The following is a 144,179-nucleotide window of genomic DNA, read 5'->3' on the forward strand; positions in this document are numbered from 1 at the left end:
TCCCTTTCCTATCCAAAGAGCTGTTTTTTGTAATAAAGAATAAAAAAGAAAGATGGAAAAATTTAGCAAAATTAACAAATCCATCAACTGAGTCTAAGTTCCATACTTAAAGAGTCTCCCTCCTCTTCAAAATCAGGATGGTACATTTTTTCATTTTTTTTTTCAAGGCCTAGCATGGCCGTTACAGTTAATGTTCAGTCAGATTGAATTTTTACGTGCATGATCTATCTTTCTCTTCACATTGTTGCTGTCCTCATATTTGTTGTTTGCCTGGTTCTGCTTACTTCATTCTGTAATCACTGGGCACTGGTGATATTATTGTATGTATGAGCTGTCTTTTCTCAACTCTTGAATTCCATCAAATTTTAGTCACATCTCTCCCTTCCTGTTTAAGGCCAAACTTCTTGAAAAAGTTATCTAAGCTCATTGTCTGTACTTCCTCACCACCCACTCTGCTCTCCACCCCCTTGCATTCTGGCCTTCATCCCCACTGCTGTCCTGAAACAGCTCTCCTCAAGCTTCTTAAGGACATCCCGGTCATCAAATCCAATGGCTTCCACTTAGTCTTCATTGTTCTTATCACTGCAATATCTGGCACAGTGGACACTCTCTTTCTAGAAACCCTCTCTTTCCTTGTATTAGGTGACATGGAGCTCTCTTAATGCTCTTACTTACCTCTCTGACCACTCTTTACCCTTCTCCTCTTGCACCTTGGGCCATCTCCAGTCCCCAGCCCTAGACCCAGATGGCCCTGGAGGAGAAAGTTAGCTTGGTGACCTTGCACAGCCCTCCTTCACTCAAATCAAGGTCAACTGCTAGTCATGATGTCATGGTCCTCTTCAAGAACGAAGGACAAACACAACAACAACAACTGAGTCCTCACTCTCTACCTTTGTGAGCACACTCAAGGTCCTGTCCTTGGCTTTGTCTTTGGTTTATGCGGTTGTCTTTATTTCTTTTTCTCCCTCTATACTGCTTCCCTCTGTGACCTGCCCCACTCTAATATCTTCAAATATCACTTCCATACTAATGACTCTAGAATAAATCTATTTCTCCACCTCCTGCTAGACCCTCAGTCTCCTGATTCTGACTATCTATTGGACATCCATTTCCACTTTGATGTCCTCCTGGCACTTAGAACTGAGCCCAACATCTCCCTCCCAAAACCTGACCTTCCTCTCAACTTCCCTCTTTCTCCTGATACCACTACCATACCCGGCTCTCACCTGGGCTTCACCACTATGTAACTCTTCTTTCCCCCTTAATTCATCCAATTCTCCTGTGGCAATTTCTACAACATTAATCCCTCCTTTCCACTCCTACTGCTGCCTCCTTATTTCCAACCCTTATCTCTTCTGACCTGTACTATTATAATAGCTTCTCTTAAAAGTTTTTATTTATATTTTCTGTTTCTTACATGACCATAGTTATCCCAAGTATTTGTCCTTTCCTTTTCCGTCTCAGAGAACTAGCCCATATGACAAAAAGTATTCTTTTTAAAGAGCAAAAAAATCAACACAACTGATAGACACATTGAAAAAGTCTGAAAACCTGTGCAATGTGTAACAGTAGTAAACTCCTACCTCCACAAAGGGGTAGTTTGGGTCTTTTTATCTTTCTTCATGCTAATCCTTCTTGAGCTTTATAGTTTTGTTATATTTACTTTTGATCTTTTGGTATATAGTTGTTCTTTCCATCTGCATGGCTGTACTCATTGTGTATATTGTTTTCTTGGCTCTGCTTACTTCTCCGCATCAGTTCATATGCACCTTTCCATGCTTCTCTATATTCATTACACACTCCATTTAATAGCACAGTAATATTCCATTGCATTCATGCACCACCGTTTGTTTAACCATTCCCCAGCTGATGGGCATCCATTCTGTTTCCAATTCTTCGCTGTTACAAAAAGCGTATGATAATCTCTTCATTGGTCTTCCTGCCCTCATTTTGTCCCCTTTCAAACGGATCCTTCACTCCATCTCAGAGTTATCTTCCAAACATACCATTCAGATGTCACTCCTGTACTTCAAAAACTTCAGTTGCTTCCCATTGCCTAATGAATAAAACATATTCAAGGCTCTTCCAAGCTAGCCCCAATCTACCCATCCAGCTTTACCATAAGTTGTCTGCTTGGGTATCCTGTATTACAACCAAATCAGAGTCTTTTCTGAATTGGGATTTTTGTCCTGCCATCTCTGGTCTCCATGTCTTTGTTCACACTATTCCTCACGCAGCAATGGACTCTTGCCCTCCCTCTCTCTACTACCTTCATCTTTTGAAAGCCCCTCTTATTTCAAGACCCAATCCAGTTATTACCCTCTCCATAGAGGCTTTCCTGACATTCTGTTCTTTAGTTAAAAGCAATATCCATGTGCTTCAATTTCACAGAGCATTCTGTCAGGACCTCTTCTTTCTATTGTTCTCACCCTTCATCATACCATAGTTATTTAGATGTTTGTCCTTTTCCCGTTCAATTCCAAACTCTTGGAGAGCAGGGCCTTTATCGTATCTATCTTTGATGCTTTTACTATAGACAATCCAATGTCTTATACGTAGCAGGTGCTAAATATATGTCTGTTAATTGAATTAAGACATCCAAGTGGAAATTTCTAGCATGTAGCTGAAAGTGTAGGACTAATATTCTAAGGAGAAAGAAGGTTAGAAATGAAAATTTAGGGATCGTCTCCATATAGATGATAATTTAAACCATGGGAGTGGATGAGATCACCAAAAGAAATATAGATAACTTCCAAAGGAAGGTATCTCTTGGACATATAAAGGATTTGGGAATGGAAAAGACTACCCAGTCCAACCCTTTTCTTTTAAAGAGGAAGAAACTGATGTCCATGGAGGAGAAGAGATCTGTCTAAGATATTAAGAAACATAGGAGGCAGCTAGGCTGCACAGTGGCCCTGGAGTCAGGAGGACCTGAGTTCAAATTTGACCTCAGACACTAGCTGGGCAAGTCACTCAACCCTAATTGCCTCAGAAAACAACAATAACAAAAGCCATATCCCTGAGGCAGGAAGGAAAGGAAGACAGAAGGATTTAAGTGATTACCATGTGCCAGTCAGACACTGTGATAAACTCTGGGGATAAAATACAAGCCTTCAAGGGATCTTATATTTGAAAGGGAGAATACAGAAAGGAATTGAAAAGTGAGTGTGAAGTGCATGGGGGTGTGTGGGAACATGGGGGAGAAGGGAAGAAGTGAGAGAAGTCACCTACACAGGGACATGATGGCCAAGTTATACAGCCAGAAGGACAACCAGGAGGGGAAGGAAGCACAGCTGACCTGGGCTGATCCCCAAAATGGAAGCCCAAGTACTGCATTTTGTTTATTTTCTGGAGACAATTCTTCAATCCAGAGGAGTGATTGGCATTTATATACCACTTAAAAGGAGGAATAACCCATGCCCATACCTTGCCTTCCTATCTATCTGAATCTTTGTCTTCCTCTGGGTCCAAATGATGAGAGTCCAGATGTGAGTTTGAGAAAAGAGTGATGGACAGAGATGTTGATGGCCTTTTTGCCTTCTGTAAGTTTCAAGGATTTCTTGCTCAGTTGCATAATAGGATGACAGGGGGATGAGATCTGTAGGCTGGTATATGCAATCAACTACGCCTTTTGCCTTCGACTGGCTTTGAGATTTGGACTTCCTGATCAACATGTAGGCATCATTGGCTTTGGGTGGAGGTGGTGTTGTGGATCAACATGTGAGTGAATATAGGAGGATAGTAGCTATCACTGGACTGAGACTGCTGGGTTTCTATGAGGTAGACTACAGTGGCTAAGACTCTAGCCCAAGATGTCATCCAGTCACTGAGGCTAGATATATGTCTAGACAATGATGCTGCTGAAAAGACCCTGATCATAGAGCAGGATTGGAGAGGGAAGCTGAGAAAAGAGGGAATGCTGAGTGCCAAGACTTACAGCTATTATGAATCCATTGGGCTGGTTACTTCCTTGTTTTCCCCTGCTTTAGTCCAGCATTCTCACAGGGAATTCCGTATGTGCACACATTCCCTTCCCTTTCTCCTTTCCAAGAGCTGCCAATGTGAGTGGTTTGGGGAATTCTTTCTGCCACCCCTGAAGAGCTGGGAGGGCCAGCAGGAGAAGGTTCATGAGATGGCTGGAGGTGCATGATCCTGTATAGGAGTGTCTCACTTATTTCTTTTCTGTTTTATTATGTCCAATAGACTATGTAATCATTGTCTATTAAGTATCTGATTCCTGTAGCTATGGGGAGTGTCATAACCTAAGAGGGGTCCAGAAACAGGATGGAGAAATCTAGAACTTTGTATAGATTGCAGTCTTTATATTTAATATTCATATTTCAATTTTCCATTTCATCCCCTAGATTAAATTTTGTTTGGAGCCAGAGCCACTGCTTGAAATTGTAGGCAGGCTAAATTCTCTCTGGTGGTCAGTATGTAGTACTGCAGCCATTAAGGAAGGGTATGCCATGAATGTACCAGAGAGGCTTAAGTAGAGTACCCATTGGGGAGCAACTGTACACTTTCTCACTACATAATTAATACAGTGACATGCTACCTTTCTACAGGTTTAAAAAAAGTAGGATACAAGACAATGTGGACTGTTTAAAATTTCATAATTGTCATAACTGTTGTAAAGCACTTTAATGTACTTATGTCATCTGTCCTTTTCAACAATACTGAGAGGTAGGTACTACAGAGAACGTATTCCAATTTTACAGATAATTCTATAAAAGTTTCAGAGGAGGAAGAGATCATGTCTGACTGGTGGGAGGGTTGGAAGTGGAAAGTGGGAAGGTCATCCCAAATAATCCTGCAGAAGGATTTATTTTCTATCTTAACTATTTTAAGTTTTTTTCCATTTTTTATTTTTACTTTTTATTTTAATATTTTTACTTTTTATTTATTTTTAACTATTAACTATTTTAAACTTATTAACTAACTGTATATCTCCCATTTACAGATAAGGAAACTGAGGCCCGGAGAGGTGAAGTGATGGTCATGTAGTAAGGATTCGGGATTTGAGTCTAGGTTTTTCTGACTTCAAGTAAAGCACAATGGTGGAAAGAATTTCAGACCCTAAAAGGAAACCCAGTGGAGACTGGCTTTTGTAGTATAGTGTAGAAAGAGCTTCCCCTCTCCCTTTTCCTACTTGACCTGGGCCCTCTAACAAGCCTCATAATTTCCCTTCTTTGCCCTCTTTTCCAGGAACAATTATACTGACTAAGCCAAGTGCTTCCAGCAATGCTACTCCACTAGTGAGGTTAGTGAGTAACAAAAACCTTACCATGTGTGCGGTGGCTTTAATTTGGCATAGCTTCCTACTTTAAGTTTCTCACATGGTCCTAAACCAGCTTTGTAAGGATTAATTCCCTCCTTTGGCTATCACTTGCCAGGGACCATACAGCTAGTAAGTGTCTGAGACAGGATTTGAACTCAGGTCTTCCTGCCTCCTAGCACTCTCTTCACTATGCCACATGTTGTTGCTTGTTCTTTGTTCTTGAAGAAGACCGTGACATCAGGGAGGTGATGCCATGACATGCAAGGGAATTGAAGTGAGGGAGGGCTGTGCAAAGACACCAACCTCGCTTGCTTCTCCAGAGCCATCTGGGTGCAGTGACCAGATATTCACCAGGATGACTGGAGATGGCCCTCACTATGCCCCCAGCTACTAGCTCATTACATCGGGAAATGGAGACCCAAAGGAGTAAAACGACTCACCTAAGGCAGCAGTCAGTCAATGAACATCTATTGAATACCCACTATGTGCCATGTAACATGCTAATGACAGACCCAGTACAAAAATCCATGATTTCTCCCCCAGTTTCAGGCTTTTCTCATGGATAATGACAGGATAATTAAGTTTAACAAATGTGTGTAAAGTATTTTCTCTGTACTTGGCTCTAATAGGGGTATATAGAATAAGTTGTGGTTCCCGCCTTCACTGGGCTTGCATCTAGTGGGCAAGATGATATGTGCCTAAATTTTTAAAACAATACTTGAAGGCTTGCAAATCTCTTTTCTTACATGGATAGTGAGCCTGAAATAGAAACCTACAAAGTTGAAAGTGTACACATTGTTTAGGCCAAATCTGTGACTCCATCAGTGTGAAGAAGAGCCAGTGAGGAAATTCTCTACACCAACACACATCAGCAACTCTTTGTTGTCACTGATTACTCATTCAGTTGTGTCTGACTCTTTGTGACCCTGTGGACCATATCATGTCAATACTGGCCTGGAGTTTCCTTGGCAAAGATACTGGAGTGCTCCGCCATTTTCTTCTCCAGTAGATCAGGACAAACAGAGGTTAAGTGACTAGTCCAGGGTTCACACAGCTAGTAAGTGTCTGAATCCAGATTTGAACTCAAGTCTTTCTGACTTAGAGGCCATGTTGTCTGTCTAATGTGGATATTATTAATCACATTTAACTGATAAAGAAATTGGAGTTCAGAGGTTTGAGTGACATGATCACACAGTTGCTAAATGTTTTCAGCATGATACAAACCCAGAGCTCCTGCCTCCAGTACCTAAACTTTCTTATGCTATGCAGCTTCTCAGCTAAAATTCAAGGCAAACAATGGTACCTACAAGGAGAGACATTCAGGAAAGAAAGAGGTCACATCTAACTTGGGGAGTGGGAAGATCAGAGGAGGCTTCTCAGAGCAGGAAGCATTTGCTTTGGGTCCTAAAAGATGGTAAGATTGAACAGCTACTGCGGAGGGGAAGGGCATTTGTAAATGCCCTTTGTGATGATTTGTGTTGAATTCTTAATGTTCATCTTTGAATAATGTAATAGGCAGGTGGTGTAAAGGAGAGAGTGCTGGATTTGGAGGCAGAAAGATCTGAGTTTGAATTTCGCTTTAGACACTTACAAGTTGTAGGATCCTTGGCAAGTCATTAAACCTCTCTCAGCCAGTTTCCTCATCTGTAAAATGGGGATAATAATAGCACCTACTTCCCAAGGTTCTTGTGAAGATGAAATGAAATAATATTTGTAAGGTGCTTTGCAAACCCTAAAGTACAATATCAATGTCAGCCAAGTATCCCATTCAGTGATGCCAAGGAGGCAGTCAGCTTCAGGATGGGAGGAGGGGAATGAGAGGGAAGGGTATAGCAGAAGCACCAAAGGCCACCAGAAAACTAGAGATTTTCTGATTGGCTGGGAGCATGTCACAGTTTTGTTTTTTTTTTTTAATGTACCAATAATCTAACTAGACTTGGGGACAAAGTGCCATTTTTGATAGGGAGAAAGTGGCTTGGACGAAAGAGTTTGGAATTAGGGCTTTAAGGTCCTGAAAAGAGCAAAGCCAGAGGCTTTGGGACTTGGGCGGGCTGGAACCCCTCCCTGCATGAATGAAGAGGAATTGTGGTAGCAGAGATTCCATAGACTATTGAAGCAGCCAGTCACTGAGCCCGGTCAGATGACTTTTAGGCATAATATTCCTTGTATGCTTTTGGAATATTTCTGAATTTATACTTCCCTTACAAACTTGAAGTGATCTAAGTTTAGTGAGGGAAGGGCTTTATTGCAGCTGAGTCTGGAAAGAGGGACAGTGAGGGGTGTGAGGAGAGGCAACTATGGGTACATCAAACCAGGGCTATAGATGACAGGACCCTTGAGCTTTGGTCTCCTCTGGGCTTTAAAGGGTTAAGGAATGATAAACTTGGAAGTGAAACCATGGATAGTTCCAGGAAAGGGAGAAAGAAGGAAATGAGTGTTTATATAGCACCTACTGTGTCCCAGGAACTGTGTTAAGTGCTTTTCGCAAATACTATCTCATTTGATCCTTACAACAATCCTGTGAGGTAGGTACTATTACTATTCTCTTTTTACAGTTTACTAAACGGAGACAAGCACAGCTTCAGTGACTTGTCCAGAGTCATAAAGCTAGTATGTCTAAAGCCACATTTGTACTCAGGTCTTCCTGACTCTAGGCTCAAGTCTTTATCTATCAAACCACCTAGTTACCTCAAATGAAGGTTATTGGATGATGTGACCACAGCACCTCAAACCTAAAACATCCTAAAATGAACTGGACATGCCACAAAAACCTACTTTTCTTTCTGACTCTACTATTTCCATTGGTGGTAGATCTACTGATGTTGAATCCTTAGTGTTGTCTCTGGGTCTAGATCTATGAAGCTATGCCCTTATAATCTTTGACCAATCAAGTATCAAGTACTCTTCATTCTACATATTTTTAGCCTTTTCTCTACTCCCAAATAAGAGGTATTTGTAAAGTACATAGCACAGTTCTGGGCATGGATTAAGCGCTTGATCAATGCTTCCTTTGCCTTGCCTTGCCTTCCTTTCCCTTCCCTTCACTCTCCTGGCCTCACCTTCCCTTGCCTTCACTCTCCTCCCTTGTCTCCCTCCCCACTACCATTCTCATAGAATAGAATAAAATAGAATGCAATAGCATTGTTCTCATTACGACCTGCCAGGGCTCTTGAAATAGCCTCAGGACATGCTGTTCCACTTTCACTCCCTCCCTTCTCCAATTCGTCCTTCTTTGTACTGCAAACAGAAGAATCATTCTGGAATGAAGGTCTGGTTATATGCAATCCCCAGAATAGATGAAAGAGTGTTGGACTTGGAGTCTAACTCCCCCAAAGCTTCTTCTTAGCTGGGAGATCATGAGCAAGTTACCTTGTCTCTCCATGCCTCATCTTCCACAATTGTAAAATGAGGATAAATAATGCCTATATTATCTGGATCTAGGACTCTATCCTGAGACTCTGATAAGAGGTTGTATTACACTGTTATGTAAATGTGTTATTCCCAGGTTTGAAACCTTTAAGTCCCATTACCCTTTGCTGAAAGGATAAATTCCAGTCTACTTTTCCTACCATATCTCCCACAAACTCTCTCCCCCATGTACTCTTTGCTCCAGCAAACAGTATATTCATTCATCCCTGTACATGGTCCCATGCTTACCCATCTCTACATTCATGCTGGTCTCCATCTGTGGAACATTTTCCTTCCCTTCCCCCTTTCCATTTTCTCCTGTGGAAGTCCTACCTAGTCTTCAAGGCTAAACATAGATGCTTCTCTCTCTATGAAGGAACAAATGTCATAAGTATAAACCTTAAGATGCTATAAATTACTTTAATGAGTCCAAATTTTGCCCAAGAAACAAAGGCCTCTATTTTCAACACCAATGTTCCAGTTGTGGCATTATCCTGCTGTAAATCAAAGTGTACTCCATTCTTTAAAGCAGAGGTGCCAAATATGACCCCATAGCCAACAACTGAGGAAGCTAAGTGGCTCAGTGGATAGACTGCTGGGCGTGGAGTCAGGTAGACTGAAGTTCAAATTTGACCTCAGACACTCACTAGCTGTGTCACGCTGGATAAGTCATTTAACTCTGTTTACCTTAATCCACCGGTGTAGGAAATGGCAAACCGCTCCAGCATCTTGGCCAAGAAAACCCCATACGGGGTCATGAAGAGTTAGACATGCCTGAATGACCGAACCATAACAAGACAGCATCTGACCCACAATATTCCCAAGTGCAACCTGAACCCAATAAAAATGTAATTGAGAAAAACTTAACAAAATAAATAAGAATGCAATAAAAATGATATCTTAAAAGTAAGATAATAATTGGTCCGTAGGGATTTTTATGTATGGATTAGTAACCCTTGTTTCTATTTGAGTTTGACACAACTCATCTGAAGGCTTGAAAATGAGTATCACTCAAAGGAGCCTGGTGAATCACATGGTTGACATGAGCAGTTTGGATCGTACTGTAAACAAGGAATTAATTACTAAGGAGAAATGGAGTCTAGGAGGTTCTAAAAAAAAAAAAAAGTCATGAGTAGAAAAGAATGTTCTTGCCAAAGGTAGAGAGCAGGGATAACCATCTGAGTGACCAAATGTTACACGTGTGCCTCCAGATGTCAAGAGAAATGGGTTTGTTGTGACAAATTTATGGAGGATATGAACAAAAGTCATTCAGGGTGGACAGGAACATATGGGATGCAAATCTGCATCTTCGCATTTCCTTTGTTTCATCAGGATGCACACTTCACCCTCTCCCTGATGATTTGGTCATCAGGACCAAATATAAATCCTCTCTAAAGCCTCATTTTAAAGCCCTTCATAACCCTTTTTACCTTTTCATTCTTCTTATACTTTATTCCCCTCTAGGTTCTCTTTGATCTAGTGACACTGGAATCCTTACTGTAAATCACACAAAGCATTCCGTTTCCCAACTCAGTGTAGTTGCTGTCCTGTGCCTGGAACGCTCTCTCTCCTCATTTCTGCCTCCTGGCTCCCCTGGCTTCCTCTGAGTTTCAACTAAAATCCTACCTTTTACAAGAAGCCTTTCTTCAGTTGCTTTTAATTCCAGTGCCTTCCCTCTGTCGTTATCTCCAATATATCCTGTACATAGCTGGTCTATTCATAATCGTTTGCATGTCATCTCCCTGATTAAAATGTGAGCTCCTTGAAGGCAGGTCCTTCTTGCCTTCCTTTGCACATTGTTATTGTTCATTCTTTCATCTATCTCACTCCTCATGACCCCAGTGACCATAGTACACAAATATTGTCCATGGGGTTTTCTTGGCAAAGATACTGGAGAAATGGCTCACCATTTCCTTCTCCTTTGTGTACCTAGTATCTGGTACCTAATTGGTCCTCAATAAATGCTTGTAAATTTTATCTTGGTGTCCTCCCCAGCCTTGCACAGTGCCTAGTACATAGAATTTATTTAATAAATATTGATCAATTGATCTATGGAGGGAGTGAGGCATCAATGAGATGGAAGACCCATTTGAATAGCAAGAAAGATATAATAAAGAGCTATCATCATTAATGTACCAGCAGAAGGTACTCTTTCTCTTCTCTGACCTATAGCTCCTCATTTGCATCTCTTTAAAGTGCACAACTCTCATTTCTAGAGTAATTCAAGTTTTGCAAAGTACTTTCCCTCAACCACCTTGTAAAGTAGGTAGTGAAAGTTAATTTTGCAGATGAGGGAAAAATCTTAAAGAGGTAGAGTGATTTACCTAAAGTCACACCACTGACTGATGCCAGGGTCAAGATTGGAGTCCGGGTTCTCATGACTCCAAAGTATGGTAGTTTCTCCACTACCCTCTGAGCTGCTTCTTTTAAAATAGCATTATTTGCAGGCATCCCCACCCCCAACTAGAGAATGGTGGACAAGTGAGGGGTGGATAGGAGGACAATTACCCAAGTGATAAAAACCATCAAATAAGGATCGCTGAAAGGTGGTATAAGCCCATGGAATAGCCTTTGAAAGACAAGAAAGGCTTGTTGAGAGACAGTGGAAGATCAAGAAAAAAATAGGCCATCTTGTTCTCCAACCTGAAGCTGTACCCTCTACATCAAACCTGTCACACCATGCAGTCCCTGGGGGAAATCAATCTACCTAGCTTTAGAACTTCTGCCATGGGGCTGAGCTGTCTCGACTGGTGAAAAAATGAATGTAAACACAAGATCAAGCCAGCCCCAGACCAGACAGTGCTTCACCTCCTACCCAGCTGTCAACCCAGGGCCACCTTGCTCTTTGTTCTGCTGCTTTGCATGTGACTACCTTTCCCCACCTCCCCCCTTCCTTTTCTCTGGTCCCAAGAATCAACACTACCATATATGACCCTATGGATTATCTTAGCATCCTTATGACTTTCTTGACCAAAACTCCCTCGGTAACCATTCCCAATATGTTGTCTTTCTCCATTGGAATGTAAGCTCCTTGGGCCTGAGGGAATTTGTATTGTTAGTGCTTAGCTCAATGCCTGGCACTTAATAAATTGTAAGTGCTTAATAAATATTTTTCTTTTCATTTATACATTCATTCACTTATTTAACCAAAGGGTGGAAGAAGCAGTGGGAATAAGGAATTTAACAATCCCTCCTCTTTGCCCTGTGGGACCCATGGTAGAAAGAGAGGCTACCAATGGAGATGCTTTGGAGGGAAGCTGTGTTCTCAGGGGGAGGCAAAGTTTAGGTTACTCGGTAAAGGTAGGAGCCCTGGAAAGAGGAGGAATGGGGGAAAGCCTGCTCCCAGAATTACAAAGGGCTCAGTGGAGGGGCCTGGCAGAGAAGCAGACAGGGGAGGGGTTATCTGGAGAGTGAAGGGAGGCAAGAAATGTGAAATATCCAAAGTTCAAAGTTTATCAATCACTCCCTCACCACCAGCCCTGTCCAGCAGCACAGCCAGTCTCTTTTCTCTGCTCCTCCTTCAGTTCATAACTGAGCCCCAAGGAGGTAAGAGGCTTTCACATTAACTTTTTCATCATCATTAGCAGGGGGATTGGAAAATTCTTAAGATAATGGAAAAAATGCAGGTAGAAGCATTGTAGAGTTGTGGATAGAGCACTGGACTTGGAGTCAGGAATCCCGTTTGAGACCCTAACTAGCTACCTTGCTCTGTGCCTCATTTTTCTCATCTATAAAATGAGGGACTTTCTAAGGGTTTCTAATGTCTTCTAGCTCTATCCAGTCCATGATTCTCTAGGACTGAAAGGCATTTTAGGCACAACTAGTCTGATCCCCTCATTTTAGAGATGAGGATACTGACAGGTGAACACAGGTAAAGCAACTTTCTCAAGTGACTCAGATAGCACAAAACAAGGTCAAAATTTAAACCCAGTTCTTTCAACTCTGGAGCCAATGCTCTTTCTTCTACTCAGTGCAAGGGTGGGGACCCTGCAGCCTTAAGGCCACATATGACCTTCTAGGTCCTTAAGGGTAGCCCTTTCAGTCAAAAGGCCCACAAACATGTGGCCCTTGACCCAGTGCTTCTTCTCTGGGCTGGGAATTAGGTTTGTTCTAGCCCCAACTCACTCACTAATTCTATGAATGACCTTGGCTAAACACCCTCCTTTCTCCAGGTCTGTTTCCTCCTCTCAAAATGACAGTCAAGCTCAGTGATCTCTAAGGAGATCTATAGATCTAAGCTCTATATTTATGAACAATAATTTATGTAAGATTAGCTGTGGTCATAGATGATACAACCCTAATGAAGAGGATATAGGATCATTACTAACCTGGACCAGAACACAGAACTAGATGAATTAATGGTCTGACGCCAGTGGAGCTCATTACATTCAACTGTTTTAGGCCTCAGTTTCCAAGACATCCCAACAAGAGAGATTCCTGAGGGAGTTGTGTTAAATTATCACTAAGGTTCCTTCTCTCATTGAGAGTTAGGGATTCTAAAGGGACCAATGATGGGTCTCCCCTTTCTGACCCAGAGAAGGGGCCCAGAAGTGTGGAACCTAAGTGCCAATAAACCTTGTGTGCAGTGCCTGGTGCATAGGCCCTTATGTGCTGTCCCTCACGATTTACCATACTGTCTAAGGGGGACCCAGAGACAGTGGTCTCCCATTGGGAGGTTTGCCATTGTCGTCTTACCCACTCAGCTTCCAAAACATTGTCTAGTCTGCCTTTGCCCCCTGCTTCCCCTCTGTTTTTTCCTCTGTCCCGCTTCCCGTTTTTCACTCCTCTACCCTGTCCCTTCACTTGCCACATCCTCTTAATGACTCATGCTTTAGTTCCATCTTCTTTTCCAGGGCCCTATACCTGGAAAGTGAGTTGGCAGCAATGAGTCAGAGAAGTTTCTTTATATATCTCCTTGTTCCTTCCCTCTGGATCTAGAGCTTGCTCCATTCCCAGGTTTGGGGCTCTGTCTGGCCTGATATCTTTAGGATCTTGGAATGTTCCTGAAAGGGAATGAGATTCTCTGGGGTTCCACAATGCCACATGGCCACTGCAGGAGGGCATCCCTCAGGCAGCAGTACCAGGGCATATCTCCCCTGCTGTATGACCTAGGGGAGGAGCCAAACCTGCCTGGGATTCTGAGCAAACATTTTAGGGGTTACTTGCTGAGTATTTATCTGGTTGGAAGGAGGGAAGGAGAAAGAATATCTGAGCTGGAAGGGAATTTAAAAGTTAGAATGGAAGATCCCTGAAGGCAGGGACTTTTTTCCCTTCATTTTATCTTTGGATTCCCATCACTTAGCACGGTGCTTTGCACAAAGTCTAAGTAATAGTTGGATTGGATGGTCCTACCACTGTTTTACAGATGAACAAACTGAGGGTCAGGGAAATTAAATGGCTTGTCAAAACTCAAATCAGAGGATATATTAAAGGCAAGATTCTACCTGAGATTGTAGGTCCCCAGGTCTCTGGACTTCCAGGATACTATTTTTCATTCTGTCACATTGTCTTCCCTGGACCCTCACCATCCATATGAATAAAGAATCATGGATTAATAGCTAGAGAAGACAGTAAAAGTCATCAAACCCAATCTCCTGTTTTTACAGGTAAGGAAATGAAAGCCTAGAGTGCTTTTGATTTGCCCAATGTCACACATACAATGTATTCATGGTAGGATTCAGAATCAGGTCTTTCTGATTCCAAGTCCCATGTTAGAGTCACTATGCCTTTTTTTGATAGGACCACTGTATTCCCAGACTCTCCTCTCCTCCCCACTTCCCCCTAACCCCACCACAAAAAAAATCATGGGTTGGGATAGTTTTTCCCTAAAATGCAGCAAAGTTGACAATGGGACTTGATTGGCTGGAGGGGGAGGGGGATGGCTGCTGCACAAGGCTTAAGCTGCTCCCCTGAGTCTTCCTTTATGCAGATTCCTGGTAGCCTCTGGCTTTATTAACATGGTCACCTAAGGGCATAAAAGGTTACAATCACAAAGGGTCATGTCTCCTGGGCCTTGGATGATATCCAGAGACTGCAGTCCTGTTGACCAGATGCATTTCCAAAAGGAGAGGAAGCCTCTCTACATCAGCCTCCTTTTGATAACGATTGAATAACTTATGAAGGTCCCAACATTGGATCTGAACTAACAGAATGCCAGCCTGTGTCAGGTCTTCCATAATACTTCTACGCTCTTCTCTGAAAGGGGCTCCAGAGGCTTGTGACTCTGGGCAGGTACTGAGTCTCAGTACATGAAGAATCCCCTTCCCTCTGCTCTCCACTGACTGCATGTGCCCTCTAGGTGCTGCACCCCATCCCGGCTCCCAACTCCACACAGCCAGGTGATAAGGAGCTTGGCATGCATGACTATCTTGTGTGTGACTGGGCCAGGGGTTCTGAGTGGCCTGACCAGAAGAGAGACCACAGACATCCTCTGGTAACAACACACAGCTCTGGACAGCCCAAATTGCCACCACTTCCCTGATTCAGATCCAGTGGTCAAGTCCAGGAATGATCATGATGTAACACTGTCCTGTTCTCCACGGATGGGGACCATCAGAGTGCCCACTTTAGGCACTGCCAAGGCCATGGTTACCCAGATCCAATTGCTGTCTTACCCATACTGACCCACACGCACACAGGGCCCTCTCTAATTTTGCTCCCCTTCCCCTTCTTCCTTCCTGGATCCCCTTCTATTTTACTTCCCCCTTCTTACTCCTTACCCCACCCCCTCACCCCTGCACATGCACGTACCCTTATTGACTCATTCTTTAGCTCCTTCTTCTTTTCCAGGTTCTGAGGTTTTCCTAAACCCCTCCACAAGCTCATGCAGGACGCCTTCAACCATTTGTCTCTAGAGATTGCCCAACTCTCAGCTGAGCCTCTCTGGAGCTAAATAGTATAAGCTGAAACACATGGGGCACTGGTGAATGCCAGGAGGCACCCATGAAAGACCCAAAGAAGAAGTCAGGAAGGAATCAAGGAAAGGCCTTGAAAGGCCCCCACTGACTGGGAGCTGGATAACCTAGCGTGAAGGGTGGGGAGAGGAGCAGGAGTACTTTCCTAAGCACCACTTCAACAAGCTCCAATTGGCAGGCATCAGCAGATCACTTACATTGCTCCAGGAACAATTCTCAGTTGTAGGCAAAAAAAAAAGACAAAACTAATAAAAAGATAGCCCCATGTGGTAGAAAGCACACTGGGCTAAGTGTTAGCTAACTGTTGTGTTTGTGTTCTGGATCTGCCACTAGACAATGTCACAGTGTGACACTGGGCAAATCATATTCCTTCACTGGGCTTCAGTCTCCTGCTATACAAAATGAGCAGATTTGGCTGGATCAGCATTGGGCACTCTTTTTGTGTGTCATGGACCCCTTTGGTATTTCTTCATCCCTGGTGAAACTCCTCAGAATAATATGTTTAAATACATGACAAAATATGGAAGATTCCGAAGGAAACAAATTATAAAAATAGTCATCAAGATATTAAAATAAAACAGTTCTCGGACCCCAGGTTTAAGAACTCCTGTACTAGAAGATCTGTAGATTTTCTTCTAGCTTCAGTATTTGAAATTGTAAAGTTCTCTCTTTATTTATTCTCTCTCAATATTATGTAGCAGAAGGTCCCTTTCAGCTTTGTCATTATTTTTCCCAAGATCTCTTCTGCTTCTGACATTCTATATTCTAAGAGTTTTCCAGCTTATTATCTTTTCTCTAAAGTCCATCATTTTTTTAAAAAAACAAAACATTTCCCTATGGGGCAGTGGAGGGAACACCATCATTCTTCCAGTCATCCAGGTTCAGGACCTTGAAGTTGTCCTCAACTCCTCACTCTCATTCAACCCCCATGTCACCAGACCATGTTGCTTCTACCTCTTGCACTTGTCTCCTTTGTACTCACATGGTTACCACCCTCATTCAGGCTCTCACCTGGATCATTGCAAAGGTCTCCTAATCAGCCTCCATATCTCTAGTTTCTCTGATCTCCAATCCATCCCCCACACAATTGCCAAAGTGATTTCCTAAAGGGCTTGTCTGACTACCGCACTCAAAAATTTCAATAGCTCCCTATTGCTTTTAGAATCACATTTAAACTTCTCTGTTTGTCATTTAACGACCCTTACAACCTAGCCCCAATGTACTTTTCAAGCTTTATTACACATTAGCCCCACCCTGAAACTGTTGTTCAAATGTGTCCAACTCTTTGTGACCCCATTTAGGGTTTTCTTGGCAAAAATACTGGACAGTTCACTATTTCCTTCACTAACTGATGCGGCAGATGAGGAACTGAGGCAAACAGGATTAAGTGGCTTGTCCAGGGTCACATAGCTAGTGTCTAAGGCTGAATCTGAACTCATGAAGATCAGTCTTCCTGACTCTACGTCTAACACTCCATCTACTGTGCCACCTAGCTGCCCTAAAACTCTATGGTTCATCTAAACTGGCCTCCTTCCTCATCCTCACACATGATAGTCCCTCATTTCTGGGCCTTTCACAGACTGTCTCCACCTCTGTCTTCACTTCTGTTTCTTAGAATTTGTGATTTCGTAGAAAACTGGGAAAGAATTTTACAACCAGTGTCTCTGCTAAAGGCCTTATTTCTAAAATATATAGAGAACTGTGTCAAATTTATAAGAATACAAATCATTCCCCAACTGATAAGTGCTTGAAAGATATGAACAGACAGTTTTCAGAGGAAAAAATTAAAGATATCTATAGTCTTATGAAAAAATGCCCTAAATCTCTATTGATTAGAGAAATGCAAATCAAAACAACTCAGGTACCACATCTCACCTGTCGAATTGGCTAACATGACAAAACAGGAAAACTATAAATGCTGGACACTAATGCATTGTTGGTGGAGTTGTAAATTGATTCAACCATTTTGTAGAACAATTTGGAACTATGCCCAAAGGGCTGTAAAAATGTGCATATCCTTTGACCCAGCAGTACCACTTCTAGATCTGTATCCCAAAGATATCAATCAAATGGGAAAAGGATTCACATCTATAAAAATATTTATAGCAGCTCTTTTTGTGATAGCCAAGAATTGGAAGTTGAGAGAATATCCATCAATTGGGAAATGGCTGAACAAGTTGTGGTATGGGAATGTAATGGAATACTGTTGTTCCATGAGAAATGATGAGCAGGCAGACTTCAGAAAAACCTGGAAAGACTTATATGAACTGATGCTAAGTAGGGGGAGCAGAACCAGGAAAACATTGTACACAGTTACAGCCACACTGTGCAATGACATGACAGACTTGGCTCTTCTCAGCAATGCAAGATTCTAAGACATCTCCAAAAGACTCATGATGGAAAATGCTATCCACAACCAGGGAAAGAATTACAAAGTCTGAATGCAGATGCAAGCAGACTATTTGTTTTCTCTCTTTTTTGTTTTCTTTTGTTTTTCTTTCTCATTTCATTCCATTGGTTCTAATTCTTCTTTACAACATGACCAATGTGAAAATGTTAATATGAATGTATGTATAGAGCCTATGTCAGAATGCACACCACTTTGGGGAGGGAGAGGAGAAGCAGCAGGGGGAGAAAATTTAAAACTCAAAAGTTTGTGGAACTGAATGTTGTAAATTAAAAATAAATAAATTTTTAAAAAAAGGAAATAAAAGGATTTGTGTTTTCCTTAAAAACTCTGCTTAAGTGACATCTTTTCCATAAAGCCTTTCCTGATCTATCCTGCCCTACCACCCAACTGTTAGTTGAATTATCTTATGTTTATTTGGTTAAATAAATTGCGTATGTTGCATCCCCCAATGAAACATAATAAACTTGAGGGTAGGGACTGTTTCACATATGTCTTTTGCACTTCCAGCATCTGGCCATTGTTGCTGCATAGTAAGCACTTAATAAAAGCTTGTTGATTGATCTGAGCATGAATCTTCCTTCTATGCCTTAAGGTTTGTTTTTTCTAGCTCTGACATTACATGTTCTGAGGCTGTGGTTTCTGGTTTTTTCAAATAAGAGAACCCCTTACTGATGTCAAAAAATTTCACAGACCCCGACAGAATAATATTTGTGTTATTAGTATCCTTTGAGAAAATATTTGTGTGCCTATTGTGTATCCTTGTAGAAATAACTACATGTGCCCTAGGGGCTCATAGCTCATGGATGGGCCCATTCTAGCTTCAATACTATATGTTCTGGAATTCTGGTAATTGTACATTTTTCTCATCTTTTTCACCTGTGTGAGAATTGTTTTATTTGACTTCAGAGCATCCCTGTGAAGGAGGCAAGTTGGGAACTATTTATTATCTCTATTTGATAAATGAGGAAACCAAGGTCTAGAGGATGGATGGGACCTGCTCAAAGCTGCCTTGCAAGTTAGAAGCAAAACAGGATCTAGAACTCAGTTCTTCAGCCTCCTTGCTCAGTGCTGGTAGATTCCAGAGAGGAGCTGATGACTGATAGTCAGTCAATCAATGGTATTAGTGGGAGGAAAGGAAGGTCCAAGGGGCTCTGATGGAGAAGTAGCAGCTTGGTTTGTCTCCTGGAGGACATAGTGTATACAGTGCCTTGAAGATGGTACTATGCACTCAGTAAGCAAAATTCCTGAAAGCTAGGTGTCTGAATGGATAGAGTGTAGGGCCTAAAGTTAGGAAGACCTGAGTTCAAATCCTACCTCAATATATTTCCTTGCTGCGTGACCCAGGGCAAGTCACAACCTCTGTCTTCCTCAGTTTTCTCAACTATAAAATGGGAATGGTAATAGCACCTACTTTCCAGGGTTGTTGTAAAGATCAAATGAGAAAATATTTATAAAATGCTTAACATAGTGCCTGGAACATAGTAGGCACTTAATACATGCTTCTTGTCTTCTCTATTCTTCCCCTTCTACAAATTCCACAACAACCTTCAGAGCATGGCGCGGCAAGAAACTGCAAAGCTCAGAGGATCCAGAGCACCATGTTTAATATTAAAACTTTTCCCTTTAAAAAAAAGAAACAAAAAACATATAAAGATATGTAAAGTTGAGTGTGTAAAAAATAGTATCTCAGTTGTTTAAATGTGAGTTATTGTGAGTTTTGAGTATACACCTGTAAGCTAGCAGTGATGGTATCTTTGGTACCTTAGAGCCCTCCAATTCCCTTCCCTCCCACCCAGGACTCCTTCTGGGTCTTAAACATAGACTGGCAAGGAGTCAGGCTTCTTTCCAGGGCCTCAGGTATAGAACTGAGAAGCTCAGAGTGGATATGCTCAGGGCTAAGCATCTGGAAGACTGGTCTGGGTGGGGAAAACCTGGAAGGAGGGGGGAGGGGGACTCCTCCGTGCATGTGCCCATGTGCTGGCATACCCCGCCACATGAGCTACCTACATCCTGCTCACCTATCCTGTCCCTGCCCCTACTCCCTGACCACTGTCTAATCCACACCCAAAGGGCAATTATTGTGCCTTACTTGGGCCAGGCCCCTGCTTCTAGTCTACTCAGTGGGGATCCATCTTCTATTAGGGAAACTCTGGCTTTAAAAGTCACCTTGGCCTAGGTTTAGCATGAGCGGAAGCAGGAGCAAGATGGGGCACTGGAGAACTGAGGGAGTAGGAAATAGAGTTCTCTGTGGGTCCAGGCCAGGCAGTGCTGGGCCCAGCTCTGAGTTCAGTGGTCCAGTCTGAGCACTGTGGGTTGTCTTATAATCAAATCCTTCACCATTAGCCATGAGGGCCAGGGAAACCAGAACCCACTTATCCCAGCATTTCCACTATACTATGTATGTACAAGGGGGGGAGGGAATGGGCAAATTGATTCTTGCCTCTGTGCTCATTGATTAAAATCCAAACAATGGACAAAAGTTACCTTTAGGTCCCAAAACACAACCCTCTACTGAGCAGGTTAATGGAGGAGGGGAGGAAAGACCCCAGGACAGTGCACTCAGATGATTTTGAAATACACTTCCTAAAGTAGACATGAACTTTCCATCCCAAGAGAAGCCTTAGCCAGGAGAAGTCAGCAAGCAGGCTATCCCAAGAATGGACTCCAGGAAGCAGGAAAGAAGGTAAAATCATGGGTTCCCCCACCCCTAATTCCTGGTTCATGTTATATCCCCTCCCTCCACATGAGCCTGGATGAAGCTAAACCATCCTGGGCATAGGAGAGAGCCTATCTGTCAAATGCCCTCAAAGGGGTCAGGTGGAGGGGAAGTCCCTTACCTTTTGTTTGCATATGGTGTTGAGGTTTTCCAAGCTCAGGACCCCCAACTGGCCTGAGAGATGAGGAAACCAGAGTTTGCTCTGGATGACTAAAGGAAGACGTAGGATGTTAGGGAAAAGCCACATAGGACATTAGTTCCTACTTTAGCCTCAAATGCAGCCTCTATTCTCTGTAAGCAGATGGAGACAATTGAGGAAGGACATTACCCAGCTACATGGACAGGAGAGCTAGAGGCAGGGGAACAGGGAGCCATCTCACTGGATGGGAGTATATACCTCTGTCCAAGCATATGGGGCAGATGTGTGTAGGGGGATCATCCAGAATCATCTTGTATGAGAGCTGGAACAATCCTCAGAGACCAGCTCTCATTTTACTGTGGAGGAAACTGAGGCAACAGGAAGCTAAATGACTTGCCCAAGGTAAACCAGATAGTAAGCATCAGATCTGGGTGCTGGAATACCTGTTTTGACTGCCCAGTTCTCAAAGTTTTTCTGAGGTCCTAGCTGGGTGGACTTCGCTCTGCTAAGGACCCCTTAGCTCAGTGACCTAGAGAGAATCCTCAAATCTGAGAGCTGATATGGACTTCAGAAATCACCTAGTCCAACCTCTCATCCACTGCAGGGATCCTCTTTACAGCTTTTCTGTTGGAAGGTCTTCTAGTCTATCCCCAACACCTCCAGTGATCATGAGATAAGGACCCCCTGAGGCAGCCTGCTCCATTGTGGAACTGCTCTGAGCATTAAGTTCTTCCTTGGATTGAGCTCAGATCTTCTTTCCTGCAACTTTCACCCACCAGTCCTGCATTGGATCACCACTCCATGGTGATGGTGGAGTGCTGGGATTGGGCAGGGATGGACTAAGGTCACCAGGGGAAACAAGTGAAGCCCCCAAAGTGGGAAGACAGCTCCTCTCTATAGACCCTTAGCCAAATGTCAAAGGAAAAATACAAAGGTAGCGGCCAGTCCAGCTGGCATGGGGGTAGGAGGACTTGAGGGGAGAAGTTAAAGGATGATCATATATTTCTCATGTACCTTTCTTCTCTTCCAGGGAGAAGAGACTTCTGTGGGTGACTACACAACCAAGTCTCTAGGAAAGATGAGGTCCTGGAGATGACCTAATCCTCAGGAGCTGAGCAAGGGAGCACACAAAATGTTCATACCAAGATCCCATGTCCTTTGCCCCTCTCTCTTTCACCAGGGGTCAAAGTCTAGTGGACCTCTTCTCTTCCCTCCCTAACAGTCCTACTTCGGGCAGAGACCTCAGTCACCCAGTGACTGAGGCAAAAGGCACAGTTGTTACAAGCCTGGTCAAGGCATGGTCACCACATGGCTCCACTCCTGGGTAAGTCTGAAAGCCAGTGGCAGGCCTGGTCTGGAGGGATGGGTTCCTCAGCCTGTGGATACCCACACCTTCCTCTACATTCTAAGCATTGAGTAGTGTTCACCAATGCTCCTCCCCTGTTCCCTCAAGAGGATTAAAAAATCCCCTAATTTGCCCAGGAAATCCCTGTCTCCACCAGAGACTGGGGTTGGTTGAAATAGGGAGGGTCAGGGGACCAGGCAGCCACATTCAATGCAAGAGTCTCTGCAAAATGCCCTTTGCCTTAACCTTTTCCCAAGGAAAGACTCTTGGCTGGGAAAGAGCCCAGGGAGCTCCTCATCAAGGCAGATTAGTCCCTGCCACATTTGGACTAGAAGTCTTCTATCCCATAATGAAAAGGGCCAGCCATCACTCCCCTCTTCACTCATGGGGGAGGCCAGCATTCATCTGGGAAGAAGTAGAGAGGAGAGTCCATAGAGCAGAGAAAGGGGTGGGGGTGCCTGCTCTTCTCCTGGGTGAGCCCAGCTACAGGAAGCTATCCTCCACCTCCTGGTGACCCAGGTCGGGCCTGGGCTCTGGTTCTGGTTCCGGCTGTGGCTCTGCTTTTGGCTCTGGCTCCCGTTCTGGCTCCTGTGGCTCAGGTTCCAGTTCCTCCTGCAGCTCCAGTGGGCTATCACAGGAGATGGTTGACGATGTGTTGGCTTCATTCAGGGTAGAGCTAGAAGGAAAGCCAGGCTAGTAAAGGACCATTGGGGAAAAGTATGGTGACTTTGGACTTGCCTTCCCCTGAAATACTCCTGCCTGTCAATATTCTTCCTAAAACATGGTGCTCACATGATACTCCAGATGGGATCCAATAAGAGCAGAGGACTGCAGGAAGGTCATCGCTTTTGCTTGGAACCCTTTGCTTCTCTTCAGACAGGCTAAGATCATATTAGCTCTCTGGAGGTGCTATGTTCCCCTAGATGACTCCTACTGAGCTTGAGATCTCTAGGAAATCCTGGTCCTTTTCATAAGAACCATTATCTAGACAAGGTCTTGTCATTCTAGAGCATAAGAAAGGATCATGTGTGAATAGGCAGACTTCAGAAAAACCTGGAAAGACTTATATGAACTGATGCTGAGTGAAGTGAGCAGAACCAGAACATTATACATAGTAACAGCCACAGTGTGCAGTGACTGACTCTGATAGACTTAGCTCTTCTCATTTACAAGGACCTAAAACAATTCTGAAAGACTCAGGATGGAAAATGCCATTCACGTTCAGAGACAGAACTATGGAGTTTGAAGGCAGATCAAAGCAGACTATTTTCTTTCTTTTTTCTTTTGTCTTTCTTTCTCATGGTTCCTCCCATTCCTTCTAATTCTTCTATATAACATGACTAATGTGAAAATATGTTTAATAGGAATGTATTTGTAGAGCCTATATCATACTGCATGCCATTTTGGGGAGGGGGGAAGGGGGGGGAAAGAGAAAAAATTTAAAACTTATGGAAGTAAATGTTGAAAACCAAAACTAAATTAATTAACTTTTAAAAAAAAGAAAGGATCATATGGTTGGGAGGTGGGCATTGAAAACCAGTCTGATTTGCTGGCTGGTATCTGCTTCTTCCTGGTCCCCACTATCATTTTCTTTGTATCACCTTTCTCTGCCTAGACAGAACTCTAACCATAGGGGAAACTCAGGATGGATACACTACAATGAGGCTAGGACTTCTTTGTGGGAGACAATTGGTTGCTAAGGAATGCTCAGCGTACCTGGCAAGGCTGTGGGAACTCTCCAGTGGGGCCGCATCAGGGCCTTCAGGCTTAGGGTCCGGCAGGGGGATGATGTAATCATTGTCCCCCTCATTCTGCTGCACAGCGGTATAGAGGACGGAGCTCGTGTCGAGGGGACCCCTCGGGCCACCAAATGCAGGGAGCTGGGCTCGGGTCCGTAGAATGGCTGGGTGGTCACTCCTCAGAAATTCTTCATCTACCTGCTGGTACTTCTGCTCCCATGGGGAAAGAGGGGGTAAGGTGAGTGGGATGGCATTGACTGGAGCTCCAACAAACTATCTCTGAGACCATTTCTACCCTCAACATTCCACGTGCTGTGATTCTAATAATTGCATTTCAAATCATCTCTCCTTCTCACCTGTGTCTCACTTTGTTTGATTTCAGGAAGAAGGAAGGAGCAGACCAGAGTCCAGCCATACCCTACCCAGTACTCAATTAGATCAGGGTCTCCAAAATAGTCACAGTTGGGGACATACGACTTACATTCCTGCTTCCACTATGTGGGGCCTCCCTCTCTGTGAAATGAAAGCAAAAGTGGGGGTGGGAGTGGGACGGGAGGAACTTCACTAATCCTTCAGCCTTGTTGGGGAGATTGTCCTGGCCCAGGCTGCCTCCCCACTACTCTGAATACTAGATCTCACACCCATTTTGCCTCCATCTACACAACCATTTAATAAGACACAGGGTAAAAAGTCAGATTCTCTCAACTCTTTTCTAGAGACACAGAATCACAGGATGCCAGGGCCAGAAGGGACCTTTATCTATAACCTCTAGTCTAACTCTTCTTTCACAGAGGAGCAAAGAGAGATCTTGGGAGGGGAAGTGAATCTGTAAATTCTCAAGGATGAACCAGACTTACTGGCAACCACAGGGTATTATGGTGTATTTGGGGGTGCGGAGTGGGGGAAGCTTCTTAGGCAGTGATACAAGTGGGGAGGAATGAACAAGCAAGCTAGGTACAATGAGAGGGTGAGCACAGGTTCCCCAGGAGTCACTCCCAGGCTCCCCAGCCTACAGAGCACAAGGCTGAAGCTACAGTCTGTTTCCTGACTACCTTTCCAGTCTTCTTCCCCTCCCCCACTCTCCTACCCCCACATTATTCTCTTATACTTCTTTTTCCATTCCAACCCAACTGCCCCAAGGTCTTTTTCCATCTCCCCCCAAGCTATCCTTTCTGCCTTGCATATCTTCACTCTCTCCTCAACTTTACTTTTCACAATTCTTGCCTTTATCTCTGCCTGATTAGGCTCTAATAGCCACCTCCCAAAGCCTTCCCAATCCAATAAACATTTATCAAGTGCCTATTATGTGCCATACACTGTGGCCTTCCCAGTTGTTAAAGTTCTTTCTCTTCTCAAATTGCCTTGTGCTTAATTAACTTTAGTTTCATTTCCTACTAAGTTCCTTGAGGGAAGAGATGGTTTTGTTTTTAACCTTTGTATCCTTGATGTCCAGAATATCATCTTGCACACAGATGGTAGTTTAATGAATACTGACCTGAATTGTACAGTAGAGAAGAGGTGATAACATTTTAGTTCAGTTGGGTTTGATGGTCTTAGAGGGACTTTAGGAAAAATAAGTCTGGATCTCCTCCCACCTTTATATATCTTTATATAAAGTTACAAAGCTCAGTTTGAATGTGAGATCACCCTCTTCCAGGCAGCATTTCCTGGTTCCCCTTCTCTATATTCCCATCTCAAGCTGAAAGTGCTCTTTCCCTCTTCTGAAAGAATGAGTGGCAAGGCCATTGGCCATAATTTACCTTCTTGTAGCCCTCCCCCAGGAGGCCCTCCATCAGAATGACCAACTGAGAGAAGGAGGGTCGAATCTCGAATTTCTCCTCCCAACACTTCTGCATGATTTCATAGCTGAGAGAGAAAGAAAGGAGTTGGAGGGAGCTGGAATCCGCATCTCCCCTTGGATCAAAAACTCAGGTTAGAAAGGGATAGAGGCAGGGAGTTGAGGGGCCTGGGTTCCTTAGGTCACACTCACATCTCTTCTGAGGCATGGGTAGGTTTGGCCATGCGGTAGCCACGCTTGATGGCATTGTAGAACTGCTCATTCATGGGTAACTCTGGGTAAGGGGTACCACCTGCCAGGGACAAAAAGAATCACAAAATCATAGATTTCCCATCAGAGCTGGGAAATTCCTGAGAGGTATTCTAGTAGCATAGAACTGAGAGTGATAAAGAACCTTAGTGATTACCTAGAATAACCCCTTTATTTTACAGATGGAAAAACTGAGACCCAAAGAAATGAAGTGATTTGATGAGGGTCACACAGGCAATATAAACTCCAGGACATTTGGAAATTAACAGAATAATAAACTCAGAGTAGGACGGCATCTTGTCCAATCTACAATCCAGTACTGGAATACCTTCTAGAATGCCCAGTCTTTGCCTGAACATTTCCAGTTTGGTATTTAAGGAGATAACCTACTCCATTACTGATCAGTTAGAAAGTTCTCCTTTACTGTGACCTGAAATCACCTCCCTGGGACTTCCTCACACTGGTTCTCATTCTGTCTTCTGGGGGTTACTACCAGTAAATCTAATCTCTTCCACATGACAGCTCTTTAGGTATTAGAAAACCAGTCATGTGACCTCAGAATCTTCTTTTCTTCAGGCTAATGGAGTGGAAGGTACTTTCTTCTCTGGGATAGGTTAGGAGAAATCATGCCTCAAAATTCTGGGTGTCTCTCCCCTAATATCCTGGACAAATGTGTCCCCTTCAGAAAGTGGGGAAGGTTGGAGATATGGAAAGCGAGAATGCACTGGGGAACATGAGATGGGGATGAGGAAGCTCAGGGTAGTCTCCTTCTCTGGAGAAAGGTCAGATACCCCTCCTTTCAGGGAGCACCAAGGCTAGAGTCTAAGGCAGGTCCCTTGTACTTTTGGTAGGGGTATGGCAAAGGAAAAATCACAGGGGACATTCAAGGGAAATGGTGGACAGGCAAATCCCATACCCAGGGTGAAGATCTCCCATAGAAGGATGCCAAAGGACCACACATCACTCAGGGTGGTGTACAGGCTGTTGAAGATGCTTTCCGGAGCCATCCACTTCAGGGGTAGGAAAGTCTAGGAGGCAACAAGGGATTCAGTTAATATGGAAGAGGGCTCTACCTACCCCACAAGTCTGTATTCTACCCAAAGAAGTCAGAGAGACACTGATTTCATGGAGATCCTTCTTCATCTTCATTCAAGGTAAGGACAGCTCCTTACCCTCTAAGCTGGCAGCCTGGAGAAAAGGTGCCAAACATTTTCAGACAGAATAATCATAGTTCATAAAATCATGCACCCAGAATGGACTCTCAGAAGTCATCTAGTTCAATATCCTCATTTTGCAAATGAAGAAACTGAGGTTAGTAGAGGTAGACTGAGTCATTCTAGGTCACACGAGTGACACTGGTGGCAGAGTGGCATTCCAGCTTAGGTCTTCTGACTCCAAATCCACAACTCTTCCCATTGTACCATACTGCCTCCAACCCATGTGGAAAGTGACAGCTACCATTCATGAACATCTTAGGAATGAAGACATCACTCAAGGCTGGACAACTCCAACCCTGAAGTCTCAGCTAATTCAGGGATTAAAGTGCCTCTGCTAGACTGAGGACCTACCTTGAGTTTGAAGTCAACACAGAATCAGTGCCTGGAAGTTACTGTTCTTCTCTGACCCTTTTCCAGGCTATTAGGCAAATGACTAGATACTATCCTAGCAAATTCTTTTCCGAGGTTTCTAAAATATGGAGAGAACTCCTTCCTTGGTAGAAGCCCTTTCCTAATTTACAGGCTTAAAATTTCTTATCCTTCTCTTGGGACAGGTCATGGGACCCAGAATACCATTCCACGAAGGGGTGCCTGTCAGGGAGTGCCAGACTGCCCTCATGTTTTGCATACGTCCTGCATATGTACATGCTGGTTCTCTTGATAGACTAGAAGCTCCGAGATCAGAGACTATATCTTTTTTGCTTTTGTATCCCCAGAACCTAGCACAGTGCCTGACGTATAGCACTTCATTAATGCTTGTTGATTGCATTTCCAGTACTGACCTCCCAAGTGAGCTCTCCTTGAGACTATAGATGCCCAACCCATCCTGTACCCCAACTTGAGTCTTGGGATAGCCCAAGGAAATCATTCACTGCTCTTATGCTCATAGGGGTATCCCTCACAGGATAAAGAGAGCTATTTTCAGGCCACATCCTACCTTCCACCTTCTTGTGGAGATGGCTCCATGGGGAGAAAAGTTAAGGGGTAATGGGTCTGATGTCAGGGATACACATCTATTTCACAAAGATTTGATCATGATGCGAGGGGTCCAAGCTTGACCTCTACTGTCACTGCAATCATGCAGTTGACTAGGAGTCAGGGAGATGAGTTCAAATCCTGTTTCAGGTACTTACTAACTATGTGACCCTGAGCACAGGCTTACCTTTGTGTGTGTATAACCTCTCTCAGCCTCAGTTTCCTAATCTATAAAATGAGACTAATAACAGCACCTACCTTCAGGTTTGTTGTAAATAGCAAATAAAATTATATATATACACATATATGTGCATATATATGTACATGTATATATACATATGTGTGCATCTATGTATATACATGTGTGTACATATATGTATGTATATGTATGCATACATGCATATATATAGTAATTTGCAAACTTTAAAGCACCGTAAAGTGGTATCATTATTCTCACGGTTGTGGTGGTGGTGATTATCATTATCAAACTCATCTCCCTCCATCCACCCACGAGGTTTCCCTAAAACTAAGCTCCAGAAACCCAGATCCCCTTAAGCAACTCAGTGTTGAAATTAACCTTGCCTGGAGGCTTGAGAAGGGCTGAGGTTTCATTTCCCGTTGGGAGAGAATGGTAAACCCCATCCTGAAGACTGATGGGAAAAGCCCCAGGCTAGACAGCTGGGGCTTGTGGTTCAAGATGTGGCAGTGGTCAGGGACTGAGTTGGGGCAAGTTCCTGCCCTAGTCTTGCTCTCTGAGGGACCCCCAGAGAGGAAATCTGCTTTAGAACAGAGAAAGCCATGTATATAGGCTTGTTAATGACAAATTTATGGCATGAATGGGGGCTACTGAAGGGTCATGTTTAACTAAATCAAATATCTTTGTGGACTGCCTCCATGCCACCTGGCACAGGGCAGTGGGCTGACACAGATCTGTATGCCTATTTGTGAGGAATACAGTTGATTGGAGAAAATTGTGTAGGCCTGTTACCGTATAGGAGGAACTCTGCATTATCTAAGTGTTTTGTGGTGGATGGAGCGGAGAGGGTAACTCCCTGGTGGTGGTGAAGGGAGTGGGGAGCAGAGGGTGTACAGCTGTGACCCATTTGAACCTAGGGCAGAAGTGGAGCTTTTGCAAAGGTTAAAAACAAATTGTGCTCTCCCCTCTTCCTTCACTCTCAAAAAACTAGCAAAATAGCATGAAGCATGTTCTCAAATACTGTCAGTGAGATGGCTATATGGGTGGAGTGGTAGGGCTTGGGCCTAGAGAAGAACTCCTCTAGTTTGCTAGAGGAGGAAGGAAATTCATCACCATCTAGTTGGTCATCTCATCCTTTCCTGTTTTAATTATTGTTACTTGTTTAGAAAGTGCTGAAAGATAACAAGTGCCATCAGAGCCCTCTAAACTTTTCTGCCCTCTTACAAAGGCCTGATCACCTCACCTTAGTTAGGCTCTCAGAAGGACCCAGAAAAGATATCAGGTTGAAATTGAAAAGGAACAGAGTTTGGGTTTGATTGGGTGATGATTGGGAGGGGATAAAGCAGGTCTTTTAATCTCCATTTCTTTCTTTCTATATTCTTCCTTCCTTCCTTTCTCTTTTTTTCTTTCTTTCTTTCTTTCTTTCTTTCTTTCTTTCTTTCTTTCTTTCTTTCTTTCTTTCTTTCTTTCTTTCTTTCTTTCTTTCTTTTTTTCTTCCTTCCTTCCTTCCTTCCTTCCTTCCTTCCTTCCTTCCTTCCTTCCTTCCTTCCTTCCTTCCTTCTTTCCTTCCTTCCTTTCTTCTTAACAACTCCTCTGCATGCTCCTGACACTATGAGGAAGCAAACCAGGTCTTTTATTGGAGACTTCACGGCAGCAGCCACTGAATGGGACCAGAACAAGACTGGAAATAGATGGAAAGTGATCAAAAGGTTTAGAGTTGCAACTGGCCTTAGTAAATAACTAGTTCCTCATTTGACAGAGGATTAAACTGAGGCCCAGAAAGGGGAAATGAATTACTCAAAGTTCTTTAAGTACCATCATAGGATCATAGAACCAAATCAGGGGTTCTTAAGCTATAATTTTTCTTAAAAAAATGTTGATGACTCGATTTCAATATAATTGATCATCTTCTGTATTTCATTTTATATATTTAAAAATATTTTTTTTCTGAGAAGGGCTCCATAGGCTTTACTGGAATGTGAACAGATGCAGGACACAAGAGAAGATCAAGAGCTCTTGCTCAAGCAAGGACCATCTAGTCCTACATCTTTCATTTTATAGATGAGAAAACTGGAGCCCAGGAGAAAGGGGAGGTTAAGTAACTTGCCCAGGGTCACACAGGGACTGGGCCAGTGCTGTTTTTCACTCTGTTGCCCAGAAACTTGGTCTGACTTCCATGGACAGGATAAGGGTATTTTAGGATAAGATCTTCATGTTCTGTAGCTCATCAGTTCTGAATTTTGCGAATTTCTGGATTTTCCCTTCTTTTTTCTTAGTGCTGTTGGAAACTCCACCCTCTGCTTCTGATGACTCAGGAAAGAGGCCAGAAATGGAGTAGTAACAGCTGCAGAGAGATGTAGAAGGGGGTGCCTCATGCCTAACTGCTTAGGCAGGCAAGCCTCTCAGTAAGAAAGTCAGGAAATAAATGGGAGAAAACTTAAAGGCAGGCTGAATTGGTGCTTAGCTACAAGAATGCCTATCCCTTTCCTGCCTGGGATTCAAATTCATTAGCAGGCATTGATGGGGACTTCATATATCTTATATCACTTGAAATCCGCTTCCCTGGGAAGGAGGCAAGGCAGGTATTACCTTAACTTATTAACATCATTAATTTCAGCCAATATGAACTGAAGAGATTCCTCTACCTGGGGGGCAGAGGGTAGGGGCATAGATTTCACAGTATATTCACAAATTAAATCTGTACCATTTGGGAACCATCTTTGCTGTCACTCCCTCCTCATGAAGAGAAATCTGGAGAACACACGAAATAATGCCCTGACTAGCAGAATGAAGGGAGCCCAGACAAATGGTCATGTATCTGAAAGTCTCCATTACTGCAGGGGAAGGAGACTGACCAGACACACTGGCTACCATCCTCATCTCTCTCCCAGCCCCACCTCCTCAACTTTATTCACTGCCCCTGGGACACTGGGCTCACATAGGTGAGTTTTCACTTATCTTATATGGAACCAGGGCTCCACTTTGTGTGCTGACCATTTCCAAACTATGCCATGGATGTGTACCCCCCCTCCCTTTCCATCTCCCTTTGACCTGCTGTCTCCTTCCCTTAGAATGTAAGGTCCTTGAGGGCAAAGATTGTCTTGTGAGTTTGTCTTTGTATCACCAGCACTCAGTACAGGGCTTAGGACATAGTACATGTTTAATAAATGTTTATTACATGCTCTCTCTCTCTCTCCTTCTCTCTCTCTTTCCTTCTCTCTGTCTCTCCCTTCTTTTTCTCTTTTCTCTCTTCTCCCTCCTTCTCACTGTCTGAGACTGTCTCTCTCTATTTCTGTCTTTCTCTGTCTCTCTATCTGTCTCTATCTGTCTTTTTCTCCTGAAGCCCTCTGGGAGAAGAGTGGGGAAGCTACTCACACTGCCCTTGGAGATGTAGTTGGAGTCACGCATGATGTCCCGGGCCAAGCCAAAGTCACAGATCTTGACAAGTTTGCCCTCACAGATAAGCACATTCCTGGCCGCCAGGTCTCTATGGACACACTGTCATAGAAAGGAGTCAGGTTGAAGCCAGACTTAAGAACTAGGCAATAGCACAGGAGGGTAAGCTGGGGCCCTGTTGGTCAATTCGTCAACAAGCATTTAATAAGCCTATTCTTTGTATCAGATATGATGCGAAGCACTAGGAATACAAAGAAAGTCAAAATATAGTTCCTGCCCTCCAGGAGCTTATATTCTAATAGTCTTCTGAGCCAGGTGAGGTGAGAGTGGAAGGGACAAGGGGGATTCTGGTCTTTAGACACGTTTGAAATGGTTAAAGTGATTTCCTCCTACAGACTGGCTCAGGGGTAGGAGCTTCCAGGGTACAGGAACTTGTAGGGAATGATGTCACCCATACTCTATTACTACTAGGCCAAGTTGTTTCCTCTTTCTGGCCCTTAGTTTCCTCATCTGTAAAATGACTTAATAATCTCTAATGTCTTCCAGCTGCAAATTCTATGGTCTGAAGTAGAAACTCCTCTTCTGACATTTAGAACTGAAAAGGACTTTGGAAATTGATGTAGCCCTGTGCTGCCCTCTCCCCCCCATTTGAGATGAAGAAACTATGACCCTCACAATAACCCTGGATGGTAAGATCTATAGGGGAGAAGGGTTTCCCAAGGTTACTGGGGTAGTAATAAGGAAAAGTAGGATTTGAACCCAGCTCGCCTGACTTCATATTCATTGCTATTATGTCCACTGCACCACAGTTCCATCTTTCTAGCATAGCCAATATTTAGTCCCTCCTTCAACCTTCTTTCCCCTTCCTCCCAGCATCCAAACCAGCATGATGTCATTACCATTCCCAGCAGGACACTTATCTTCATGTGGTTCCCTTCTTCTAGAATGCCGTTCCACCCCATTTCTGTCTAGCCCACCCAGGCTTCTGCTCAGGAAAGACTGCCCTAACTGAGATAGAGTGAGGTGAAGACAGACAAGAGTTTTTCTCAGGATCAGGAGGCCTGAGTTTCAGTAGTGGATTGGACTCTTATTATCTGTATGATGTTGGGCAAGAACTTAAGCTTTTTTAAAAATTTTATTTATTTATTTTTAGTTCTCAACATTCACTTCCACAAGATCCTGCATTCCAAATTTTCTCCCCATCTCTCCCCTCCTCCCACCCCAAGATATCATGGCTTCTGATTACTCCTTCCCCCAAAATGTCCTCCCTTCTGTCATACCCCTCCCTTGTCTTATTCCTTTCTCCTCTATTTTCTTGTAGGGCAAGAGAGATAAGAACTTAATCTTTGTGAGTATCAGTTTCCTCATTTGTAAAATGGGAATAACCATTTATAAGTGCTACCTTATTCACTCTGTATATATGTGTGCATGCATGCATGCATGCATGCATGTGTGTGTGTGTGTGTGTGTGTGTGTGTGAGAGAGAGAGAGAGAGAGAGAGAGAGAGAGAGAGAGAGAGAGAGAGAGAGAGAATAGCTTTGGATTACTCCAGCCCACACCAATTTCTCCTTTCTCTAAAATCCTATAGCACTTTTAATCTGTATTTATATAGTTACGAAGAAAAGAAGGAAGGAAGGAAAGAGGGAAGGTGGAAAGGAAGGAAGGAAAAAAGGAAGAAAGGAAACCATTTTTTTAAACACCTACCTGCTATATGTCAGGCACTGTGCTAAATGCTTTACAAATATCATCTCATTTGATCCTCATAACAGCCCTGGGAGGTAGGTGCAATTATTATTCCCATTTTTCAGTAGAGGAAACTGAGGCAGTCAGAGGTTAAATGACTTGCCCAGAATGAAACAGTTAATAAGAGTCTTTGAGGCAGGATTTGAACTCAGGTCTTCCTGAGTCCAGGTCCAGTGCTCTGTCCACTTAACTGGCATTTAATTATATTACGTTGCTAGCTTTGTGTTTCTAGCTAAAAGTTTCACGTGTTTAGATCTTCTTTCCCCACCTACATCATAAGATGCTTCAGAGTAATGATTACGTGTTTTATATCTCTTTTACCCAGTGTTTATAATGGATGCCTGAGCACACAGTAGGTGCTTAATTTCTAATAGCTGATTGACTGATTGATTGGTGGACATCCTTTGGGACATCTCTCAAGGCAGGGGCAGAAGGGCCATAATTCCTCCCCCACACCCACATCCACACTCTAGCAAACTGTAAGCTATGGGATCATAGGAGCTAGAGCTGAAAGGAGCCTCAGGAAGCATCTATTTTAACTCCCTCACTTGGGAGAGGAAGGAATGGAGACTGAGAGAGGTTCAAGGTCACACAGGTAAGAAATGTCAAAGAAAGGATTTGAATCCAAATCTTTCCACTATGGAGAAAGTCCTCTTTTCTCTACTCTAATCTTCTCTCCATGGGTTACTTGTTAAATGACCAAGTACTCTCTGGGCAGCACCATGAAACAACTGTACACCAATAATATATACTATTTTATAATAATGTAACTAATAACTTGGAATTCTAGGACCAGAAAGGCTTCCTGCTCACATGCTGGAGACATATTTTCATTGGTTTTTTATCCTGAGTTGAGAGAATGTAAGCTGATTGAGGGCAGGAACAGGTTTTTTTTCTTTGTAAACCCAGAGCCCCATGCAGTGTCTGGCATGTAATTGACACTTGAGAAATACTTGTTGATTAATTGATTGATAGAGCACATAAAACGTGTTCTCTGTTTTAAAGCTCCACGTAAATATCAGCTATCAGGATTTCTTTCCCAGCCCCACCCCACAATACATACATTCTTGGAAGCCAGGAACTCCATGCCGTTGGCCACCTGGTAACTGAAGCCCACAAGGTCCATGTAGCTGAGGATAGGGGACTCGTTGATCAGGGTTGTCCTGTAGGATCTCTCAGGAACTGGAGGGTAAAGGAAGTGAGAGGGATGTATAATATGTACAATGGTTTTCATTACAAATCTATTCAACTCTCTTCTAACATTTGGATTGTATGCAACTGACTTCATCTCCCCCTAGCGTCTCTCCAAGGGAAAGACAAAGAATCCTGCATCTAGTAGGGACCATGAAGGGATAGATAATCCATTTCCCTGACTTAGGACAAGACTACATTTCAGCTCCCTGGGCCATTAGAATTGACCTTTCAAAAGTCTTAAAAAAAAGATTCTGCCTTCTCTTTTGGCACCCATCCTAGAATCCAACTACCTGAAATGTCAGGAAGTTTATACTGATGACTATGCTAAATGTTGCTTCAGCCTGAGTTTATTCTGTTTCCCAGGAACCCCAGTGCCATCCTCACCTCATCTTTTAGTTTCTCTTTGCTTTCACCCCAGTTCCCTCCCCAGCCCCACTTCTCCTGTCCCCCATATAGACTTTAGGTTTCTCCCATTTTACCTACCAGAGGGTGCGTAGCTATCATAGGGTGAACTGTAGTTGGAGGATTCAATATCCACATACATGATCTCTCCCTTCATGCCCAGCATTGGTACATAGTCCACACAGTCATCCTTCCTCATGTCCATGTAGCCTCCATCACTCTCCCCTGACAGTGATGTTTGTCTGGGGGCCAGCAGACACATAGACAGGCCAATGATTGCAAAGCATTGAAATTAGAATTGGGCCATTTGATCGTTGAGGGTCTGTCTAGCTCTCAAATTCTACATTCTATCGCTTAAAGCTCCCCCCAGCCCTGGAATTTTATGTTCTAAGCTCATTTTCAATTTCAGCATTTTTTTTGTTCTAAGATCTTTTCCAGCTCTGGTGTTCTATGTTCAGATATTCTGGCATTCTATGTTCTGTGTTCTAAGGTCTCTTCTAGCTCCAGCATTTCATGTTCTATATTCTAAGCAACCTCCCAGCTCTCATATTCTGCCTTCTATGACCTTATCCACATAATAGTTTATTTTGTCCAGAGCAGAGCACTGTGGTGCCCATCCCATGATGGTTTATAGGGAGGGGATTGAGGCATACTAGAATTGGAAATGCTTGGCAAAAGAAGAGAATCCCAGGATCAGTGCTATTACAGGCCAAATGACCCTGCCCTGGAGTTCAAAGTTCAGGACTTAGGGTTAGGTGGAAAAGAAGTCTATCAAGAGAAGAGGATAGTGCACTTTCTAATGGATGGGTTCTCACTGTATTTCCTTTGACCAAAAGTACTGAAAGTGACTTCGTACTCTGGAAACAGGATATTGGGTGTGTGTATATATAAAAATAGGGATAGCATTCCCTAACAAAGTCACAGCATCTTAGAACTTTAGGGTTTAGAGAGATATTAAAGAGTACTTAGTCCAATTCACTTTACGGAACAAAAATCACTAGCATTTCCAACAAGAGTTAACCAGCCCTTGCTTGTATATCTCCAGTGATGAAGAACTCACTACCATCCAAAACAACTCTTTTATATTTTGGAAATCTCTAGTCATCATAGAATCTTGGAGCTGGATGGAATCTTAGGAATCACCTGATCTGATTCCTCATTCTAGACAAAATTCCTAACTATTAGGAAATTTGAACTTCTATTGAACTGAAATCCACCTCCCTATAATTTTCATTCACTGGCTCTACGTCTAGTCATTGGCACCAAATAGAATAAGCCAAGTCCCTCTTTCACAAGAGAGCAGGTCACACATCTGAAGGCAGTTACTAGGCTTCCTCTTGAAGATAAACATTCCAGTTCCCTTAACCATAACTCATGGACTTCAGACCTTTCACAATCCTGGTCTCCTCCTTCCTCTTATTATCACAATGTTCCAGGAAAGGTCTGATAAGGATGAGGATGGGAGAGAAGGAACTATAGTGGTTTCTATGTTCCACACTCATTGAATTTAGACCAGACCCCTCCACCACCATCTCTGACCACACCCACGCTGACCATAAATAATTCAGCCTTTCTCAACCTCAACCATATCCCACCCTGACCACCATGGACAACAATCTGACTAAAATTCTGGTCCCACCATACCCTGATCCCACCCTGGGCCCTGGGAGGGAGGTGCCAATGAGGGGGCAGATTAGGGGCAGAAGAGGAGAGGAAGATTAAAAGGAAGGGGGGAAATTTGGAAGAGGGGAGAGTAGAAGTCCATCTTTCATACACAGAGCAAGGGCAACAAAATATGTACTGAGAGAATGGGAGTGGTGGATAGAATAGGAAGAAAGCCAAACTCCCTTGAGAGTAGGTATATGAGTCACCTGTGCAACTGATGGTCAGGATGGTCCAGCACCTCTGAGGAGTGGTAAGGCCCTCCTTTCTCAGGGCTATGCTGCAGGAATGTGTGCTTGGTTCGATGGAGGTAGTCCACAAGGTCTCCATAACGACAGTACTCTGTGATGATGTAGATGGGGCCTGGGGGAGATAGGAGTTTGTGTGTTTGTGTTCATGAGTGTGTGTATGTGGGAGTATGTGTTCATGGATATACATATATTTGCACAAATGTATGTACATATCTGTGTATATCTGAGTGTATTCATAAGTGTATATGTGTTTGTGAGTGTGTGTATGTGTATGAGAGTGTTCATGAGTATTTCTGTGTTCATGTGAATATATGTGTATGAGTGTATGTGTATGTGAGAGTATGTTTGTGTATGTGTGGATGAAGGGTTGAAAAAGGGTTTGGGGCCACTCTACCATAGGTCTCCCCTCCCTTAGGTAAAAATTTAGGATTTCTTCCACCAAAAAGTTATTCTCAATTATTTTACCCTTTCTCTAACCCACCAACAGAAGACTCAGTCTGTTTCTCCTCCCCATTGGGTCTGTCCCTAGGAGTCTGAGCCACTACTGTCCTTTCTTGCTTTCCACTCCAGGTAACATCTCTGAGCAAGCATTCCAAAGTTCCTACAACTGGCCCTGCTTCTGAAGACACAATTGCATAAGATGTGTGTATGTGTGTCTGTGTGTATGTGTTTGTATGTATGTGTTATGTGTAGAAGGGGAACTCGGGTAGATGGATCGGTCTTAAAATGTGTGGGAAGGAGAGAGGAAACTAAGAAGCAAGATGGTACATTAGATTGTCACTGTACTTGGAATTAAAAGAGCCTGGGTGGAAATCCTATCTGCTTATTAGCTATGTGTCCTTAGGCAAATCAGTTAACCTCCCTGTGCCTCAGTTTCCTCATCTATAAAATACGGAAGTTGGACCCAACAACCTCTAAAGTTGTACCTAGCTCCAATCTATGAGCCTCTTTTACTGACATAACTCAAGGGAGGAATTCTGGTTATGGGACAGGCAAAGACCAGATGGGCTGGGGAAATCCTTACAAGGGCAGGCTAAGGATAGGTTCTAGAGCAGATGACTGTTGGTATTGATGATTCCTTGAATGATGTTCCTTACAGGCACATTCCAAACTCTAGTAGGAGCTTAATGTGATCCTCTGAATTTGATTCTCTTGATCTGCCAGGGAATGCTCCAAGGCCTTCTGGGCTGTGTGGCCTCAGGTAGGGGGTAAGGTTCATTACCTCCTTTAGTGCATGCCCCCAGCAGGTTGACAATGTTCAGGTGGGGCCCGAGATGACTCATGATCTTCAGTTCAGACATAAGGGCCTGCTTCTCACTGCTCCGGGCAGTGGCTGAGACAAAAGGTTTGGGGGGAAGGAGAAGAACCAAACAGCTAAGATCCAGGCATTAGGGTCCTTTCAGAGAAAGTCACCCCAATCCAAGGCTCTGTTGATAAAACAACCAGCTCTCCAGAAAAAAAAATTTGAACCCACAACATATAATTCATTATTTACATCTTCTCCACTTTCTTCAGGCTAGACAATCAACAAAACAAGAAATCATTAAATGATTTGTAGATTTCCAAGGTGTAAATGCTCACACTAAAAATTTAACAATCAGCTCCTATGAGTGGGCTTGAACTACCATACCCCAGTCTCCCCATTCCCAGAGAAAGCTTCTTCCTGACCCCATGCTTAGCATGACTGGTAACAATGGTCCCCAGAAAAGTCTTAGTACATCAGATCGCCTGCTTCTCCCAGAGTCATGGTGGATGGGGGGTGGAGTGCTTCCCTAAATCTGCTCTTCCCAGGCCATAAGCAAGAAAGGGGGAATAGGAGAAGTGGGTCTAGAATGGAAAGGGGTTCCTATGAGAAAGTAAGGAAGAACAGGGCCAGTAGGTGAGAGGAATAGGGTGGGGAAGTGGTTGGTTGAAAAGAGAAAGTCAGTAAAATGGAAAGGGGGAGGGGAAAGATTGAGGAGGCTAAGGGAAAAGGGAGAGGAAGAAACTCACATTTCAGCATCTTGACAGCCACCTTCATTGTGGCCTGGGAGTGGCTCAGTCCATGGGCTGTGGCCTCCACTACTTGCCCAAAGGCCCCAGAACCAAGGGTGCGGCCTGTAAGGGAAACAAGAGGATGTTATCTCAATTCCATCCCAAGAATGGTGGATTGTGCAGAGATTATCCACACTTCTCCTTTACACCCCAATCATTGAAGCCCATGGCCCCTCCACAAAATCCCTTGTCTCCATCCCAACTCCGATCCTAGAAAAGGTAAAATGCAATCTTAAAACTTACTGGAAAAGCCTGCCTTAGGATCAAAAATTTAAGGCTGGTTTAGCGTTTTCTAGTCCAATCTTTCATCATTTTACAGATAAAGGAGCTAAGACCCAGAGAGGTTAAGTGAATAGCCTAGGGTCACATAGCTAGGTGAGTTGGACTCCAGATCCAACGCTTTCCCCATTTTGTCGTGCTGCTACACATTCACAGATCTCCTTGGCTCAGAAACAATTCTGGAGGTCATCTCCAAGAAAGTCATCAATCAGTGAATGTATACGAGTTGGGATTTATAGCTCACAGTAACCCAGATGAAGATCCCAGGGTCACAACAGACCCTAGAGAGGGTCACCTCTATCTCTCTCCTTAACTGGAGAGAACTCACCCAAGCTTAGTTTAAAACTTTCTGTAGGAAAAGAATCCACCAACTTCTCAAGCACTGATTCCAGAGGTAGCCTGGTGGAAGGGATAGAGTGCTGGACTTAGGGTCAGGAAGACCTAGATTTGAATCCCAGCTCAGACTCTTAAGAGCTGTTTGATAGAATCAAGTGCATTTAGGGCAAGTCAAGCTTTGGAGGTATTTCCATCTAGAAGGCATTAATCCATTTTAGTTGAAAGAGGGTTTTGTTGGTGAGGAGAAATGTCCGATGTTGAACTGGACTCCATCATTATGTTAACATGTAACTTAATAAACAAATGATATGTCCATCAGTACCAGTGACTTTTTGGGATAAATAATTTGGCCTTCACTTCCACAGCTGAGGATTCTTAAGTCCCCAACCATCCATTTTGCCTGAGGCCCCACTTGCTAGGAAGCCTGAGGCCATAGGTTCAGCCCATTTCATTCAAAGCCAGCAGAGGGCATCCCAACACAATGTGGCAGACATGGGTTCACCCCAGTCACCTAATCCTGGCTCATTCCTTAGGGTGGGGACCATGGAGGGAAAAAAAGGAAGGGGAATAAGCCAACGTGTGGATGGCAGAATTGGGCTGGGTTAGTTTGGAAGGCTGTCCCTACACATCTGTTGACACACCCTACCTCAAACCCAGTTTCTAGCCAAACACTGCAAGGGCTTTAGGGAAATTCATAGGATTTTGAGTTGGAAAGATCCTTAGAGATCATTTGACCCCAAACTATTTTTTATAAATGAGAAAACAGGATCAGAGTCATTTAATCAGTTGCTTCATATCATACTGATCATATAAGTACAAAGCCCAGTTTAGAACTTGGGCCTTCTGATTCCAAATTCATTACTTACTTGGTTATCTGACACTGTTGCCGCAAGCGTGAAAAATCCTCCCTCCTCCACTCTACCACTCAGCAGCTTTCCTCTCCTATATATAGGTCTCCGCTTTAAGCCTGAGTTAGAAGCTCTGAGTTCAAATCCCTCCTCAAATACTGAAGGTTTGAAGTTGAGTATTAAACTCTTAAATCGTTAGTTTCCTTAGCTGCAGCTGTAGTACCCATTTCCCAGGAATGTTGTAAAGAAAGGGTTTAATAAACTAATCTTAAAGCCCTATTGGTATATGAGCTGTTAATATTTTGTTTGTGCCAGATAAACATTCCTATGTTTTTTTTAAAAGCCTATCCATTTGGTCTCCAATTTCACTTATACTATTGAGTTTGTGCTGCTATTTCTAGCTTCATGTTCTTCTACAAACACTGTAATGCTTATCTGCAATCGGGTGGACGTAGGTTTTTAAATCTGCTACCTTTGGGGAGTGTCGTTTTTGTTGATTAGTTGTTTTTATTGTTGTCGTTTGGTCCAGATCTGTGTTTAAAATAGTTCCTTTCTGTCAACCTGTCTATCTGTCTATTTATATGTCTCTCTATTTATCTGTCTGTGTATCTATCCGTCTATGCATCTACATATCTATATGGCTGTCAATATCTATCATTCACTTGTCTATCTATCTGTCTGTCTGATCTGTCTATCTGTCTATCTAATCTATCTGTCTGCCTGTCTGTCTATCATCTATCTATACATCTCATAATAAGAAGAAAGGAAATAAGCACTTATTAAATGTCTGCCATGTGCTTTGCAAATATTATCTCATGTGATAATAGAGTGCTAGACTAAGACTTGGTTTCCAATCTGTCCTCTGGTGCTTATTTGTTGTGTGGCCATGGATGGGCAAATAATATTATCTCTCTGATTCCCAGTTTCTTCCTCTATAAAATAGGAATAACAAATACTTGTACTTCACAGGGTTAATAATACATGTACAGCACTCTGCTAACATTAAAGTGCCATATACATGTCTGTTGTTATTGTTTTTCGTTGTTGTTATCAATGCTGCTTTCTATAAGGATCCTTGAGTCATTTGAGTGGGTGCTTCCCCTGCCTACTCTGGTCCCAAACCCTAAATGCCTTAGTAGGCAAACTTCAAGAGGTGCCATGGCTGAAAAAACTTATCACCCAGTAGCCCGTCTTCTGATAATAAATCTCTTTATCGTTAGCTGGGCTGGGCCCTTTCTTGACACCTTCTCAGCTTGGTAGGATGGACGAGAGCTAATGCTTATGCTAGAAGTTCACAGGGGCCCCAACCCATCATAACAAGGCATAGAGCAGGACAACAAATCTAGGTGGGGGAAAGGGCCTCAAAGACCACCTCATTTGGCTTCCTCATTTTACAGAGGAGGAAACTGAATCCTAAGGGAGACTAAGTGACTTGCCCACAGTCACAGAGGTACTGTCCAAAGCAGAATCAGGATCCTCTGATTCCATAGCCTTTCTTTCCAATTTGGATCTTGGATCACAGCATCATAGGTGAAAAGGCAGAGGAGAGTTCAGGAACTATGTAGGCCAATGCCCTCCTTTTACAGATGAGAAAAGTGAGGCCTAGGGAGAGGAAGAGATCTATCCAAGGTCTCAGAAATGGTGACCGTCAGAGTTAGGATTTGAATCTAGGCCCTCTAATCCCAAAGCTTATTTTTCCTTCCACTGTCTAGGACTTCAGAGATGAATAATATTAATAATGACAATAGTAATGCCATCTTTCAAACCCCAGCACCTTTCTAGATGTGTCTGTCTTCCTTTGCAGCTATGTGGTGCAGTAGATAGAACCCTGGACCTGGATTCAGGAAGACCAGAGTTCAAATCTGGCCTCAGATACTTACTAGCTGTGTGGCCCTGGGATAATCACTTTATCTGTCTGCCTCAGTTTCTCAACTGCAAGGTGGGGATAGTAACAGCACTTACCTTGCAAGGTGGTTGTGAGAACAAAATGATATAATATTTGCAAATGATTAGCCCAATGCCAGGCACATAGTAGGTGCTATATAAATGCTTATTCCCTTCCTTCAGAGATGATGATATTTAAGAGCTATAGTAACATAGGGAATTATTATGATTTATTATTTTGTCATCATGAGCTCAAATAGGGGGAAACTCACAAGATGACATTTGGCAGGAACAATTTTCAAGTCCTAAATCTGGATTCAAGAACAGGATGAGGTAGGTATGGGTGGAGAAGGGGTCATGTGAAAATGACCCAGGGGGCTTTAGTGGATTGCATGCTCAGTGAATCAGCAGTGTGACAGACACAGAAGTCACAAAACACGTAAAAATAGTGCCCTGAACAAGGATGATCATTCTTCTGCATCCTCTCCTGTCTCATTTCTGGGTAGGACCCTTTAGGCAAACAGGAGAACGTCCAGAGGTTGGAAACCCAAAGAATGAGAGGACTGGAATTCCTCCCCTTGGTAGATGGGTACTCCTTGGGTTTAGGGATTTTTTCACTTATTCTATTTGTATCCCTAGTTTCTGGTATACATTTGGTGCTTAATAAATGTCAATCACTTGATTGACCAATTTGTTGACTGAAGGAACTAGGGATATTTAACCTAAAAATGGGAAGTCATGGGAAGTTGGGGGAGACCCATAATGATTGTCCTCAAGTATGTGAGGGGCTGTCATGCCATGTTGTGGGAAGCAGATTAGATTTGTCTGCTTGGGCCCAGCAGGCAGAACCAGGAACGATGGGCTGAAGTTGTATGGAGGCAGTTTTGTTTAAGTTGTATATAAGGAATAACTCCCTCAGTATTCATTGGAGCTATCTTCAAATCAGTAGGCTGCCTTGGGAGGTAGTGGATTGTCTCTTCACTGCAGGTCTTCAAGCGGAGCATGGACAACCACTTGGTGAATTGTGGTCAAGAGGATTTCTATTCAGTTACAGATTGGACTACAAGATCCCCTTCAGTTCTGAACTTCTGTGACATCAGCAGATTATATCAGCTTCAGCCCTTTCTTTGTATTTCCTGAAGGTACAGAATATAATTCCACCTTTTCCTTCATTCCCTTATCTCTGTCGGTCCTGACCTCGATAACTTCAGACCTCTACTGAGCCAGGCCCTCTTCTCCACTTCCACCTGCCACCATTCTAGTCCAATGACTCATCACTACTTACCTGTTATACTGTGATAGACTTGTAACCTGTGCTCTCTGCCTCTAGTCTCCTCCCCTTTAAATCCATCCTGCACACCCAACCACATGAACTTTCCTAGAACGTATCTGGGGGGCAGCTACATGGTATAGTGGATAGAGCACAAGCCCTGGAGTAAGGAGGATCTGAGTTTAAATCTGGCCTCAGCCACTTACCAAGTGTGTGACCCTAGGCAAGTCACTTACCCCTGCTTGCCTCCAAAAAAATAAACCACATCTGTAAGTGAAGCATTACTTTTCTCAAACATCTTGAGTGGTTCTTTGATGCTCATACCATGAAGTTCTCCAAGGGCCTTCACAACATGATCTTACCCTAAGTATCTAGTCTATTTCTAAATGTCCACCAACAAAAATGAGTCACACTGCCCTCCTCATTGTCTCTCACACATGCCCTCTCGACTTCACTTCCCTTCCTTTGCTTATTTACATCGTCCCCTTTCCACCCATCCTTCAAAAGCCATGGAAACCTTACTTCATCCCTTATTCCATTCTACACTGATGCCCTTCTGACCTCCTGGAAGAATTAGATCAGATACCATGTAATTTAACATTTGATCCTGGGGTTAAGGATCTTTGGGAATGTGTTAGTCCTATCTTCCCATTAAGATGGTAAGGTCCCTAAGGACATTGCCTGGGTCTCCTCCTCATATTGCTGGATCTCCCACTGCCCAGGGATGGACCCACAGAAGGGGCTCAGGATGGAGGAGAAGGGTCTTTCTGCTCCCCTCCTGGGAAGAGAAGCTGGACCACTGACCGAGCACAAGTCTCTCTCGGGGCAATTCCCAGCTGGAGTCATAGGGCAGCTGCATGGGATCCACATAGATGTATTCATGCCCATCAGAGCTCACAGATTCAATCACTTTCCAGCGGATCTCATAACGGGGTTTCTGGGGAAGAGGGAAACAGCAATTGTAGGATCACAGAAGTTAGAAAGGACCTTTAGAGATCATCTAGTCTGGAACTCAGTCTACACTAGCAGGAGAGAGTCCAGGTACCAAGGAGACCCTGCCCTCCCTCCCCAGGAAACAGCAACCATGGGGCAAGTGCTGAGAGGTTCAATAAGGACTTGACAGACCAGAGGTCAGATCTCTGCTAGTCCAATCTGTGCCTTAGAGCACACTGGGGATTAATTCCCATTAGACTGTGGAAGTAAGAGATGTGAGCCATCTTGATTTGGTTCCATCGATATTTAATATAAAATTTAATATTCATTTCACTTTGAAATCAAGAATTTAAGTATATTTGCTATTTTACATGATCGCATATGTATAAGCACTATCAGATTGCTTACTGTCTCAAGGAAGAGAAAGGAGAGGGAAGTAGGGATAGAATTTGGAACTCAGAACTTAAAAAAAGTTTTGAAATTATTTTTACTTGTAATTGGAAGAAATTAGATATTATCTTTTAAAAAATTAATCAGCTTTAGGATTAAAACATTTTAATTTATTTGGGGAAAAGCCCATGGTAGGATTAAGGACCTGAAGGGTCTCAGGACAGGTCCACATGGGAGAAAGTATACTTACCTTCTGCCACAGAATGATAAGGATAATCATGGAGATGATTGTGAGGACCACTAAGGCCAGGATGGCTGAGATCACCACTACCTTGAAGGGCAGGGCTGGAAGGAGAGAACAGAAAACTCAACCTCACATTAGGTTATCACCAAACTCAAAGACAAGCAAGAGAATTCTGGAAACCCGCCCCCTCCAGCCACCCTAGCTCTTCCTACTTCTAGTCCAGCCCCCTTACCCTGTCCAACATCATCTGAGTCTGCCTATGAAGAGACATTTTACCCCTCCAAGCCCACCCACCCCTGCATCCCTATTTCCCATCCAGTCAGTCCTACCACAAATGCCAAGCAATCTAACAAACAAGCAAAAAATCTTCACAAGGGCGTTTACTCCCCTGGGGACCTAAAGATAAACCTTCAGCTTCTGTTTTCCAGTGTCAGATCCTGGGTCTTCTCCTTACTTTCCTTTCCCATATCAAGTTTTTAGCCTTTTCTCCCCAGCAAAGATCCTAAGCTTCCTCTTCCCAATTCAATTCAAATCAGTTCCATTCAATTAAACAAATGTTTATTAAGTACCTAAAATGTGCAGGACCCTGTACTTGGCACTGAGGATACAAAAATGGGGGGGGGGGGGGAAAGGCAGTTTCTGCCCTCCAGGAACTTACAATATAATAAGGGGGGGGGGGAAGTTAAAATGTCCATGAGTGATGTATTCATGGAAGAGTGAGATAAATACAAAGGGAAGGTCCAGGCAAACTGCTACCAAAAAATTTAAAGAGGGAGAGATTAGTTTCCTATGGAAGGGAAGGGAAGGTAAAGTCTGTGCTGGGAAGGCAGGAGAAGACTTATGAAAGACCGAGAAGGGAAGGATTTTAACAGGCAAAAGCGTTGGAGAAGCCTATTCTAGGCAAGAGGCAGGTAGGTGGCACTGGGTAGAGTGCCAGATCTGAATCAGGAAGACTCCTCTTCTTGAGTTCAAATCTAACCTCAGACACTTCCTAACTGTGTGACCCTGGACAAGTCACTTAACCTTGTTTGCTTCACTTTCCTCATCTATAAAATGAGCTGGAGAAGGAAATGATAAAAGATTCCCCAGTATCTTTGCCAAGAAACCCCCAGATAGGGTAACAAAGAGTCAGACATGACCGAAAAATGACTCAACAACAACAAAATTCCAGGCGTGGGGATGATTTGAGCAAAGGCAGGAATAATGATAAGAAAGAACAAGATGGGGATATGTCTACAAAGGATTATCTAGAATATAAAATATGTGAAAGGAAATAATGTGAGATAAGGATGAAAGGTAAGTTGGACAGAGAATGTTGAGAGCTTTGAATGCCAGGATTAGGAATTTAAACTTTATTGAGTAGGTCATAGGTAGTAGGGAACCACCTGAGGAGAAGAAAGATATTATAAGAATGGAGAATTTGGAAAATTATGCTAGCAGGAGTGTGAATAGTGGATTGGAAAAAGGAGAATTTGGAGACAGGAAAATCATTGGAGGTAGCATGGTACTGATTCTGGAGTCAAAGGTCCTGTGTTCAATTCCTATCTCTGAAACTTCCACCTGCATGACCTTAGGCAAGTCACCACCTCCCTAGCCATCAATTTCCACAGTTGTAAAAGGAAGGGATTGTTAGATGGCCTCTGAAGTTGCATCTAGCTCTAAATACATTTAGAAGACTATTGTAATACATCTAGGGAGGGGTTAATGAGGACCCAAACTAAGGTAGCAGAGTTAAATTTCAATAGAACCCTAGGGAATTTACAGAAGAACTGAAAGGATACTTTGAGGTTTTGAGTCTGGGGTTCTGGAATAGGGATAGAGATAAAGAAGGATGGCATTGGAAAGATGGTGGTGCTCTTAAAAAAATATAGGGAATCTGGTCTCAGACACTAGCTATGTGACACTGGGCAAGTCATTGGATCTGTCTCCCTCAGTTTCCTCATCTCAGGATGGGGATAATAATAGCACCTATGTCCCAAGGTTGTTGTGGGGATCAAATGAGATAATATTCATAATGTAGATATTTGTAAAATGCTTAGCAAACCTTGAAAGCACTACATACATGCTAGTTTTTGTTGTGTTTTAGGGAGATGATGATGAGTTCATTGTCAGACAAACGGTTAATTTTGGACATAGTGAGTTTGAAGTGGGACACACAGCTGAAGGCATCAAGCCAACAGCTTTATGTGTGGGACTGGAGATCAGGAAGAGATAAGGGCTAGAAATATGGATCTGGGAGCCACCTGTCTAGAGCTGGTCAATGAAGCCTTTAGAATATGATACTGTTAAAGGAGAAAAGGTAGAGAGAGAAGGCAAGGACAAAGCCTTTTGGGCACTTCTATGTTTAAAGGGCCATTAAAAGAACCAGAAAAAGAGCATGAAAGGGCTGTCAGAGAAGAAGGAGAACTTGGTGAGTGCACTATCAGAGAAGCCAGGGAGGGAAGAGCATCTCATTGTTGTTCAGTCATGTCCACCTCTCCATGACCCCATTAAGGGTTTTCTTGGCAAAGATACTAGAGTGGTTTGCCATTTCCTTCTCCAGCTCCAGAAAACGGAGGCTAGCAGTGTGAAGTGACTTGCCCAGAGTCACATAGCTAGTAAGTGTCTGAAGCCAGATTTGAACTCAGAAAGATGAGTCTTCCTGACTTCAGACCTATTGCACCATCTAGTTACCCTGAGAACATCTCAAGAAGGGCTCAAGTCCTCCAGGGAAGTAAAGAAGGATGAAGAATGAGGGGGATGAGGAGGCCATTGGATCTGTGGTCATTAGAGACCTTGGAGAAAGATGTTTCAATAAAGTGGGAGAATGCCAGCCAGATTGTAAGGGGCTGAAGAGTGAATGAATGGTGGAGAAGTGGAGACAGCAGGCATAGATTATTCTTTCTACAAGTTTGGCACCGGAGGGAAGGAGAGAGACCTGTCAATAGTTTTAAGGCATAGAAGAGTCAATAAATTACACATGAGGAAACAGAGACCCAGTGAAGAGGCATGATCTACTTAAGGCAACAAAAACACCAAGCAGTAAAGCTGGGATGGTTACCCAGATCTTGAGAATCCAAATCCAGCTTTCTTTCCATTAGATTGTATTGCTTTGAAGATTAGTTGTATGGATTTTCTGTCTTTCTTCCTTCCTTCCTTCCTTCCTTCCTTCCTGTTTTCCTTTCTTTCCATTTTTCTTGGTTTATTTTTCCTCTTCCTTCTCCCTTCCTTCCTTTCTTCCTTCCTTCCTTCCTTCCTTCCTTCCTTCCTTCCTTCCTTCCTTCCTTCCTCTCTTTCTCTTAAGGATGAGAGAGGCCAGTGTATGTTTGTAAGCAGTCAGCCAACAAGCATTTATCAAGGACCTACTACATGCCAGATATGATAATAAAGAATAATTATAGATAGTCCCTACACTTGAGGAGCTCACATCTAATGGGGAAGATAACAAGCAGAGGAGAATGAGTCAATGGAGCTCAGGAAAGAGGCTGGAAATCATGATGGAGGGAGGATGTAGGGGAAGGAAGACAAGGTCCTGAAGGAGAAACAAGAGCAGAGCTGTTGGCCTTGGCAAGGAGAAAGATTGGCAAGGAATGAAACACAGGTTTGGAATCATCAGAGAGTCAATAGGAGAAATAAAGGAGCTATATGCTTTGGTGAGAGGCCCAAGTTGAAGTGAGATCATCACTTTGTAGTCAAGGAAACATGGTTTTTTGGATCACTCCTGAAATGTTTTTCTGCACATGGATGGACACAGAGATGACAGACCCCCATTGTCAGAACCTCTTCTCCCCAATGTCAATTCTTCAGCCTCTGCCTCTCCTTTCTTTATTAGGCTTCCCCTCTCCATTTTTCCTCCCAACCTCATTTCCCATCTCCTGACTGCTGTCTACTTGATCCATATATTGTGCCCTCTTCCTTATTATTCCCTCCCTCTGGAAGTGCTCCCCTCATCTCTGGATCCTCTCCCAGCTGGTGATGCCACTTCTCCTGCCCTGCTCCTCCATGTTCCCATGTCTTCCTCTAGAGAAGCTTTCCTTTCCTTCTGAAGCTGGTCATTCAATCATTGGAAATCTACTTCTCTGGCAGTCAAAGGACTGATTTTGTTGTCTGGGCTCTGATATCTACTAATTGTATGACTGAGCAAGTCGCTTAACTTGTACACAGTAAAACCTTACATAATAATATTTGCACAGCTTGGTCCACAGAGTTGTTGTGAGGAAGGCACTTGGTAAATCTTCAAGTGTCACAGAAAGATGTGCTAATATTATTATTATTATAAGTAGTCGTATTATTCTCTGCCTAACAGAAAGAGAGAACTACAGTCCCCCTGGCCTCCCTCTATCTTAATAGGCTCTTGCCCCATCAAAAGGTTAGTACTTTATAGGATGTTTCCCTTCTATATCCATGGTCTATTTCAGCCAGTTACTGCATCTCCTCAATTCACTCTGTCCAAGGCTTGAGTATCTATAGGGTGGTGCCAGAGCTGGGCTTTTGCTGGGGACTGGGAAAAAGAACAATTGGACTTCTCAGAGCCATGGGAGAGGGTTCAAAAGATACGCCTGTGTCTGGGGGCACCAGCAATCCATACATGTGTGCTCATTATATCTAGACATGCGCATGGGCCTACGTGGTCACACACAGAATGGGATGTCCTCAAGATCAGTGATACACAAGAGAAGAAGAGGCCGTTACTGTGGCTGTGGGCCTTGGGACTCACAGTGTGGAACAATGGTGACTTCCTTGCTGTCTCTCCCCAGGAGGTTGTGTACATCACAAATGACGGAGAGGGGTTGGTCCACACGTTGTAAACGCAGGACGCTGACTACTTCAAACAATTTCTTTTGCTCCCAGTAGGTCACATTGGTTTCCAGCTGGGTTTCCTCCTTAGAGTCGTTCCCCAGTGGGGTAGGCAGAATATCACGGGGACACCTATTTGGGAAGGAAGCCCAGCATGATCAGTTTTGCCCTACTTTATCCAGTTTACCAGCCCATCTTTTCATTTACCAGTTTAATCGTCCCCTAACTACAAAACTCCTTTTTGCCTATTGGTCTAGACTCAGGAATTCTTATCCAGGGGTCCATGAATTTTAAAAAAAATTGCTAGTTATATTTTAATATAATTGGTTTTCTTTATAATCCTAGGTATTTTATTTATGCATTATTTTGAGGAATCCATAGGCCTCACCAGACTACCCAAGGGGTCTGCGATGCAGAAAAAGTGAAGAGCCCCTACTCAGTCAGTTGACAAACTCCTACTATGTTCCAGATACCATTCTAAGCATTAGAGATACAAAGAAAGGCAAAAAAAAAAAAAAATAGAACTTGCTCTTGAGGAGTTCACAGTCTAATTAGAGAGAAAACATCCAAACAACTATGTAGTAACATGCAAAGTAACTTGGAAATAATCAACTGAGGAAAGGCCTTAGCATTGAGGGATTAAGGAAAGACCTCTTGTAGAAGTTGGGTCTGGAGTACCTTTGTCCCCATTTACCTCTCAGGGGCCTTTTGGCAATTCCAGGGAGGAATAGTAGGTGCTTTTATAATCTGGTCTACTGATGATGGGCTTAAGGGAAAATCTTCCTCCTCCCCTCCAATTCTTCCATATCAGAACCTGGCCAACTAGCTTCTTTATAAATGCCACCCTGTCTTGCTCTTCCCCCCAGAGGCCATATTGGTCCCAGATGAATTGCCTGGATATGAGTAACCAGAAGGAGAAATTCCAAGCAAAAGAAAGAAGCTATTAACATCTCAGTCCTGCCAACTCTCCAGAACTGGCCTGTCTTTGTGAGTAAATGAGTTTGTGCCCCTGATTAAAGGATCAAGAGCAGCTTTAGAAGGAAATTACTTGGAAGCAGGATCGATGTAGGGTAGATGAAAGGAAGAACTTTCCTTCAGTTCTTTCTATCTATGGAGGTCCTGTGGGTCTGTCTTTTTGGATGGTTTGATAACTGAAGAAATCATCTCTATCTTGGGACAATGGAAGAACCCAAGCAGGGGAATGGATGAAATGTTATTCTAGCCCTTCTCCATTTGGGATCCTACTCCCTACCCAAGGATTTGATGGTTCTATGGACTCAAGAGCTTTGGATACAAGTTCCCTTGGAACCATTAGAATGTAAGTTCTTTGATGGAATGTTTTTGCTTTTTCTTTGTATCTTCTATTTAACAAAGTGCCTGATACATAGCATGCTACTAATAAAGATTTGTTGATTGATTTACCCTTTGTTCCTGTAAGCCGAAGGCTTTGGGCACTGCCACTTGGGACTGGCGTCTCTACTCACCTCTTAAAATCACTGCAACTGAACCAGTTAAGGATAGGCTGTGGCATTCCCTGGCTTCGGCAAGTGAGGTGTTGCTCCCCACTGCTGGGGTGGCTCTCACTCAGATCCATCACCTTAGCAGGAACTGTCCAAAGTGGGGCAAAAGAGGAAGGTCAGTGTGGGGGCAGGGAGGGGAAAGATGAGCTAGGTCAACGACTGGGAGAGGGAGGTGGGGAGGGAATTGAGGGATATAGGAAGGTAGGAGAGGAAAAGGAGGAAAAGAATGGGAGGGGTAAGCCCTCTAAGGAACCTTTCCTCACCGTTGATCTGCAACTGGAAGGAGAATGAATCAGCAGCATCATCATGGAAGGCTCTGAGGGTATAATGACCCCCTTCATTCTCCTTCACCCTCACTAGGGTCATCTCTGACACATACCTGTGGAGTAAGGAAGCATCACAGAATTATGGAATTTTAAAGTTGGAAAGTACCCTAGAAAACATGTTCCCCAACCTTGTCCCACATCTAAATCTCCCTGTTTCTGTCAAAGTTACCACCATCTGTCCAGTCACCCAGGTTTGCAATCTTGGAGCAGTCCTCTACTATTTATTCTTTCCCTTCACCCCTCCCTTAATCCTATCAGTTGTGAATGTTCACTCTTCAATATCTTTCCCTTTCTCCCCACTCACTGGACCACTCTCATCACCTGTACCCTTGACTAGTACAATGGCTTCTGAATTGGTCTCGGTGCTTAGAATCCCCCCCATTCTGCAATTCATTCTTTATACAGTTGCCTAATCAAGCTATTTCCTCTCCCCTATCCCCCTCTCTCCTCCCCTCTTCTGTTCCTCTTCTCCTTCCTTCCTTCTCTTCCTGTCTTCTCCCCTCTCTTCCCTTTCCCTCTCTTTCCACTCGCCCTTTCCACTCCTTTCCTTTTCTTTCCTCTCCTTCCCTTTTTCTCTCCCTCTTTTTTTCACTTCCCAGTTCTTAGAATGACTCATGTCTGAGTTCCTACTTTATTGCAACAATATCTCTGTTTATCCCCCTGACAACAGCTCCAGCCATAGACAACCCTCTGTTGATTCAGGCCAAAGCCTTCTGGTACCAGTGTCTACAGCCTTGGCCTCCAACCAGATGTTAGTACATGAAGCATATCTTTAGGGAAGGTTTCAGTGGCCAACCAGAAAGTGCCTCTAAGGATGGAGGTCAGGCTGATGTGAGCCTAGGCATCATGTGAGAGAAGAGGAGAATGCAAATATCATCCATGTATTGCTTCCCCTAGTCAAAGAGCTTGGCTTACCTTGTCTCAGACAAATTTCTGGTGGAGATAGAGATCTCACTGGCAGTCCCAGAGCCCAACGTCTGGTTATCCTTGAGCCACACGATGGTGGGTGCGGGGTATGCTTCAATGAGCATCTGTAGTGTTCGACTCTTGTGCAGTTCAGCAAACTCCAGCTCATCTAACTCCCCCAGAAACCTCACAAATCCTTTGTCTGAAAGAATCAGAGAAAATGAGATTGGAATTTCAGAAGAGAACAGGAATTCAGAAGGGATGGAGATAAGGTATAAGGCTCAGAGAAGAGGTACAAGAGATGGTGTCAGATGACCTCTCACAGAGGTAGGCTCCCCCTTTGTGCAATACACCCAGCCTGGTCCTAAGACCATTGCTCCCTCATTCCTCAAGGGTGACTCCATCCCCATTTGTTTGTCCAGTGGGGTGAGAGTGAGGACTGGATCTTTTTACTCACCAATCACAGTGACATTGACCCCTTTCATGTCCCTGTGGCCATTGTAGCTCTCTGAGACATTGCAGACATAGGTACCAGAATCTCCTAGCTCAGCACTGGGGATATGCAGGATGGAACGGATGTCATACTCTACCCCCGACAGGAAATCTGTCACTGGTTCCACCAGCCGCTTGCTCTACAGGGACAGGACAGGAAAAGGACTCAGGTTTCAGAGAAATCAGGGAAGGCTGAAAAGGAACTTTGAGGTGTACATATCATCAGAAATAGGAAAAGCTAGGAGCCACTGGTATGGATTTCTATGACTTCCTTTATGTCACATATGTGCTAAGACAAAGAAGAGGGGCCAAAGGGCTGGCTTATCTAACTTGGGGAGGGAAGAGTACATGACTTGCAATTGACAGCTTCAGCCTAACTCAGACCAGAAGGTCTCACTCAAGGGGTCCTCTGGAAGAAAGCATGGAGTCCAGAATCTTTTAGACCCACCTCCATTCAGAGCCCTCCTTCCTTCAATGACACTGAGCATTGGTCCTGGCAAGAGTGGCCACCCCCAATCCCCTTTATTCTCTGTCTTCTCCCGCATCTCTGTCAAATCTAGACCACTTACCACCCTTCCCCCCTCTCCTGATTGTCCCCTCACCTCCATTCGAGGGTAGGTCCAGTCAAAGTTCACCATCTCATTGCCCTTCACAATGCAGAGGACAGTGATGTTCTCACCCTTCCGCACCACAGTCTGAACTGCATTCACTGAGACATTGATGGACGAGACTGTGGAGAAAAAGAGGGGAAGTGACCCTGAGTCAAGCAGCCAGAGTTCAAGGGACTGGCAGCCAAAAGAAATAGCTAATATATTTTATAAACAGATTCAGGATTTGGGAAGGTAACCTCATCATGAATCTAATAAGATGAATTTGAAGAGGAATAAAGTGAGAAGTAGCTAAGGAAGCAGAGCGGTAGAAAGAGAATTCACTGGCTCTGGAGTCAGTGACTATGAGTGCAAACCCCATTCTCAATGATTATAACCTGTGTATCCTTAGTTTCCTTGATCTAGGACCCTATGATCCCCTCAAAGACAGGTACGATGTTGGACTGGTCATGTAGTAAGAATGAATGACAACATTCATATGTTGTTGGATATGTTGGTTGGATCAAATTGAATTTGTTGAATTGAATTGCATTCATATCCAGAACCAGACTAAGTCCTAGAGCATATTGGGTCAATCCTCTATGGAGATCTATGGAAAGACACAGGCAAGATTCATGTAAGACAAACCCACACATCAAAGATGCCCCACACTCCAATGATCATTTCACTTCTTTGGGCCTCTGTTCCCTCATCTGTAAAATGAGAGGACTGGACCTGATGTACTTAAAGGGACCCTCCAGCTCTAAATTCTAGAATTCTGTGCTCCTAGGTGACTTAACCTCCCTCAGTTTTCAGTACCTCAATTTTCTCATGAGTAAGATGAAAAGAGCAATAACTTTCCCTGCTTACTTCCTACAACTATAAAGAGGCTCAAAGAAGGTAATGGGAATGAAAATGCTTTGGAAAGGCAAAGTAGTTGATGTGTGGGTGGGATAATGAGTATTATATGTGAATTTTTATTGTTAATATGAGTAATCTATTGACCATTCATAGACAAGCTTAGAACCTGGGGACAAGCTAAGAAAAAGCTTTTCTCTGTCCTTGGTGCTGTAATATGACTCTTAATTGGGAATGGGCTTTACAGGGATAAACAAACAGGCCCTCTTGCCTTTCTTCATATGACAACCCCATCTCTCAACACCATACCTTTGTATAAGCTGCTTTCAATGCCACGAATTCCCCATATCCTTATTGCTAATCTTTAGAACCTCTTGTTAGCTTTAAAGGTTATCTTAAGAGCCAATTCCTATGTAAGTTCTTTCTTGTTCCTAGTTACTAGTGCCTCCTTCTCATCAAATTACCTTATATTTGGTATGTGTGTGTGTATGTGTGTGTGTGTATGTGTGTGTGTGCCTGTGTATCTATTGGTTCCTTCCAATAGACTGTAACTGTCTTGATGGCAGGAACTGTTTCACTTTTTATCTTTGAACACCCAGTACCTAATAAAGTGGCGGGCAGCTAAGTGGTACAGTGGATAGAGTGCCTCTGCCAGGAGTTAGGAAGATTCATCTTCTTGAGTTCAAATCTGGCCTCAGATACTTCCTAGCTCTGTGACCCTGAAGAAGTCACTGTTTGCCTCAGTTTCTTCATTTGTAAAATGTGCTGGAGAAGGAAACTCTAGTATCTTTACCAAGAAAACCCCAAATAGGGTCATGAAGACTGAAGAAATACTGAACAACAACAGTTCTAACAATGTCTGGCACATAGAAGGTGCTAAATAAATGGATGTTGATTTATTAAGGAGAAACAAGGTGCAAGGAAAGTTGGCCCAGAAGGGCAAGGTCCTCACCTTGGATTCGGTAGACATAATAGGCTTCAGAGTCTACCTCTCTCTCATCAATGATGGTTTTGCAGATGTAGGTCTTGTCCTCAAAGGGGCCGGTGAAACCACGTTGATGGTCATAGGGAACAGGCAGTGACACATCCACTTTCTTCTCATGCAGTGTCACCACCAGCTTTGGGTCAGTCACTCGACATGGGATTGTTGTCTCACTGTCTCCCGTGAAGAAGATGAACAGCTCTTCAGCATCCACAGGGAGGAAGTCCATAGAGGAGTCTACAGAAAGAATGATGAGGTTCTTCCCCAATTGATAAATGGTCTAAGGATATGAACAAGCATTTTTCAGAGGAAGGAATTAAATCTATCTATAGTCATATGAAAAATGCTCTAAATCACTATTGATTAGAGAGATGCAAATCAAAACAACTCTGAGGTACACATCACACCTATCAGATTGTTTAACATGACAAAACAAGAAGATGATAAATGTTGGAGAAGATGTGAGAGAGTTGGAACACTAATTCATTGTTGGTAGAGCTGTGAGCTGATCCAACTATTCTGGAAGCAATTTGGAACTATGCCCAAAGGACTACAAAAATGTACATACCCTTTGACCCAGCAATATCACTTCTAGGACTGTATCCCAAAGAGATCACAAAAATAGGAAAAGGACCCATATGTACAAAAATATTTATAGCAGCAGCTCTTTTTGTGGTGGCCAAGAACTAGAAATCAAGGGGATGCCCATCAATTGGGGAATGGCTGAACAAGTTGTGGTATATGAATATAATGGAATACTATTGTGCTCTAAGAAATGATGAACAGGAAGACTTCAGAGAGAACTGGAAAGACTTACATGAACTGATGCTGAGCGAAAGGAGCAGAACCAGGAGAACTTTGTACACAGTAACAACCACAGTGTGCAAGGAATTTTTCTGGTAGACTTTAGTCTTTCACAGCAATGCAAGGACCTAAAACATTCCCAATGGCCCCTTGAGGCAAAATGTCTGCCACATCCACAGAAAGAACTATGGAATTGGATCTCAGAATGAAGCAGACCATTTTCTCTTGTGTTATGTTTTGTTTTGTTTTTTTTTATGGTTTCTTCCATTCATTTTAATTCTTCTATGCAACATGGCTAAAGTGAAAATGTATTTAATAAGAATGTATGTGTAGAACCTATGTAAGATTGCACGCTGTCTTGGGGGGAGGGGGGAGGGAGGGAGTAAGGAAGGGGAAGGAGTGGGGAAAACCTAAGACATATGGAAGTGATTGTAGAAAACTGAAAACAAATAAAATAATTTTTAATAAAAGAATGATGAGCTTCTAAGAGTGGACAAGGAAACAGACAGAAGGAGTGAGAACTCTAAAGGCAGAGCCAAGCTGTGACATGTCTCAAGGACGTTGGCTTCTCTGCTGGGAAATCCCTCCCCACCTGAGCCCCCAAACTGGTACTCCTGTCTTGTCAAATCATTAAGAGAAAGATTAGTAAGGTGTAAGACTATCCATATAGGGAGGCAACCAGACTGAGGAAGGTTTTATATTCTAGCTTTGGACAGGGTTCTATTGACAATGGGGAGCCAGTGAATTTTGTTTTAAAAATAGAAATAACATGATCAGAGGTGTATATTAGGAAGATTAATCAAGCAGAATGTGCAGGATGTATTAGAGAGGTAATAAACAATAAAAAAATAAATGTATTAGAGAGGGAATAAATAATAAATAAATAAAATAAACCAGGGCAGCTAGGTGGCATAGTGGATAGAGCACCAGCCCTGGGGTCAGGAGTTCAAATCTGGTCTCAGACACTTACTAGTTGCGTGACCCTGGGCAAGTCACTGATCTTCACAATAACTAGGTGGTGGAATTAGTACTACTAGAACATAGGTTTCTTGACTCCCAAATCAGGGCTTTTGAATCAGGGGTACAGCTGCCTCAGATTCTCATCTTTCTTCAGGGGACAGCTCATCTTGTGTTCCCTAGGAGGAGCACAGCCTTTAATGACCTCTCCATAGAGAAGAATCACAAAGTTGAAAGGAACCTCAGAAGTCACCGAGTCCAACCTCTAATTGAACAGAAATTCCCTCTATGACATCCCCCAAGTGAAAGGGAGTTCACTATCTCCCATTCCAGTATAGGATATTGGTGATAGATATTAACTGCTGGCAAGAGGGTGAGAAATAGCAAGAGACAGTGGAAATAACATTAGTTTTGGAATTAGAAGTCCTGAGTTCAGATCTTGGCTCTGTCACTTACTTGTTATGTGACCCTGGGTAAGTGTCATCGTCTTTCTGGACCTCAGTTACCTTATCTATAAAATGGGGAGATTATTATATACTATACCAGTTACTTCACATGGCTGCTGTAAGGCTCAAATGCAGTACTGTGTACAAAGTGCTTGGTAAACCAAAAATCACTCTCTAAAAAGTCGTCATGATGACTGACCTTCACTACACCATGTAGTGTGACCATTCTCTTTTTACTCAGGTACTCGCTCACCAGCTAGATTGTCAGCCCTTTGTGGGCAGGAACTGGGCCTGACACCTCTTTGCATCACCCGCAGTGCCTGGCCAAAGGTCCTACAATGAATATGGCTCCAGCATAGGTTTGTGTTTTAATGATGCTGCTTCAACAATTCAATTTAACAAACATTAAATCCACTGCACTTAACAGTAAGCCTGAACCTCATCAAAAAAGATGAGAATGTTGAAAAATAAACAAATAAACTCTAAAAAGCCTTGAAGATTCAACAGATAAACTGTATTAGCATAGAAGGAACTTTTTTCCCACAGCTGTCCAGACATAATGCTGAGGCATAAAAATTTCAAAACAATGTTTTGAATAGCTGTTGCCTGAATGTTCAAAATTTTCAAATTTTACGGAGTGAAAAATTACAAAATACATAGACTTAGTAGAAGAAATAAAACCATATGGGAAAAGGAGGCACATGTTGCCTGTCATCTAACCATCTCTGGGGCTGGCCCAAGATGCATTAGGTGAGTCTACAGAAGATGAACTCAGATCCCAATACACTTACGCAATCACAAAATGCGATCTTTTTATCTACTTTCATAATAGTCCAAAGAATATTAAATCTATAAGAATACAGTATATAGAGAATATATAGATATTCTATCTATATATTCTCCAAACAGATATTCTCTACATAAACTATTCTATACATAGTCTAATATACAGATATGTTGTATATAGAAATATAGATATATTCTATGTAAAATATAGAATATATAAGAACTTGTGTTCAAATCTTTTCAATCTGAATACCTGTCCCAAAGGATGAGAAGAATGAAATTACAGTCCTAATAGTAATAATGATGCTATCCCTTGGATAGTGGCAGCAAAGTCCAGGATCCTGGTATGTCATTATAGGCAGAGACCTTCACTACTAGATCCCAGAGCCTCCACTCACCTGGCACAAAGATGTAGACCCGCTTCTGCCCACCAAACTCCAGACCTTGGGAGCCATTGTAGGAACATATGTACTCTCCTGTGTCAAGTCCAGTGACATTGGTAAGGGTCAAGATGCTGGAGAAGGTGCCATCCTGGGCCTCAAGAACAGGCGGTGGGGTCTGCTGGGGAGTCTTTTCCCAGGCCACTGGAGAATCCCCCGTGCAAGTCAAGACGAAAGTGCTGGAGATGTTGAGGACAAACTCTGAGCCGTGGGGGGTTATCTCCAGGGTATCAACCTCAGGCAGCAATAACAGCCACAGCCAAGCTTGGAGAAAAAAGGAGACAAATGGGAGAATAAGGGGGAAGGCAATGGAGAAGATCTGAGATGCCTCATTCAGAACTATTCCAATCTGGTATAGAGGAAAGAACGCTGTATCTGGAGTCAGAGGAACTAATTGGAAACTTGGTCTTGCTAGTTACTATCTGTGTAAGTATTGACAAGTCACTTAATCTCTCTTGAACTCGGTTTCCTCACCTGTAAAATGGAATGGTTAGATTAGATGGCTTTTTAAGGGCCTTTCCAGTTGACAAATTCTTTGAGTCTATTACTAATGCTAGCCCGCAGGTCTTGCCACAATCCCTGTCTCTAGGCAGAATGTCTTCATTCAAAATAGCAACTGCCCTACCTTCTGCTGGTCTCTCAGGCTAGCCCCTCCACCCCACACTGGGGAGTGGGTTGGGAAGGCCCACCCAATTCATTCTGGGATCCCCAGTCCCTTTGGTCACTAGACCCCCTCATTTTCTCCCTAACCTTGGCCCCCAAGGCTCTCCATCTGCCCAGGTCCCAGCTCCACAATTCACAGCAATGAAGTCAGTCAACAGCCAAGGAGCAGCAATGGGAAATCCCCAGGAAACACTCTCCAAGCTTCTGGCTTCCTGCATTGCTTCCTAGGTCATTTCCTGTTCTTCTGCCCTGCCACCATTCTCTTGCCTAGGCTTGGGCCAGAGCCTATAGCCTAGACTCCAGAACTGCTCTGGGGCAGGGGAGGAGTTAGAGCCATTTGGGAAACTGAGACAGGGATGGGAAGGGTCAGGACAGTAGCAGCAAGATTTACACTAACTATCTGAAGGTCTTACAATGGTCATATGAGAACACATTCCACTCTCCTACCTACCCCCATGTTTTATTCATCTTTGTCTCCCCCAGAGTTCCTGGGAGAGTACCAATGCATGTTCTCTGCACTCATAAGTGGTTGTTTGGTGAATAAACGAATTAAGGAATTAATTTGATCAGTCACTTTCTTGATTGGTCACTTTATCAGTTGGTCCATCAGTCTAGATTCCATTTCATAGAGAGGCCTGTCTTAGGATGGTGGTAAGGGATAGAGAAGAAACTATTGATAGCCTTTAGACAAGGTTTGATAGGCCAGACCCCATTTATATGAAATGAACTAGAAAACCTTAGACTGAAATATCTGGAAATGTATTGACATGGCCTAGAGAGACTAAAGGCAGGTTTGACAGAGTAGGGTAGCTGAAGGGCTAAGATCTGGGTGAGGTGAGACAAGGGGACATTCATGGAAAAGGTGAGTTTGAAGGATAAGAAAACGGTGGCTTGGTGGATGGGGAAGGCATTCCAAATAAGAGGAATGGTAAGTGTGTGGGCACAGAGGGAGGCACAAAAATCATGCGGGAAAGGATAGAAGGATAATGAGACAGGAGGGCACTTGAGGAGTAGTTTGGCCAGGATATGGAATATGGATGGATAAGAAAAGTATCCAGATTGCTTACACTGGGTAATACGGGTTACTGAAAAGTAAAGATGGCATCAACTTCTACAGCCAACCCATTTTAGAGGTGGGAGAAATGAGGCTTGATGTTGTTTTGGAAATATGGTAGGGAAACTGAGCTTCCAGACTTCTGTATACTACCTTCTGGCTTACACCCCTTTTCCTGTCCTTCCCACCTTTGCTATAGGCCTTCTGATCCAATAAGCCATCATTTTGTTTCCTTCTCTCCCTCCCAACTCACATTCCCCTACCCCTCACAGTATGTAATAGTCTCACACACACACACACACACACACACACACACACACACACACACACACACACACACTTACCTGAGAGCATAGGAAGCATCTTCAGACCTGGAGGCAGTGCTGGTTCTCACACTAGGGCCCAGCTGGGACCTCTCCCTGCTTTTCTATCCTGTCAAAAAAAACTGGATCAGGGACAACACAGGAAGTAGCCAAGAGAAAAGGGGGGACAACAGGGCAGGAGCAAAGGTGAGGGAAGTGGGGAAAGGTGGAAAGAGCAGAAAGGGAAGGTGAGTAAGAATGAGAAAAAAAGGAGAGAGTAAGGGAGGGGAAGAGAAAAAAAAAAGGGGGAGGTAGAAAGAGAAAAAGCAGGGCAGCCATGGGGTATGTGCTGGCTGATTTCTGAGGGAGAGATAAGAGCTATGGCCCAAGTTCTCCTGAAGGGGAGAGAGCATGAGAAAGAAGAGGAGAATCCCTGGATTCCTCTACAACTTGCAATCCTAGATGGGCCTAGCTTGGAGTTAGGGTGACTATCAGAGACACATGGTCTGCTAAAGGAGACTCCTTCACCCAAACCTCATTAAAAGTCTTTTTTTTTTTACTTGAACTCAGGATTGTAGGAAAAAATCCCATAGTATCATCACACCCCATATGGCCAGGCTGTCCCAATTATCCATCTCCCATGTTTTCCATTGCTACTAGGCTTTGAGAAGGAATCTTATTTCCTCTTCCCTCACCATCTCCCCTCAGCCCCAGCTGGATCAACTCAGCCAGCCCAGATGGGGGAGATCACTAGTTGACTTCTTCATCTATCCCATCACTGCTACCCACTACTCAACCACCAATCAACAGGCCACATACTACGCCCCCCTCCAAGCCTATGTCTCTGAGGCCCTCCCCCTCTACCATCTCTCAGCCCCTGCCAGAGTCCCCTAACTCTCCTAAGCACAATTCCCAGTCCAGGCTATTTGGAAAAGAGATATAAAAGCCCCACTCTGGGGAGGAAAAAAGGGGGGGGGGGAGAGAGCTAAACCAGTATCCAAAGAGCTCCCACGGGGAGGGGGAGAAAGCACAACAGGAAATGAGGGTGGGCGGGAAAAGAAAACAGAAGGGAGAATTCTGACCATTGGAATTTTATGGGGGGTAGGGGTTGTTCCTACCTCCAGGCCACAGCAAGGACCAGGAAGCCCAGACGTAGAGGAACTGGTAAGGGAAAGGCATAGTCCCTTTCCTAGGAGGCCCCACAAGCCCCCCACAGAGGGCTTGGCTGTAGTTCTCTCCCCCAAAATGCCCCCAGTCTCACAAACATTCCTCACTGTTACCAAGAGAATTTTTGGTCTCGGGTTTTCCCCATAAAGGCTGAAGATCTAGTGGAGAGGGTAGGAGGAGATATCAGGAAGGGGAGGGGAGCAGGGGTCAGTTTGGGGACTAGGATGAGGGATGGGGCAGGGAGAAGGCTGGAATGGAGAGGCAGGTCAAGTATTGGGAGCAGGGGGGGGCGCTTTGCTATCAAGTCAGTACTAGGATTTAAGCGAACATTGTAATCTTTTTCCTCATCAAAACACAGTGTTTTTCCTCTTTCTTTGTATCCCCAGCACAGTGGCTGGAGAATAAGCACTTAGAGGAAATGTTTGTTAACTGACTTATTGGCTAAGAGCTTCATAAATGCTTTTTTTCTTTCACTCATCATTCACAAAGTTCATTTACTGTGTATAGGATACAGGGCTAGGCAACGTTGGGGTAACAAGGATGAGACAAACAAGTTCCCAGCCTTTCAGAGTCTAGAAAAGGAGATGAGATGGGCACAAGAGAAGAAATGGGATGCCCAAAGCTAGTACAGACCAAGCTCCTAGAGGAATTCTAGCTATGTGTAATCATGAAAATCAGAAGGGAAAGAAAATCACCAAAATGGGAAGAGTTGGGGAAGGCTTCAGGGAGGAGGTGAGTCTTAGAGATGTAGAATTTTAGTGTTGGAAGAGACCTTAAGAAAATGCGTTAAGTTTGGAGTTACGAGACCTGTGTTTGTTTCTCATAATGGATGTGTAAATAAGGCACTGGAGCACTCTGGGCCTCAGTTTCCTCATCTCTCATAAAATGAGGAGTTAGTTGTATAGAAAGAACACTGGTTCTGGAATTAGAGAAACTGAGTTCAACTCTTGTCTCTACTTGTGATCTTGGAAAAGTCACTCTAAGCCTCATAATCCTCATCTGTAAAATGAAGGGGCTCTGAGTTCCCTTTCTAGCCCTAGATCAATGATTCTATGATACAGTCCTTACTAAGGTCCTTCTTGCTTTGAACACTTGTGTTGAATCATGAAATTGGCATAGACACTTATTTGCTGTATGACCCTGAACAAGTCACTTAACCCTATTTATCTCAATTTCTTCATCTATAAAATGAGCTGAAGAAAAAAATGGCAAGTCGCTCCAGTGTCTTTGCCAAGAAAACCCCAAATGAGGTCACAATGGAAACCACTGAACAACAAAATTACACAATAGGAGGGGAGGGGGAAAGTGAATTCTGGAGAGGGGGAGGCCTGAAGTTAGGAATGCACAAATGCTCTGGGGGGACAGTGGATGACCTTACCCTTGGGCTGAACTGAGAGGAACCCTAACCCTGAAACTAAGGCTAAATCATAGGGGGCCATAAATACCTACAGAGTTTGAGCTTGCAATCATGGGCAATGGAGGGAAAGCCATTGGAGGGTTTTGAATAGTGGGTTATTTTGTGTTGGGAGAAGGTGAATCTGGCAGTGGATGGTTCAGTGTGGGAGAGGCTAAGAATCTCACCAAGGCATGAAAACCTTGCCTCTGCATAGCACTGTACTCTGGAGATGTTCCCCCTTCACTGTCACAGTCTACTTGCCTCATCACAAAATAAATAGCAGCTCTAGAAATCAGGATTTTCTGGCATTTAGAAAATGTGCACTTGGAAAAATTCTTATGAAAAAGTGTGCTTCATTGCATCCCTTTTCCTCCTCTCTGCACCCTCCCCACTCCCATACAGCTGCCTGCCTCTAGTTCCAGATGATGGCATCCATAGATTCAATCCAATAAACTTTCATTAAGAGCTTATCATATGCCAAGTACATGCTGGGCACTCAATATAAAGAGAGGGCCTGCTCTCAAAGAGCTTGCAATAGATTAAAGAAATACAATATGTATACAAGTCGGGAAACAAAATATTTGAGAGAGAGAGAGAGAGAGAGAGAGAGAGAGAGAGAGAGAGAGAAGAGAGAGAGAGAGAGAGAAAGAGAGAGAGAGAGAGAGAGAGAGAGAGAGAGAAGAGAGAGAGAGAGAGAGAGAGAGAGAGAGAGAGAGAGAGAGAGAGAGAGAGAGAGAGAGAGAGAGAGAGAGAAAGAGAGAAGGGGGAGAGAGAGAGAGAAAGTGCTAAGGGCTGGGAGAGGGTAGATTAGAGAGTGGAAAGCACCTGAGCTGGGCACTGAGGGAAGCCAGGAATTCTAATAGGTAGAGGTGAGGATTGGGTGATTCCCTGGCACTAGCACTAGCACTATAACCAGAGAGTTATAAAACACAGAATGTCAGACAAATCAGATCTTATAAGTAATCTAATCAGCACATCTCCCCCACCTATCCCTCATTCATCTTGATTTACACAAGATCTTTTATCTAGGCTTACAGAATCTTATTCCAAGAAAATAAGAATAAAAGTTTAGAGAAATATATAGGTCTAGAAAATGCCCTTAGGAGTTCTGATTTTACTTCAAGAACTTAGAATTCCAAGCCACTAAGTAGAAAGGAGCTGAACCCTTCCCCTGCCTCCAGGCAAACCTCATGCACAAATTATCTTTTGTACTAGCAATCCCAGAAGAAAGGTAGCTGGACCCCATTAGAATGTAAACATTTGAGGACAGGGACTTTCCTTTGTTTGTATCTCCAGAACCTAGCATAGTGCCTGCTATAAAGGAAACACTACTTGTTGATGGATTGTTGACTATCAGGAAGTCCTCCTCAGCTATCTGAAAAATGGGACCAATGTCAGGGAGAGAAAGATGACAGGTCACCTGCAGTCCAATCAGTGTATGACTCCCTGGTTCCAAGGCTTCTTTTAGCTTAAACCCATTTCATCAGTGGTTACCCTTGGCTGTTTGATGAGAGGTCTTGCCTCAAACCGAACTTAAACATATGTCTTATCATATATGTATTCTGTATTTTTCTTACTTTTGTTCCATGGAGATGAAGATGCTTGTAAGTAAGTTAAGGATGGCTGGTGAGGAAGCTAAAGCCTTTAGGCTGAGACATTTAAGGAAAGAGGAAAATAGGAGAAATAAAAGAAGTAAGAAAAGAATGAATGAGTCAGCAAATGTGGGTGAAACCAAGGACTAGATTAGTTCATGCTGGAAGCAGGTGGAAGCCAGTCTGGATGTCCAGAGAGAATAGAAACCCAAGAAGAGATGAGTAGGGCATCATCCCTTGGAGAGTCAGAAATCTTTCTGGCACCTGAATTCAAGGTGAGATCTTGGAAAGCCCAGGCTAATGGGACTTTATATTCAGGGTGAGTAGGGCAGCTGAAAAAAAAAATCTCTTCTCTAGCTTGGGATAGGTGTAACTGGGAAAAGAAACCAGACGTCTCTGAGAGCCAAGCAGAAAACAAGTGGATTTTTAGATAGTTGTACAGAGACAATCCAGAATTAAGGAAATCTTAAATCACACTCCTCTCTGAAACTGAAAGAGGCTCAACCCTAGTTAGACTGTGTACCTAGAACTGACCTACCTAAATAAAGAGAAGATCCAAAGATTCCTCACCCTGTAGTAATGTATCTATTATGTTCTAAGAGTTATTGTCTCTGATGTGGGCAAGCGACTCACTATTTTAGAGAGGACTGGAGTTGTGGGCCAACAGCTGCCCAAAGAGGAATCTTTACTGAACTTGAGGTCATGGAAACCAACCTTGTACTGGGTCACAGGTCCTTGGCTCTCTCAAATGTAACTTTTGCTTTCCCCCATATGTCTTGACAACTAAGGACTGATCACCCCATTTTACAGATGTATAAATCAAAGAGTGAGGAGTGAGGATAAACCCAAAGTAAGGGAGCTAAAAGACAATAGAACTTTGGAGATAGTACAGGAAGAGATGGGATTAAAATCTAGGCATGTGAGAGGGTTGGATTCTAGGGCATAGACTTCCCACAAATCAGATGACAGGTTTTGTCTTTGGAAAGTTGATATAATGGGAATGGACAAAAGGTAGCAGGGGATGGTGAAATGGGTTAGGTCTAAACTCCCTTCAGGGTTAAAGGGGGTGCTGCTCTCTGGGCAGAGTGGAGGAAAAAGAAAAAGGACAGAGTATGAAATCTGTGCCTTCCCCCAACTCTAGGGAGCTCATACTACTTCCTAGAACCCCACCCCCTTTGCCACTCCAGCTTGGCATGGTCCAGAGCCACGCACAGAAGGGTCTCAGTCTGGGCACCACCCTGTTGAACACATCATAGAGATGGTTTGCCAATGTGCACATGCCTTCATTTTTCTACTGTTGAGGGAGCAAGCACGGATTTACCCAGTGCTGCCCAGAGAAGCTTAGCCAGGGATAAGCCCAACCTCATGATTCTAACAGTTTTATTGTCTGGGAAAGCTAGAGTACAGAACAGCAGGGGAGGGACAGTCAGGAAAAATGTCGGAGAGATAGAGGACAGAGAGGCCCAGGGGAAACACAGGATCACAACAGGCAGCCAAGCCTTGACCTAATGACTTCCACGGTCAGCCTCTTCTGTCTACCCCAGCCCTTACTATCTACAGTGACTGCCTCCCTCTCCACTCCTGTCTGGACACATTGTGGATAAGAATCCAAGTCCTTTCCAGCTGGAAGCCACCAAGCAAGGCCAGGCCTCATGGTATCATAGACTTTGGAGCTGTAAAGGACTTTGGAGATGACTTGATTCAACGCCTGCTGCTCAGTTTTTGCAGCTGGAGAACCTGAGGCTTGGAGAAATTGTGACTTGCCCAAGACCTGCAAATAACAGATAGTGAGTAAACTCTTACTAGATTAAGGCAAATTCTAAAGCAGAGAAAGCAGAAAACCTTTCCTTTCAGTTCTTCTCTCCATTCTGTACATACTTACCAGCAAATCCCCTCCCCCCAGTCCCAGAGAGGCTGATCTGCCCTGTGGTGCCCTTTCTCTCCTCCTCCCATATCCCTGCCAGGGGGCCTGGCCAAGGGAAACCATTAGCAGCCTGGGGGGATGGGGGTTTTTGTGCGTCTCTCCAGAGCCGCACTGTTTATTATTCTAAAGCAGGAATTTGGCCAGAGCGTGGAGACAGGCGGTCACTCAGGCTCTGAGCCAGGCCCTGGCTGGGGTTGGCCATTGAAAGACACTTTCTTGGACCCTGAAGCCTGGGCCTTAGGGATTGAGCCCTCCAGGGTCATGGACCTTGGACCCTCCAGTATGTTCTGACCATTAGACAGACTCAGGAATTGGAGGGGATCGAATCCAACTTATCCTTGGTGAAAATACTTTGGTTGGACTCTTCCTAGGAGATGCCTGAGGACAGGGCTGCTTTAAGAGAGCCTCTAATGTCAGAGATGGAAAGATCTTCAGAGATGTTCTAGTCCACTCTTTCGCTTTACAAGTGAAGAAACTGAGGCCTTGGTGGTGATGGAAGGACATATCTAAGGTCAAAAAGTGAGCTGGGGGTGCTGCTTTTGTGAAGTTGGAATATCTGCAGTTACTACCTCCTTCCAGCCTCTGAAACTGTCCCTGTAATTTCCTAACATTGACAGCTGTCTAATGAATGCATGACCATTTGGTGAGGGTATTTTTGAGGGGATTCTCTCTTAGGTTTGAGCTGTACTAGATTCCCTCTGAGGTCCCCTCTGGAATTCCCCAAACTGTGGGGCTCCAAAGAGCAGCTGTATTGGACCTCAAGGATCCAGGAGCTGGAAAGCTCATAAAGATCCCGGCATCGTTGTCTGTGGTTCTCCCCTCTCCCCCCATCTCTACCAGATGACAATTCTACCCTGAGCAGGGCAGAGTTGAGAGTCTGACTACTCAGGCAGGAACAGCAGGCTTATGTGAGGGTTGAGGTTTGTCCCATGGCTAGGGACTCTCCAAATGTTACTAGGGCAAGGGAAGTCTTGAGAATCAAGTTCTGAAAGGGCTGAAAGTGGACTGGAGCTGAGAAGATACTTTTCCAGATCAGAAGCAGAAACCAATGTGAACCATCTCTTCAAGATGGTTTTGGAAAAGAAATCATGGGGTGGTGGAGAGAGTGCTGCTCTTAAGAGATAGCATCTCATCGCTGACGTTATGTTTGCCTGGGTACAAGAGCCTGTTTTCTCATCATTAAAATGGGAGAAACAAGATCATTTACACTATCTATGAGGTATGATTGAGTAAGAAAGACTTAGGTTTGAGTCCTGCCTCTCATAAGGGTAATCACTTAGCCTAGCTAGGTTTTAATTTCCTTATTTGTAAAATGGGTATGATAATACCTGAGGTTCCTTCTATGCAGTATTGTAATGAGGTTCAAATGGGATAATGAACGTAACACGTTCTAGCCTGAGGTTCACACAGACTCAGATTCATCTTGGAGGTGGGGGATGCACAGTGTTCCCAAGACCAAAGAGAACTATGGGATTACTATCTTTCTATGATCAGGAAAACTCCAGGGAAATCTCTAAAACAAAGCTAAGCAATGGTCCATATCTAGGGTCTTCCCAAAATACAGGGAGCAGGGTCCCTCCTAGAAATGCTGCTTCATGAAGCATAAGGGACAGGACAGAGGTTAAAATGCAAATGACTTCAAGAGCAATTACAGAAAACACAAAACAGCTCAAATAACCCATATTATTCATTCTATTTCTCCCCTCCTCTTAAAGGCCTTATGATTGAATAGAAAGAGCGAATCTGGACACAAAGGGCATGGACTTGAATCTTGGGTGTGCTCATTACTACTTGAGTGATTTTGGATAAGCCAATTTACTTCTCTTGGCCTTGTTCATGCTTAATAATCTTTGAGGTCTCTTCTAGCTCTAAATCCTAAAATCTATAATCCCTTGGGGCTAAGAAACCATGACCAACCAAAGATGACCTCCATTATTCACCAGGATGAGGTGGATTCTCTAGTCCAGAGGGAGAGAGATTGCAGGCAGCTCAGGTAAGCAGGAAACTTTGTGGGGAGCCAAGGGAAAGAGGTTCAACCTCCTCAACAGTTCCCAGGATCCTTACTTCCTTTCTCTGTCCCCCTCCTTCCTCCTTTCCTCCCCCCTCCCCCACTCTCCGCCTCTGCTCCTTTCCCACCGTTTTAATCTAAATAAATCTAAGCCATCTTGGCCCACATCCTCCCTTGTAACATCCCTCCTTTGAGGTCCCAGGGATCCCACGACACAGTCACGCCTCAGGGGCCAGATCACTGGCTCTGTGCCTGCACCAAGCATCTGGCTGATGTGCAGCCACTCACACAACACACACACACACACACACACACACATTACGCACACAACACATCTGCATGACGTATGCACATTGGACAGGCATATGTGACACTCACCCACAGGTACATGTGTGATCACAGACACATATTCCTGCACATCCACTAAACACTACAGAAACTCACACATATGCCCACATAGACACACATAAATCATACAGCACATAAACATAGGCGTATACACCCACAGAGAAATCCACACATTCATAAGCATCCATACTTTTTTCCTTGCTGATCTCATCAGCTACCCTGGCTTCAATTATCACCTCTACACCAATGCTTTCCAAATCTGTATCCTGCCAACCTCTCCCCTGAGCTTTAGTCCTGCATTCCCACCAAGATATTCTACCAGCACCCCAAACTCAGCATGCTCCAAATGCACTATTTCTTCATCTTCTCCTCAAAAACTGCTTTTCCACTCAACTTCCCTATTTTTGCTGAGGTCAGCACACCATCCTCAGGCACCACTGAAGCCTGAAGCCTCTGAGTCATCTGTGCATCTTCTCTGTCCCTCACTCTTCACAACCAATCAGCTGCCAAATCCTATTGATTCTGGCCAGTAATTTCACATTCCTCTCTCCTTCTTTCCACCTGGGGAAATGTCTACCCTAATTCAAGCCCTCATTTCTTATCTCCTATAATATTTTGGTAACATCCAAACTGGTCTTCCTGCCTCCACGTATATCCTTCTACAATCCACCTTTCCCCTTGACTCATTTCTTAGAGAGACCTATTCACTGAATGGGAGTTACCTCACTCAAAGTGAGAACTTGAAAAGACCTTAACCTAAAAGGGCCAGGGTCCATTGTATCCTGGACCATCTCCAGTGGTCCTGATGTATATCTGGTCACTGGAGGAAAAGTGTGACTGGTAACCTTGCATGGTCCTCCCTCACTCAAATCAAAGTCAACTGCAAGTCATGTTGCTATCTCCCTGATATCACTGTCTTCTTCAAAGATGAAGGATAAGCATAACATTCCCCTGATGGTACCACACTGACCTAGTCACTCCCTTCATTGGATGTACATTTCTTAACCCAGGGATAGGTTCAGTTTTACTTTTCATAGGATCATAGATAGAGAGGTAGGAGGGACCTCTAGGGTCAATGAGGCTCCTCCCTCATTGTACAGGTAGAGAAATCAGATGAAGCAACTTCAAGATCTTATCTTTTTTCTAGCAATGTGCCTGAAACTTTCCTTTCTATTGATCTCCCTTGCCCTTGAATCAGTTATTTGTGCACATCTTATCCCTTCCTGTAACTTGGAAACTCCCAGACTGTAGAGTTTATATATCTCCTGCCATCCCCAGAATCACTATGGCACAGAACCTCTTACACATTAATAAACGTTTATTGAAAATAAACTAGGTATCCCATAATTTATTCAGCCTTTCCCTAACTTAATTTACAGTTATTTGCTACTACAAAAAAGAGCTGTTATAAATATTTTTACACATACAAATCCTTTCCCTCTTACTAAGGATAGTAGTGGCATCATTGGGTCGAAAAGCTATCAAATCCAACCCCACCTCCTCCATACCAATTTAATGATTTCTTGGGCATAGTCCCAAGTCACTTTCCAGAATGGTGGGGCCAATTAAAAATTCCACTAACAGTAGAGTGACCGTTACTGAAGGAACCCAGAGAGATGTGATTAGTTGTTTGGTTGTATCCAATTCTTTGTGACCCCATTTGGGGTTTTCTTGGCAAAGTGATATGCCATTTCCTTCTCCAGCTCAGGTAAACCTGAGGTAAACAGGGTTAAAGTGACTTGCCCAAAGTCACACAGCTAGTAAGTGTCTGAGGCCAGATTTGAACTTCCTTACCCCAGGTCCAGCACTCTGTCCACTAGCTGATCAGGGATTAATTGAGTTCTATTTAATATTTTTATTAATGATTTTGGATGATGAAAGGCTTATCAAATTTCCCCAGGACCAGAATTTTGGAGAGCTAGCTAACATGTTGGGTGATAGAATTAACATACACAGCTTCATGTCTCTTCCAGCCATCCACCCAGGCCATCTTATTTATTATTTGTCATCTGCCTCTGCCCTGCTCCTCTCCATCTAGATCAGCATCTTCCACACCCTGGGGAAATCCACTTTTCTCTGGTGTTCTTGTCCTGGGGGTCAACCCACTTGTTTGGTAACTATGTGCATGCAGACTAGCCCATTTAACCCACTCTGTCAATCAGCTGGTGCTAGACACCAGACCATGCTTTAGTTCCACATCCCACCTCACCATCTATCTCTCCTGTCTGTCATGAAGTACCCCCATTAAATTGTAAGCTCTTAAAGGAAGGGGCTATATTTATTTGTATTTGTATTTTCAGAGCATAGCGCAGTGCCTGACACAAAGGAGGGACTTAATGTCTGACTGACTAACCCCACCCCTTTCAACATCCCCAGAATAAAACTCCTTTCCCTTATGACTTTTCCCCAACATGTGGCATCTTTCTCTATTAAAATATAAGCTCCCTGAGGACAAAGGACTATTTCTTTCTTAAAATAGTTATATATCCCCAGCACTTAGCACAGTGTCTGTTACAAAGTAAGAATGTAATAAATGCTTCTCATTCAGCTCAGCAGGTTAGAGCAATGGACCAAATCTGAGATGACATTTTATAGGAATAAATGTTCAGTCCTACACTTATGGGTTCAAAAACGAAGTCCTGCTCTTGGGATCAAAAAGCAGTTGGACAGGTACAAGATTAGAAAGACATCTAGTGATAAGCATTCATGTCAAAAAGACCTGAGGAGGTTAGTGGAGTCCCTGCTTAATAAGAGACAATAGGATATTGTGGCATTAGATCTAATGATAGAAACATGATGTCCAGAGTCCACACAGCCTATATTTTTGCTGTCCCCTTCACTCTCCAGTTCTTGTGTGGAGCACTGCGCTTATCTCTAGCTACCATGTTTGACATGCTAGAGCCAGGTCAGAATCAGGTAAACTGTATAGTCACAGGACTTGAAATATGTTCTGAAAAAACCTATGAAGAGCATGATAGTTGTTGTCAAGTACATGGAAGATGCACTAGATTTATTTTTACTTGGACCCAGAGGACAAAACTAAGAGCATTGGGTAAGAGTCAGCAAGAGGCAGATTTGAGCCTTGATATGAGGAAAACCTTCTTAATAATTATCATGATGAAAGAATGAAATGCAACTGGAGGTAGTGAGTCATCCATCCCTGGAGGGCTGGGAGACTTTTGTCAGACATGGTGCTTGGGATATTCCTGTTCAATGGAAGTTTGGCCAAAGAATGAAAGATTTAGAGCTGAAGAGGGTATCAGAAGCTATCCAATCCAACCTTGTGCGTGCCATTTTATGGATGAGAAAATGAGGCCCTGGAGTAATGTAGTGTCCCCTCACCATTTAGAACCTGTGATTCTGTGATGCTACCTGCTTCATTTGTGAGGAACAAATGAGAGAGAACTCTGTCGTTTGCAAAGCGCCTTGCATTTAATGCAATGAGCATTTATTAAGTACCTACTCTATGCACCTCGGAGACACAAAGGCAAACATGTTTAGTCCCTGCCCTTCAAAGAGATTGCATTAGAGGGAGGGAGGAACAACACACACATCCGTAGGTAAATACAAGGCGATTGGGAGAAGCACAGATAATTGGAGGGAATGGGAAAAACTTTATGTAGAAGCTCATCCTTGATCTAAGCCTGGAAGAGAGGCTAAGACGAGAAAGGAGAGGGTTCCAATCTAGAGTCACAGGTTAAAGCCAGACTGTATGAGTCTTAAATACCAAAGAAAAAAATCACATCTTATTCTAGAGGCAGTTGATGTTGTTCAGTCATGTCTGACTCTTCACGACCCTATGTGAGGTTTTCTTGGCAAAGATCCTTTGCAGTTTCCTTCTCTGGCTCATTTTACAGATGAGGAAACTGAAGCAGACAAGGTTAAGTGACTTGCCCAGGGTCACATAGCTAATGAGTGTTTGAGGCTGAATTTGAATTCATGAAGATGAGTCTTCCTGACTCCAGGCTCAGCACTCAATCCATTGCACTTCCTAGCTTCCCAATTCTAGAGGCAACAGGGAGCCAGTGGAATTTTTCGACTAGGGCAATGACATGGTCGGATCTGTGTTTTAGGAATACCCACTGAGTAACTAGGTGACCAGAAACTGGATGTTAACGACCAAATAGGAAACTATGACAGCAGTCTGAGAGAAAAGTTAAAAACAGCCTGAACTGAGACGGCAGCCATATAAGTGGGAGAGAATGTAAGCAATGTAGAATTGACAAGGATTGGCAACTGATTAGATGTGGAGGAAGGAGAGGAGGAAACAGTCAAGCACCATGCATTTATTAGTGCACACTACTATGTGTCAGGCATGGAGAAAGAAAGAGTTGAGGATTACTCCCAGGCTTCAAACCCAGTGGACTGTAAGGGTGGATCCCGGATGCAAAAGGAGAATTTAATAAGGGTGGGATTAGGGAGAAAGATAATGAGTTCCATTTTGGACATGTGGAATTGAGATGCCTACAGGCCACTCCAGAACAGATGTCCAACAGACAGCTGGAGAACACAGACCTAGAGCTGAAAGAGACCTCAGACACCATGTAGTCTAACCCCCTCTTGGTACAGATGAGAATATTGAGGTAAAGGGACTTGACCAAGGCCACCCCACATAGAGGTAATATTTGGTCTCATTATCTCTGACTCCAGAGCCGGGTTCTTTCTATTAGCCCGGGGTAGTTGGGGGTAGGAGTGGACACTGGAACTCAAGAGAGAGGGAGCTAGAGTTTGTAAAGTACTATGGATACGCTAGATCTCTGGGGAATTTAGGTAGGTCATTTCCTCCTCCCTGAGGCTCCGTTTCCTCCTCTATAAAATAAAGAGATTGACAACCTCTGCAATTTCTTTGCATTTCTGCCATTCTGTGACTCTATACTCAGGACAAAGCATTCCATAAAGACAGCGAGCAGCAGCTTCAGGAATTCTGGGGGCAGGTGGTTGGGCAGATTCTGCCCGGAGCTCCAGACTGGGCATTGGCTAGAGAACAGCCTCTAGACCAGGGGGAGGGGATCAGACATGAGAAAAGCAGAGATAATTCAGCAAGGACCCAGTAGAAAATGTGACCGTCATGCCAGGCAGCCCTTTAGGGGAGCACAGGAAACACAAATTGGACTGTAGCACATGCTTTACCTGCCTGGTATAGTGGTCTCCAAGGCAGTAAAACCCTTAGCTTCAATATAGGGAAGAGAGAGGGGGGAGGAGGAGAGTGAAGAGGTGAGGCTTCTCCCACCAGATCCTTACCCACACAATTTTCATTTCTGTAAAATGAGGAGGTTATACTAAATTAGGGGTTCCTAACCTGGGGTCCACAGACTCCTTGAATGGATTTCAAGGGATCTGTGAACTTGGATGGAGAACAAAATAAATAAATAATGCTGGGCCTGGAGTAAATCCTTCCTCAAACACTTACTAGCTGCGTGACCCTGGGTATGCCATTTAACTTCTGTTTACCTCAGTTTCCTCCACTGTAAAATGGAGTTAATAAAAGCATTTACCTTCTAAGGTTATTCTGAGGATAAAGTGACATAATATTTACAAAGCACTTAACATAGTGCTTGGCAGCTGATAAATGCTTATTTTCGTCTGTTTCTTTCCTTACTTTCTATTTGTTTTATTTTATGCACTTAAAAGTCATTATCCTGAGAAGAGATCCAAGGGCTTCTTCGTTAGACTGCTAACGGGGTCCATGACACAAAAAAGGTTAAGAGTCCTGGACCAAATGATTTCTAATGTCCCTTCCAGGTCTAAATCCCATGATCCTATGACTGCCCTACTTCAACTCCACCCTTAGGCTTCCTATGAGTCATCTTCTCTACGCTAACTTCTCCCACTTTTCTTATGCATTCTCCCCTCCCTTTTTCTTCTCCAGATCCCCCAGCTCCCGTGGAGAAGTAACTTAAGTCAACAGAGTGGCCCAAGCCAGATCTCCTGAGTCCCAGACCCCCTTAACCCTCCTGGCTACAATGAACTCTGAAGTGGAATGGGAATGTATATCTTAGGGGGAGAGCTTGCCCATTCAGATCATTCCTCTCCCCCTCCCCAAGGACCTTCAGCGGGTACCTTATCGTCTTGTTTGCCTTTCTCCTTTCCTGCTTCTTTTCTCCCCCTCATTCTGCACCCAGCTGGTCCATGGGGAAAAGTCAAAAAGAAATGACCTATTTTCTGGAAGTTCAGAATAAAATGAAACATCTGTCTGGAGTGAGGCCAAACTTATAAATAACCATCCTCTCCCCACCGCCAGCCAACCCAAAGGACCAGCCGGCTCTACTCTCTCTGCCCACGCCTCCCTAGCCTGCCCACCCCCTCACTCTCACCCCAAGAAGGAACCTGGCTGGGGAGTTCCAGAGACAATAGCCGACAATGGTAAGAGAGGGAGTCCTGGAAATGTTTGGGGGGAGCATGTCTGCCTCAACACCTGGGAAAGGAGAAGAGGTGGGAGGTGGGCTGCAATAGAGGAGGTTAAGTGGATCAAGGTTCCCCACATGGGCTGGGAAAACATGTGGGGGAGAAGGTGAAGTTCCCAAGTACTTCTTGTCTCTTTTGACCATCCACACCAGAACTGAAGAATCTCAGATGGAATCAGGGTCTTCAAGGTTATCAAAGACCAACTCCTATCTGTACAGAAATCCCTTCTAGGACATCTCTGAGAAGTCACCCAGCCTTTGTCTGAAGGATTCAAGATAGGAGGACCCTCAACTTCCCAAGGCAGATTGTTGGATTGCTGTGTTCGAAAGTGTTTTCTCAACTCCCTGAGACCCTTTCTGGGGGTCCATAAGGTTGAAACGATTTTTGTAATTATACTAAGACATTATTTGCCTGCTAAAACACAACTACATATCCAATTACATATCTGTGTGAGGCAGGATTTTTTTTCATATACTTCAACCAATCACAACAGATTGAATGCAGAAGCAGATAAGAGAATCCAGCTGTCTTCTATTAAGCTAGACATTCAAGAGATCTGCAAAAATGTGCATAATGATGCCGCTCTTCTTACAAATTATTGTTGCTGAGGCAAATAGCTATTTTTCATAAAAATGTGTTATTTGTGTTCATTTGTAATAGGTTTATTACCATTATTTTAAAACTAATTAATTAATAATTCAAAATTTCTGGTAGCTTTAATTTCTAATACGGCAAACAAAAACTCTTGAACATCCTTGATTTTTAAGTGTGAAGAGGTTCAAAGACCAAAGTTTTGCAAACTGTAACTGTAGTCTAATCAAGCCCTCAATAAACAGTGAACCAGGCACCCATACTAGATGTACAAAGACAAGAAGAATCAGACGCCCCTAATGAGCTTAAATCTATTGTTTAACTACCGAGGTCACATTAATGAGGGTCAGAGCCAGGAGTTGAATCTGGGTCTCCTGACTCACCATCCAGTGATCTCTCAGGAGTGAGTCACTGACCACAGCCCATTCGGCCACTTGTCAGAGTCCAACAAATACATTGCTGAAATGTGAGGAGTCTTAGGGAATACTTCCCATCAGGCAAGTCAATGGGGGACCCATAGCATAGCCTTGTCCTTCTCAACACAGGAGATAGATGGGATTGAAAGATTTCCTCTATTCTGAACCTCTCTGTCTAGCCCTTATGTCCAGTTGCTTCCTAGCATCATTTTTCTTCTGCCAAGTTTTCAGGGAAGTCAGATTTCTTTTCCCAGTTCTGCTTGGTTTTTCCCCCCAGCCCAGACTAGTTGCCTTCATAACTGAAGAAGCAGTTTTTCCTGTCCATAGTTCTTTAATTCCATCATGGTTCAGGCTCTTGCCCCGACTTTCCTGCATTTCAGAGCCACACACCTTTACTACTCATAACCTGCTCATTGCTCAGAACTTCTCTATTTTCCAGTTCCCTTTTGTTTACTCCACTGGCATTCTGATCCCCACTAATTTTCTTTTTTTTCCTCTGGCTCCTTCTTTCCCATCACACCTGGATTTTGCCTCATCTCTTAGATTTTGGTATTAATATTTTTTGTTTTTATGTCACCTATATTTTAAACTTCATCATTCACTCATCTCTCTGCTTCCAATCAGTCTGGTCTAATACCCATCACAAGGAAAAAATTTACAGAAAGGTATAGTTGAATAGACTATATATGTAAAAAAACAAAAATAGAACTCTTACCAACATCTAAATTGGGGGAGGTGGATGATTTGTCCTTTATTTTCAGAGGATCAATGACATCACAGATGATGTCTTGACTTGCACGTGAATAGGATTTAAGAGAGGCAGAATTGCACAAAATTGCCAGTTTCACCCTCTCTTCCACCAGAGATGGGTCATTAGACCATAGTATGACAGAGCTTTTCAGTACTCTTTTCAACACACGTGATCAAAAATTTAAAACTGGAAAGGACCTCAGAAACCATTGAGGCCAGTCCCTTCATTTCACAGATGAGGAAACTGAGGCTGAGAAAGATTAAGTGACTTGCTCAGGGTCACACAGCTAGTAAATGTCTGGGGCAGGATTTGAACTTCAGAGCTTTACTCCAAGCCCAATGCACTACCCACTATACTAGCCAGCTGCTCTCTGCACTGGAAGGGAGATCTAAGATGAGAACGCAAAGCATAGAATGTTAGACCAAGAAGGGTCCTTAGTACATCCTGTAGATCTGGAAGCAATTATAATTCAAAGAAAGATATGAGGAAGGACCCTCTATCCCTCCTTATGCCATTTGGGAAAACAGACAAGAGAACTCTGTCTGGGAAAACAGGATCTATTCTGGAAATAAAAAATGAATAGTGCTGTTTCCTACCCATTCATAGACTCCTTATTACTGATCAGGACCAAAGAATGATTTTTTTTCATTCTCCTCACTGAGCCCCCATATTCCTCTGTGAACCTCCATTCTCTGACCATATCTCCTCCTCACTGAAGCTTTATTCATTCATTGAACTCTCATTCCTTTGCTGAGCACCCATTCCCTCACTAAGCCTGTATCCCCTCACTGAATCATCATCCTATCCTCTCACCGACATCCCATTCCTTCTCTCACTGAGACTTCATTCCTTTATTGGCCTCCCATTCCCTCAGTGAATCACCATCTCCCTCTGAGCCCCTTGGTACCAGTGAGTAAGCATTGAGAGTATCCTCAAAATTCTTCCTGCTGAAAAATAATGAGGGAGGAATGAGAAGCGAGGTGGTGGAGGGGACTTTTTATCAGCTGAATTGGATGATGAGAAAGATCTTCATTCTTCCCAATCTCAGAGTTCCCAGGGAAAACTCCACTCCCATCCCAACTGTGGACCTCTTGGGTCCTCTTTTTCTCCTCGGGCTTAATTGATTCATTCAGTTAGTCAAAAAAATATTCATCAAGCACCTACTATGCACAGAACTTTGTGCTAGACATGGGGAAACTTTTAAGATGTATAAGTCTCTGCCCTCAGGAAACTTAGCCTAGTGAAGGGTAGAGTAAGAAGGAAAGGGGGGAAGGTGGATAAACTACGCAAAAGAGTTACAATAAGTAGCGGGGTGGTGCGTGCGTGCGTGTGTGTGCGTGTGTGTGTGTGTGTATGTGTGTGTGTGTGTGTGTGTAACCAGAAGAGGTCCTGACCAAAAGCTAGGGAGGTTCAAAGGAAGGTAGGTTATTTTCTTTACTTTTAGCTGGTAGAATCAGGTAAAACCAGATATGTGTTGAAGCCAACTCAAATATGATCGCAGGAATCAATTGTTAAATTTTCAGAGTAAGCAGTTACATGTCAGAATTTGTAGCAAATGCTACAGATCAGGACTTAATTTGTTGTTTTGTCAATTGTCTAAACTCAAGAAAATGATAGGGAAATGTTAATTTTAAATTTTAAATTTTAATTTTAAAATGTGTTCTCTCTTTTCAGAGAATCAGTTGTAAAGCATTTACCAGCACACCCCAGATAGGGTTTTATGAAGGTACCATTTGAAATCATGTAGGATTTCAATAGGCAAGGCTAGGGTAGGGATGAAAAGATATTGCAGGCATAGAGGAGGTCCTGAGCTAAGACTCTGAAGCAGAAAAGTAAAATGCAACTCAAAGGCAAGTGTAAAGTGTCCAGTATTATTTGCCTGGTGTGTCAGTAGAATTGAGGGATGTGGGGAGATGAGGGAAGTGGGGAAAGTAAGGCAGCACCAGATTGCAAGGGCCTTGAACGCCAGCCTACGGAGTTTGCACTTTATTTTGTCTCAGTGGAGAGTGATACTTGAAGGAGAGCTGTGCTGTAGAAAGATAGCTAGGTGATATAGCACTGGCTGTGGGGAGTCAGGAGGACCTGAGTTCAAATGTGACCTCAGATACTTTCTAACTATGTGACCCCCAATTTGCCTCCAAAAAATAAAATTAAATAAAAAATTAAAAAAGGAAAATGACTCATATACTTCATCGTACAGTAGAAAAAGCAAAGCCTCAAGAGTCAGAGAATTTGTATTCACCTCTCATCCAGGTGGCTTTAATGCCTGTGTGACCTTGGACAAGTCCATGTGCACTTTAGATCTCCAGTTTTTTCATCTTCCAAGTGAGGTAGTTGGGCTAGATGGTACCTGAGGTTCATTTCAACTCTAGATCTCTGACCTCATGACTGGCAGCCTGTACAGGGTGAGTAGATGGTGGAGAAGCCTAAAGATGAGAGAGAAGACAGGCAGCCTAGATCAGGCTTCATGGGATCTAGAGCAGCAAGACTTCTTAGAGATCATCTAATCCAACTCCCTCATTTGACAAATGAGGAAACTGAGGCCCAAAGGGACTTGTCCAAAGTCCCACAGATAATAAGTCACAGAGCCTGGATTCAGACTCAGGACCTCAGATTCCAGATCCAGCACTCTTTAAGAGGGAGGAGACCTGGTAAATTATTGGGGGCGGAGAGGAGAGGAGTATACTGTTTACACATTCCTAAAGAGTCCATTTTCTAAGCAGAAAGACAGTTGTTGTTCTGGGACTTTTGGCTATGGAAATTCCCCCCAATCCAGTCTTGGTCAGGAAACCTCAGCCTAAGGAGCCAAGACCAGCATCCCAGAACCACCAAGAACCCAGGAGGGGGGGGCAGGACCAAGGGATCAGACAGAGCTTTCTTTGAGACCCTCAGTGAGTAAGGCTCTGAAAAGAGAACATACAAACTGTCAGAATTGGAGTGGATGAGAGGTTCACGCATTTAGAACCATAAGAGACCTAAGGGGTCATCCAGTCTGACCCCCTCAACTTTCTAGAAGGTCAAAAGAGGTTAGATGATGCACTGTTGGGAACCCAAGGAGTAAGTAAGTGGCAGAAGCAGAATTTGAACCCGGGTCCTCTGACTCTCAAGCCAGCATGCTTTTCACGGCCTTGACTGAGACCCCCTGAGAGGCAAAGTGATCATTTGCCCAGTTTGTGAAAAAACCAGCACTAGAAGCATGTTTCCCAAATGCCTACCTTGTGGTCTTCACACCATCCCACACCATCTGCCAAAGTCTGTGGTTCTCAGTGTAATTACCATCATTTCCCCCCAGGTTCTGTGTACCCCACAAAGGAGCCAGACACCATCCTGCAGAAGAGAAATCACCCTGGATTTTTTCTTCCCTATAGTAAGTGTCTAGGTGGCACAATGAATAGAGCTTTGGACCTGGAGTCAGGAAGTCTCATCTTCATGAATTCATATCTGGCCTCAGATACTTCCTAACTGTGTGACCCTGGCCAAGTCACTTAACTTCCTAACTGTGTGACCCTGGCCAAGTCACTTAACCCTGTTTGCCTCGGTTTCCTCATCTGTAAAAAAAGCTGGAGTAGGAAATGCAAACCATCCCAAATGAGGTCAGGAAGAATCAGATGTTTGAAACAACTTAACAAAAACAGTAGTGAAGCCCAGGCCCTTGAGCTTCCCTACATAGTTACATTCCCTACAGGGAGGATGGATGGGGACGGAATGCTGCTTCTAATGTAGAGGGTGGTCGATGTCTGGGTTGATTAGTTTTGCCATACTGGTTTTTCCCCTTCTTTTTCTTTGTTATAAGACACATTTTTTACGTGTCATAAATTTCTTTGGCAATGAGGTAAAACTGATTTACCCTTTATCAAAACAATGGTTTTAAAAATCTAAAATATACAAGATCACAAAGGAAACAAGTTATACTGAAGTACAGTTAACAAAATATTTTTTAAAAACCCACACGTTCACAATGTTAAAAATCATTACTCTATGGACAGACAGTTGTCCAGTTTGGCTGGAGAAGATGTGGTAGGTAGTTTGAGACAACACTAGAAACAGTGTCATAAGATATTTTGAGAGCCTCAAATGTAAGGATTTTGAACTTTTTTCCAAAGGTTAGGTGCACTGGGAGAGGAAGGAGGGAAATGTACTGGGAAATGCAGAAAACATAAAAAAATAAATTTAACAGTTATATTTTAAAATGTAGTTTAAAATTATGCTAAAAGTTTAATTACATTTTAAAAGGCAGTTGCTGGTAGAGTGCAGAGTGTTGAATCTGGAGTCCGGAAGATTTGAATTCAAAACTGGAGTCAGATACTTCCAAATTGTGTAACTCTAGGAGAAATCACTTAGCCTCTGTCTGCCTCAATTTCTTCAACTGTAAAATGGGGTAATAGTAGCACCTATCTCTCAAGGTTGTTGTGAGACTCAAATAAGATCATAATTGTAAATGCTTGTGGCCTATCGTAAATGCTACATAAATGCTTATTCCCTTTCCTAAAGATTCCCTCTATCTTTTTGTTCCCCTTTTCCTTTTCCTTTTGGAGAGAGGGCATTCATTGGCAGATTTTCAGACTATCACCCCCATAAACAGAAATGCAAAGCTTCCCAAGACAGGGAGAGGCAGGCAGAAGGGACTTCAAATAGCCCTTTCAATATCATGAATAGTAATGAAGGGATGGGGTGGGAGGGGGGTGTTTACGGATCTAAAACTGTCTCTGCCTCCTGTCACACCAGAGGGCAAAGCAGCAGGGAAGGTTCCAGAGCTGTACTAGGGGACAACTCCTCCAACAGGAAGGGAGTCCAGGGGGACTGGCTAGCCCCCTATTCGGTCTCTCTGTCCGCTTTCTGTGGGAATAGGGCCAGGGCAGCAGGAACTGTTTATTCAGTTCAATTCAATAACAAACATTTATTAAGCACCTACTTAACTGGGTCCAGAGCCCTGCTAGAGATGCTGGGAAAACACAAAGATTAGATAAGTATAACTCTTTCTCTCATTGGCTTTACTGTACAGTATGAAGATATGATACAAGCACAAATAACCAAGATATGAAAGAAATAATATTCATATAGTGTTTCAAGGACAGCTAGGTGGCACAGTGGATATAGAGCATTGAATCTAGAGTCAGGAAGACCTGAGTTCAAATCCAGACTTAGACACTATCTAACTTTGTGACCCTTTTCAAGTCACTTAACCCTGTTTGCCTCAGTTTCCTCATCTGTAAAATTAGCTAGAGAAGAAAATGGCAAACCACTTCAGTGTCTTTGCCAAGAAAACTGCAAAAGAGGTCACCAAAAATCAAACAAAACTGAAATGCTTCAAGGAGTGTTTGAAGGTTTACAAAGTGCTTTTTTCCTGACACCCTAGGAGTTGTATATTGCAAATATTACTATTCTCATATTACAGATAAAAATGATTTGCCCAGGGTTATCTGAGGCTGGAAGCCAGTTCTTCAGCCTAAGTTTTTAACACTGTTCCTTCCATCACACCATACTGGACAAGGGCAGAGCACACAAAAGCGATGGGTTATCAGCATCCATGAAGGGAAAAATCATTATTGACTGAGGGAATCATAAAAGGCTCCCTAGAGGATATGACATCCTAATTGGGCTTTAACGTACAAATAGGAAGGAAATAAGCATTTATGAAGTACTATGTGCCAAGCACTGTGCTAAGTCCTTTACAAATCACATTTTATTTGAGCCTCACAACAACCCTGGGATGTAGGTGTTCCCTATATTCCCATTTTATAACTGAAGCAAGTAGAGGTTAAATGACTTTCTCAGAGTCACACAGCTAATAAGTATCTGAAGTCAGATTAGAACTCAGATCTTCCTAACTCCCTTTCAAGCCCTTTCAGCTTGCCTCATGCAGGCACCTTGAAATTCAGTAGATGGGGATTAAGGAGGAGGGAATAGAATTCTGACATAGAAAACAACAGTAGTAAAGTTAAGGACTCAGTTTGTGGTACTCATTGAGGAGGATAAACAGCTTAATTGGACTAAAGAATCCGGCAATAGCACTAAATGAATCTGGAAAAGTAGAGTGGCACCTGATTATGGAGGGCCCTGAATGATGAGATAAGAAATTTGAACTTAGTAGGCAAGAGGAGGCCACAGAAAGAACCTAAAAATACAACAGGTGGTGGTGTTGTTCAGTCCTGTCCAACTCTTTGTGATCCAATTTGGGGTTCTCTTGGTAAAGATAATGGAACAGTTTGCCATTTCCTTCTCTAGCTCATTTTACAGATGAGGAAACTGAGGCAAACAGGATAAAGTGACTTGCCCAGGGTCACATGGTTCATAAGTGTCTGAGGCCAGATTTGAACTTAGAAAGAGAAATCTTTCCTGATTTTCACCCTGGTGCTCTAGCCACTGTGCCACTGAGGGTCAGTAGTGAGGAAGTACTATCATATCACCAAGCATCTACATCACATGACACTTTTTTCAAAAAGTTGACGGTGCGGGAGAGGAGAGATGTTAGAAAGTAACTAGAGGGAGTAAAATGGTCACTGGAACACTCTTTTGTTTAAGGTATGGGGAGATCAACACGGAGGCCCATTGGAAAGAGCTCCTGGAGAAGGAGACTGGAGAGGCATGAGAAAAGGGATGATAAGAAGCAAGAGAGAAGAATCAGGAGGGGATGATGTACTCACAAGAGTCCAGCTAGAAGGCCAGCCTTAGCTCAGGCTGAGGCAGGTTGCTGCTGCTGCTGCATTTTAAGGGACAAAGGAAGGTCCTGGGGGGTTCACTTCAGATGGTTTCTATCTCAGTGAAGTAGCAGTTTAGGTCATCTGCTGATAAGTGTGGAGTTGAGGCTGCCATGGGGGACGTTAGGAAAAAGTGAAAGATCTGGAACAGTTACTGTGGGGACGAGCTATTTGATCAGTTCTTAGCTTCCCTAACTGTGCTACTATCTAGCCTACTCTATCTAATCACTCTAAACACATTCCACAAGAGAATGAGAGACCATAGTAAATGTCTCGCTGAAATCCAGGTCTGCTATGTATAGGGTATGGCCTTGTCAAAGCAAATGAGGTTAGTCTGGCATGACTTATTCTTTATGAACCCATGCTGGCTCATAGTAATCACTGCTTTCTTTTCCAAGTACTCACAAAACATCACTTTAATAATGCATTCTGTCAGAAGAGGATGAGGACCTAGGCTGGATAGTGACTGTGGGAGTGAAGAAGAGATAAATTAGAGAAATATTTCTAAAGACTGGACAGGATGAAGCAATGCCCTGGTTTGCACAAACTTATACACCAATTATCCTACAGCTACCTAGAAAAACTATCATTGACTGAGGGGCTGGATCTGTCAGGGTCCTCCTATCACCCTTGACCCCTCTTAGCTTAGGCCCTTCCCTTAGAAAAAGGCAGAGAGGTCTGAGAGATCAATGCTTTCCTTAGGAGGTCTCCTATTGTTCCCTCCCCCTCTGTATCCCCACCCCCCACACTCTGGAGCCCTAGCTCCATTCATAGGCTGCCCAAGCTCAGTTCCTGTCCCCTCCTCTCCTCCCCGCTTACCCCTCCACCCCTAACAGCATAAGGAGAGCTACAACAAACTGACAGTTTCCCATCAGCTGGGGGTTTGGAAGGACATCTTAGGAATCTGGAAAATTTGCAAAGCCCTTTAAATCCCCGGGGCTTCGATGGCCCTAGGGACTGGCCTGAAGCCAAATCCTTTCTGGGAAAACGGCTGCAGACTCATGGCTGAGGCTGAAGGTCTCCCCTCTCCAACCCTGGTCCCCAATCTTCTGTTTGCTGATCCTGATGCCTCATTCCCTATTTTATAGCGCCATCTCACACTCATTCCCTCATTCCCTAGTCCCTTGTCCTAACCGCCAACCCCCCCCATCTGTTCCCCACCTTCCCCCACAACTTTTGTCCTCTATCTCCAGTCTGATCCACTTAAGTACGAACCACTCCACCCCCTTCAGCGCCACTTTTCTCTGAGTCCCCTCCCTTCATGGTTTGTCTCTCCTCATAATCCTTCCTCCCCTCACAACCCCTTGCCCTCAATATCTCCCCACCCTTAGTAGCCTTCATCCTTAAAGTCCCCCTCCCACTCTGCCCATTCTCTGGCCCCTCAAGCCACCCCTACCCCCCCAGGCCCCGCCCCCTAGCTCTGGCAAACAGACCCTCCGCTGTTAAGATACTGAGCCAGGAGAATGGAGCCCAGAAAACCCAGTGGTTTTGTGTGAATGAGGGCTGGAATGGAGGGGGGCGGGGTGCTAGCTCTTGGGGCACAGGGTAGAAAAGGGAGAAAAGAGGGGCCCGTCTGGTGGGCATGATTGCGGAAGGTCCAACTGAGCATGGGGATGGCAAAGGATATTCAACTCTTTTGCAAACTGACATCTCCCAACTCTGCTCTGAGCTTCTCCCATCTGGTTTCGCTAAAAATATTTTCCATTTTCAACTTGACCAAAGTGTGGCTGAGACATGACAAAGGGGCCCTGAAAGTGGGGTGAGGTGGGGGCAGAGAGTGTTGGGGGCCCAGGCACCTACCTTATTGCCTTGGTCTTCTCTTGACTTTGCCTTGTTTGCTGCCTGCTCACAAACAGCCTACTTTTGCGGAGTCCCCAGATGCTGCCCCTTCCTCGTCTGTCTCCAAACTCACCTCCCTTGGCCCCCGTGGATGGAGCTCCAGGAGGCAGGAGTGACTGGAGAACAGGGGGAGCAGTTGGTCCAAGGACCAGCAGCAGGAGGGACAGAGACAGTTCTAGAGCATCCTTATGGGAATCTCCAGACTCAGGAGGGCCTTTCTAGTTTGGTCTTTCTGTATGTTTGCCCCTCTGAGGGATTGAGATCAAGGACAGTTAGAAGGCAAAGGAAGAGGTAAGCCCTCCTGGTCCACTCTCTGCTTACAAAGTTTTCTCTTGGTTTCCCCTTGTCTCTTGGCCTGCTGGGCGAGGAAGATGGATAGCGGCTAGGTTCAGGGTACCCAGGCCTCAGGCAGAGGTGGAAGCAGTAAGAGGCTGAGACAACTCTGAGTGAGAGAGAAAGCTCTGTCTCCTACAACTTGGGGGGAAAGGCCGAAGAGGTCCCTTTGATTGGTCTCTTTGAGTGAGAGAGGGTGTGTGAGAGGGAGGGAGGGAGGGAGGGAGGCAGGCAGGCAGGCAGGGAGCGTGAGAGGGAGGGAGAGAGAGGAGTGTGTGTGTGCGTGTGTCTGTTTTCAATTTGGTCTTTTTCCCCTGAGTTTCTTGTTTTTCTTTCTGTTTTCCCTTCACTCTCTGCCTTCTCCCTCTTTCTCAGGATATGAGGGGATGTTTAGAAATTCCACAGCCCACGCCAGCAGCTGAGTCATTTGTATTAAGAGAGGCCAGCCCATTCTGCCCAGGGTGGTGACTCCCCTCCCCTCTCCTCTCCCCAGACTGGGCAATAGGGTCTGGGGGCTCTGCTGCTGACGGTAAGGTAGGGTCATAGATTGGCAATCTGTCGATCACCTGGCAATCGTGGCAGGGATTGTGCTAGGTAGAGGGATCTCAGGCAGTGCCCGCCTGTGTACCTCTGGGAGAGGGTCCCCAGGAAAGAAGGGAAAACAGGAGATCATGCTTTACAGTGTTGTGGGGTAACCTGTTACTCCCCAATCTTTGGGTCTCATTCTCTCCATCTGCAAAATGAATGGATTGAGCTAAGATGGTTTGGAAGGGTCCTGTCGGCTCGGCCATTCTAAGTTCCATCCAGTTCTCACATTCTCTGCTCTACGTTCCCTTCTAGTTCTGAAATTCTAGGTCCTATATTCTATGATTGTATTCAAGGACAGAGTGTACATGGCAGGAATGGCAGAGAGGGCAAGGCCTTCCTGCCTCCTTTGAAACTGGGGACTCGGGGTATCTCCAGGGAGGGGAGGGGATGGCTGAGGGAAGCAGAGCTGTAGCCTGGCTTCTGGTCATGATCAACCACAGGTTGGTCCAGCACATCTGGAGTCACTTAGCCCCAGCAGTCATTAACCCTTTGCGGCCTCCACTGCTGGTGTGCCCATTGCTTGGACAGTACAACCTGATCTTACTCCCCAACCCCATGAATCTCTAAGCATAAGACTAGTCCTCTGTATGCAGGCACTAGTTGGTCAGACGGTGAGGTGGGAAGTAGTGAGGAAACAGTGAACTATGGCATAGGATTCAGGTCCTTCAGACCTAGGAATTTTGGATGAAAGGAAGAGTTTAGAATTTGAGCCAATTTTGTGGGATGCAAAGTAGGTGACATATCCCGTCAGTCTCAGAGATGTCCGAGAAATCCTCAGAGATGGAGAAGATTCCAAACAAGTGAGAGAGGGGAGCAGACACCTTAATAGCTGGAAGAGAAAGGATGTGATTGTTTTGGTCATAGAAAAGGAAAGAGACAGTGTGGTAAAATGGAAAGAACATTACTAGATATTTAGTCCTGGCCCTGCTCTTAACCTTACTATGTGACCATAGGCGAAGGCTAGCAGCCACCAAGTAGTGCAATGCTTAGAACATTTCCTGGCTTGCAGACAGGAAGACCTGAGTATGAGTCCATATTTAGTAGCTGTGTGACCCAGGTCAAGTCACTTAACCTATCCCTCGCTCAGTTTCTTCATTTACAAAACACATTATTAACAACATTTTCTCCATAGGTTTGTTGTGAGAATCAAATGAGATTATACATTAGATAAATGCTAGCTATTATAAATCATTTCCCTTCTTTGGGTCCCTATTTCCTCATCTCTAAAATGAGGCATTTGAAAATAATGTTATTTCTAAGGCTCCTTCCAGCTCTATCATATGATATGAATGACTACTGATTAGGGATGTTTTTGAAAGGATTTATATTTCAGATGTGTTCTCACTTAAGGGACCTCTGAGATACCTTCAAGTTTTGAGATGATGTGATTTTGTGTCCCAGACAACAGTTTTGGCCACTAAAGCCAGACTTCCAAAAAGTCTAGCACCCCCCTCTGCTGGCTACCTCGATAACTCTCAGGGAGGGAGGGTCCCATGAGATAGTGCTCACTGCCACAAAGACCCCTCCCTATTCCTCTTTCAGTATGGGTTCCACATAGAGACCTTTACAGTCAATGAAGCTCTAGAGGAATGTCCTGCTGCAATGCTCTAAATGCCCAAATAAGATCCAACAGATGAAGCTCTCTTCCTGGTATCAGACTGGGATGTCAGAGATGCTTCCATTCCAGCCATGGGCCAGACATCAACAGGGATTGGCTTCCATGGGAGAAATTTGTGGGAAAAGAAGCAAGAGTAAGACGACTTGGAAGGCATTTTGAAGGGCTATGGGATTGTGAAGAAAGTTTGACTTTACAAGGTGGAAATTTAGAAAGACTTGAAGAGAGGTTGAAGGAAGAGAAGGACTCAGGCAAAGGGAAGAGATGATAGAGTTGAGCTGAAGGTGGAGAAAGTCAAGAAGTCAAAGACAAGCTGAAGAACAAGGAGGAGGAGGAAGAAGGTAATTGGTAGGGCAAGGTTAGTGTTACAACTTGGTTCAGACCAGGAGGGAAGGGGAGAAAGTTTAATGTAGGTGTCAAGGTGCTAACAAGGTTCTAATGAGGTGAGGAGAGAGAGAAGTTTAGAGTTAAAGACCCTCAGAAGACTTTGCTACTGAAGCTCTCTGAAGGAGTTACCAGCAAAAAGACAAATACTGGGGATCGTCACTTCCAGTCAATATGGTGAACAGGGGAACATTTGTAGTGACTTGCATTGAGAGCCATGTCTATATTTCTGTCTCAACCAAATGATTGCTATCTCTGTCCAAGGTCTAGGCTACTTTCACTTCTGGAATACAGGGTAAAAAGGCATAAAGAGTGCCGCTCCACTCTATGGGTCCTCAAAGATAGTACTATCCCTTAAAAAAAATAACAGAAATTGAAATTAAACACACAAAGCAATGTCAAAAGTAAAGGAAATGCAGAACCTAAAGAAACTGGGATGGTAGGAAGTTGGAGCGTAGAAGAAGATCACACAGAAGAGAGAGGGAAGATCCACCAAATATTTGGAATAAATGGATTAGGAAAACATTTCTAAAAAGTGGATAAGACAAAATGAAGCCTGGTTTGCACAAGCTTAAGACTTCTTTAAGACTTACTGGTGCAGCTAGGTGGTTCAGTGTCTAGAGTACCAGGCAAAGAGTAAGGAAACTCTGGGTTCAAAACCAGATTTAGTCATTTACTAGCTGTGTGACCCTGGGGAAGTCACTTAACCATTGTCCACCTCAGTTTCTGCATCTGTGCAATGAAATAATAATAACACCTATCTCCCAGGGTTGTCATAAAAATAAAACAAAATATTTGTAGAAGTCCTTTGCAAATCTTAAAGTGTTCTACGAATACTAGCTAGCTAAATCCTATGAATTTTTTGAGGAAGAGGGAGAGGTCTACCTGAAGAGGAAGCAGCTGCTAGTCCTCCAGGGAATGACAACATGGGAGTGTGTGTATAAAAGCTATCAAATGAAAGATCATCCAGTAAGGGTCAGTGGAAGATGGGACAAAAAGTGGCTGGTGATTCCCTTCATCAGAGTCACCTGTCAACCTAATAACAATAATAGAGAGATCTCCTGTCTTCCTAACACATATATCCAAGACTTGACAGGGACTCTCCCAAAGTTTGCCATTCCACATGCTTACTACCCACTCCTAATAATTCACAAGATTAGAAATTATATCACCATAAGGTACCTAGAAATTATTCCTCAAGATTACAAAATCATGGACAACACTGAAGACCTAAGAGGCACAGGTGAGTTCTTCCTTCCTTCCTCCCTCCCTCCCTCCTTCCCTTCCTTCTTTCCTTCTTCCCTCCATCCCTCCTTTCCTTTTTTCTTCCCTCCCTCCCTCTCTCTCTTTCTTTCTTTCCTTCTCTCTTCATTGCTGCTCACAGAAGGCAAGAACTTTAGCGTTTGGCAGACTGGGGTAGTGAACAACTGGTTAAGAAGGTGGTATTCAAGAATGAGAACTGAATTTCTGTCCAGCCATATAAAATATGAAAATGATTGAGCACCTAACATAGGTTAATAACACCATATTTGTATGCAGTCTAGCAAATCTAATGAAAAGAAATTTAAATGAACCAACAAGGAGGAAAGTACATATATCTACCAGCATAGATAGATAGATAGTAGTTACAGTACAAGTAGAAAAACAGATGTAGACATTTTCAGAAATTCATAGGAGACAAAAATCCCCAAAAGGAGCCAGTAACAAAACCCCATTGCTTTCATTGGCTATACATAAATACACAAAGTGTAGGTTAAAAAAAATGATTAACTAAACACCCTAATTCAAAGAGGCATATGTGATCTTATAGTTACTACTGAGATGCGGGACGATGAGACCTATGTCTATAATAATACACTGGATAGGCATATTTTATTCTAAAGAAACAGGATAGGCAAAGATGAAGGTGAAGGAGAAGGATGAGACAGTAGCATCATATCTTAAGACATAGTTCTGTGAGGAAATCTAGGAACCAGAGCAAAGAATCATGGTCCAGAACAGTTTGCTGAAGATGAAGGAAGAAACAGAAATAATGTTAATATCTGAGTACACTATAGATCACCTGGATAGAAAAAGGAAGTAGATAAGGATTTCAAGAAATGGATTAGGGAAAACTGGATAACAGTGTGGCAGAAACTGGACGTAGACCAATGCCTAACACCATAAACAAGAATAAAGTCCAAATGTATACATGATCTAGGTATAAAGATTGATATTATAAAAAAATTAGTGGAGCAATGAATTGTGTATTTATCAGATTTATGTAGAAAGGGAGAATTTTTGACTAAACAAGAGATAGAAAGCATTATGAAGTGCAAAATGGATAATTTTGATTATATTAAACTGAAAAGTTTTTGCACAATCAAACCCAATGCAACCAAGATTTGGAGGTAGGCAGAAAATTGGGAAAGAATTTTTGCAACTAGTGTCTGTGATAAAGACCTCATTTCTAAAATAGAGAACTGAGTCAAATGTACAAGAATACAAGTCATTCTCCAATTGATAAATGGTCAAAGGATATAAACACGCAGTTTTCAGAGGAAAAAATTAAAGCTATCTATAGTCATGAAAAAATGCTCTAAACCAATATTGATTAGAGAGATATAAATCAAAACAACTCTGGGGTACCACATCACACCTATCAGATTGTCTAACATGACAAAACAGGGAGATGATAAATGTTGGAGGAGATGTGGGAGAGTTGGAACACTAATTCATTGCTGGTGAAACTGTGAGCTAGTCCAACCATTCTGGAGAGCAATTTGGAACTATACCCAAAGGGATAAAAAAATGTGCATACCCTTTGAACAACAATATCGCTTCTGGAACTCTATCCCAAAGAGATCATAGAAATGGAAAAGGGTCCCACATGTACAAAAATATTTACACCAGCGGTGGCCAAAAATTGGAAATCAAGTGGATGCCCATCAATTGGGGAATGGCTGAACAAGTTGTGGTATGAAATGTAATGGAATACTATTGTGCTATAAGAAATGATGAACAGGAAGACTTTAGAGAGGCCTGGAAGGACTTATATGAACTGATGCTGAGGGAAAGGAGCATAACAAGGAGAACTTTGTACACAGTAACAACCACAATGTGCAAGGAATTTTTCTGGTAGACTTAGTACTTCATTGCAATGCAAGGACTTAAAAAATTCCCTAGGGACTCTTGAGGCAAAATGCCTTCTACATCCAGAGAAAGAACTACAGATTGGAACACAGAATGAAACAGACCATTTTCTTTTGTATTATGTTTTGTTTTGTTTTATGGTTTCTCCCTTTTGTTTTAATTCTTCTATGAAACATGACTAAAATGAATGTGTAGAACCTGTAAGTGTAGAACCTATGTAAGGCTGTACACTGTCTCAGGGAGGGTGGGGGGAGGGAGTGGGAAGGAGGGAAAAAAATCCAAGATAGATGGAAGTGATTTGTAGAACGCTGAAAACAAATAAAATAATTTTTAAAAAAACAAAAACAAAAGAAATAGATTACAAATCGAACACAGAAGTGTGATGCAATAATGACAGGAGACTTCCAACATTTAGGCAACCATTGGAGCACTCTCTGCCAAAAGCAGAGCAACTAACAGTTCCTTGACTTGAATTAATGATAGTTTTGTCTTTCAAAAGCCAGAAGAGTCAAAGAAGGGAAATTCTGTTCTGTATTGGATTCTCACAAACAAGGAGTCGCTGGCATCTAGGTTGGAAATGAATTGTAACTTAGGAAAGAAGTGCCTGTTCCATCTTGGATTTGTGATAGAGAAGTGGAAAGTTAGGAGCAGTGTGACACATTCTAGTTTTTGAAAAAACATGTCAAAGGGTGAGAAAAAATTAGTGGGATCCCACAGCTAAATTTCTGCGAGGAAAATCTGCCCAGAAAGAACAGAATTATCTCGTGAATAAAATTCAGAAGACAAAAACCAACAACACTAATGAAAATTACAAAGGAGGGTGGGGAGTTCTCTAAAGAACCAATATGGATGCACAGGGAATTTAATAACAAGCTTAAATTTTATTTTTAAAAAATATGTACAACATATAGAGCCCCTCCTGGATCAACTCCTGGATGCCTTATCCTGGCAGATTGTCTTGTGTAGCTGAATGAAACCATGAGCTACAAGATGGAGGGTTACCTTGAACTGGTCATAGTGGAGAATTCTGACAAAAGGTGCTCCACTGCAGAAGGAAATGGCAAAGTATTTCAGTATCTTTGCCAAGAAAGCCCCCTGGACAGTATTTAAATGCTAAAAGATGTTGAGCTCAGATTCGGGAGAGTGGTTTGAGTGCAAAAGAATTCGCTTAGATGTTCTCTGTAGTCAGTGATAACTTTATTACGTGAAAGCTACATGGGCCTTGTTAGCTAGAAACTAATGAAGGACCTTGATATTTGGGAGAACCAGGCTTTTACAGGTTCACACCTATGTAGTTACAGAAGAATAATCAGAAAGATGATGTAATTTTAGGGTTTTATGGGAGTTGACAATTAGGGACAGGATAAGAATGAACAGAATGAAGATTGCTTACAAGATAAGGAAGAATCCTAGGACACAGGATGAGGAAGATGGTTGACAGGATAAGGACAGAGGGACACAAAATAAAGAAAAAAAACCATTTCTTTTGGTCTTACAAGAAAAGGAGAAGTCTTATTGTATTTCAAGATAAAAGGAGAAGGAACCTTAGGAGCCCTTAAGTTACAGGATAAGCTACAGAATAATCCTGAACTCCTCTCAGGAGGGGCTTCACAGAGTACTAGAAACTAATTAATATTCTTTTTAGTCCTAGGGGTGCCATTTGTATCCACATCATTTCCCTACTCAGCCACTAGGCAAGAGAAATCTTTCAGGAAAAGGGGCAAAGTTCAAATGGAGGCACAGAGTCCATTTTAAGGGCCAAGAATAGGTTGAGGAGGGGTAGTCAATGTAGGGGTGTGGAATGTGGCACCCGCTGAGTCCAAGGCAGAGAGAGGCAAACCATTCAGGGATACCAAGGACAGCCATTGGTGTCCTAAAAGTAGAAGGTGGAATTTCTGCAGGCAAGAACACACAAAGCGAACCAGGAGGTTAGACAAGCATAGGCCAAATATTGGTTGGTTGTTGTCCTTCATTCTTGAAGAGGACCAACATGACATCACCATGACAAAGTGAAGTTTCAATGTGCTGGCTGTGGCTGATCAGACCAATATGAGCTTGGAATGCTCTACCACAGATTGGGCACAGATAGTCAGTGTGAATATTTGGGCATCCAAATTTGCGCATCCTACGTTTCCTTTGTGCTGTCTCAATTCTGATTTGCTTAAAGAGCACAGCACCCTTTCAGATGTGGGCACACCATGCTGAGTGGTCCTGTGCCATTGTCTCTCATGCCCCACAATCAAATGCAAAATTCTTGAGAAACACCTTGAAAGTGTCCTTGTATTGCTTCTTCTGGCCACCATGTGATTGCCTGCTGCATGTGAGTTCTCCATAAAATAGTTAGTAAACTTTAAATGAAATCGACTTTTCCATTAAGGCTAAAATAAGTTACTTCCCTCTAAAAAATTTGATTGCACTAAAATTCTTTTCCCCTAACTGAAGATGTTTCTGAATTAGTTTAAGTAACTAATAGAATAACAGCTAGGTCTCTCAATCAGTTGTACCAATATCCAATTATTCTTACATCATGTTGAAATAGTTAAGGACCTTATTCCATATAGACATATATCCAGTAGCAGGCAAATGACTAAGCTGAGTACCTATTTACTAAGTTGCTTAAGATGTAAAAAGGAATATAATTTTAGGCTGAATAGCTCAAATCTTAAACACACATTTTATTATAGTAGCTCAGATGTATCCAGCTTTAGTCTATTGGATAATAATTAAAATTGTGTTTGTACTTTTGTTTCATAAACTTCTTTTCCCTTTGTCTAGTTATTCCCATATCATTCAAAAAAATGTTCTGTTCCAGGGATTAATCTTTCATATGACTATGCAGGAGTAATAATTTACCCAGATGTTTGGGGCATAGAATGACTACCCATTCAGATTAAAAACATCTAAATTTCACATTCTTGCATTGTGCTCACATCTTTTACTGACCACTTGCTTTGATTACAGAAATTTGTCATTAGAAGGAAAAGCAAGGACCTGAGTAGATAAAGCATCATAGTTTTTCAACCTCACGGTATTAATTCCACTTCATAGACAGACCCAGGAATAGTCATGTGGGAAACATTTCTTTTCAAAGGAACACAGTGGAGAAACTGAGCAAGGAGTATCCCATCCTAGGTTGAGGCTAAGACTGTCCTCTCAGCTTTTCCAGATGTAGACTTCCACTTGTAATAGTCACATAGTGACATTTCTCTAAGATGGTGAGTTATTGACTATTGATTATTAATGGATTTTTATGATCCATCAGACAATTCAAAACACAATTCATTATAGCCCCAAAAGCTTTTACCTCAGGTGGCAAGTTTCACTAATCAAAAATTTACTAGGACTTACACCTCAAATTTAAATTTGTCCTTGTGTAAAAATCAATCATTAGAGATCATTTCTATATACTGGCAAATTCTCAGCAAGTCAATTTTATTGTTTAGGAACTCCATAACCCAAACAAGGTACCAGTTTTAGGTTTTAGAATTAAAACAATAACCAACAATCTTACAATTTTCATAAGTAATAGCCAAATTGTTTTAGCTGTAACATAAACAATAAACTTCAGATGACATCAATTGCATTTCCAGATCACCTAGAAAATATTACTAGAAGGATGGACTGGCTTACCAAGTACAGAAGCTGACTGGCTGGCTTCTTTACCTTGACCCATCCCCCTTCACTCTCTCTCCATGGCTGTGGCTAGGTGCTTCCAAGATGTTGTTGCTGCCCTTCCCCCTTCTTCCTTTGGGGACAGGAGGAAGGTGAATTTGCAGGTGGAGGAGATCTGATCTAGTCTGACTGGAGGTGAAAAGGGTTAATAAGAAAACGTGGGGGAGGGAGTGAGGAAAGGGAGTGGTGGAATTGTGAGGTGTTTCAAAACTCAGTAACAATTCATCTCAAAACCTCCAGAATTTGCTAAGATGTTTTTAGTTGTCCTAACTTATTCATTTCTATATCCACCCCTTAAAAACTTAGAGTGGGGTATTGAACCTTTTAAGACTACATTCACAAGACCAGTGGTCTTTCTTACGGTACCTGCAGTATGAAATATTGACTCTGATTCTCTGAAAGCACCCATTTAAGGCCAATCGAAGGACACAACAAATGTAGGAATGAAACTTAGAAAATTCACAGTAGGTTTGGACATAATGGTCATCAATATCAAATTATTATTGCAACAAATTAGCTTGCAAATGGAAATTTAGTAGATTTTCTAAAAAATCACACAAAAAGATTTTGCAAAACTTTTCTTTGTAAAAGTATTTTCCTTTCTTTAAAAAAGCTTACAATTTATCCTGATGTTAAAAGGAATAATCACTAAACTTCCATGAAGTAAATTAGCTGAAATCTTAAATATTAGAATTTATCAAAACCAAGTTGGTGTAAAATGTCTATAACAAATCCCTGAGGTGCCATAAAACTAAAATTCTAGGAATTCCATAACATACAAAATTTTGCACAGGGTTGATAAGAATTTATGACTACATGACTCCAAAAATCCTCATCTTAGTTAACAACCTTGTGATCTGACAATCTAATTCTTAATCTAACAACATGTAGATTACGAGAGAAATTACTTTTCTGGCAATGTAGGTGATACAATTGTTAACCAAATTCCACGATACCATAAAATTTAGAAATAAGACCATACCATAAGCAATTATCATGTATTTAAAACTGGAAACAGAATCAATTAATTACCAATCAGGTGGTGTTAATTCAGTTGGATGAGCAAATCAAGCCTGGATCATTATCACTGATGGTAATATTTCGGTTTCTAAGGCCCAATGCTCTTAGCACTTTAAAAGAAAAGATTATTATCCATAAATTCACATTTTTTTTCAAAGATACCTGGTGACACTTCCTAGCTCCAAATAACCTTTTACTTCCTTGAGCTGGAGTCCTCTATCCCTTTTACCTGTGAGGCAACTATCTGAAGCATTCCAGTTCTCCATTCCTATCCCCCTGAGAATTTCGAGATGCTTATATTGCGTATAAAGTTTTAAGTTAACAACACAGAGCATAGGGAACTCAAAAACAGACACAGGGACACTCTCCTAAAGAAAACCAGGTCTAGAGACCCACCTACCTGACTCCCCAACTTCCCATGGGGAAAGGGAACAATACAGGGTAAAAGTCCATTCAAGCAGAGCAAGGCACCTTTTCATTAAGTTTTGGAGACCAAATTTCTTACTAAACTTATCTTGCTTAGAAATCAAATAACTTTTCTAGATTGTATTAAAGGTAAGCTATGTTACAATGGAATTATAGGCCCTTCTCCTTCTCTTCTTCCCCCAATTTTCCCATCCTAACAGCCTTTCGCCCCTCATCTCAGGATCCTAAGACAAAAGGGAGAAAAAAATGTGACAGACCCACCACAAGGGGATCCCGTTATATGAGGGGTCCGACTGGCCACCCAGAAGTCAGTGGAGCTTCAAATGCCTCTGGCAGTGTTTGGGTACCTCATGTACTCCATTGAAGCCAAGGAGACCATAGAAGCAGAAAGATGTGGGTAAGAGAACAAAGAAAAGGGTATTTATCTCTTACCCCAGTGAGTAGGAGAAGGTCAGTAGAGTCCAATTAATATTTGGATTCCTAGGTTTTAGCACCATTTTATATTGAGGTCAGATTCAGGAGAGCAGTTATGAGTGTGAAAGAATTCACTTAGACAGACCTTGTTAGCAAGAAGCTAATGAAAGGTCTTGATACTTGGGGGAACCAGGCTTATGTAGGGGTTTCAGAAGGATGATATAATTTGAGGGGGTTTGTAAAAATCAGAGATGATGTAATTTTAGGGTTTTTTATGGGGTTGAAGATTAGGAATAGGATAAGGATGAACAGAATGAGGGTTGCTTACAAGATGAGGAGGAATCTTATGATATTTCAAGATAAAGGGAAAAGGACTTTAAGACACCCTCAAATTACAGATAAGTTACAGAATAAGCCCCAAACACCCCTCAGGAAGGGCTTCACAAAGTACTGGAAAAAACAACCCCTAAAATTCTTTTTAACCCTTAGGGTCCCATTTGTATTTACATCAAATATGACATTGGAAAATGAGCTCCTCAGGTCAGAATGGCATGGTGTGCTGTGATCCATGTGGTCATGAAGAGTAAGAGACAACTGAACAACTCAACAACAAGAGCTACGTGATATACAGAGACAAAGACAGATGATGGAGTATGTGTACCAAAGTGTGATATGGTCCTGGACAAAATACTGCCAGGAGTATTCAGAATGAGCAGAAGCTGGTCAGTAAAGCTGAGCGTAACAGAAAAGGGTTTTTAAAATTGTATTGGAGAAAAAAGGTTCCAAGAAGGGATAGGACTGATACTTGCAAAGGATGACACACTGATAATTGATGACCAGTTCACTCCTCTGTTGTTTCCTTTTTCTCTAATAAAGAGAATGATCTTTGGACTGGGAAAGACAGGACAAAATGTCTAATAGAGAGTTGATATCCAAGATAAATCAGAAGATAATGAGCAAGCACAGAGCAACCATGGATGCATTCAATTCATCTAGTCCAGAAGGATTTCTTGAGGGTACTAAAAGAACTGGCAGATGGGATTATTTTCCTCAGTACCCCCTCTCTCACTGGAGGAGCAGAGGGTGGTCCTTGGAAAATTACTCCCAGATCCTCCATTTAAAGGCAGGTATTTCATCATTTCCCACCTGACTCTGCCCCTGCACCTGGCACCTACTTGCCCTCCCTCTATTCCTGCACACACACACCCTTTCCACTTCTTTTTATATAAATTGTCTTATTCCATTAGATTGTGGGGTCCCTGGAGTCAGGGACTATCTTTTGCCTTTCTTTGTATCCCTACTATTTAGCACAGACTCTGGCACATAGTAGGTGCCTAATAAATGTTTGTTGACTTTTGACTATTGACAGTGCCACTCACTGGCAATGATCTTTTAATAAAAGTGGAGAATGAAGAGGCAACATAGGACTGGAGATGGGCAAATGTCCTAGTTTTCCAAAAAGGGAGAGAATGAAATTGGAAAATTATTGACTGGAAATTCTCTTCTTCTAGGTATTGTGACACTGCTTTTAGTTCTCCTTTTACTTGTTTGAATGCTCTTTCTCAGTCTGGATCATCACCCATGCCATGCCCTGTGACTGTGTGTTTATCCTGGGTTTGGTTAGTCCTTCACTTCTCAACACCAATCTCACTCCTGAGCTCCAGTCTCACATCATCACTAGACTTCGGTGACTCAGAAAGAGAGAATGAGGCTAATAATTTGTGCAGTTCTACCTCACTTAAATCCAGTTCATAAACAAGTTGAGACATCATCCATGATGTCATCGATCCTCTCCAAAAATAAAGGATAAACAACAAACAACTGCTTTATTGGACATTTTGGATGGGATGTTCCACAGCCACCTCAAATCCAACATCCCCAATACAGAACTCATTTTCTTTTCTCATGTCCCATCTTTGTACCTTGGCACTGGCTGGCTTTCTGCACACTTTGCTCTTCCTCCTCACTCTTCCTCAGAGAATCTCTTCCTTCTTTCAAGCATAGCTCAAATGTCACCTTATACACAAAGCTTTTCCTGATCTTCCCCCAACTGCTAGTGCTCTCCCCCTCTAAATATCCTATATTTAACCACCTTATATTTGTTTTGTACTTATTGAGTATATAGTGAACATACCTGAAGTTTTTCTCTCCTCAATGAATTAGGTGAATGTCTACCCCACATATGTGAAGATTTTCCCAGGTTGGAGTGGATGGATGAGAACAATTTGTTCCAACAATCATGAAAATGGATGAAGAGTGCTGTGGAGTACTTAGAGCTTGGTCAGGCATCAAAGATGCCAAGATCATCCACTCCATCCAGGGTCATTTTCAGACCTTTTGACTTTTGTCTTGCCACTGAACTTTGATGACTCTGGAAGAGAATGAGACTGGAAGCTTTGAGAAGCTCTGTCTCATTTAAATCCAATGTGAGTGCAAGTCAAAGCATCGCTCAAGACATCATGGTCCTTTTCAAAAATGAAGGATGAATAACCACAACAGTTTTTCTCCCCGATAGTTCCTTGAGGGTAGTGATTATTTCATTGTTTTTTCTTTATATCCCTAACACCAGCATAGTACTTAGATTAGAATAGTAGATCCTTACTTAGTTCTTATTGGTTGTTTTTCCCCAAAACCTGACGTTCTTCCAGATTTCCCTATTTCTGTCTAGTGCACTCAAATTCACAGTCCTGATGGCATCCTTGACTCCTACTTGTTTCTGCCTCCATGACATCTCTCACATATATTTTTTTTTCTCCGCTCACTGAACCATCGCCCTAGTTAGGATCCTCAGCACTTCTCCCTTGTTGTCCAGTCTTTTTTCAGTCATATCTATCTCTTTGTGATCCCATTTGGAGTTTTCTCAGTAGAGATACTAAAATGGTTTGCCATTTCCTTCTCATTTTGCAGATGAAGAAACTGAGGCAAACAGGGTTAAATGACTTGCCCAGGGTCACACAGCTAGTAAGTGTCTGAGGCTGGATTTGAATTCAGGAAGATGAGTTTTCTTGACTCCAGGTCTTCCCACTGTGCCACCTCTCCCTTAGATTATTACAATAACCTCCTAATTGGGTCTGTACCCCTGCCTCATATCTTCATGATCCAATTCATCCCTTACACAGTCAACAAATTGATTGTCCCTATAGCACAGAGTTAACCATATCACTCAATAAATTCCAGTGTCTTCCTTTAATGCCAAGGGTCAAATAAAAGCTTTTCTGTTTGGGATTTAAAGCTCTTCACACATTGAGCTCCTACCACCTTTGCTGTCTTAATCCTTATTGTTCCTATCCATGCTATCTATGGCCCAGCTGCTCCCCATACATGACATTCCACCACCACCTCCTCTTCATGCCTTCACATTGGCTCTCCTCCACGCCTGGAATACACTCTCTCCTCACATTGCCACTTCACAGAATCCCTGGTTTCCTGCAAGATTCCATTCAAATACCACCTTCTGCATAATGCCTTCCTTTCCTGGTCCCTGCAGTTGCTAGTGCCGCCCCACCCCCAGCTCCCACTAAGCTGATTTGCATCAGTTTTGTATAAGTTTTATATAATCCTACATCCCTATGTATGTGTCTGTTGTCTTCACTGCTACAGTGTAAGCTTCTGAGGCAGAAGCTATTTTGCCTCTGTATTTGTATCCCTAGTTAACACCTAACCTAGGGTCTAGCACATTTGCTGTTCAGTTGTGTCTGACTCTTCATGACCCCATTCTGAGGTTCTCTTGGCAAAGACAATAGAGTGGTTTGCCATTTTTTTCTTCAGTGGATTAAGGCAAATAGAGGTAAAGTGACTTATCCAGCATCACACAGCTAGTAAATGTCTGAAGCTGGATTTGAACTCAGGTCTTCCTGACTCCAGAGCCAACATTCTTGAGCCACCAAGCTTCCTCCAAAGCAAACAGTGGTTAAGTGACTTGCCCAGAGTCATATAGCTAGGAAGCGTCTGAGGTTGCATCTGAGGTTGCATCTGAACTCGTCTTCCTGACTCCAGGTCAAGCATTCTATCTACTAAGCCATCTGGCTTCCTCTGTCTAGCACATACTAGGTACTTAATGTTTGTTGATTGATTGGCTATTAGATTTTGGCTTTGATTTTTTGTTTTATTCAATTTTATTTAAGTTTTAGCTCTGAATTTTCTCCCTTCCTCCTTCCCCTCACTTATCCATTGAGAAGGCAAGGGAAAAAAACTCATTACAAATATATAAAGTCATATGAAAAAAAATCTCTGATTTAGCCATGTCCCTCTCCCCTCAAAAGAAAGAAATAAAGAAAACAAAATATGCTTCGATTTTCACTCTGAGTCCATCAGTTCTCTATCTGGAAGAGGTAAGCACATTTCATTGGAATTGTGGTTGGTCATTGTGTTGATCAGAGTTCTTAAGTCTTTCAAAGTTGTTTTTTATGAGACTGTTGTTACTGTATAAATTGTTCTTTCTGGTTCTGCTCACTTCACTTTGCATCAGTTCATCCAAGTCATCCTAGGTTTTTCTGAAACCATCCCTTTCATTATTTCTTATAGCAAATTAGTATTCCATCATATCCACATACTGTAATTGTTTAGCCAATACCCACTTGATGGGCAGCTCCTCAGTTTCCAACCGTTTGGCACCACAAAGAGAGCTGCTATAAGTATCTTCATACATGTTAGACCTTGTCTTCATTCTTTAATCCCTTTTGGGGTATAGGTCTAGTAGAGGTATCACTGGGTCAAAGGGTATGCATAGCTTAATAGCTTTGGGAGCATAGTTTCAAATTGTTTTCCATAATGGTTGGACAAGTACACAACTCCACTAACAGTGTATTAAAATACCTTTTTTCCCAACACTCCCTCCAGCATTTGCTTGACCTCAATTCTTGGCAAAATTCTAGAACACATGATTAAAGGAATGACTAACAAACATCTGGAAAAGAGAAAGGTCATGTGAACCTAATTTGATTTCCTTTTTTGACAGTTCAATAAACAGTGGATCAGGATGATTCTGTGGATAACTGCCTTAAATTTTAGCAAAGCTTTTTACAAAAACTCTCACATTATTCTTATGGAAAAGATGGAGAGATGCTGGCAAAGCAATAGTCTTAGCAATTAGATAAATTACTGCCTGGTTGAATAACTAATCTTAAAGAATTATTAACAGCCCATTTCAGCTTGGAAGGAAGTCTCTAGTGGAGTACCCCCAAGGACCTGTGCTTGGCCCTGTGGTATTAAATATTTTAATAATAAATATTTTGATATTTATTTAACAATTCATTTATTAATAAATTATTTATTTAATAATTTAATACAAATTTTAGTAACAAACATTTTTAATCTGTGACTTAGATGAAGGGATAGATGGCTTGCCTATCAAATTTGCAGATGATGCAAAGCTGGGAAGGATAGCCAACACACTCTTCAATAAAGTTAGGATTCAAAAGCCTAACAGAGGTGTCAAACAAGTGGCAAGCCTGAATACAGACAGAACCAGGTTAAAATGGAATCGGGACATATGTAATAAAAAATTAAAATGCAGTTAACGTAAATAATCGTACATTTAAAAACTAAGTCAGTATGTGGGTTGCAACAAACTCGGTTTTTTTTTGGAATGTGACATTACTGGACTGGAGCAAAGGGCCAAGTCAAGTAAGATGAAATTTATTAAGGATAAATGTGAAGTCTATGGGGCAGTGAGGTGGTGCAGTGAATAGAGCACTGGCCCTGAATTCAGGAGGACCTGAGTTTAAATCTGGCCTCAGACACCGGACACTTACTTGTCACTTATGTGACCTTGGGCAAATCACTTAACCCCAATTGTCTTGCCTTCCTCCCTCCAAAAAAAATAAATAAATGTAAACTCTTACACTTGCATTTCTTTTTTTAAATTAATTTATTCATTTTTAGTTTTCAACATGCAGTTCCACAAGCTTTTGAGTTTTAAATTTTCTCCCTTTCCCTCCCCTTTCTACCCCAACATGGCATGCAATTTGATATAGGCTCTACATGTACATTCGTATTAAACATATTTTCACATTAGTCATGTTGTGAAGAAGAATTCTAGCCAATGGAATGAACCACAAGAGAAGAAACACAACAAAACTAAATTAAACAAAAAAGAGAGATCAAATAGTGTGCTTTGATCTGCATTCAGACTCCATAGTTCTTTCTCTGAATGTGGATAGCATTTTCCATCATGAACCTTTTGGAGTGTACACTTGTATTTCTAAAAAGCAGCTTTAGATAGCCATTAGGCTGAAAAAGATCTGGGGGTCTTAGAGGACTACAAGTCCTATATGAATTAATAACATGATATAGCTCATCCAGAATAGCTTAAGCTCCTTAAGAGAGGCATTAGTATCTAGGTTTAAGGAGGTGATGGTCCTGTTATACTCTTTGCTGGTCTCACGTCTACAGTATTGGGGTCAGCTCTGGGCATCAGATTGTAGGAAGGACATTAATAAGTTGAAAAGGGTCCAAAGGAAGGTCCTGGGCTGTGAATTTATGCCATGTGAGGTGCCATTGATGGAACTGCAGGTGTTTAGCCTGAAGAATAGATTACTTGGGCAGGGTGGGGGTAGGGAGGACATGATATATGTGTTCAAGTATTTGAAAGGCTATCTCAGGGGTATCTTGATAAATGTTGAACAAACAGTTCTCAAAAAATTATACCCAAAATGAATTTTAAAGGTTAATATGCATTATTAACATTTTCTCCATCACTTTTAAAATATCTGTGCAGTCAATAAAACAATTTATCAAACCCTAGCTTGTAGCACTTGCCAGTTTCTGAGAGGTAAGTACTCACACTCTTCCTGGGAGAGCTGACATGAGCTAGTTCCAGGGCAACCTCAGCTATGCTGAAGAACAATTACATTCATCCTTCTAGGTTCCAGAAGACAGAACCAGGAACACTGGGTGGAAACTGCAAAGAGGTACATTTATTAACAGTCCATTTCAGTCTGGAAGAAAGTCTCTAGGGGGCTTGATGCAAGGAGTTTTCTAACGTTAGAGCTACCTAAAAGTAAAATGAGCTTGCCTCTGGAGGTCATGAACTCTCCTTCACCTAGAGTCTTCAAGCAAAGGCTGAATTCCTAGCTGTCATGGATGTTGTAGAATGAATTCCTGTTGAGGAAAGAAATGCACTAAATGACCTCTGAAATCCCATCCAGCTCTTGTAATTCTGTGATTCTGGGAAGACAGTTGTAAAGATAGTTGAGGTTTCCATAGTCCTTTACATGTATTATCTCATTCATGGCAACTGATAGAGGACCAAGCCTAGAGTCAGAAAGACTCATCTTTCTGAGTTCAAATCTGACCTCAGACACTTACTTACAAGTCACTTCACCCTGTTTGCCTCAGTTTCCTCATCTGTAAAATGAGCTAGAAAAGGAAATGGCAAACCACTCTAGTATCTCTGCCAATAAAACCCCAAATGAGGTTACAAAGAGTTGAACATGACTGAAAAATGACAGAACATCTCATTAGAACCTTAAAACAACCTCGTGGGAGTGAGTCCTATTGGTACTTACCTATATCACCAACCCATTTTACAGATTTTTCAGGTTTAGCACTCTTTCAACTAGACCACATGGTGTTACAGCACAGTAGAGGGATTTGGAGGGGGGATTAAATAGGGTATATCCAAGACTCATCACACACACCACTACTCCCAAATAACAGAGGGGAAATGTGTCTGACAGGACAAAGACAGGAAACAATTTGTTCCAAGTCGCACAGGGAGGCCTGCCCTCACAGAGCTGAGTCTGAGCCAGAAGTCACAGACTCACAGACTCAGCAGCTCAGTCCCAAATTTTTATGGTCACAGTGGGGAGAAGGGGTTGTAAGAGTCACAAGCATTGACTGGGGATGAGGTGGGTGGATGCTGGCCACAGTCCCTTCTGTGCTGGGAAATCCTTTGCAAGCTAAATTTTGGTAAAAGATTGGAAAGAACTGTTTGTAGCTTGCTTTTCTACTAGATAAACCTTTAAGACTGATTAGTAGATTCAGTGTTACTGTGTTGAGTTCCTGCCAATTTCATCCATGTTGAAGTAGAAATAATTCTAATCTGAGTTCAAAATTTGCTTTACCTCTTCTGTGAATTCAGGCTCAATTAGCCTTTCTGGTTCTCAGTTTCCTTATCTGTAAAATGCAGGAGCCAGACTTTTGTTGTTCAATTGTGTTAGTCCAATTCTTCATGACCTCATTTGGGGTTTTATTGGCAGAGATGCTGGTGTATCTCCTTTTCCAGGAGATCAGTCGCACGATCAGCAAGTGTCTAAGGTTAGATTTGAACTCAGGTCCTCCTGTATCTAGGCCCAGCTTCTGCATCCACTGCCCCACCTAGCTGCCCAGGGATCAGACTAAATGATCACTAACATCCCTTCTAGTTCTGAATTTATGATCCTATGATCTGCAAAGGCTCTTGAAATGATCAGTCTTAGCTGGGTAAAGCTCTCCAAAAACTAATTTACTTCTTAGCTGCTTTTCACTGTTTTGTGAGGTGATACTGAGTGTAATCTTCCATTATGAAAGCTGTATTTTAAAGAAATGAACTGCTGAAAAGGTTAAAAAAAAAAAAAAGATTAACAGGTATATCATGATTGACCTATTGGGAAACACTACTACACATAATGAGGTCTGTTGGACAAAATCAGCAAGTCAGCTCAATTGATAAAATGACCACACCTTAAGTCAGATAGAAGGGCTCTTACTCTGAGTCAGGTAGAAGAGTCCATACCTGGGGTCAGTTTAAAAAGTCCTATACCAGAAAAACTGTGAAGATTCATTATGGATTCCAAGACAACTTGTACCTCATTTAAGGTTAGGCAAGTTTCATGCCTAGTTATGTTTGGCTGACCCCATCTAGCCTCAGATACTTACTAGCAGTGTGATCTTGGGCAAGTCACTTAACCCCGTTTACCTCAGTTTCTCATCTGTAAAATGAGCTGGACTCTTCTAGTGTCTTTGCAAAGAAAACCCTAAATGGGGTCATGAAGAGCCAGAGAAGACTAAAATGACTAAATTGTGTGTGTTCATCCTTCGTTGCCGAAGAAGACCATGCTATCAGAGAAATGATGACATGACTTGCACTTAACTTTGTTTTGAGTGAGGAAGGGCTGTGCAGGTCACCAGCCTCACTTCTCCTCCAGAGCCATCTGAATCCAGTGACCAGATATTCATCAGGATGACTGGAGATGACCCAGGATGAGGTAATTGGGGTTAAGTGACTTATCAAGTGAGTGTCAAGCTAGTGAGTGTCAAGTGTCTGAGGTGAGATTTGAACTCCTGACTCTTGCACTGGTGCTCTATCCACTGCACTATCTAGCTGCCCCCCAAATGACTAAATAACAATAAAAAAGACTACAACTGGATATCTCCACACCACCCCCTACTAGTGACTTGCAGAGAAACTGGTGGTTGCCATCACTGCAAAGAGACTGCAGACATAATAGGCACAGATTTTTATGAAAAATTTTAAACTATACATTTTTTAAAAAGTCAAGCTGAGAAATTTTCCCCAACCTCAGATTACTTAAAAGACAATGACAACATAAATACTAAATATCAAAATCTATGGGATCCATCCACGGCAGTGCTCAGAACAAATTCTTAGACTTAAAAACCAATACACTAATGAGAGAAAGAGAAAAACTAAATTAGTTGAATCCACCTTTAAAGAAACAAGAAAAGGGAATAAACAATAAATGAAAAGAAAGCAGAAGAAAGACTGTTATGGTAATAGTATAAAATTAATAAGATAATAAACAAAAGGATAAATAAAATAATACTAAAAATTAATTGGTTATTTTTTAAAGACATAAAATTGACATTAGAAATGAGAAAAAAGATTATAATGAATGGAAAAGAAATTAATAAAATTATCAGTGATTATTGCAAAAAAGATTGAAAAATTTGAAAGGAACGAATGAATATCTACAAAAAAATAAAAGACCAAAACAGGATACAATAGGAAATATACAAACTATATAGCCAAATCTTGGAAAAATAAAGTGAGTCAGTAATGAACTACTCCATAAAAAGATTCTGGGGCTAGCTACATCACAAGCAAATTTTTCCAAACCTTCAAAGAACAAACAATTTCTGTATCACACAGATTGTTTCTAAATATAGAGAAAAGTGATATGCTACAGTTTCTTACAAAAAACAAATATAGTTTTGATCTCCAAAGCTAGCAAAGCAAGATTAAAAGGGAAAATTGCTGTCCTCTCTCTCATTAATGAATATGTACCAATGGACTTGTGATCTCAGCGATAAGTAGATCAAAGAACGAATTATAGAAAATGTCAGCAAAGAAAATGACAATAATGAGACACTATGCAGATACTTATAGAAGGGAGCCAAGGTAGTTCTTAGAGGGAAAATGCTTATCTCAACACTGTCATCAACAAAAGAAAGAACAAATCCATAAATTGACCATTCAGTTGAAAAACAAATGGAAATAACAATAAAAAACCAACTAAACAACAAAGTACAAATTTCAAAAGCAAAGAAAGGTTAATAACATTGAAAGTTTTAAAAAGAAAACAGTGAATTGATAAAAACTAGGAGTTGGTTTTAAAAAAAAAACTAATAAAATAGACAAGCAGCTAATCTGTTTAAGAGAAGGGAAAACCAAATTGTTCCTATGAAAAATGAAAAATAAGATTTTGAAACATTTAGTACGGAAATAAATGAAATCATTTGAGATTATTTTGCCAATCATATGTTAAAAATGTTGATAACTTAGAAATGAATGAACATTTATAAAAACAAAGTACTCAGATTAATAAAAGAAGAAATACATTATTTAAATAGTCTTGTATTAGAAAAAGAAATTGAGCAAACTATAAACTTCCAGAAGAAGGAAAAGCCCACCAGAACCAGATGGATTTACAAGTGAATTCTGTCAAACATCCAAAAAACAATTCCAATATATTATTATTTGCAGAGGGGAAAACAGCCTTTACAATCTCTCTCAATCATAAAAATATGGCCTTGATACCTGAATCTGGGAAAGACAAAGCAGAGAAAGAAAACTATAGGTCCAGGGTTCTTAATCTGTGGTCCATTGATAGATTTCAAGTGTCCCTGAGCTTGAATGGAGAAAAAAATACACTTTTATTTTTACTAATCCCTAATTAAAATTTAACAATTCTTTTATTTATGAATGTAGGCATTAAACATTCTTCTGAAAAAGGATCCATAGGTTTCACCCGGCTGTCAAAGGGGTCTATGACACAGAAAAAGTTTGGAATCCCTGCTATAGATCAATATTCCTAATGGACTCTAATAAAGAAAGCATTTTTAATGAAATGTTAGCAAATAGGATCCAAATATGATATGGTATCCTTATATGATATATCCTTATATGATAAGGTAAGATTTAGATCAGGGATGCAGGATTGGTTCAACATAAGGAAGACTAGAAACATAATAAAACGTATTAATAACATAACAAAAATTTTATTATTATATCAACAGATACTGAAAAGTATTTGGTAAAATCTAAGCATTTCTATTTTTTTAAAAAAATCACTAAACATATGAATATTTGACTTTTCCTTAATATAGTAAATAATATCTGTCTAAAACTAAGAGCAAATATTATATGTAATGGATAAATGTTAGAGGTCTTTCCAAAAAAGATCAGGAGAAAGACCTCCAAAGAGATCAAAGAGAAAAAGGACCCTTATGTAAAAAATTATTTATAACAACACTTTTAATAGCAGCAAAGAAACCAGTACTGTTTTTAACATAGTTTTAGAAATGCTAGCAGTAATACAAGAAAAGAAGTCTAGAGAATTAGAGAATAATCATAAAGAAAGAAGAAATACAATTATCAGTTTTTGAAAATCATATGATGATATGACCTCAAGAACCCTAAAGAGTCAGCTAAAATTAATTGCAACAATAAATTCAGCAAAACATCAGGATAGAAAATAAATTCACAGAAATCATCAGCATTCCTGTTGGCAGGATAACCAACAAAACCTATTTGGGAGAGATAGAAAGAAAAATCCTATCTAAATTGACCACAGAATGTATAAAATATTTGAGAGTCTAGTTATCATGATACACTCAGGAACTACATGAATCCAATGACAAAATGCTATCTACAGAAATAAAGAGAGATCTAAATAATTGGAGAAATATTAATTACTCAGGGAATAATATAATATTCTGTTCTATGGACAGAGGGAGAGTTCAAGACTAAATAAATAACAGAGAGGCTCACACATGATAAAATGGATTATTTTGATGATACGAAATTTAAAAGTTTTGCACAAACAAAGTCAATGCAGTGAAAATTAGAAAAGAAAAAAGTGACTTGGGGAAAAAAAATCTTTGTAGCAAGTTTCTCTGGTAAAATTTTTATATCCAAGATCTGTTAAGAATTAATTCAAATTTATAAGTAAACGAGTTAATCCTCAAAACATAAATGGCTGGAGGATACAAACATGATTTTCAAAGGAAGAAATACAAGCTACTAACAACCATTTGAAAAAAAATGTTCCAAATAACTAATTATTAGAGAAATTTAAATTAAGGCACCTCTAAGGTTCTCACCCATCACATTGGGAAAGATTGTCATCTTTCTTTTGTCAAAGAAGAAAAATGACAGATGTTAGAGGAACTGCAGGGAAACTATTGGAGGAATATGCATGTTAGTGCATTGTTGGTAGCCCTGTAAATTTGTCCAGCCATTTTGGAAAGCAATTTGTAACTGTGCTCCAAAAGGTCACTATACTCCGCAATACCAGATCCAGAGATGCCATTTGTAGGAATTTCCACCAAAGACAACAAATAGGAAAAGGACTCATATATAAATATATTTATAGGAATTCTTTTATAGTAATAAAGAATCTGAAAATTAAGGAGGTATTCACCTTCTGGGGAATGTCTAAGTAAGTTATGGCATATGAATGTTACAGAATATTACTATGCCACAAGAAATGAGGAGGAGGAAAGAAGAGTAATAGAAGACTAATTTATATAATAACAACATTATGAAAAAATTTAAACCTGAGAATACTGATGATCCATTGATAAACCAATCCAAAGGACCAAAGATGAAGCATGCCACCCACCTCCTGCCAGAGAGGTAATGGACTTAAAATTGGACATGATTTTGAACACAGCTGATGTGGGAATTCATTTTGCTTAGCTATGCAGACTTATTTTGATGGGTTTTTATTATTTATTGTGGGTGAAAAGTAGGAAAGGGAGAAGATAAATAGTTGTTAGTTTGGGAAAATGATCAAATTAAATTTTAAAAATTAATTTAAAATCACTTTTAAGAAAAGTGTTACATCATTATTGACCTATCTTTTTAAAAATGCTCCTACATTTCTCTGATAACAACTTTCACACCACTTTTCCCATGTAATTCTTCATTAGTAATAAGCTGCAGGTTTCTTATGCCTACCAAAAGCCTTTCCATCAACCTTTAGGTGAGCAATTTCAATTTTTTGAAGACAATAGCATCCTTATATTCCATTACTCAAGCTACACAGAAGCACAGTTAATGAGTATACTAACTTGATTGCTTCAAAAAACCCTTATGATTTCATTATTGTGGGTACTTCCTATATCTTGGCAGATCAGAACAAGCTCTAAGTTATTAAACGTTTTTATGAACCACAGTAGTCAATATAATTCATCACCTGGTGGCCAATCTTTTAAAGATGATGTCACTTCGCACTCATTGAGGCTAGTTCTTGGATAATAGACATTCATTTCATGACCAGGCTCCAAAGAGAAGTCTTTCTTTCTTTGCCAGACTACTGTGTAATCTTCAAAAAACATAGTTACGTCTATACCAGGATGAAATAATAGGATACGATTTAATTGAATTCCATGCAAAAACACTAGAGAAAATATTAGCAAGTAGAATTTGGCAATGTCAAAAAATATATTCATTTTGACTAAATAGGAATCATAACAAGAATGCAATGAATTCTAGTCACGTAGCAGAAATAAAGGATAACAGATGGATAGTCCAAATGTGGTACTGTTATTCACGAAATATTAAAAGAATCAGAGAAATGCCTTCAATGCAAAAAAAAAGAAAAGGAAAGAAGGAAGGAAGAAAGGAAGGAAGGAAGGAAAGAAGGAAGGAAGGAAGGAAGGAAGGAAGGAAGGAAGGAAGGAAGGAAGGAAGGAAGGAAGGAAGGAAGGAAGGAAAGAAGGAAGGAAGGAAAGAAGGAAAGAAGAAAAAGAAGAAGGAAGAAAAGAAGGAAAAAACTATACAAGATGAGAATGATTGAACAGGCTTTGATCTATGATCTGCATGTATTTAGGGATCACCCACATCAGTGAGATCATGGATTAAAATACGTAAGGATATTTCAACATAAGGGTAAAATTATGTCAGAGGCCCAATCTTCACATGCATGCATTTCAAATATCTCAGAAATTGTGACTTGTTTACATCGATTCAGGTGAAACCTGGGAATGCCAGAATCTAGTGCTCCCCCAAAAGAATGGCCATTACTTTTCTTCACAAGCACTCAGGTTCACAAGACATCAAACACAAACCTGGTTTGATTTGTACAGTAAAGGAAATGGAAAATAGTTTGCACCCAGAGAAAGCTGAGAGCTTCTTTTCTACTTTAGTTTATTGTGCTCCCATGTCCTCTACAATTATCCTTCAGCAAAAGAGCTTGCTCCTCTGTCAGCCCCAGGTTCCTCTTCTTGATGTGTTCCTTTTCTCCTTCACTGGCTGGTCCAGGGTCTCCCTTACATTGGCAATCCTGTCACTTCTCTCTGCTCCTAACCCTTTTCATAGCAAAGCACTGTGCTAGGACCCCTCTCCCCATAAGATGGTGCCAACTGTTGAGCAGCTGGATTTGGGAAGGATTGCACTGATTCCATTGAAAACATAATCTTTGAGGGCAGAGACTGTGTCACTTACTATATACCAAGCACTGGGCATATAATGCAAAACATTGGGGATACAAATATAAGCAATCAAGACAGTCTCTGACCTTGTAAAGCTCACATGCTAATGGAAAACACAACATATGAAGGTAAACTAGAAAGGGCTATGTGCAAGGGGTAGAGTGTAGGCAGCATGAAGTAGAGATGACCCAGAGTGGGGAAGCTTTCTTCCAAGAAAGCTAGGGTGAAAGCTTATCTACCAGAGCCCTGCGGCAGAGAAGAAAATTCCAGAGGCAAGGGTAGTGGAGGTGATGAGGATAATGGTAGAGGGTAGGCAGTGTGGCATGGACATGACTTTAAGGACATATCTATGTCTAGGAGACTTCAAGTAAAGACAGGAATGTTATATTAACTAGGCAACACACATATACACACATTGTTATATTTTTGCTTGTTTGTTGAATCCCCGACTTTTTTCTGATGGACTTCACTGGATAAGGATCCTACTCTGTAGTGTGGGTATGTGTGTGGGTATGTTTATATGTGTACATGTTTGTTATATATGCATAATAACCTCCGTCTGTAAGATCACGTGAGTGCCATCTCCTCCCATTTTGTGTGCCATATATGGTAGCTTATGATGTCGGTCACAGAGCAGGTGAGCTACCTTTTTACCCCCTCCCAACCAATGAAGATATCCAAGACCCTAAATGCAAAGACACCAAAAAAATCACAAGAATGTTTCCAATGTACTAGTTCCTCTGACTCCAAATCTAACTCTTTTCACTGTCAACATTTCCCAAATTTATCAGATTAATGTTATGCAGATCAAAATACCAATGGATTGCTCCTGAAAACAGATATAATAACAAGAATTATTCTGGAGAACAAAGTGGCAAAACTTTTAAAAACTTCTTTAAATAAGTTTACTTTCCCCAGATGAGAAGATTCCTGGGCTCCAGCTAGTTAGGGATCCCAGCCAAGTCTCCTCAGCAATTACGTATAATGCTAGAAAGGTCAAAGCAAAGACTGGGATTCAGGGAATTAGAGCCAACACTCTAGCAGTGGGTTCCCTAAAGTATTAAGGCACAAAGAGTGAGACATTACACACACTGCCTTTTCCCATGGACTTTTTGTGCTCTGTGGAGCCATGGGACGAGGCAGGCCAGGAAGAGATGTTCCCCCTGGGAAGAATTGAGCAAGCACATATTGGGAAAGAAAAAAGAGAACAATCACTGCTTACTCTGGTGAAGGACCAGTCTTCCTTAGCGCACGCACATACCCTTGCCATGTTGCTGGATTTAAGCAAACCAAGGCCATACAATTCTGTGCGTTATTCTTATTTCTATTCTGAAGAGAAAGAACATTTTTGATTTATACACACTCACCCTATTCATCTCGGCAAAAGCTAAGCATTGAGTCTCCTGCCTCCAGTCTCCTTTAATAACCACAAACACCATCACAATGGGAAAGAGTCATGAGAAAAATCATCAATGCCGTAAGGTACAAGAAAAATTGTAAAAAATTGTCAATGAACACAGAAAAGGCCTTTGATAAAATACATTGATATGATAAGATGAGTCTTTACTTAACATGATTTTAAAAACACAGCTACTTGAAACCAAGAGGTAACATTATGTACAATGGAAAAACATTCACATTAAAAACAGATTCAAAACAGGCATGTCTTTTTTTCAGTTTGACATATTTTTAGAAATATTAGTTATAGTAATAAAACATGGAATGAGTTTTTAAAAAATAATTGATAATCAATAAACAAACATTTATTGTTCACTCTGTGCCACTGAGCACATAGTAGGGGTTCAAAGACAAAAATGAAATAGTCCCTACCCTCTGGAAACTAACATTCTACCAAGAGAGATAACACAGGTAAACAAATACAACATACGTAAGAGGTACAAGGGAGAAGGGGAGAGTGGAGCAGGAACTAGCAGCTGCCAGGATCAGGATAAACCTCATACAGTAAGTGCTTGATCGTTGGGCTAAACTTTGAAGGCAACTGGGGACTCTAAAAGACAGAGGCAGTAAGAAAGTGCATGGTAGGTATAGAGGATAGCCTATGCCAATGAAGACCAGAAATGGAATATCATGTGTAAGGCAAGAAGGCTGGTGTAGCTATCCAAAACAGTTTGTGAAGAAAAGTAACACGTAATCATGCTGGAGAGGTTACCGAAACCCTAAGAAATTCTTTGCAAGTGACATGACTGTGTATCTAGAAAATTCAAAAGATTCATTAAGAAACTAATTGAAATACTAAATGACTCCGTCAAGGTGGCAGATTGCATCTTACTACTAAAAATATCAAGAGAAATGGACAAAAAGAGAAACCCTATTTACGATCATGACAGGAAGCATCAAATATTTGGGTAACAAAAGAGATCTTCATAAAAACCATTTTATAATAACTTTGGAATCAGTATTCAATAAGAGAAAGGAAGAATTAACCAACTGGTAATATATTCCTTGAATATGCTTAGGGAGATTATAGATTTAGAGCCACAAGTGAGTGTAGAGGTCATCTAACACAGCCCCTTCAGGTTTTTCCAGATGGAAAACTGTAGCCTAGAAAGGTTAAGTGACTTGCACAAAGTCAATTAACTCAGGTCCTCTGATTCTAGATTCAGCATGATTTTCTTTGTGTCAGGTCCTCTGATTACAAATCTAGAATCCTTTCCACTATACTACACTGCCTAAAGCATCTAAAGTGGGATAAAGGTCAATGCTTCCCCAATTAATTTGCATATTCATATTGATCAAAATATCCTTGGGTTACTTATAGAAGCAGATACTTTTTTTTTCAAACTATCATGGTAAAAGAAAGGGGCAAGAATGGCAAGAAGTTAATGAAGCTGATGCAAAAGGAGACTAGGCCTGTCAGATTTCAAAATATTCTATTAGGTAGCAATTAGCAAAATTCTCTGGTTCTGTACAAAAATAGAAAAAATAATTCCATGGAAGAGAATAGAAAGTTCAAAAATAAAATTGAATGAGTACCAGAAATTAATATTTGGTAAATCTAGGATTAGATATAATTGAGAATACAATAAAGGAATCATTATTCAATATAAATTTTTGGAAGATTAGATGACCCATACCATATGCTGTACTAAATTCCATTTGAATTAATGATACAAACATTTTCAAACATTTAGAAGTTGGGGGTGGGGGTGGGGAAGGAATGTGTCAGCTCATCTTCCTCAGGGTCTTTGGTCATCTGTAAAGGGTGTATAAGTAATATTTTCCCTGCTACCTATATATCAGTTATTATGAGAAAATTTGGTAAAACATAAAGCTTTATCTATAGTAATACGAGTTGTTTTCTCCCATTTGTGAAGAATGGATAAATTTGCATCCCTAAACCACTTGAAGAAATTATTGAGAACAAAATACATAGGATTCAATGGCTTAATTATTTTTTTAATTGACAAAACAAACATTATAACCAAAAGAAAAAAAGCAACAGCTGAGGTGGGGTGGAATTTATAGAAACTGACTCTGATGGAAGTCTGACATCTGAGGCACTGATTCAAATGTACCAGAGCAACCCCCTGGAAGGAGAAATGGTATTTGCTGCTCCCTCTAATAGCAACTCTTTGATGCTGTTTTCCTTACCTCCATGTTATTGCCTTGTTACTTCACACTTGGACCCTAAGCCTAAACTTTTCAGAGATGCAGTTTGTTGTCTCCTGAGCAGACATTCCAATGAACCTTATGACAAAGCCCTCCCTGGCCCTGTAAGACATGGGTTGCTCGTAGGCGGACCCCTAGCTCTTACTCTCCCTGGAGAAGTCTTGTGCCTCTCTCTTGCTGATTCTGTTAACAGATTCTTGTTGATTCATTCTCTTTACACACCCTGAGTCTGGGCGCAGCAGGGCAGCTGGGTTTCCTGGTCTGTAGGCCTTTTGCCAGCCCTGCCCTAGGGTGAGGCCAGGTTATGCCAGACAGCTGCTTGGTTCATTCTGAATGTTTCAAGCAGGACTTTACTCTGCCCAGTTGTATGGGTTCCTCCACATCAGGCATGGGGCTCTTGTCAAGTTCGGAGCGGGTCAGCATAGACACGGGATTCCATCTTGCTGGGGTGGATCTAAAGTCTGTTCTCAATATGGAGATTTCATCAAATTAGAGTGGGCAGAAATGTAGCTACCCTTAGGAGCTCATCCTTAATAAAGGCCACATGCCTTCTACAAATTGTTCCATTAGTGTGTCTTCATTCCAATAAAGGGCCTGACTAACTGTCCAAAAAGCACTAGGATAGTTGATAACTTAGCTCATCTAAGGACCTGAAATCTGGATCCTGGCTGTTTCTGCTTAAACTGTATCTTTAGAGGGTTGCCAGATCACCCAGGCAAGCTTTGCAATGTTACCCAGCAGGGGGCGAGCTTCCATCAAAAATTAAATTACCAATTTCTCCATGCCACCCCCTCCCCACTCACTACAACAAACCCCCAGCCCCCAGAATTCATTAAATCAGAAACCACAGATTCAGCTTTTGCTTCACTATTTGAGAATTGGGAAGCCAGAGTTTGAGAAACATTTTTTATGTGGGGCAGGACCAAATGATTTCTTTACTTGACCAGAAACTTTCAGGACTAGGAAGTTGCCAAAAGCTGGAATGTAGGCTCCAGTTCCCTGGTCTGCAACCAGATGTGTCCAAAGACTAGTGGTTTAAATTAGGAGGTAAGCTAAGATCCTCTCTTCCCCAAGTGTTTGTGACATTACTCTGTCATGGTTCTATTTCTATTTATTTATTCATCTTTCTCTATTTCCTTTGAAAGATCATCCATCATTCTATGTGGAGTAGGGAGTGGGGGCATGGTACCCTAGTGCTCTGTTCTGGGTTCATTTCTCCTCTATCCACATTCAATTTCCATGATCTTGTCAGCTTCTATGGTTTCAACCACCCATCTCTATTCAGACAATGCCCCAATCCAGCCCTGTTCTCTCTTCCTAATTTCATTCCTACTTCTCAGACTGCTCATTGGACACCTTTACCTGGACATCCCACAAGCATGTTCACAGTGGAACTCATTATTACTCCACTCTAATCCTATCAGCACTCCTAATTTCCAAATTTCTGTCTAAGGCATCACCATTCTTCCAGTCCCCCAGATTCACAATCTGAATGTCATCTTCTCAAACTCTCAAGCAGCATTGTCTTCCAGTCTTCATTTCCATTGATTTTCCATAGTCAATTAGTTGCCAAGCCTTATCCACCTCCTCAATGTCATCCCTGTCTCTCTATTCATACACTCACTCTGTTTCAGGTCTTCATCACCTCTAGACTGCACTATTTCAACAATCCCCTAACTGGTCTACTTGAATCCAGTCTCTTCCTTCTCCAATTCTCCCTCCATATGGCTGCCAAGGTGGTGTTCCTACAGCTCTGTTCTGACTACGCCTCTCTCCTGTTTGAGAAACATCAGGGCATCTCCACTGCCTTTAAAATAAAATACAGACTCCTTTATTTAGCACTTGAAGACCTTCACAATTCAACTCCAGCCAGGCTAGTTTTCAGGATAATTAGATATTACTTCCTCTCACACACTCTGTTTCTGTTAAACTGGCCTGCCTCCTATTCTCTGCATATGACACTGCATCACTACATCTCCCAACTCAGTGCCCTTGTAGAAAGGCTGTCCAGCCTGGAATGCTCTCTCTCTCTCTCTCTCTCTCTCTCTCTCTCTCTCTCTCTCTCTCTCTCTCTCTCTCTCTCTCTCTCTCTCTCTCTCTTTCTTTCTCTCTCTCCCCCCACCACTGCCTCTTGTAACTCCAAGTTTCCATCAAAGTTTAGGTCAAGGACCTCCTTCATGAAACCTTTCCTGATTCTCCAAGTTTTTAGTAACCCTCCCCAAATTATTACGTATCTATTCTATATAACCCATAAACTTATTGCCTCTTAATAGAATATAAACTCACTGAGGGCAGGGACTTGTCATTTTTGCGTTTATACCCTAATCAGAGGCCAGGTGCTTAATAACTCTTGATTGCTTTTGCGCTTCATAGGATGATAACATCTGGAGTTAGAAGACACTTATATCTCACCTGACCCACAACCCTACCCACTTTACAGAGAAGGAAAATGATGCTCAAAAAGATTATTAGACTTGCCCAAATTCATATAAAAAATAACAGAAGTAGAATTTGAATCCAAGTCTTTCAACTCCAAATATACCAAATTTCTTTGTTGCATAAAACCCCCATGCCTTTCTTCTGGAGATTTCTGGTGTTTGGGGGTGTGGATAATGTAGTCTGTAGCAGCTGCTAAGGGCTAGCAGTGTCTAGGCAATGGAATTGTCACCAAAAGGAGTCTTATCTCCCCCAAAGATGAGTCATACCTACAAGACACTACACAGTGGGGCTGGGGGGGGGGGCGATGTCCCTCGGCAGTTAGAATAGAGAATTATTAGAGCTTTCCTACAAGCAAAATCCAGGAGGCATTATTGGGAAGCTACATTTCCTCATTTTAGGGGCAGCTTAGTAGCACAGTGGAAAGAGTACTGAGCTGGAGTTAGGAAGACCTGTCCATCTTCCTGAGTTCAAAGCTGACCTCAGACACTTACTAACCATGTGGCCCTGAGCTAGTCACTTAATTCTGTTTGCCTCAGTTTCTTCATCTGTAAAATGAGCTAGAGAAGGAAATGGCAAACCACTCTGCTAACTTCACCATGAAAACCCTGAATGGGATCATGAAGAGTCAGACATGACTGAAATAACTGAACAGCAACATACATTTTTTTTCATCTGTAAGACAGGGTTGAAGAGGAGGGTTGGATCAGATGGCCTCCCAGGTACCTTCTGTTTCCAAATCCATGATCCTATGACTAGTATGGAAGATAATTGGAGTACCACCTCCTTTCCTCTAGCTATCACACACCTAGGAATGCAGGCTAAGATGGCTCTGGGTTTATAGTTGCCAATCACAAAATTAACTTATAACACTGAGAACTGTATCACGTGAAGTGCTGTTGGACCATATCTTCTCTATTCTATTCTTGCATGATTGATTACTCAGGACATTAGGACTATCCGTAGGCAATTTACTATTATCAGAAACAATTCTATTTATTCTGAAATGTCATCCAGTACATTATTAGCTCCAACATTCTGTGGTGGGTGAAAGACGAAATGACCGAGGAAACAAAAGTTCCACCTTTCAAGCATATCAATTTATTAAGCAATACATGGCAATTGCCCAATAAATCAGGACCCCCCCCCCCTTCTCAGCATAGGCCTGGACCCTGAATACAAGGAGAGACAGACTTTTATACATTAAAAACAACTAATCAAATAAAACCAGTTAATCAAAGGAAAACATATTAAGTAATCTGATTTCTAATCAGATGAAATATTAGGGACTTTACAAGTTGGGAGGGGGAGAGTGAACAGGTACAATTTCCTGAATTTAAAAAAAGAGGTCTCTAATTCCTCCCAAATGTCTGTAAACAATTAAAGGAACATGGAAACAGTAACTGATTGACTACCCAAAAATTTGATAATATACCCCAGTCACTGATTTTAAAAAGCACTGAACAGGCTGGGGATCCTATGACTTTAGGAGTGAAGATGTAAATTTGTGATTGCCTCTAGAGAAACTGTTGATTATTAATTAATTAATTAAATCAATAATAATAATAATATTATTAACAGCAATAATCAAGACATATTATATGTATATGGCAATAATAATATTGGTTATTAATTAAATCAATAATAATATTATTACTAATGACAACCATTATAAATATATCCCTGTAGGATGTATAGGATCATATAAGAAAATATTTGTAAAGCGCTTAGCATTCGTCCTGGGACATTGCTGTTTTTCAGCGTTGTCCAAACTCTTCATGATCCCGTCATACTGTGTGTGGGGTTTTCTTGGTAAAGATACTGGAGGGGTTGGTTATTTCCTTCTCCAATGAGTCACCTTTTCTCAGAACTCTCCACTATGATCTGTGTGTCTTAGACAACCCTATACAACATAGCTTGTAACTTCATTAGCTAAGTAGGCCATTTGTCACAACAAGGCCAGTGATTCTGGCACATAGTAGGTGCTTCATGGTTGCTTATTTCCTTCCCCTTCCCTTATATAGTTCAGGAGTTCTTAATCTTTTCCATGCTGTGGACCCCTTTAGCAATCTAGTGAAGCCTACGGACCCCTCAGAATAATGATTTTAAGTGTAAGAAATAAAATATTTAGGATTACCAAGGAAACCAATTATACTGAAACACAATTATCAAAATATTGGGGAGAAAAGTTCATAGGCCCCAAGTTAAGAACCCCTGCTAATAATAGGGCTTTATGAAATTTTTAACAAAGCATTTTTTTCACATTGCCTTTCGTGAAATCGATCCTGTAAGGCAAAATGTTATCACCATTTCACAGATGAGAATACTGAGACTTAGTGGTGGAATGACTTATTCAAGATCACATAACAAGTTTGTAGATTCATGACCTAGGCTCAAGTCAATCAACAAATGTTTATCCAGTGCTTATTATGTGCTAACCCTTGTTCTAGGCATTGATTATACAAAGACAAAAAGACAAAAATGGAAAACATTCCTGCCCTTAGGGGAGAAAGGAAATGACATGTACACATGGGATACATAACATGCACAAAGACAAACACAAGGTAATTTTGGGGAGAGGTGGCTACAGTTGTAGTTGTGGTTTGTCCTTCATTCTCTAAGAGACTAAAGCAGAAGCAAAGGCCTCAACTAAGATGGTGGCCAGCACTTGAGCTGAGCCTTGAAGGGAGCAAAGGATTCCAAGAGGTAGAGACAAAGAAGGAGAGCATTCTAGGCATAAGAGATAACCTATTCAAAGGCACAGGGATAGGAGATGGAATTTCAAGTATGAAGGGCAGAAAGTAGTCAGTTCAGCAGGACTGAAGAGGGCATGAATGGGAATAACATATAACATGTCTACAAGAGAAGGCTGGACCCAGAAGGTAGAGGGCGTCATGTGCCAAACAGAAAGGTTCTTTTCTTGATCCTAATGGCAATAGGGAGACAGCCACTAGAAGCTCTTGAGGAAGGTAGTGGCATGCATTAACATCCTTTGGTTCCAGTCATTCGCAACTAGTTCCAATTGTTCTCATTATCCATCCTTCATTTCTTGCTAAATTTAGGTCCATTCTGCCTATAGTCTGAAGATGATCTATTCATCTAGTAACCTTACTAAGAAAGGAAATGAATTTTTTCTGCTATGAGTTGTTCTTAGTGAACCTATGTTGGCTCTAAAAGACAGGCCAGTACTACCCCTTGTTAAGTGCTCACACACCACCCACTGAATAATCCACTTTGGACATTAGGATGAAATCAGCGTTCAGTGCACTTGTATATAAAGTTTGTGGGATTTACCATCTTCCCATTTTTTAAAAATGGGACAGCTTTACAGAACCTCTTCCATTCTCCACAATTTCTCAAAGATCAACTACATTCAGTAATGACATCTGCTCATTCTTTCTGCATCCTGGGATAGAATTTGACCAGGTCAGGTGACATGGATAAGTTTAAGGGCAGGGAGGAACATTATAGAGACAGATTAGCACAGTGAATAGGAGGCTGGCCTATAGAATGACTTCATATATATATACATACACATACACACACATTTGTGTCTAAGGGTAGACATCTCTGAGAAAGGGAAGAAGAGAAAAATGGGGAGAGGGAAAGAAAGCTACATGATAACTACAATGTATATTTTAAAGGAATGGCAAGTTTTACATAATAGATTTGCAGTTTCATGTGCAATCAATTTTTTTTCTCTTCTACTATGTTAGGAAAATGCTTGCTGTATTTCTTAAGTTCAAAATAAGGTAAATTTTTCAAATATTAAAAACAAGAAAGCTAGCCTTGGAGCCAGGAAGACAGGCTCAGGCCCTGCCTCTGATAAATATACACTGTAGGACCCTTGACAAGACACTTAATCCCTCAGTGCCCCAGGCCATTCTCTGAGATAGTGGGTTGCAGAGAAGGTACCAATCTACATCAGTGGAGGGCTTTTCCTCACCCAGGAGTTCCCTATACCAATGAAACCACAGGTTTGTCTCCATCTCTAAGTGCACCGTACTTCCAAATTCTGGCTCCAACTCTCTTAGGCATTTTTGTTCTATTTTTTTCCAGTTTAAAGATAATTTTCCTAGACAAAGAAGATAGGAGCAAATCATTAGTGTTACTCCATCTGCCCTATCTATTCCTAGCTACCACAAATACAGCTTTAAAAAACTTGTTTTGTGAAAAAATATAGCAGAAACCAAATGGAAGCAGCTTGTGTCTAATCAGACTGAGAGTTGAGAAAAGGAAAGAACAGAGTTGAGGAACAGGAGGGGAGATGAGAGGAGAGAAGAGGAAGGAGGGAGGAGGAGGGGAAGAGAGGAGCAGGAGGAGAGAGAAGGAAGGGGAGGGAAGCAGAAGAGGAGAGTATAGAAAGGAGAGGAAGGGATGGGAGGGAAGAAGAGGAATAGGAAGAGGGGGAATGAGGAGAGGAGAAGAGAGGAGAGAAGAAGAGAAAAGAGGAGAGGAGAGGAGAGGAGAGGAGAGGAGAGGAGAGGGGAGGGAAGGGGAGGGAAGGGAAGGGGAGAGGGAAGGAGAGGAAGGGAGAGGGAAGGAGAGGAGAGGGTGGAAGTTAGAAATTTTTTTTTAAAAGATCTGGCAATTAACAGCTGAGTTATTGGATTAGGTTTCAATCTGTTAATTACTCGTTAATCATCTGCTTAGATAATGGCAGAAAACAATAAATAGCAAGGAAAGCCTAGCTGTAAAAATTCTCACTTAGAAACCTTCCAAATAGTCCTCCCAACAGAATTCCAGATATAAGAATAAGCAATTTACAATGACAGTTATTAGCAAAAGCTGCTGAGATTTGAAAATCTCATTCTTGGTTAAATATATAGAAAGTGAGGGAGTTGCCCAATGAGGTGCAGAGATTTTTCTACATTTCTACTTCTTTTATAATCAATTAATAACTACATAAATAATAAAGCAATCTTTGGTTGTAATCTGGAAAGAACCCAAGAGCTTAATTAGTCCAAATCTCCTTATTTTACAGTCGAGAATACTGAGGCCCAGAGAGGTTAAGAGACTTGTTCAGTGTTGCCCAGGTGGTAAATGTTAGAACTGAGATGCTGTCTTAAATCCTATAACTCCAAGTTCAGCGTTCTTTCAACTGAATTGGACTGCTTTCCTCATCTCACTAGTTATTGTTATTCAATGGTATCTGGCTCTTCATGAACCCTTTTAAGGTTTTCTTGGCAAAGTTAATGGAATGCTTTGCCATTTCCTTCTCCAGCTCATTTTACAGATAAGGAAACTGAGGCAAACAGAATTAAATGACTCATCCAGGGTCACACAACTAGTAAGTGTCTGAGGCTAGATTTGAACAGATGAGTCTTCCTGACTCCAGGACCAGCACTCTATCCACTGCATCACAAGGTAAATGAGCTAGAGTGAGGATGCCTTTTCTGTTCTCCAACTTAAAAAAAAAATGCTAAAGAAGAAAGACCCCAGAAGAAGCAGAAATGCCCCCTGAAAAGCCTGTCAGGAGATTAGGACTTGAAAGACTGTAATACAGAGAAAGAAGAGAAGAAAGTCCACCAGTTTCTAGTGCTAGGTTCTTTCCATAGTGGTCATACTAGCCTCTCCAAGGAGAAAACAGAGCACTAACTGTACTCTATGAAATGATGGTTTGTATCCACAGATGCTGCCAGGAGAAAGGACACTGGATAGGCCACAGGAAAAATGCTTTTCTGAGAGCTGTCAGCCTCTTGTGAAGAGCACGAAAGTCGCCATATGCTAACCTGACATGAAAGATGGAGTGGTATGTTGTCTTCTGAGCCCTATCTCTAGGGTTTGTCTGAAAGCCTCCTGAGACCTGTCAAACCCAACAACCATTACCTTCTGCTGGTAGATTACATGGGGACAAATTATACCATTGAAAAGAAAAAAAAAACTGCTGGGAATTACAAAGTTGAAAGAAATTGAGGACCTTAAGGCCACAAGTGGTGGTGAGTTTTGATTTGTTTGGTTTTATTTTTAATGTGTGAGGAAAGATTTGGGGGATTGAGTGAATGGAAAAGAAGCCTTAGGATTTCCCCCCGCCCCCATTCCACCCTCCCCCCATACTTGCGCATATTTTTTGGTTTGGTTTTGGGTTGTTAGGTCTTCTTTTAATCCAAATACAGGACTTTCCTGGAGTTCAAATCCAGCTTCAGATGATAGTGGTATGACCCTGGTAAAGCCACTTTAGCTCTGTTTGCCTTAGTTTCCTCATCTATAAAAGGGGATAATAATAACAATTACCTCCCTAAGTTGTTGTGAGGATCAAATAAATTAATAATTTTTAAATATTTAGCACCAAGCAGGTATTGTATAAATGTTAGCTGTTGTTATCATTATTCCCCTTATTCCTTATTTCAGTTTCATCTTGTTAGATGCAGGTCCTCAGTGAATCCTGTCAATATCCTTTTGAATCAGAAATCTTTTTTAAAAATTATTAAATTATTTATTTTTAGTTTTCAACATTCACTTCCACAAGATTTTGAGTTTTAAATTTTCTTCCCCTTTCTCTTCCCCCTCCCCACCCCCATGCAATTTGAATCAGAAATCTTGCGATGCATTCTCCAGGTTCTGATTTCCTGAATAAAGAACATCAAATCCCTGTGTCTTTAAGCTCTCTCCTAGTGTAACTTTAATATCTGGAGATAGGGAATCTCTAGCGTTGGGGCCTCAGGAATTCTTCTGTCTTAAAGGAGTGTGAACCCTTAGAGATCACAAAAAGATTCTTTGGAACTAAGAACCAATGCTGAACTTAATGAGGTGCTCTGAAAATTTAAAATTTTTAACATTTATACGTTTGGAGACCCACATCTTTCAAAAATCATTTGATAGAAATAAGTTTATCAATAATAAATTTTTAGTAGAAATAATTTGTATTATCAGTGTGTTTCCCCAGAAATGAATGCTAAGGGAGTTCCCAACAGCAAATTGTCTGTCACACAAATGTATTTCTGCTGTTCCTTTGGCTTTGATGCTGGTGTTTTCCTGACTCTGGCTTATGCTTAGGAGCATAGGATTCAGAGTTGAAAGTCAGCTTAGATCATCCTTAATTCACTCCTCCCTCTCCCCTCCCCCACACACTCATTCTTCTTTTTTAATTTTATTGATGTCTTCTTGTTTTTATATCACCTTCACTTTCAAATATATAATTTCCCTGTCCCCTATTCAAAGGGCTGCTCATTTTGACAAAGAATGAAAAGGGGGAAGGGGAAAAAGCAGTTCAGCAAAACTAAATCCCACCTCCCTTTATATGTCTTGTTCCTAACCTGTTGTCCCTCGCTTCTGAAAAGAAGAAAAGAGGTGGTGTTTTCTCATCTCTCCCTGGGAGCCAGCTTGGGCATTATAGGGACATAACATTTAGTTTCACTTTTGTAGTTCTTTCCATCTACATTGTTGTCATTGTGTATGTTATTTTCCTGCTTTTGCTTGCTGCTTTCTACATTATTTCATCAGTCTTTTTCTGCTTCTCTGAATTCTCCACTGTTTGTGTATTATGATACAATGTATCTTAATGATATGTTACATTAGTGACCGCAATTTGTTTAGCCATTGCCCAAAGAAAAGGTAACCCTTTATTTTACAGATGAGGAAATAAGAGCCATAGAGGTAGAATGACTTGCTCAAGATATTACCTTAGCAGAGCCAGGATTCCAATACTCTTTTCTTTTTTGAGAATGTTTTTGTTTTATGTTTTCTCAATTACATGTAAAAACAATTTTTAACCTTGACTTTTGATCACTTTTGAGTTCCAAATTCCTTCTCTCCTGTTCCCTTTCCCCCCTCGAGAAAGCAAACACTTTGATATATATTATACATGTGCAATCATGCAAAACATATTTCCATATTAGTCATGTTGCAAAAGAGAACATTTTTTTAAAAACACAGGAAAAATAAAGAAAGTAAAAATAGTCTGCTTTGATCTGCATGCAGCCTCCATCACTTCTTTCTCTGGATGTGGATAGCATTTTTCATCATGAGTCCTTTTAAATTGCCTTGGATCACTATGTTGCTGAGAATAGCTAAGTCATTCACGGTTGATCATGGTACACTCCTGACACTCTTTCAACTATGTGTGCCTTGTCTATACATATAGGTGTACCTATTGTCTCCCCTTTTGAACAGAAGCTTCTTGGAAGCACAAATTTTTAAAAAAAATTTTTATCTTTCGTATTCCTAGTTCCTGGTGCAGTTGCATTAAGCATTATAGAGGATTAATTAAAATATGTTGCTTGATAGACTAATACTTCCACTTGCCTTCCTGGAGGGTTTCCTGGTCAGTCCTCCAGACCCTAACTCCTTTTATTCATGCAAGGGACCTGCCCCTTTTCTGACTGTAAGAGAAAGATCTAGAGATCCAGCATCTGGGATTTGAGGGGTTTAAGTCAAGTATGGTATCTGAGAGAGGGTGACTGAGAAGGAAGAGACAGAAAGGGGAAGGCTGAGGAAAGGGGCTGGGGGGCTGGGGGGCTGGGGGAAAGAAGTCCATGTAACTGTGTCATTCTGAGAGTAATGGGCCTCTGGCAAGTTGATAAAGAACCTTCCTTTTCCTTTCCATCCACAGAGGTCACAGATTCTCCCAGGTAGCAAATGTGAATCTACAGTTCTCTCCCAGGGGCCATAAACAGAATTTAAAAAGCCATTATCAGCAAGATCTTTATAGCACTATTGTCTTTGGCCACTCCCTCCCCCCCCAACCCCTTCCCACATACACACCTTCAGAAAGGGCGGGATTGAGGGGGAGCTGGGTCCTGAACCTGGTGTGGCAAGAGAAAGGGGCCCAAAGCTATGGGAAGGAGTGGGAGGTAAGCAACCTGTTTGTCCAATAAACAGCCTTAACCTAGAGATAAGGTTCTAGAGAGAGGAACAAGAAGTTCCCCACTGGTCCCTGGGCCTCTCTTCCCACAGCTGTTCTCTCCTTTTCTCAGGACCTCCCAGGGCCAGGTAAGTTCCACCCAGCAGACTGCAGCCTGGCACACACTTCCTTCTTCTCCTGGACTTCATGGCTAATAAGCTAGAGCCAGGGGTGGGGAACTTGCCCTTCAAGGCCACATGCAACCCTCTAGGTCCTCAAATGTGGCCCTTTGACTGAATCCCCCTTGGCTCTGATCTTTGCTAAGGGATATTATAGGACCAACCTGGCTGACTGAAAAGAGCCAAGGTACATGACTAGCCCCATCAATCTTGCTACCTGTGATCTGAGGGATCCTCAAAAGGTATCATCATTTCCTCTACCATACCTATATCAATCCCTTTGACTCTCTCTGGCAGGAAACCCCAGTCTCCACCAACCCATCTTTCAAGGTTTAATTCCAATGATGCCTATTCCATGAAGCCTTTCTATATCTCCCTAATCTCATCTGATCTTTTTCTCTTTCTTCTGAATCCTCCTTTCCAGAACTTTGCACCCTTCTCATTCATTTACCCTATTCTACTGTATAAAATCTAGCTGGAAGGAACCAGTCATCCAACACCTTCATTTTATAGTTGAGGAACTGAGGCCCAGGGAGAGGCCCAGAGGCAGAGGACTTACTTCAGGTCTTTGGGCAGTAAGTAACAAAACTGAGATTCAAACCCAGGGCTTCTGACTCCAAATCCAGTGTTCTTTTCTCTATTGTTGCTTCAGTCATATCTGACTCTCCATGACCCCATTGGGGTTTTCTAGGCAAAGGTACTGGTTTGCCATTTCCTTCTCCAGTGGATTAAGGCAGACAGGATTAAATAACTTACCCGGAGTCACATAGCTAGTAGTGTCTGAAGCCAAATTTGAACTCAGGAAGATGAGTGAGTCATCCTGACTCCAGGCCCAGTACTCTATCCACTGTGCCATCTTGGCTGTCCCTCTCTCTTTTGTACCAAGGAGTTTTATATTATAATTTTATATGTCATAGATTCAGAGAATTCTGAACCTCAGAATGCTGAACATCAGAACAGGAAGGGATCTAAGAGATCATCTATTTCAATCCTCTAATTTTAGAAATTAAAAAACGAGCTTTGTAGAGCTTAAATGACTCAGCCCAAATCACAACTAGCAGCATCAGCCTTCAAATCCAGCTATTCTGACTCCAGATTCAACACACTCTCCACTATCCTGAGAACTTGGTGGGGCAAAGGAACCTTGTTCTATCTGTTCATTTCTAACTCTCCTCTAGGGAAGCCTGGCATACAGATCTGTACTTCAAGAAAAGTTTGCTGAATGAACGAATGCTGCCTGAAATTACCATCTTCACTGCCTCCTTTTGGCTGAGCATTGTTCTCTGGATTCTTGTTGAAAATATAAATGTCCCAGTGTCCTCTGTCACTGAATGTACCATAGGTTACTGGCTTACATGAAGGAAGAGAGCTGGTAGACAGAAAACGACAAACTCTGAGCCCTATTTGGGAGAGAAATAGCTCAGTTCAGATTATATTATTTCCTAAAGGAAGTTAAGTGGCTCAGTGGGTAGAGCATTGGGTTCAAATCCAATCTGAGTTGGTTCAAATCCAGCCTCCCACAGTTGCCAGCTGTGTGATCCTGGGCAAGTCACTTAAATCTCTAAAACGCCTCAGTTCTCCATCTGTAAAATGGGGACATGCTGGAGAAAGAAATGGCAAAGCACTACAGTGTCTTTGCCAAGAAACCACATGGACAAAGTCCATGTACCTGGGTCATGCAGAGTTGGACACAACTGAACAACAACAAATATTATATAATAGATGTTTCTTCTTCAAAGACTCTGAGCAGTCTGGGGCAAGGGGCATCTCTAACCACCATCCCTGAGATACATATCCAGGATGTGTTTGCTTGGGAGGAGCCCCATCTAATTGGGATGCATATGTTAAACTGGTCATACACCCCAAGAAGTGTATGCCTGATCATGAGATTTCATTCTGGGAGGGACCTTAGAAAGCACTTAGTTCAACCCTATAATTTTACAAATGAGGAAATGAGATCTGCACAGAGAAAGTGAAAACTTGCACAAAGTCATTAAGTCACAGAGGCAGGATTCCAACCCAGAACCCCCGACTGTCTTCCCATCACTGATTCACAGGATGGCAGTTGGGCTCTGGATTCTAAATAAGTAAATTAGGAAGTGGGGCAGTAAATCTGGGACTAGGTCATGCAAGAATGAGGCAGCACAGACCTTTACTCGATCATCGGCTTGCCCTGCTCAGCCTGCATTCCAGTCAAACAAGCCCATTGGTTGTTTCCTGAACTCAGCATTTCATCTCTTGCTTTCATGTTTTGACACAGGCTCCTACTGGAAGCCTTTTTTGATCCTTCCACCCCTTCCCAGGTTATTAGTATCCTCTCCCTCCTGAGATTACTTTTATTTATCCTTACTTGGTCTATATCTGTTACAGAGTATAAACTCTTTGAGGGCAAGTACTACTCACTTTTGTTTTGTCTTTGTGATCCCCAACACTGAGCATCATGCCTTGCATGTAGTTATTGTCACACTCCTTTTGACCCCATTTGGGGTTTTCTTGGCAAAGATACTGGGGTGGTTTGCCATTTTTTTCTCCAGCTCATCTTACAGGTGATGGAACTGAGGAAACTGAGGCAAACAGGATCATACAGCTAATAAGTGTCTGAAGCTGGATTTGATCTCACACAGATGAGTCTTTTGGACTCCAGGATAGGACACCTAACTGCCTTGTATGCCGTAGGTCCATGTTAAATATTTGCTGAATTTAATTGCTCTGCACCACCACCACCACCACCACCACCACCACCACCACCACCACCACCACCACACCCTATATCCCAAAGAAATGGCTTCAGTTTCTTCATTTTTATTCCCTTAAACCCAAAGGCCATCCTGTGTGCCATCTTGGCTGTCCCTCTCTCTTTTGTACCATATGATGCACTCAAAATCAAATGCTTGGAACCTTAAGGAAACAAATGCAATTATTGATTGTGCTCTTATGATTAGACCTTGTAATAGGATTTAGACACAGATGAATCCTTAGATGTCTTCTAGTGTGAAATTTCCATATCTTTAGACCCAGAGATCCTACTTTTAGGCATATACCTCAAGGTGGTTAAAGACAGAAGAAAAGATCTCATATATACAGTAAAATAGTCATAACAGCAATTTTTGTGGTGGTAAGGAAATAGAAACAAAGTAGATGCCCATTGGTTAGGAAATGGTTAAGCAAATTGTGGCACACGAATGTAATTGAATATTATTGTGCCTTAAGTAACAAGGAATGTGAAGAATTCAGAAAAGAATGGGAACATGAACTGATACAAAGTGAAGTAAGAAGAACCAGGAAAACAACATACACAACGACTAATTACAAAAAGGTAAAAGAGGAAAAAATGACAAAAAAATAAAACCAAATGATAATTAACCAAATTTGGCCCAAGCTCCTGGGGCAGAATAACCCCTCAAGAACTGATCTTACAGGCTTTATTGAAAGGTGAGAATGTAGGGAAGAATGCTGGACCCTCCTTTGCATGAGGAAGCTGGAGGAAGGAGGAGCCAGGGTTATTTTGTTTAAGCAAAATTCCAACTCTTCAAAGTAAAGGCCTAGCAAGCAGAACTGTGTCCAGGAAGATAATGTCCTTATAGAACCTGGGCAGTATCCCTTCCTGCCCCAACCCAACATGGATGGGGTGGAAAGAGTCCCATGGAATCCATCAGGAGACCTGGATTTGAGTTAACCGGGATGCAATTTTGAAAAATTAGAAGGGAAATAGTTAATTGGGAGAAAATACTTGTGAAAAAGTTCTTTAATAAAGATTTCATTTTTAGGTCATGAAGAAGCTGTTTCAAATACATAAAAACAAAAGCTATTCCCAATGTGAACAGGTAGCTTTCAAAGAAAAGAACCCCAAATATCTATAGCCATATGGGCAGGAAAAAATGCTACAAATCACTAATAATTAGGAAATGCAAATTAAATAACTCTGATTTGCTGCTTCATACCCATCAAATTGAGAAAGATGCTAAAAATGGAAAATGACAAACATTGGAGGGGTTACAGAGAAAATAGGAATACACAAGTACTGGTAAAACTGTGAACTGGTCTATCTATTCTGGAAAGCAATTTGGAACTATACCCCAAAAGTTGCCATATTGTGTGTGCTTTTTGACCCAATGATAACACTACTAGACATACTTCAAAGAAATCAAAGAAAGAGAGAAAAGATTCAGATGTACAAAAATATTTATAGCTTCTCTCTTTATATTGGCAAAGAACTGAAAAGTAAGGGGGTGCCTAGGAATTAAATGGAATATTATTTTGTCATAAGAAATTATGAAAGCAATGATTTCAAAGAAACCTGGAGACACTGATATGAACTGATGCAGAGTGAAATAAGCAGAAATCACAGAGAAATGTACAGAATAATCATTACAATGTAAAGAAAAACAACTTTGAAAGACTTAAAAACACTAATCAACCTAATGATTATCCATGATTTCAGAGTAAAAATGATGAAACATGCAACTCACCTCCTAACAGAAAAGTGACAGAATGTATTCAAGACGTATGTTTGAACATGGTCAGTTTAGGAATTTGTTTTGTTTGACTTTGCATATTTGTTACAAGGGCCTTTTTTTCATTAAGAGTAGTGGAACTGGAAAGGAGAAAATGACGAAGGGTAGGGTTCCTCCAGAAAGAGAACAGAAGAAAAACAAGAAGGAGTCACTGACAAGCAGGGTAGCTTTGAAAGTTACATGTTGAATTTGTTATATACCTTAAACGAAAAACAAGTTCTATGTAATAAAAAACTCACAATTTCAAATACAAAGTGTACATGAAAATGTTCTTTTATCTGATGTTTCTTTTAAGTTCAGAATTTTTTTAATTCAGGAAAAGAACATGATCTTGAAAAAAATCATTTCATCTTTTGGGTACTACAGTTCCCTCCCCTATAATGGGTGGAAGGAGAAGGAAGAATTTGATCTGTAAGGTATTTTCCAGTTAAGACACTGTATTTGAAAACATACTTGTAGAGATCACGTCTAGCTCTGACACTCTAAGGTCCCTTTCATTCCTGACTCCATAAGAGACAATGATCCTAAAAACCTTAGGTCTGAACCTATAGGATCATGGATCATTGTATATTTAGAGCTGTAAGATATCTTAGAGATCTAGTCTAATTCCCTCACTTTAGAACTACAGAGCCTGAAACTGGGAGAGGCCAAGTGATTTGCCCAGGTTACAACAGCTATCAAGTGTCTGAGGCAAGATTTGAACTTGGGTCTTCCTGACTTTAAGCCCAGAGCTCTATCCATAAGAATGTGTTTAGATTTATAGGGAGGCCCTGCTGAGTGTTAGAGGTGTCAAGTGCCAGAAAGGGAGGGCTTTGTCTAACACTATTTCCCTTTGAAGTATTATATAAATTGAGTAATTAATCCCAACATAGTGTGTGCCAAAATGAAAGTTCTTCATACAAGTATGTGTGTGTGAGTGTGTGTGAGTGTGTGAGTGTGTGTGAGTGTGTGTGTGAGTGTGTGTGTGTGTGTGTGTGTGTGTGTGTGGCTAGTGGGTGGGGGAGAAAAGGGAAAAGGAAGGGCTTGGGGAGAGAAAATCAAAGGAGAGAATAAAAAAGAAACAGTGGGGAAAAGGGAGGTACAAGGAATAAAGAAACACAGAGGTGATTGCTAGGGAAGTGGGAGGTGGGGCAAGGTTGGGGAGATAGCTGGCATGCTTAGTGTTTTCATTCCTGTGTGCTTATATCTCTGAAAAGAAAATGACTTTTAGAAATTCACTGCACTGGTTCATCTTATAGAAGGAATTGCTAAAAAAAAAAAAAAAAAAGAGGGGGGAGTGGAGAAAGGATGTGGTCAAGTACCTCCACCACTATAGATAGGTCCAAGCACTTCTGGCTCTGGGGTTGATTCCTGGAGACATCGAGTGGTTCTAAAGAAAGGCATAATACCACCTCATACTACAATTCCATTAATGAAGTTTTCCCCAACCTCCTCCTCCTTCTACTCCCTCACCACATTTCAAAGAGCAACTGATTTGAAATCCAAGTACCTGGATTCCAATTCTGCAAGTCACTTGTTCTTAACTGGGGCTTAGTTTTCTCAGCTCAAAAATAAAGATGTTGGCCTACATGGTTTCTAAAGTCCTTCCCAGCTCTGTCTCATGATCCTCAAGATCCTGACGCAAAAGAAATCTCCAAATCTGCCTTAGCGCTTCCCCTCCTCAGAGTCAAGGGGGACCCAGGCTCAAGATTTGCTTCAAAGCAAATCAGACTCCCCATTGTCAATTCAGATCCTTGCTCTGCCCTTGTCCCTTCTTACCATCTCAATATCAGCTCTTCCTCTACTACCACCTCTAAGAATCAAGCTAGTCCAGGGAGCCCAAGCGGATCAGAATGGAAAGCACACATGCCCAAGGGAATTCCTATTAGACCTGAAATCCTTATGGTGGAAACTGGGGAGCAAAAGGTCTTAGACTTTAGAGGTAGAAGGATTGGGGATCAATCCCAAGTAGTTCAGCCCCTTATTTTACAGATAAGGAAACTGAGGTCCAGAGACTAAAAGAAATTTGTCTAAGGTCACACATTCCCTTCCTAGCTAAGATTTCTGATTCCCCCTTGCCAAAGGCCCTCTCCCCTACTCCCCCCCCCCCCACCCAACCCCCCGCTACCCTAGCCACAGTTTACTCCTCCTTCCCAACCCTAGGCTCCACCAGGGTGACCACTCCTTCAGCTGCCCCCTAGGCCAGAGCAATTTGTCTCCCTTTGAACCCTGCCCCCTCCCGGGTCTTTCCCCCTTTGATTCCGGGACTCTGAGCTTTCCTCAGCTTTGAAATGCAAACCCGCCTTTCCAAGCAAAGGGCCCAGGAGGCCAGGCCCTATAAAACGTCGGTGTGGTGCCTCACCAGCTGGGGGCGAGTAAGTTCAGGTGAACAGTTAATCCGGGAAAGCTCTGGGGCCAGGTCAGAAGCTGGGACTGGGGCTGGGGACAGAGCCAAGGGAGAATTGGAAGGTGGTAGCAGTGCCCAGCATGCGCCGGGGTCTCCCTACCAAAGATGTACGTGGGTTATCTGCTCGAGAAGGATGCCAACATGTACCCCAACCCCATCCGGCACCCGGGGCTCAACCTCAGCCCCCAGAGCTATGTGCCTTCTGCACCTCCGACTCAGTACTCGGACTTTTCCGGCTACCAGCATGTCCAGGGGATTAACAGCGACCCTCCCCATGGGTTGTCTGGGGCAGCCTGGTCTTCACCGTATCCCCCAGCCAAGGATGACTGGAATACATACGGCCCGGGCCCCACAGCTCCTACCGCCAGCCCGGCCCAGATCAGCTACAGCCCTGCAGACTTTGGTGCCGTCCAGGCTCCCCCAGGCTCTGGCCTGGGCCTCCTGCCATCCTCCTTGAGCACCCCAGGGGCACCACTTTCGCCCAGCACGCAGAGGCGCACACCCTACGAGTGGATGCGGCGCAGTGGGTCAGCGGGCCACAGCAGCGGTAAGATGGCCTCGATGGGCCCGATGCCTGCACCCCTTCCCACCTTCCTCAGGGCTGGCCTGACTAGAGTTAAGAGATAGTGTTGGGACAGACCTTGGAGCTCGAAAGTGAGAACAGATTAGCAGGCTGGTGGGCTAGGGCAGTGAGGACTGCTATACTCCATTTTACAGATGAGGAAACTGAGGCACTGAGAGGTTAAGTGTCTTAACCAAGGTCATCTACATAGTAAATAGGTGACAGAAGCAGGATTAGAATCCATTTCTAATAGTTTTATATCCAGCCTTTTCTTCCCTCTACCAGGGTGCCTCTTTTACAAGATTGTCACCAAGCACACCCTGTTCGTTTATTTACCTTCTCTGCCTTCAGATTTTAGGCTAAGTAAGCTCCTTGGGGGCCCCTCTCTGGTTGCACAGTTCCAGTAAACTCGGTTCTGATCCCCCACCCCCACCTCTACTCCTTAGCACATGAATTTAGTAGCACCTAATCTAGAAACAGGTGCTTTACAGGAACTGGACCAGCAGCCACAAAAGAGCCCCAGGCTTCTCTTTTCAGCTGGTTTTGGCCACCAACAACTCTTGGGGAGTTCAGTGGAATCTCATGTCTGTCTGCCAGGGATTGCAGCTTTCCGAGCCAACTAGTCCAAAACCCCTGCAAAATGTTAGAAGGAAGAGAGTCCAAGCTGGCCCACAATCCCACAACTCTCAATTATTTTACAGATCTCTCATTTACCACCCCCACCCTCACACACAGATCTTATTTTCACCCACCCTTCTAGAGACTCTTAGCCCTATCTTGAGTCTTTGACGCAGCCTTATAAAAGGAGAATTTGAAGACAGAGCCCATCCTCAATTATTTCTCTTTATATCTCCTTTAGCTGTTAAGTGAAGCCAGAAGTAGACCTTGGATAAATGTTTATCTGGAATTTATTTGAATTTTATTTGAATCCAGTTCAGTCCCCTCTTTCTACTACATTTCGTCTCCCACCTTATTTGTGTACTTCTTTCCTTCCTGGAAAGCTGTAGCTGGAGGACCCAGGGCCTGGACCCAAAAGCCATTTTACACTTGGGGAATTGAGGGTCAGAGAATTCATCCGTGGGCCTTGGCACAAGATGGCACTTTCTTATCTTCTCCCTAAACCCTCTCTTCTTCGATGCCAGGGTGGGGTTCTGACCATTGTCTGAACTCTTGACCTCCTCTAGGGGAGGGAAAGCTGGTGGGAAAGTGGAAACCCAAGGAAAGCTGGTGGGCATCTCTCCTCTCCTCCCCTAGGACTGCCTCTGATCCCCTTTCTTCAAAGGCCCAAGGATTGTAGAGGACAAAGATCAAGACTTTAATGAGGGAAAGGCGAGTGCCTTTCCAAGGATTCCCCTTTGTCATGTAAACGCAGCACGCCTGGCCCACGGCAGGGACTCCTGTTTGCAGGAAGGTGAGGGGGGCATCCCATTGTCCAGACCTCGTCCCTGACAAAAGCTGCCTGGATTTGGGGGCGGGGGAACATGGCCTGCCTGGGAGACTTTGATGTAGCCCGCTACCTCAGGCTGCTGCCAAAGCCGTGGCAGTCCATTCTCCCCTACTTCCCTTTCCTTCCACCCAGACCTTAGGGCAGGTGCTAGGTAGCAGCAGGGTGGGGGAAATTCCTTGGCAACTTTGGAGTCGTGAAGGTCTCTGCCTCTAAGCCCTACTCCTAACTCTGGGATTCCCTGGACATTTTCCCCAAGCTTCTTTTGCCTGTTCCTTCCACACTAAATATCCAGGCCTCAGTGAACAGATAAGGTCCCTCCCCGCCCCCCCAGCACCTTGCCTCCTCATTCAAGGTCCTGGGGCACAAGAACAGTTCACTTTCTTGGGGGAAGAGGGTCCTGTGTCCAGGCAGTCTCTGTCTCTGTCTCTCTGTCTCTCTCCATATCTCTCTCTGTCTCTCTTTTTATGTCTATCTCTGTCTCTATCTCTGTCTCTCTGTCTCTATCTCTGCCTCTGTCTCTCTGTCTCTGTCTCTCCGTCTCTATCTCTTTCTCTCTATCTCTGTCTCTCTGTGTCTCTGTGTCTCTGTCTCTCTGTCTCTCTCTCTCTGTCTCTATCTCTCTATCTCTATCTCTGTCTCTCTGTCTCTGTCTCTGTCTCTGTCTCACTGTCTCTCTATGTCTCTCTTTCTCTCTCTGTCTCTCTCTCTCTCTCTCTCTTCCCTCCTGCTCACCCCAATTTGGCTCTTCCAGAGCCCTCTACAGGGGATGTCAGTCACTCCATCTCTTTGAGTGAATGTTAACTGGACCACCCTCACTCATCAGAATTTCTAAGCAACAGCTGGAAGAGAAGGAAGGCTGGGTTTGGAGGGACCTGTAGACATGCTACTTACTGTCTGAGTAATGTTGGCCAAGGCATTCAGTCTTTCAGGATTCAGTTACCTCATCTAGAAAATAAAGAAGTTAGGCTAGATTTCCAAAGTCCTTTCTAGTTCGAAGTCCTATGACCCAGCTACCCAAGACCTTCCTTCAGCTTTCTTCCCAGAAGCAGTAGAGTAGGAAGACCATCAGATTGGGAATTGGGAGAGTAGTCTCCTCTCTTAATTCTACTGTTGACTTATTAACTTTGGTCTGCCTTGGTTTCCTCAACTGGAAGTAGCACCTGTCTCTCAGAGTTGCTGTGAGGATCAAAGGAGGTAATATTTGTCTTAGCACAGTGCCTGAGGCACATAGTAGATGCTATATAAACACTAGCCATCATCATCATCATTATTATTTAGGTGACCTTGGGTAATTTCTCTTCTCTTGATCATCTCTGACATGAGAGTGTAACTAGGTAATCTGTCGTTGGGGAAGATTTCAGAAATGTGGGATCTTAGTGAGAGGAGAGATATTAAATATGATCTCTTTCATTTTATCCCCAGAAGGAGAAACTGAGGCACAAAGGAGGGAGGCTTGGAATAAAGCAGGTGTGTCTGGTCCCTTCCAACTGTTTTGGATTGCATTACTTAAGCTGAGGAAGTTGCCTATGAGATAGCAAATTTCAAAGAAAATCCTTGCTCAGGTTATCAGAGGCTGCTTTCTCTGCTGTCTGTAATCACAGGGGATGGGGGGGAGGGACTCACAGAGAGCACACAAGCAGATCATCCAGATAGTGCGATCTCCATGCCTTGCTTTTTTCAGCTGTAAAGTGGAAAGAGGCAACCTTATGTAGTGTGTACAAGGTTTTGGATTCAGCAAGATTTGGTTTCAAATGCAGCCCTTGGCACAAATCAGTGACATTTCTGAAACATTCAGTACTGACTTCTCAATGTTCAAGGCTAAGCTCTGAAACTAGAAACTACAGCCGAAGCTCCTATCCACATTGGTGGAGAGAGTTTCCATACATGGAATTCCCTATGCTAGCGAAATCACAGGCTTGAATCAGAAGAAAAAATAACAGTAGGGAGAATCGTTCTCAGCTCCCAAGAACATTAGCAGAGAGAAAAGGATAATTATAATTGGGTAATTATATTAATATAATTATTGATAATATAATCTATATTTTAATAATAATTGGGTAATAATCATTGGCATTTATAAAACAGTTTTAAGTTATATAAGGGATATATGCACATGCACATGCATGTGTATAATTTCATCCTCAAGACATAGTTATGAGGTATGTACTATTATTATCTTCATTTTTTAGATCAGGAAACTGAGGCCCAGAGAAATTAAGTGGCTGCCTAAGATCACACAGATAATAAGAAACAGAGCTGAGGTTTGACCCCAAATACAGCTATCTTTCCACTACACTAGGTTTTCACTGAGGCTCAGTTTTTCCATCTGTAAAATAAAAATAATAATGCTTGCAAATCTACTTCATAGACCCCTCCACAGAGAAAAAGTCCTGTGAACTTTGGAGCTCCGTAGCTGGAGTACATGTACTTTTAAAAATATTGGGGTAACTATTTCAGTATAATTGATTTCCTTTGTAATCCTATGTATTTTATGCATTTAAAAACATTATTCTGGAAAGAAATCCATAGGCATTACCAGACTGCCAAGAGATTCTATAACACAAAAAAAGCACAATAGAAATGAGAATAGTTATTATTATCTATTATTATTATTATTATTGAATGTGACACTTTGGGAGATGAAGAAAGGGAAGGATGGAAATATCTTGGGGGTAAGAATCCCTTGCCAAGGTTCCCCTTTGCCTGAAGAGACAGCCTGCTGCCTGATTTGCCTAGTCAGGGTTCAGTTCTTGAATGGAAGCTTGGTTGAGTTTGGGGAATTTTCTTTGTCTAGGAGAATGAGGGCAGAAAGCTCAGCTGCCTCAGTTTTCCCATCCTGACATACCTGAACACCTTTGCCACCCTTCCTACTTCCAGACCATCCACCAGTTACATGGATCCCCATGGAAAATGAATAAGAGACTATACAGAAGTCAAAGGTCATGGACCATATTAAGGGCACATAGCTGACCAGCTCTAACCAGGAAAGCAGTATAGTGTTCATGGAAGAAACTCTGGATGTGCAGGGAGAGGATCTTCCCAGAGCAGGAAAGGGAAGTCCCTGCTATTTTCACCTCTATGATCAAGTCAGGCCCTATTCTTCCTCATTTATAAAATGAGGAACTTGGATCATCAAAACAGATGAACTTTATGGTCTCTTCTAGCTCAAATCCTACTATCCTATGGCCTTTCAGTGAGAATTTCATGACTTTGTCCTACCTCCACACCTTTTCTAGGCTCCTGATTAGACATACCTAACCTTCCCCATGGAGTGTAATAATACCAAGCTTGTGGAACTTTAAACATACTGTCTTTATTAGGAAGAAGATGGTGGCAGAAGCAAGAAACAAATTCAAAAAGCATAAATCAATTCATACAAGAACAGCTGTGTGGTGCAGTGGGTAGAGCACCAACCCTGGAGTCAGGAGGACCTGAATTCAAATTCGACCTGTGTGACACTTAACCCCAATTGCCTCCCCAAAAAATCAGTTTGTACAACATTCATCAGCTTGGTGTGATTAGTCAATTCATTTAACTGAAGCACAGAAAGAAAATCATTCTCAGAGGACAGGAAGACCTGATTTCACATCCTTCTTCTGCCATATATACCTGTTGTGAGACCCTGAACATGGCATCAACCTATTAGTGCCCCAAGCAGGTCTTCTCGACCAGTGATGTCCAACTCAAAGAGATATGAATGCCTGCAGGCCCATATTGGCTTAGAACACCACAAATTAACATTATCTATGTTGTGTTGCATTCTTATTTATTTTGCTAAAAAATTTTCCAATTACATTTCAATCTGGTTCTGGCTTTACTCTGGCATTGAGTTTGATACTTCTGTCTTAGACCATAAGTTACAGACAAGTTGCAAATGTATAGCTGTAGACATAGTTTCCACACCAGGAGTTCCCTACACAAGAAAATAATAGGTCTACTCTACTTTCCATTCCCACCCCTGGGGCATTCAGGTGGTGCTGTAGATAGAGAGCTGGGCATGGAGTCAGGAAGACTCCATCTTCCTAGCATTCAAACCTGGTCTCAGACATGAGACTAGCTATGTAGCCCTGGGCAAATCACTTAACTCTGTTTGCCTCAGTTTCTTCATCTGTAAAATGAACTGACAAAGGAAATGACAAACTACTTCATTAATCTTTGCCAAGAAAACCCCAAATGGGGTCACAGAAAAGTCAGACACAACTGCAACAACTCAACAATATAAATACATTGTGTGTCAAGGACCATACTTAAGAAATGTTCACTGAATGTGCTTGGGGCAAGATAACATCTCTGAGCTCCAACAAATCTTTAAAATGGGGATTTTTTTTTTTTAAATGAGAGGGTTAAGCTAGGTGATCTCTAAGGTTTTTGCAGCTCTAAATCCTATGACCTGCCTACTTCTGAAGTGTGAGAACCAAGTGCGATAACTGATGAAAATCACTTTAAGAAGTTAAAAAGAAAATGACTGCATTAATAGAACAGTCTAACCTCCAGCTCACAGAAGGTCCTACTGCCTTCCTCCAGTCAAACGCTATCTAAAGTATTTTTACCTATTTCTAGATACCCCCATTTTAAAAGGGACATTGATAAGCTGGAATAAGTCCAAATGAAGATTTCCAGTATGGTGAAGCAACTGGAAAGCTCTGTATCATTCAAGGAACAGGCAGAGGAATCGACCATGTCTTCATATCACAATCAATAAGCATTTATTAAGCACCTACTGTGTGCTAGGCATTAAACTAGGATCACAGATATAGAGCTAAAAGGTACCCCAGAAACCATTTGGCCCAATCCCCTCATTTTACTGAGCCAACTGAGACCCAGGGAGGTTAAACCACTTGTCCAAGGTCACAGAGGTAGTTAGGTAGGATTAGAACACAGATCCTCTCATTCCATGGCCAGTGTTTTTCTCCAGTACCAGGCTGCCTTCTCCCTGGCCCAAGGCTGCCTAGAATAAGCTGACATATAGAATTGGTCACCCTGCCCTGGGAGACTTGGTTTTCCTCAGACAAATCTGATATGATCAGTATTCTCTGAGGGGTTAGTCCTGCCTCTCCATTCCTTTCACATCTCTCTTGGTGCCTTTTGGCTCCCTTGAAGTAGGATCATGACTGGAGGGGGCTGAGGGGAAGAGGGTATTTCCAAAAGCATGGGTGACTAAAAGTCATCAAATGGACTGAGGAGAGAGTTGGGGGATGTGTAGCGCAGTTCAGTTCACAACAGCTCTGACATGAGTCTCTATGGAGACACATTGCAGGTACGGGTAACCCCTCAGAGGCATACTTGCTCCAATAGAGATTCCCTCAGTTTGCTGGTGAGTATCCACCTTGGATGGATATGATCACAGAACTGGAGAACTAGAACTTGAAGAAACTTTAGAGGTCATTAGATCCAACCCCCTTATTTTATAGGTGAGGAAACCAAGGCCCAGGGAAATGAAGTTACTTGCTCTAGAAAGTATCTGAGGCAGGATTTGAACTCAGGTCTTACTGACTCCTACGTTCAGTGCCCTATCCACTCCACCCTGGTTCTTTTCTGTATTGCTCTCTGCCACAGCTATTCTTAATGAATGCTAGCCTCAGTAATACCTCCAAAGTATAGAGAAGAACCAGCCTATCTTAAGCTGGTTTAGAGAAACTGACACTCAGAGCTCAAAGGGACCTCGGAGGTCATTTAGTCCAACCTGCTTACTACCCAATGCAGGAAATCCCTCAAGGCATCCATCCCTGACAATCTCTGCTTAGAAGCATAGGAATGTGGTACTGGAAGGGACTTCAGGACCTTCTAGTCCAGTTCATAACTGAGCAAAGACTTATCCCTTCTAGAACATTTCCAGGTGAGTGGATTGGAAGACCTCCAATGATATGGGATTTATCATTTCCTGAGACTGATCATTGCGTCTTTCAGACAGCTTAAGCTCTTAGGAGGTTTTTCCTTCGGTCAGGTTGAAATTTGACTCTTCATACCTTCTCCCCATTATCCCTACTTCTGCCCTCTGAGGTCTAACAGAATAAGCTTCTTCCACTTCCTTCAGACATTCTTTTAGATTTCCGAAGACATTCATCTTGTCCTCCAGTCTCTTCCCCCACCCCATTGCCCAGCTAAATCTTTTCTCCAACTTTCATAAGGATTTACATATAGAGTTAATTCCTCTCATCATCCTGGTTGTCCTCCTCTGAACATGCTCTAAACTTGTCAACATCCTTCCTAAACTGTCACCTCCCAGACTGAATACATCACTGCAGATGGAATCTGATCAGGCCTTCATGCAGCAGGCCAATAACCAGCCTTTCTCTGCATCCCAGACTTCTACTAATTCAGCCTAACATAGCATTAGCTTCCTTGGCTGCCACATCTCACTCTTGACTCGCATTATGCTAATAACTCCAATGATGGGGAAATTGCTATTCCCCAAAGGAATATCATCTATTGTTGGATAGCTTCTATTGTTAGAAAGTTCTTTATTACATTCAACAGAAATCCTTCCTGGGGCCAAACAGAGAAAATCTAATATTTCCTAGGCAGCCCAATGAAGTACAGAGGAAAGGGCGTGCATGGAGCCTGCCTCAAACACTGGGCAAGTCACTTAATCACTCCAGGCCTCAAATTCTTTATCTGTAAAATGGGGGTAATAACAGCAGCTACCTAGTGTGGTGAGGGTCAGTGGAGATAAAGTATGTCAAGCGCTTTGTAAACCTTAAGACATTATATAAATGCCTTTGTCTTTTGCATCATCATCTTTTTCTTCTCTCCTCCTCCTCTCTTTCTTCTTCTTCTTCTCCTTCTCCTTCTCTTTTTCCTTCTCTTTCTCCTCTTCCTCTTTCTCCTTCTTCTCTTTCTCCTTCTTCTCCCTCCCCTCCCCCTCTTTCTCCCTCTACTTCTCCCTCTTCTTCCTCCTCCTCCTCCTCCTTCTTCTTCTCCTTCTCTTTCTTCCTCCTTATTTATGACCCTCCTAAATCTTCTCCAGGGCAGCTCCATGGAGCGGGTTATAAAGTGTTGGGCCTAGAGTCAGGATGACTCATTTTCCTGATACAGACTTGAACACTATTACTGTGTGACCCTGGACAAGTCACTTAACCCTGTTTGCCTCAGTTTTCTCATCTGTAAAATGAGCTGGAGAAGGAAATGACAAAGCACTCCAGTATCTTTGCCAAGAAAACCCAAATGGGATCATGAAGAGTTGGATACAACTAGAAAAAAACAACTGAACAACAAACTTCTTCTCTAGTCTAACATGGGACTTTCCCCAATCCCATTCCCAGTTCCCCAGGAGTCCACATATTTTTTTCCCTTGCATCTCTTATCCTCTTTCACCAACTCCTCTGGCCCACGGAAGCCTGGAGGTCAGATGTCTAAGGCTCACTGAGTACCAGAGGGCAGAGGAGAGGTGAAACTACTACCTGGGGAGATTTTGGCTCATTCCTTCTCAGAAAAACCGCACCATTCGCCAGGGGCCTCAGTCTTGCATTTCCCTGGTCAAGTCTTAAGTCAA

General features: G+C 42.3%; 2 protein-coding genes and 1 long non-coding RNA gene across 6 annotated transcripts in view; 2 read left to right on the forward strand and 1 right to left on the reverse strand.

Moving 5' to 3' along the window:
* Positions 1-19,600: 19,600 nt before the first annotated feature.
* PDGFRB (platelet derived growth factor receptor beta) lies at positions 19,601-86,818 on the reverse strand. Of its 4 annotated transcripts, XM_072630701.1 has the most exons (24): positions 86,249-86,818; positions 79,993-80,176; positions 61,195-61,282; positions 59,092-59,397; positions 55,671-55,937; positions 53,876-54,003; positions 53,239-53,413; positions 52,791-52,983; positions 51,813-51,928; positions 51,514-51,637; positions 49,950-50,161; positions 45,260-45,354; positions 44,491-44,623; positions 39,028-39,132; positions 38,258-38,368; positions 36,994-37,147; positions 35,204-35,364; positions 34,590-34,708; positions 31,763-31,885; positions 26,916-27,027; positions 25,943-26,042; positions 25,713-25,818; positions 23,930-24,162; positions 19,601-22,889 (listed from the first exon to the last, which is right to left on the reverse strand). In XM_072630701.1, the coding sequence occupies exons 3-24, from the start codon at positions 61,211-61,213 to the stop codon at positions 22,697-22,699; spliced, it is 3,285 nt and encodes a 1,094-aa protein (XP_072486802.1). In that variant the 5' UTR covers positions 61,214-61,282; positions 79,993-80,176; positions 86,249-86,818; the 3' UTR covers positions 19,601-22,696. The 4 variants fall into 4 exon arrangements, with proteins under 4 accessions (XP_072486802.1, XP_072486801.1, XP_072486803.1 ...); XM_072630700.1 differs by lacking the exon at positions 79,993-80,176 and having other exon boundaries at positions 86,249-86,777; XM_072630702.1 differs by lacking the exons at positions 79,993-80,176; positions 86,249-86,818 and adding an exon at positions 84,395-84,517.
* Positions 75,829-76,690, forward strand: LOC140518500 (uncharacterized). The gene is made up of 2 exons (XR_011971943.1): positions 75,829-75,950; positions 76,145-76,690. It is a non-coding gene; the product is annotated as an uncharacterized lncRNA (long non-coding RNA).
* Positions 86,819-134,638: 47,820 nt separating the features above from the next.
* Positions 134,639-144,179, forward strand: part of CDX1 (caudal type homeobox 1) — a 14,309-nt gene continuing 4,768 nt past the window's right edge. Inside the window, exon 1 of the mRNA XM_072641846.1 lies at positions 134,639-135,225. Coding sequence (XP_072497947.1) covers positions 134,784-135,225 — 442 coding nt within the window. The 5' untranslated portion in view covers positions 134,639-134,783. The remainder of the gene's footprint in view (positions 135,226-144,179) is intronic.

This window comes from Notamacropus eugenii, chromosome 1, assembly GCF_028372415.1.
Source record: "Notamacropus eugenii isolate mMacEug1 chromosome 1, mMacEug1.pri_v2, whole genome shotgun sequence".
NCBI classification, from domain to species: domain Eukaryota; kingdom Metazoa; phylum Chordata; class Mammalia; order Diprotodontia; family Macropodidae; genus Notamacropus; species Notamacropus eugenii.

Excerpts from the sequence above, each read along its gene's own strand:
- PDGFRB (XM_072630701.1), bottom strand. Across the intron at positions 37,148-38,257 it reads GGGGGCATGCACTAAAGGAG|GCCCCATCTACATCATCACA; the intron begins GTAATGAACCTT and ends TATCTCCCCCAG. Across the intron at positions 34,709-35,203 it reads TGATAGCTACGCACCCTCTG|TTCCTGAGAGATCCTACAGG; the intron begins GTAGGTAAAATG and ends TTTACCCTCCAG.